Source organism: Marmota flaviventris, chromosome 1, assembly GCF_047511675.1.
Source record: "Marmota flaviventris isolate mMarFla1 chromosome 1, mMarFla1.hap1, whole genome shotgun sequence".
NCBI lineage: Eukaryota > Metazoa > Chordata > Mammalia > Rodentia > Sciuridae > Marmota > Marmota flaviventris.
The window spans coordinates 185452582-185596760 of record NC_092498.1 but is presented as its reverse complement, the minus strand read 5'-3'; positions in this window follow the sequence as shown (position 1 = coordinate 185596760).

Below are 144179 nucleotides of genomic sequence, written 5' to 3'. Positions count from 1 at the left end.
TCACATAGCTGGACTCTAAGGTATAGAGACTGTGGAGTCTTTGAAAATATCCAGTGAATTTAATATACCAGACCTTGGTATTTCTTACTATGTGTGTATGTTTATAAATATATACAACATAGAAGATAATATTGTATATATACACACATACTATACATACACATAGAGGGTTTTATGGAATAGAGGATTCATATCCTTCCCTAGTTGAAGTATTTAATGATATCTAATAAATTATACTTTTCTTTTCACTTTAAGTTCAATATAAATAAAAGAAAAAAAAGGCAATGGTCATTTCCCCTCAGTTGTTTTATCTTTACAATAAAACAAAACTTCCTTGGACCTGACCAGAACTGAAAGGTACCAATTACTCATCTACTTTATAACATAATAGTTTCCACCAACTTCAAAGCAAGTTAATCAGGCTTTCTCTGGGAAAGGCTAAAATCTTCAGCTAACTCTTCCTAAAAAGACAAGTGAGTTGAAAGCACAGCAATTTGAAATCATAGAAAAAAAACAAAAAACAAGAACCAACTCTCCCAACACATACACACACACACACACACACACACACACACATCTAGAGAGTATTTAAACTATTTCACTTTATAAACTTCAACGGGGATATGATTTCTGGTGCTCTGGCTTATAGAATCACTTGGGAATGAATAATTCATAGGCATTTTACCAAGCCTCCAGTGTAAATCAGTCAAATATAGCAACATGATATTCATGCTGAATTTTTAAGTACTTAAAACATTTAGATGGAAACTTTTTCTTTTTTAACAGAGTGAGGAAGAATGTCATTTTCCCTCTGCTCACGTTGCCCAGACATACTTTCATGACATACTTAAAAAAAAAATCTATAAAGAGGGATTTAATTAAACAATAAACCAGTTAATGGTAGAAGAAGTAAAGAAAAGCAACAATGACAAGAAAACTTTCTCAGTGTTATGTTTTCTTTATTAACATACTGATGTGAAACTAAACAGAAAAAGCAATCTAATAACAAACATTCCTTTGAGACATGTTCAGGGAGCAAAAGGACATCCACTTATTGTTCCGCCCATCCGATTGGTCCATATATGGCAATAAAGGTACAATGGACGGAAACAGGAAACAGACTGGCACATCTGTAGTATCTTATTAGCAGCTAATGGATATCTGAGAAGAACACGCATATAATGCTGAATCGTCTGTACCAATCTCCTAAGCAATTACTCTTAATTAGTGGGTTCTGTTTATAGATTCAACTTAGTGTACCCTTATGTATCAAAGAGATGAAGGCAGATGGAGAGGAAGAAATGACTCCCTTAAAGGAAAAGTATGGCAAGATGTTGGAGGATTTCTTTTGGGTGGAGTGAAACTTAATTTCTCTCCCTGCCCTGGCAGAAGCAGGCTTCCTCTTTTTGTGAATGATTCAAGAAGAGGTAAGACACATTTACCAAGGCAGGCTGCGAGAAAAAGTGCTCCTGTCTGTCATTTGCCTCAGAAAAATGCGAAGAAAATCAGTGCATGCAAATAATGGTGCAGGACAAAAATACTCCCTCATACTGTAACTCTGAACACTTCCAGAAGGCTCCATCCTCCCCCTCCTCCAACCAAATGCAGTGCTTTAATTCAGAGATGCCGCACCTGCATTTAGCGTCTGCCAAATTGGAAGCCAAGGGGCAAAATGGGCGGTGTGACCAGCTGTATCTCCATAAAAGAGAGAACACAAAATGGATTTTCCAGGCCAATATAGTCAAAGGGGATCTGAATATATACATAGAGCCACGGAGCCAATTGCCCACTTCTGAAAATGGGAAAATACTGTGTAGCTCCGCTCCACCCCTACCCAGCACTACACAGACCTGCCTTAGGAACAAAATGGAGAAATTCCTGTTGGGTCATAGATACTCCATTTGTGCATGATTTGTTCCCATATAAACAGCTGTCTGGGTACTGGTACTGCCTCTCATGTTTCTAAAAGAACAACAAGGCTGGATTCTTTAAGCCTGTCTGATCATTTTGACAATAAACTGTCCCACTCCCTCCGAAGTCAGAGGAGCTCTTTCCTGGCCTCTTGGAATTCTGTTTAGGAAGATCACGGTGAATACACAACCAGTAAACTAATATACAACCTGTGATTGTTCTCTTGGATGATGGTACTCTATGAATAAAAAAAAACTGGATTTTTTTTGGTGGAGGGAAGGTAAAAGAAAATACTTGTTATTTCTCCATATTTTCCACAAGCAAGAATTGAATGATATCTTTAGGATCCATCATTCAGAAGGTTCAAGACTCTATGTAATATCCTTTTCCTATCAAAATCAACCAAAGAATTCACCTTTTCTGATGGCATGAGTGTCCAGAGACAAGACTGAGGTGTGTCAGCCAGATGTGGAGGCTGTAGGAGCTGGTGACATGCTTGGCCTCTCCTGGGAACCCTGGCCCTTCTGGTAACCAGTTCTAGAGTTGCCCCTTTGCTTATCAGATGAACCAGTCTCCATCAAACACTTGCTCACATTCATCATATGTTTGAGTTTCCATCAAGTTTAAAATGTAAGATTTTCTGCAAAATGTTCCACTGCTTATGCAGATGGGCAAAGGTGTTAAAATGCAGTTTATAAACATTTTTTTCTGACTTCATCTTCTGAGAAATATGACAAGAGTTTGAGCCAAAGAATGACACACACAGAAAGAGTTTCTAATTCATACACAGAGAAACTGTCTGAGCTGTGGGAGGCAAGTGAGAGACAGAAACCACTCAGACACTAGAGGGTGATTCTATCTTGCCCCTGACTGAGTTTGTATCCCAGCATCACTGTGCAACTGGGAACCTGAATGTGGCATATCCTATAAGCCTCTCTCCCCATGGAGCTCTAAGTATGTATGAACATTGTACATAATGGCTCACGGAAGAAACTGTCTATGATCACATTTTTCTGGCAAAACTGTGGTTGGCATATGTGTTCTTGATTATATACCATATATTATTCTATAAGTTATTCAATTACATATATATATATATATATATATATATATATATATATATATATATACATACACATAATTATACATGTAATTATATAGGATCCATATATAATATACATACACACACATACATATTATATGTTACTGCACAGGAATAAAGATGGCAAGACACACATAAATGGCTCGCTTTAGAAGCTATCTCCTTTTGTAGGTAATGTTGAGAACATTTGTCAAGTAGAATCTTTCATCTCAAACTTTAGAATCCATTCCTGTGGAAGATTCATCAGAATATCGTACCGTACATGTTCCAAGAGTACATGATCCTTCCTCTCCCCTGCCTCCAACTCTACTCCCTTCTCTCACCAAAATGTATACAGTTGGTAATTCATTTCTCTTCCCTGCTCAAGAGTGTTATTTCTGGAAGAAGTTCAGAGAGCGGCAATGGGATGGCCGTGTCACTAGATGGTTTCCAGGTATCTCCTTAGCAGGTTAGGGTAAAACTCATTCTTCACTTACCATGTGTCTTTCTCCTGCTCAGAGTAAGGACAGGCCAGACACAAGGAGGAATGTTTGGTGGAAGCACAGAGGAAGGAGATAAAGTGGGAAAAGATAGAGGAAGGAAGAAGCCACTCACAGCCCCTCTGGGAGGGTAAGCTGTGCAAGGCCAGACACGAAGCTGCAGCTTTGTAAGGGGTAAAGAAATATCTGGCAACTGCTTATGGCATAGAAGGCTCCGCAAAATACATCTTTCACATAGAGACGTTTTCCAGCCTTTTCAGTAATGCTGAGAGTCAATGCATTATCAACCCTATTTTACATTTAAGGAAACTGATGCAGACAGAAATCAGACAATACGTTCAAGAGTACAAAAAATAGAAGATTTTAAAGCAGGGTCGGTACCTATATTTTCCACGCTACATGCTCCCATTCAAGAACAGCCACAATGATGACTTGGTAATTAGTGACCAGCTCAATAATATTATGGCCCCTATAAGTGAATTAAAAGATCCATTTCAGAAAGCTATAAAGTCTTGAAAGAGCCATCTCTCAACTGATTCAATGGGGTCCACCAACCCAATGATTTTGTAACATATCAAGGTTACAATTTATAACAATATTCAAATATTTTTTGTAAAATAGCTCCCACATTCGTTGGCTCATATATATTCTTTTAAAATTTCTGCGCATTATTAGTTGAAGAAAGCCTGTCTATGGTGAGTAACTTTTTAGACCCGACAGCAAAGTACCCTTCTGGCTGGCTCATTCAGAAGGCTTATCTCAGGATATTAGGGTGTTAAATTCTCTTAACCATTGCACCTTCTGTAAGATAGAAAGATGTAGTTTAAGTATCCTAGTTAGGAATTTCTTTTGGCAGTAAGTAATAGTATTTCTGAGTGGTTTGAGCAGCAGAAATGTTAAGAAGAGCAGCCTGTTGACCAGGCCAACCAGAAAAGGACCAGAGAGTACTTTCCTACCTTCATTAACACATTAAATTTTGCTGCAGGGTCACAGATGGTAACTATATCCAATGTGGGAAGAAAGGGGAGAGGTGATAAAAGGATATGCATATATAATCAAAGCTTTCTCAATAGGTCTCTGAAGATTTCAGCTTATGTCTTGTCAGAACTGAGTCTCAGGGTCAGCTGTCACTATCAGGGTCAGGGGATACTGGGGAAATGAGTACCTTTTCCAGTCTCTTCAGTGGTGACAGGAAAGAATGCCCGGGTATACCTCATACCACCTTACTATGACTAATAAACAGATGTCAGATCTTGCATGATTTCTGTTATTCTTCCATACCCATAAAACAATGGCTCACCATCCTGGACCCAAAACATCTTGGTTCGTACAGTAACCATTTCCTTTCATTTAAAACTTGGGTTCTTATGCTGAAAATGGAAGCATAATACTTCAACTCAGTCACCCAGGAAAACCTGTGTCACCTGGTGACCACTTCTAATGGGAAGCATAATTCAAAGTTTCTGGTCTGGAAGTAAGACCCTTATCCAGTAAGGCAGCTCCACCAACATGTGGCCATGGCACATTCTAGAAGAAGGGGCTGCTCTGCCATGGATAAACTTATAGGGTGGAAGGAAGTTTTAGTGTTGGAAAGAACATGCAGAAAGAGTTAGATTTAATAGAGTGTATAAGGAAGGGAGAACAAGATCCCAAATTTGCTTCAAAGACAAGAATCATGTAGCATACCTAAGATAGAGATTCCTGGGTTTGAGACCAGGATTAAATCAGAATATGAAAATCTGTTTTTATTTTTATTTTTTTTTAACCAGATGCCTCACCATCAGGTGAGGTTGGAAACGTGATGCTGAGGTTCTTAAGCCTGGATACTCCTTAGAATGATCTGGAGAGCTTCTGTAAAGAACTAACCACTAGAGCCCCATCCACAACCCAAATATCGGAGCATGCAGTGTGGTTGTATTGTTCAAAATATTGCTGGCAAGTCCACTGTGCAGGGTGACAGCAGCAGCCGTCATCAAAGGCAGAGACTCTGGTATAGAAGGGGATCCATATAGGGGCCAGATGTACACCACAGCTTGAACAAAGATCTGGGTAGCCAATGACCTATTTCCAGGGTTGGAGAATCATGGCTTATGGGCCACCTCCTTCACCCATGGAATTTTTTTGAATTTTTTTTTTTGGTACCAGGGATTGAACCCAGGGGTGCTTAACCACCGAGCCACATCCCCAGCCCCTTTTTTGCATTTTATTTAGAGACAGGGTCTCACCAAGTTGCTTAGGGCCTCACTAAGTTGCTGAGGCTGGCTTTGAACTTGGGATCCTCCTGCCTCAGCCTCCCGAGCTGCTGGGATTACAGATGTGCTGCGCCACCACACCCAGCAACCCATGTGTTTTTGTAAATAAAGTTTTATTGAAACATAGCCATGCCTTTATAAGTACACACATACATGTATTGTCTGTGACCTATTGACCACCTTACATTGACAAAACAATAGTTTCAGTAGAGATGATACGTGGCCCACATAGCTCAAAATGGTCACTATCTGGCTCATTATGAGAAAAGCTGACCAACTTCTGAACTAATTCAACATCTAGACCAGGAGTAGATACGTATAATAATTGCTATTATTACTTACGACACAGTTTTGAGTGCTTGGCATCTATTTAGTCTTGAATCTTCATTATAAAAAGGAAATCAAATATCTGGGAGTTCAAAAAGCTGGCCTGAGGGGCTGAGGCTGTAGCTCAGTGGTAAAGTGCTTGCCTCCCATGTGTGAGGCACTGGATTAAATCCTCAGCACCACATAAAAATAAAGATATTGTGGGTCCATCTACAACTAACACATATATAAATTTTTTTTTTTTTTTTTCTAAAAATAACGAAAGAAAGAAACTGGCCTGAGTTTTCAGAGCTGGTCAGAGGCAAGGCCAGGATCTGATGCAGTCTGGCTGACTCCAGGACCTGTTATATAGCTTTGGCTTCATCAGCGGGTCTCTTCGGTGTGAATTTTTTTGACAAGGTGTAAGAAGTGTAATATCCTTCCAATTTGTAACTAGCGGTGAGTCAAGAGGACAGACAGATGTCTGAACAATCTGAGCTGCCACTTGTCCTCTCCCTTGTGCCTAATGTCCACTGGAGCAATCAAACTGAAAAGGACTCATTCTTTTAGCAAGCTTGAAAAAAAAAATGGCAAGTGCTGAACTGTACAATTTCTTTTTCTTTTGTGAAATTTACAATGTTCAATATGACTAACTCTATAAGCTGGAGCACTAAGAATCACTCAAGGCTCCCAGACATTTGGCATTATGATCACTTCCTTGGCTGCATTAAGCCTCACACCCTTAATTTGTTCCATGATATATTCAATATGTTCCCAGTTTTCCACAGGGTCAGCAGGATGGACAGTTTGCTGGTAAAGATTACAGACATTATTCTGGAGTCACCATTTGCCGTGGCTCTTTGTCAAGGGAACAGTGAGGCAGTTGGAAAAGAAGAACAGACATCCATTAAACACAGAGGAACAAAGACTGTGTGGCGACTGGGAAGACAAAAATAGCAATTTTATTGTCAATGTTTTGCTTTACAGGGAGCCAATAAAGCAATTGAAACCTATGAACTATATGCTTCAATTTTAGATAACCAGTCCACAAGAGGACTTGGGAGAGCCTCTGCATTATTTGCCTCTAACGGTGGAGTCCATCTCATTTTTAGTGCAAAGACAATAGCCCACATGAGACCTGAGATTCTCTAATCCATTTGCATTCCAAGATACTATCTTCCAAAATTTAGGCATCCTCTACTCTGAAATGCCAATCAGACAAGGTAAACAAAGCATAGACAGAGTCCTGAGGCTCACCCACCACCACCAGAATCCTGCTCTTATGAATTTATCGGACATTAGCTTGTGTAGCCTTAAGATGCACCAAACATTGGCCACTGAGTTTACTTTTTCTCTTGCATTCATTACTCCATTACATTCCACTATACAGATTAGGAAATTAAAGCCCCTTTTGAAATTAAGCCACGTGCTTAAAGTCACATAATTTCAGGGGCTGGCCAGGGCAGTATGTCCACCTGAGCAGTCTAATTGCCAAGGGCACTTACTCCTCCACTGAGTTACATTGCTTCTGGGTCTGAAGGTGAGATGCTTCTGGGTCCTCAGTGGCAAAGTTATCACAGAAGAGAGAGGAAATTCTAGAGAGGCCAGTGGGGGCATGTGTGGGCATTCCTGGGTTAAGGAGAAGAGCCTGGCTTTGCCTCAACTCCAACCTGCATTTATATGCTTGTGTGACACACCTTTGCAGTGTCCCCGTGGAGGCTGCATTAGCATCTGTGGGGGCGGGTGGACCTTGGTGGAAATCTGAACATTAGGTCACACTAAATTACACAGATTGGCTAAATTGCATGCTAGAAGGGTTTTAGAAATGTTAAAAAAAAATACAGACAAATTGTTTCTAGTTGGAATTTACACAGGAAATCCAGTTCTTACAGTGCCTCAGCAACTCACCTTCCCTCTTCATCCCACACTGTCAGGCTAGCTTAGGAGCTGCCTCTTTCAATTTGCCTCAATGCACGAGCAGCTGCTAGCTAAATTACAACCTCTAAGAGACTAGACTGCTAGCCCAGGTGGAGAGTGTGTGGAAGTACAGACTCCTGAACAGCAGAGCGAGCAAAGAACCCATTGGCAGGAGATGATTGACCTGCTATCAGTGGGTTCTCTAGGCTAACTGCTACTCAGAATAAATGCCCCTCAGCTAAAAGCTCAACTTTTCGGCCTGCCCTAGCATTTAATTCCTCTTTCAGAAACAGTCCAGAAGATTCCTATCACTGGTATGACATTTCTTTTTTAAAAAATTTATTCATATTTCATATATATATATATATATATATATATATATATATATCATCAACTCTGAGGTTGGATCAACCCCTCCAGCAGAGGCCCAGGCATGAAGATGGCTCTGGTTTTGTTGACTTAAGTCTGTAAGTCCTCCGAGGTCCCATTTGCTCCCTGGTCTTGACCACAGATCCTGAGGTCAAGTGCAGACCTGCCAGCCATAGGACTGCAGCTTATTTTGCTAAATGCCATGTTCTGCTCTTGGTTTCCCAGAGGCCTTCTGGGGGCAACATTTCCTGTGAAAAACACAGACTTACCAGCTGCCTATCAGCCCCATTACCTTTCCCCAGAACTGAGGCTGATGGCAAACAGTCATGTCCTCAGATGTGCCACTGAGAGGATATTTACAGAAATAATGACAGTGGGACAGAATGTTGGTTGGCAGGCACAGGAAGGACACAGAGCTCATGGCTCTGCCTGGTCCTATTGTTGTGAGGAATAAATGAACCAGTGTAGGCACAGTCTATAAAGACGGGCAGGGGTAGGAACTTCCCAACTTCTGTGTGTGCCGCTCAGGGCTCATTTTACAATGAAGATCCTGCCTCAGGATTTCTGAGGAAGGGCCTGAGATTTTGCATTTCTAACAAGGGCTGAGGGTTCAGTGGGGAGGCTGATGCTGCAAGTTCTTCAACAATACTTGGAATAGCAAGACTATAAGAATATTCCATGAATGAATGCTGTAAGTATTAATAAATGCAATGCCAATCTTACATTCTACAAATCTGTCACTCACATGTCTCTCACTGACCAAACTTGCATGCCACTCTGCTGTCTGTAGGTGAAGAAGTTGCTTCATTGACTATAAAAACAGCTTCATTTTATAAAAATTTAGATTACCAACTGACTTAGACCTCCTAAAACAGAATTCCCTGCAGGAGTACAAAGCTTTCCTACTAGGAAAACATAGTTTACTTTTTGAAGTCCTAATTCAAATATAGACGTACATGAAGGCTTTCAGGATTAAATTGGAAAGGGTGGAAAGGAGTTACCAACACAGGACTGAAATGATGGCCCCTTTATTTTCTCAAGATTTGAATTGCTACATCTGTCATGATGTCAAGGCTTGGACCATGACATGCCTTGAATGTTAAGACTTGGGTAGATGCTGGCACCTTCAGAGACTCCCTGAAGCAGGCAGGTCACCTGGAAAGTGAAGTAATTGGGCCACTACAAATCGGTTGTGGGGCTTCTTCAAATACTACCTGAGATCTAAAGTTCACCGAAAAGAAGCCAAAGGAACCTAGAGTGATTCTATTCTCACCATCCTTACACCTCCAGTATATTGAATTCAGAGAGCAGCAGAATCTATATTTGTCACTGTCAAAAATCATCCATGAAAAGGGAAATATCTTCTGGGAATATTTATCCGTTTCCAAATACCCTGAATTTCATCCGATGGTGCTTTTGACTCATCTCTTAAAGAATTATATTATATGTAACATCACAGGACAAAACAGAAAAACATTTTTTTGAATATAGAAATCCTATTGTTAACTAATTTAGCCAAGTTCAGGTCAAAACTAACGGTTCCGCTTTTTGTTCAGATGTGGTCTCAACTAGGAATAATTGTCTAAGCAGATACATGAAATTGATGGCTTCTAGAGATAATTGAGTTGTAAAATAATCTTGCACATCCACCTTGATTTTCTTTCCTTAGAAATTAGCATTGTTTTTTTCATGTCCACTTACACGCAAACCTATCAAAACCCAATGATTCATGTTCCTACTTGGATTGCTGAGTTCAAAGCTTAAACAGAAACAGAAAAAAGTAAGTGCAAGTTGAGGATGGCTGTTTTGCATTATGCTGTACACCTGGATACAACAATCCAGGGATTGAGAGTAGTCCTTTTTAAAGCAATGTTCAACCTAGACACTGGCAGAATTTTCCTTTGGCATTTTTTAATATCTCAATCATGGTGCTATTTTTAAAAGGATGTATCATAGCCTAGAGGCAAGATAGAAACCTCTAACTTTTCATAATTTCTTCACAGATATATCTGCTTTCATCTATGCACGATTGTAATTTGAGCATTTGCCAACAGTTTCCAATCACCTTGTGACTTTTCGGTCATGCCAGATGTTGGGGAATTGCTTGAAAGGCAGGCTTGTAGCTCCCTGAAGACTGGAATTCCCAATAACCCCAAGGTATATCATCTGAAGTCAAAACAAAGCCTTCTCGACTTGCTCTGCTAGAGTCTTTTATCTCTATAGTTGCCTGGCCATGCCTCCCTGAATGAGATCTCAAATTTGATCTTAGGTAAAAAGGATGTTTTGAGTAACTTTACTTCAGTGTAGACAATGGCTATTTTAGAAAGCTCTGGTCTTTCAAAAGCAGAAGCTTCTTTTGAATGCAACTCACCCCTGCTTTCGGTTTTACAAAGTAGTTCCGCTTCTCAGTTACGGCTGAGGCTGAAAAGATGGGGTAATTGTGGATTAGAAGAGGGGACTCTTTGGCCATTCCTTATGAAATGCCAATGGGAACTCTACCGCGCATACATGGCTTCTTATTCCACACTTATTTGAATGGCAATGAACAAAGAAGCACTCATGGGTCTGGCAAATCTTGCTCTAAGATATTAATTTCCACTAGAAATATAGAATCAGCGTCAAATTCAGCAAGAACATATTTACCATAGGTGAAGCTCTTCGAACTTTAACCTCCTCAAGGAAAACATGAAGATTTTCTACTGAAACCCAAACTCCTTTGCTTCCTCCATATCTGACCAAACTCACCTTGTTGGACTTTTCTAGAAGTCACTGCAAAATATTAATAAGCAAATTCAAAACTCACAAAATATATAACTACGCCTCTATTTTAATGTTAACAAGCTTCTTCAAGCTAAGAGGAAGGGGGACACAAACCACATCCTTTTCTAAAGTTTCATTCTACTATTGAAGCAGAACTCCTATCTTATAATATCAAGCTCCATCTTTGGTGAGAAATTATAAGCCTTACAGCTGCTTTGAAAATTCCTTGAATTTTAAGTTCTTGCAGCTTATTTTCTTTGGCTGTATAAAACTATTCTTCTAAACACAACTCAGCCACAGTGAAAAAATCTTTTGAAATGGGAAAAATATGCAGTCAATCATAGCATCTTGGGTCTCATTCAATGGCCTGAGATTAGTGCACCTTCTTTGGAAAGTGCCCTTTGAGCACCTCAGTGATGACAGCATGTGAAAATCCAAGGGCTGCCTGCCACTCCTTGCCCAACACTTGCTCCTTTTCCAACAATTTAGATCCAATCAAACCACTGGCTCTTTCACGCTCCCAGTAAATCTGCTTGGTATTTGATGCCAAAAATTAATAATCTTGGCCTAACTCTGCAAAGATATGGCCTTCCAATTGCCTATTTAATGATCTGGTATGGACACTACCATTCCCTTTCCCATATTTCTAAACCCAACTTCTACATCAAACTTGGTTGTTCTAAGGCCTTCCCTCTTCATATGATACTCACCCCATTCTTCAGTATGAAGTCTAGTCCTACCACATTTATTATTCCATTTTTTTTCCTGTCCAGTGTAGCACGCTGCCTGTATGCACTGATTTATTTTCAGTGCTGGGAGTGAACCTAGAGCCTCCCCTGTGCTAGGCAAGCACTCTACCACTGAGTTACATCCCCAGCCCGACCTACACGTTCTATCAATTGAAGTTCTATGGTACATGTTATATTGAGTTTTGAGGGGAATTCCTCGATTGTGGGCTTTTGGGGCCACTTCAATCATTGTCACATAATTGGTTATTTCTATGACTTTCACATAGTTATTACCCTACTAATGGAAATCCTACCATTTATAAAACAAAATATTCCAACATGCTTAGGTTATATCTAAAAAATATTAAACGGATGCTTTCATTAAGGTAAAAGCAAATCTTTTCACAATAGCTCTATACCCACTAAAAGAGGGACTATGTGGGGTAGGAAGGATAGTAGAATGAATTACCCTATATGTACATATATAGCTATATGACCAGTAGGATTCCACATCATGGACAACTGGAAGACTGAGAAATTACACTCCATCTCTACAGGAGGTATCAAAGTGCATTCTATAATTATAATTAGTCATGTATAACTAATTAGAACAAATTTTAAAAAGAGGGACTATGATGTGAATTTTAGGCAACCATTTTTTTCTTTTTTACATATAAAAGCAGAAAACAAGAAAATGTCTCATCCATGCATGCCCTGGCCTTTGATAAGTGTCAATCATGCAGGTAACCTGCCCATCCTATCTGCAATAGGGCCTTTAATAAGCCCTTCAATGAAGTTTCCAGCTATGACATATGCTTGTCAAGCTTCAGTCTATTCTCCAGGCACACTGAGGAACCAAACCCATGGGCCAACAAATACTTTCCATTCTGAGGTCTGAGGATTGCATGCCACCCTTATATTCTAAGATGAGTCAGCAGGGCAGGCTGCTGAGACTAAGAGGGTTGGGGCAGATAGAGAGTGGTTTCAAATATCAATGTTGCTTATCCCTCCAAATGCCAAGAATTAAACATTTCTTATAAAACATTTAAAATATTATGCTCTGCTTTATAAAAAGGAATTTCAAAGATTTTTTTTCCTCGACAAATTCGTTTCGACATGACGAACTCTGCTCATGAGACTGTGACATTCACTGGAGCTTGTCCTAAATTGAGCTTTTCCCCTTGGTGAATGGCCTCAGATTGATATGTCCATATAGTTCTACTGTCTACATTTTTCTGTTTTATTTCATTTTTATTTGGGCTTCAAATACTGCCTGTCTAAAAAACATGACTTAATGCAGTACTTGTTTTTTAAAAAAAGTCTTTTACTCTTTTCTTTCTACCATTTAGCTATATCTTCCTGGTGACATGGATGTCTTTCTGGCTCTGCTGGCTGTTTTATTTCACACACGGCTGTTAGGCCAAGAGTCCCAGAGTGACTCAACCTATCATGTTGAGAATACACTTCGACATCACCAAGAATCATGGGTAGCATAGTATTTTGTAGCATAATAATGGCCTCTATTTTTTTTGACATTCTGAGGCTCTTCCTACTTATCTCTTGTTTCCAGCTAAGAGATGAAGGCTTACATTTCCTAAAAATTAGATGCCCAGATAAATAAGGTTATTTCTATGATTTCCAAGAAAATAGAAATGTTATGAAGAATGCTTTACCACTGTGCCATCCAATAGAGTCATCATGAGTTTCCTATAGCCATTAAAATTAAATAAAGTGAAAATTTAAATTTCCCAGTTATATTAGCTATATTTTGGGTGCTGGACAGCCATATAGGGCTACTACATCAGATTGAAAAAGAAAGTATTTCCATCATTACAGGAAGTTTTGTGGAAGAGTATGTCCTAATGGATTAGGTGAAACATGTTTCTAGACCTGTTAAAATAATAATAAGAGGCCAGGCACAGTGGTGCATGCCTGTAATCCCAGCAGCTCAGAGGCAGAGGCAGGAGGATCTTGAGTTCAAAGCCAGCATCCGCAATGGTGAGTTGTTTAGCAACTCAGTGAGACTCGGTCTCTAAACAAATTACAAAACAGGGCTGGGGATGTGGCTCAGTGGTTGAGAGCCTCTGAGTTCAATCCCCGGTACCAAAAAGAAAAACGTCTTTTAAAAAAAACAGGGAAAAAATGATGAGCTCTAAATGACCATTGTTACACCTATTCCAAATTCTTACTACTTAATTTTTAAACAGTGCCATCATAAAGTAAAATTTAACTTTCATATAGCATGAGTAGACATGAAGTTTGTAGAACAAAGAACTACCCGTGGGGAAGTTGGTAATGGTAAGAAAGCTTCACATGTGATTTGGTTTCATGATTCAGACCAGGAGAGGCAGTGGTAAGGTCTGGTTGGTCTCTGGGTACATTCTCATCATTTTCTAATGAATATGCTGCCTGAAAAAAATCAAGAGTCCAGTTTGACAAAAAACAAAAGCCACAGCATTCTAACCCAATCTGGATTAAAGTGGAATATGGAGCTACTGAGAAGAATGGAAAATCATGTATTGGGAAATAAAGATGTTAGTTGTCAGAGAATCACTGTATAGAATATTACTATGCTATCATCATGGATAGCACCTTTGAGTGGTTATTATAGAATAGTTCTTTATATGTATTGGCCCTTTTATGTCTTATAACAATTTTGTCAGGAAGTACTCTAATAGCCTTATTTTTTTTTATCTGAGAAACAGGCACAGGAAATAACAAAACAAAACCCAAATAAAAAACTGCTATGATTTAGGTGTGGCCTGAGTGTCCCCCAAGGTTCCATTGGGACTAAAGGTTTGGTTTGCAGGTGGTTCCATTGTAAGGGATCTAGTGGGAGAACACACAGTCATTGGAAATGCCCTAGGAAGGTACTGTAGGACTGTCTCTGACTTCCTGTTTGGTGATATAAGCTCTTACACACACACACACACACACACACACACACACTCTTTTACCATGATATGCTGATATCCATCACACACACACACACACACACACACACTCTCTCTTTTACCATGATATGCTGATATCCATCACCTTCACCAGAGGTCTAAACAATAGGGCTGCCCAATCCTGGATGAACCTCTGAAACAGTGATTTATATAAGCCATTTTTTTCTTTATAATGGAGATGCCTCAGGCATTTGGTTATAGTAAAGGAAAGCTAATATGCCATCTTACATGATTCAGCAAATAAGTCATAAAAGTGCTCAGAAGCCCAGTAGAATCTGGATTCACTCTATTCCATCTTCTGTGCTATTCAAGAGCTTTGGAGTTCTTTACTAGACAAAGGATCTCATATCATTCCAAAATCCTACTAAGTATCATTTAGTATTTTCTCCATTGGCTCAGAAAATAGTTCAGATATTACCAAATCTCCTGATTTTCATCAAAAGCAACAGTTTCCACTAAACTAATAATTGGCAAAGTGTGAGTAAGCAAAGAGATTTGATTAATAAAATGCCAAACAATTAGTTTACTCTTCCATCCATGCAAGTAAGAAGAAAACATAAAAAGTAGAAAAGCAGATCAATAGGAATTGCTAAAAGAAAGGAATGCTGTTTCACATTATGGCAAATGCCTCTTTTCCTTTTCACTTTCTTTTTAAAACAAAAACAGTACTCTCCAGGAAATCTCAGTTTTTGTTTTTGTTCAACTAGGACTGTAATATTTAATTAACTTCACAGCTGGATCAACATATTTATGACATTTTATACTCATTTTTCTTAAATGCTACAGTGCCAGGTGAATAATATTTCAACAGATCCTTCCCCTTTTCTCCGATTCACACACATGCTTTTATTTCCATCAGTGCTGATCAACCCTTTTACTTGGAAGAGAGAGTATGTATGTACAGATTTTCCAATAACTATTGAATCATATTGTCAGACTCTGCTCTTGAATTTTTAAAAGGATGCTATATAAAAAACAAAGTAGATTATGTATAATTATAGAAAACGATTTTTTTTTAAAAAAAATGGGTCTAAACTTTTTAAAAGGCTGACTTTTATGCTCAGAGTGAATTTTCTAGATAACTTTAGCCAGCATAAGAATTTGGGATTTATTCTCAGCTCTGCCTCAAACCAAGGAGGCAGTAAACCACACATCATTGATTCTAAACCACATTCTTTTCCCCCTTTTAACACCTCAGCAAGCAGTTTCCCATCCCCAGGGTGCACTGGTGATATGATTGTCATTGCCTCTTTGTGTCCCTCAAAACTTGCAGAATAGGTATCAGAGATTGGTGGGGGGAATTTTGGCAAAGATGGTGTAGCATGGTTTTAAGACACATTGTATACTCACGTTCTTTTTTTTTTTTTTGATCATGAGCATCACAGATGATGATACTCTTGGGGCAGCCATCAGAGATTGTGAGTGGAAAAGCAATTGAGATCAGTCTGTAACTGTGGAGTCATTTAGAAACATCTTAACCAATTTATTTCACCTGTACTTTTCCAAATGGTGTTCAGAATTAATTCAAAGTCCTCTTTCCATGTTAAAAAAATTCAAAGTGATAAAAAAGGATTGTACCATGGTTTTACTAGGAGTATTTTAAATTTGGCACATAAAATAGTGGTATGTGTTACAGTGGTACTTGATTTTTAGATTTAATGAAGTACCATAAGAGAGTGCTTTAGAACATCAGTCACACACACCTGGAGCAAGTTCTCAATCTTTACCTAATTCTTGTGAATCCTTGGGTGAATTACTTTACATATTGATTTTAAATTTCATTGTCTTTTAAATGAGGACAGAAAAGTACCAATAATAGGATTGAACGCAGTAATGCAGGGAAAGTACCTTCACACAATGCTCCACGCAGGAAAGACTCTATAAATGCTAACTGCTGCTATGATTAGATGGGTTAATGTGGGCAAATCAAATTTGGGGGGGCGGGTACTTTTTCTTTCCTTTTTCCCTTTTTTTTTTTTTTTTTTGGTACTGGGGATTGATCCCAGGAACACTTATCACTCAGCCATATCTCCAGTCTTTTTTATTTTTTTATTTCAAGACAGGGTCTCCCTAAGTTGCTTAGGGACTCCTCGTTTAGTTGCTGATGCTGGCCTCTAACTTGTGATCCTCCTGATTCAGCCTCCTGAGTCACTGGGATTACAGGCATATGCCTCTATGCCTGGCTTGGGGTGCTGTTTTCTTAATTGTCAGGTTGATCTTAAAACACCAGCTGACCCTAAGAGCTGTTGAGATGGTCAGATGCATTAACGCACATAAAAGCAGGAAATGACAAACTGCAAACAAATATACTACTGTTTGCAATTACAGGAGCGATCGGTGCTACTAGCAATACAGATGTTTCTTTTAGGATCGTGAGCACATGGGAACAGAAAGGAATTATTCCTTGGGCTCAAGTTCAGTTTGCAAGAAGGAAGAGACTGAAGCCTTTCCTGGAAAGATGAAGGAGAAGAAAAGCTGGGACAGACCAATCCTAAGGTCCCTTCCACTTGTAAAAATTTTTGAATTAGGGTATCAATAATGAGTCATGAGTCAACACTGAGGAATTTGTGGCAGGCACATATGTAGATTCCTGAGGGAACCACAATCTCTAGATACCCAGCTTTTAATTTTCTTGGTCCCAATTCCTCTTCTCCTCTCACCCCACCTTCTTTTGCACTCTTAATTCCATTTCCTATCCTTTCTTCTAAAACCCCACAATTTCCTCTGCCTTGCTTGCTGTGTTCCAAATACATCTAGTGTCGGTAATGATGAGAAACTTCTTAGCTTGGTATTTTATTTCCCATAATTTGGGGGAGCCATTCCAAGTGGGAAGGGGCCGGCCTATTGATTTTGGCACCAATTCTCAAATCAGCATTGTGAACGTGATTCGGTCCTGGGGTCCTCTGCCCCCTGGCCAGTCTGGTAAATGGTTTTACCCTCTACATCCTTGATAGGGTGAGTGGGATTCATCATAGATTTTTGATTCCTGCAATCTAAAACTTTACAGATAGATTTTTCTTAGCAGATGAGGAACTTTGAAAAATGATAGCATGCCAGACGGGTTTAAACAATTCATCTGGTATGTTGAAGCTAATTAGACATGCAACATAAACACGGCCCTGATAAAAATGTACAGAAAAAGGCATTTCACAAACAATATGGCTATAAAACCCCACATCTGATCAAAAATGTTTAAAAAGAAACAAGACTGTGCCAAGATTATTTTCCAAAGTCCATTATTTTTAGCGTGAGGGAGCCAAGCACTGAAGAGCTCAATGTTCAAGAATGAATGACTCTAGCTGCACAGCGGGAGGAGGAGCTCAGGGAAGGCAGCGGGCTTCAGACAAGTCTTGCTGCCCTTGGCTCATGAATTTTGCTCCAAAGATGGCTTTTTCCTGTAGGCACCTCACTTTATGTATCTTTGGGTTTGACTTCTGGGCATGTCCAAAGAGCTTCACTGATTCACTTCACAAAACAGAGGTTGATTTTCCATAAATGATGGAGAAGACTGGAAGAAGTCTTGATGAATGCAGCTGAGGCCTTTGGAACATGCTGTCATATAGTGAGAGTGGGGTGGACAAGTCATTCCTTCATAATTTCCAGATCAAAGAGATTCTGTAGGCCAGGAGGAACTATAGGAGAGGACAAAGTGACATGATACTTTGGCCTCTTAAGGATTTACTGCAGGACATATGATTACACTATCTGTGTAACTCTATATCATGTACAGCCAGACGAATGAGAAGTTACACTCCCTTTGTGTATGATGTGTCAAAATGCATTCTATGTTGCATATAACTATTTAGAACTAATATAAGAATTTACTGTAAGAAAGTCGGTGACTAGGAGAGGTGGCACAAGGCTGTGCATTGGATTCAAGCAGAAAAGACCATGCACACCTCACTCCATGCTACCTTTTTGGTCCCCCAATTCATCAAGTTTTAATAGGAGATGTAATCCAGGGTAGCAGAAGTAGAAGAAGAAACCCAGGAGACAGGCAGGAAGGAGACGAAGTATAAGGTGGTGCATTGCTAATCTGCCTGCAGTTTTGTTTTTAAAAGTTCACAACAGGTTCATTCTTGCTTAAAAAGTGAGGTAGAAATGCATCACCTTAGGAAACAGTTCTTTAGCAACTCACCATCCAACTCCTCACAGAGGAGGGAACTTGACATGCTCTCTAATCAGAGTTCAGCTGAGAGTGTTCAGAGACCCCCCACATTGCATTTTAATTTTAGCTTAAAAGTTAGGAAGGGCATTAAAGATAGCACAAGGCATGTGGACATGCGCTCAGGTGAAGACTGGTTGTTTTATTCTCCTGCTTGGTAAAGAACAAATCAGACCACAGAGACTACTGGCCTGTCAATCCTTTGCCACAGGCTTTTTTAGGATGGGAGAAACATTTCTGCTCCAGTTTCCCATACTAAAGTAGTGAAATCTAGCCAAAGACTTTAATGGGTCTTGCAACCATATACTCCAAGCTAAATCCCAAGTCCAAAGATTTGATCTTGGGACCAAAGAAGGTTCATTGAAGGAAAAGTGATATGAAGGGAAGCTCCCAAGTAAAACCATAAAGGAATCTATTTTCAATCAGCACAAAATATTTATAAACAATTTCTAATCACATTTTTCCTTCACTATTCTACACCGGAAGGGTATGTAACTAACACCCAAAATGACAACACATGTTAGCAACAATGTTTAAGAAAAAGAGCAAAGCCAACTAGATGTAAAAACATGTTCTGATTTTTAAAAAAAGATTTTGAATGCATCTTCCTAAATGTGATATTAGCTGATAGGAGCCATTTATTCATTTGATAAGTATTTATGAGTTACCAACTTTTGATATGGTATAGTCACAGTTCTGATTTTAATGCTTACTTACAAAGAAATATTTTATAGTCTATATTTTGGATATATTGAAAGATTAAGAGAAAGTAAGTCTAAATGCTGTGACTAGGACTATTGAAGCTATTCCACTTTGGTCTTGAGATTAGTTATTTTAATACAAAGGGAACCTACATAAACTACTTGAAATATGCCTATTAAAAATGTATGCTTCAAACTCTGTTTTAAATAACTAGAAGCTCAGGAAACCCCAAACCACTTCTGCACAAAACACACACACACACACACACACACACAAATTGATGTTTTAACATATAAATTGAGGCTGAAAGGAAAAATCTATCTTTGTAAGAAAACTCAGCAATAGAATCATGGAATAGAAATATTTACAAACATAAAAAAGTTGATTAAAATTCTGGAATTACTGAAATAATTCTTTTCCCATTAAACTTATCTTCTGATTTTAATAGTTTGTTCCTTACCAACACATAAATCAGTAAGAAACACACCTTGTGTAATGATAAAAGGAGAAAAAAATTACTTCCCAAACATAAAATCTTACTTTGCTGAATTTCTAGAATGGGTTAATTTTTTTAAAAATATGTCCTCTTTCTAATTATGACTCACTGGACCCTTTTATATTTTCCTTCATGCCTTTGGTGTATTTTGTATTTTATATTCCATCACTATGCCTTTCTCAACTTATGTAATTTCTTCTCATCTAACTTCCATTTAACTCATTCTCCCTTTAGCACAATCTAACCTCTCAATTGCCTCAGCCATTGAGGTTTTATTTTTAATTAATGCAACATTTGACCTGATTTTTCTTTAAAGTCTCTTAAAAGTCTCTCTTCTTTCTATATGTGTGAGATTAATTTACTACGTTCCCCACATATTTAGTTGTTTCCATTGAGAGGACTGAGTATCTAGGCACTGTGGTGGCCTCCTTATATAACTCTAGGGCACCATTTAGGTCCTATTCCTTGTAAAATGATGTCTCCTAAATTAGTACACCTGGGAACCATTTACATAGAAAAACTGTAAATGGTCAGGCTGATGGCAGGAATTGCAAAATAAAGAAGGCTCCTAGAATGTCAAAGGCCCCCATGTCCCCAGAAGAAAATATATTATTAGAAATACACATATATGTTAGAGAGCTCTATATGGCTTATAAGAAATACAAGGCTAGGTAGGTACTTTGTACAGATGACTTAAAAATCTCAAAAAGAGTCTTATTTTCATGTTACATGAGAAACTAAGGTGGCCCAGAATGGTTCAGAGACTTCTACAGTTAGATGACTATCTACCACTGAGCCCAAATTTGACAAGGGGAAATTTCAAAGTGCACATTTGTTGGAGCATCTGCCATGGACATTACTATGTTGAGTGATTTCTGCTGCTTGGTCATGGGGTTGTCAGCAGATTGAACCAACCTGCTAAGGCCAAGAGCAGAGACCAAACACCCATGCAAACTTGACTACCTCATTCTGCCCAAAAACTCCAGACTGGCCCTAACCTGAGGGGACCAGTTAGCAAATGTTGGCTCTTATTTCCCTCATAGCAGGTCTGGAGTCCTATCAGAACAAATTCATTATCCATAGGGACAAACTTCATTAGGAGTGTCACTTTTATGTAGAGTTCCCCAAATGCTGCCCCCCACCCCCCTTTTTAACTCATTTGAGTTTCAGGAAACAAAAGTTAATAATGTTATTAAAACTCAACATAGGAACCCTTTTGGTTAAAAAAAAATTGCGCATTTAAAAAGCTTTAAAAAAATAAAATAAATAAATAAAAAGCTTTAAAAATAAGACATGGTAATTTCTATCACTGTCCCCCTAGAGCATGAGAAAAGAATAATTGCAAATAACAGTAAACCAAAAGGGGACACATTTTGATCCAAGGTAGGTGGATTGCCTGTGTGCCTTCACCTGACTCTCTCCTTCCCAATCACTCCCCTGTTAATAAATACCAGGCTTTCTTGGAACTTATAGTCTAGTGTGGTTCTGGGGAGGCAGAAAATAAGTGAGAGAGATAAAACAACAACAACAACAAAAAAAAAAACCAACCAAACAGGTATTTTCAGACAACACTAAGGGCTGAAGAGGAAATAAAGCAGGTAGATGAAATATAGAGACATCAGGTCATCCTAATTTAAATGGAGGTCTTTAAGGGGCTGCCACAGGATGAAAAGGCACCAGTGCTATAGGACAAGGCCATCTGACAGAGCCAAGCACCAGTGCACAGCTCAGAGGCCAGAAGGACCTTAGCCTGCAGTATTTAAGGAGCAGATACAAGGCTGGTGGACAGGGCCAGGCAACAGGGAAAGGGGCCTAGAAAAGATGGGGTGGGGGGTGTGAAGGGCCAGACCATGCCACTCTTACACGCCTTGGTCATGGGTTTGGGTTTTATTCTGAGCACACAGGAAGCTGTCAGAGGGTTTAAAGCAGAGTGACATAGTTTGCTTTGTACTCTGCAAAGATCACTGATAGCTGCTGTTTGGGCAAGAGCTGACGCAGGGAGAAGAGTTGTCAGAGTCTTTTGAGGCCAGCTGAGAAGGGATAGTGGATCTGACTGGAATGAGGAGGCAGAGAGCGAACAGGATGGAGACAAGGTGCCATTTGAAGGCGTGGCTGGCAGAACTTGCTGAGGCATTGGGTGTGGTGTGGGAAGGAGAGGCAGTATCACAGGTGACTGAAGGTGCTGCTCTGCCTTGAGTTGCCTTTAGGACTAATTCTCAGTTGAAAGAAGCGTATGCTGATTAACTCACCTGAGTGGTCTTGGCAAGTTATCCAAGACACTCTCCCAGGACATGCAAAAAAACAAATTAGACTGTCAACAGCAAATTCAGTGTTTCCCTGATCAGTGATGCAAATTAGCTTTCCGGGGAAGCAGAGTTATCATTTAGAGACTTGTTACATACATCAAGCACATTGGGCAGACCAACTTCAGGATCGCCTGGCTGGAAATATACTGACTTGGTCCCCACATGAGACCACTGAATCAGAATCCACTTTGAAATGGCGGGGTAAGAGGCAGGCAGTGGTGGTGCAAATATATTTTCCAGCTGATCAGAGAACACCTCCTTTGTTTTAAGAAATATGCAAAAACATCATGTTTATTTAGCATTAGTGGCATCAAAGGAGGTTACTTTCACTGGAACAGCAACAGCAACAACAAAAATACAAAATAGAACACTAAACCCACCTTCTACAAGCTTGCTTCAAATCACCTCACTTACAAGATTCTTTCCTTTCCCGGTGATCTTACTTTCCCATCATTTTCATAATTACACACAAGAGAATGGAAATCTGCACAAATCTGGTTAGCGGGCTTCAGCGACTTGTGGTCAGAAATACCTCTCTCCAGTAATATTTTAAAGAAAACATTACTTTCTTCAATTATATATAGAGGTCACAGCAATTTCTGCACAGACCCCCTAAATGTTTTATGATGTTTTTAATGAAAAAAAGGCAAAGGAGCTAGCACTTCAATATATCACACCAACCAAAGCAGCAAAAAAAAAAAATTATAATAAAAATCTATTTACTACATTTTCAACTGACAGTGAATCTAGTGTGAGTGGAACCATTTTTATGTAGCTCATTCCTTACTTCAGTGCAGGGGAACCTCACTGAGAGGCACACATCCCCCCAAATCTGGGTTTTCTTCCTAGAGAAGTCCCTAAAATCAGAAGGCAAAAGCCACATGTTTAAGAACCAAATCAAGATGTTTTTCAGAGCACTGGTGCTGATATCACTGTATTGGCTTGTGCAGAGGGGTTATTAATCAATGTTGGGAAGAATCAAAGTTCAAGTCAACAAGTATTTATTGAATACCTATAATACTTAGATTTTTTTGAGTCATGTGCATGGGAATCTGCTGAAAGTTGCTGACTGAGAAATGTCCACTCTGACAATTTCAAAGCCCAAGGAGGAACTTTTCTTAAAACTCTCCCATAATTATGGAGAGTCAACTTTTGGAGTATTAAATCATTATGTTTTTCCCTCTCATTTTAAAATGTCTGAATCTAGTGGTACTATTCAAATGCTGTCTCCTCAGAGGAATCTTTGTGTCCACCCGAACTGAACACTGATTTTTATTCTGGTTATTTTTCATATAACCTAGTACTTTCCTTTCTTAGCATATAATACACATAATTTTATTTTGCATATCTTTAAATGCTCATGCTCTATCTTCCCAGTAGGATGAACCTCATGGAAATAGGGGTTTGTCTGATTTTCTCTCCAATGAATACCACTTTCCTACTGGAACACCCTCCGGGCAAATGATAAATATTTATTGAATGGAAAAACATGAAAGTGTTCAACTATCAAACACTTGTCTCTGCCCCACTGACTCTGTCTTCATTTCAGACCCGTTGATAAAACGTAACCTTTTCTCTAAATTTCCTATTCATCTTTTTGCTCATTTAGTGACAGTACAAGTGTGTGGGTAAAGTATATAGCTTTTTTTATCTAAAGGAAAATAAACCTTTTTTGAGGTCTCTTTCCCTCAATGTAAGCTCTCCTGATCAATAATTATGGAATAGTAGAACACTTTCATTGCTGTGCTAAGTTCTGACTTTTTTTTCCAAATAAACTTGGCAATCTCTATCAAGCATTTCCATCAGTTACTAAAGGCTAAACCATGGAGTTCAAGCTGTAAGTCATGAGTAGCAAAATTTCCCAGTAACATCTGCCCTTTCCTATACTAACCAAATGAATTGCATATTCCAAAGATGAAACCTCCCAAGATGGATCTATTTTAAAACACATAAGGAAGGTGAGCTGATGGTAAGGGTGTCCAATTTGTCTCTGGATTACAGTTTAGCAGCAGCAAGGCTGACAGCGAATATGAGGCAAATAAAACCAAGGGTCCACAAATAAGGACCATAAATCAAACGGAAAAAGAAAGCAAATACCTCCATCTGCACTTGTCTCCAGGTCAAAACCCCAAAGCTGCATTTCAGGGGATATGTTTAAATGGTTCACAGGGAGCAAAACAGAAGTTTGGAGAAATATAAAGGAAACATTCTGAAATGAGGTTGCTTCCAAGGCTGGGGTGGGGGATGGGGAGCTGTAAGAGGCCATTTGAACCCCCAGATCTATTAGGACTAGAGAGGGTAGGAAGAGGGACTCTCAATGAACTTTCCATAAAAATTCCCCAAGCAGGATCCAATTCCTTTTAATTTATTAAGTGTATTTTTCATTATAAAAGTAATAAAGATTAGAGAAAATTTGGGATATAGAGAAACAAAGGGTACCATCTACAATTGCTAACATCACAAGATGGTCACTGATTGACGGATCATGGTGAAAAGGGGCGGCAAGATAAAGTTTGTCTTCTATTTATCCACTCAGTGTACTTGCCTGCCAAGATCATCAGAAGGACCTTAGTGTATTGATTTTTAAAGGGGACCACGGAGAGCATTCAAGTTGAAAAGGAAAATTTTATATATTTTATATTCCCTATCTTTTCACAAGTTCATGGCTAAATAATCAGAGGTCTGGGGCTGGAGAGACTTTGGAAGACCATTTAGGCCATTATCCTAAGTGTATTCTCTCAGGTCTCATTTTTAGTGGACACTACATGGGTCCATTATATAAATATCCATCCTCCTCTGAGGTTGAGTATGGGTAACACAGTTTGAAGAATTTACATTGACTAAAGGGATATACCTGGTTATTCAAAAGGTATACTTGGTACTGATTGGTTTGAGACTGAACTATTGGGACCAAAAAGATATAAGAAAATGCTTGCTATTGGCTTTTTGGAAAGTTTGAAAGAAAGCCACAGGACATGATCGTTTCCCATAGTCAGGCCAAGAACTGTCCTTAAAAAAAATTTAAAAAGGCCTTATAGCCAGTAGATAAGACAAAAATATCTAGAAGATGATGGATCTATACACTGATCTTTACCTACATAAGAAGTAGATCGTAAGAGCCAGAGTATAGGTGGGTGTTGGCTGTTCTTTGCTCTTTTCCTCCAAGAGGAGCTTCAAGAGGTTCCTAGTTTGCAGACAGAAACACAAGGGATGAAGTTCATCTAGGAAGTAGGTGCTAGATTATATGATTAGAAAGGTGATACAGCTGCTGTTTGCCTCCCCAAAAGGAATGTATTCAGTGGCTTTGATATAGACACCATCAGTGTAAATGACAGACATAGGCAGAAACAGAAACAAATAGGAGAATCACATCTCACAAAGAACCATGCACTGGGAAGTGACATGGCACAAGTAGATGTGAATACAATGATTTTGAGGCCGAGAGAAGGATGGCCAGGGGAAGAGCCAAAGGCCCCAGAAAGTAGTGGGCAAGGGAGTTTTACTGAGATGACAGAACCGTCAAGGAACTGCTGCCTGCCATTGCCCACGGTCAAGCCAGTGTATCCCAACACCCATGCAGGAGAAATGCGTTACCGCTGTGAAGCATTTCTTCATCTGATTGGCATTTCTTACTGATGTTAAAATACCTTTTGGGGGCTGTTGTGTTTGTCTGTGTGTTGCTGTGGTAGAGGATAGAAAACTTGTCTTTTACCATATAGATACTCAGAGCATAAGGAGTCAACTCCAAGCACGATGGAAACAAATTAGCATCACCAGAAATCCTAGGTTTAAGTTTGATGCAGTATTGGATTTTTTCTTTTCTTTTCTTTCTTTCTTTTTTGGTACTGGAGCTTTAACTCAGAGGTGCTTTACTTTACCACTGAGCTATAGCCCCAGCCCTTTTAATTTTTTTTTTTTTTTTTTTTTGAGAGTCTTGCTAAGTTTCTTAGGGTCTCACTAAATTGCTGAGGCTGGTCTTGAACTTGCAATCCTCCTGCTTCAGCCTCCCAAGTCACCAGGATTACAGGCACATGCCACTGTGCCCAGCTGCATTCAGGGTTTCTTTCCTTGGAGAAGAGAGGGTATTTTACATGTGGCCACAGGGATAGACTATAACCAAGACTCAGATGTCCACCAAAATCTATGACTAGGTTACATTTTCTAGCTGCATTTGCTATTGCTTATGACCACGGAACTAACAATATGAGTGAAGCAATGTGAGAGCACCAGGTGGGACCTTTGAGCGAATGGACTTGCCTCTCCCATACTTTCCTTTTCCTTGCCATAAGTCTGAGCATGGACATAAGCACAGCCAGCTTTCACCATGCAGCCTACATATACACATGTTCCAGGGCACAGGTTCCCAAACCCCCTCATTTCAAGGCATCCTTAGGGTTAAGTCGTGATTCCTCAAGAAATATCTAAGGATCCCATTTTAAAAGTAGTTACATTCAAAAATAGTTAGGGTTCATCTATTCCTCCCATGCTCCCCCGCCCTACCCCACTATGAGTCAGCCTCCTTATATCAGAGAAAACATTCACATTTTTTTGTGGGGGGGGATTGGCTAACTTCACTTAGCATTATTTTCTCCAACGTCATCAATTTCCATCAATTTACCTGCAAATGGCATGATTGTATTCTCTTTTATTGCTAATAGTCAATTGTGTATATATGCTACATATTTTTAATCCATTCATCTACTGAGGGGCATCTAGGTTGGTTATATAGTCTAGCTATTGTGAATTGTGCTGCTATAAACATTGATGTGGCTATGTCCCTGTAATATGCTGATTTTAAGTCCTTTGGATATAGATGGAGAAGAAGTCAAATGCTGGTTCCATTCCCAGTTTTCCAAGGAATCTCTATACTGCTTTCCATATTGGCTGCACCAATTTGCAGTCCCACCAGCAATGTATGAGTGTACCTTTTCCCCCACATCCTCGCCAACACTTATTGTTGTTTTTATTCATGATAGTTGCCATTATTACTGGAGCAGGGGGTTAGCAATGATGGTGGAATGTGGTAGACATCATTACCCAAAGTACATATATGAAGACACGAATTGGTGTGAACATACTTTATATACAGAGATATGAAAAACTGTGCTCTATATGTGTAATGAGAATTGTACTGCATTCCACTGTCATGTATTTAAAAAAAACCAATAAAAATAAATAAAACAACAAAAAGATTTCTCATACTATGAAACAATTCCTATTAAATAGTTTTGCCATTTAAAAAAAAATAGTTAGGTTCCTTCAGACTCTCCTGGCACTACATACTACGCAGGCAGGCAGGTGAATTAATGCACATTTATGTCTGTCACAGGGCTCTTCAAACTACTACGCCATCATTTTTTTTTGGTGGATGTGCTTGTTTAAATCAGGGGTTAGCCAACTTTTTCTATAAAGGGTCTGATAATAAACATTTTAGACTTTGTGAGCCAAAAGTTCTCTGTAGTAACCATTCAATTTTGCCTTTGCACCGGGAAAGCGGCCACAGACAATATGTAAATGAATTAGTGTGGCCCAGGTTCAGTAAAGCGTTGGCTGTGGCTTGAATTGGCCAAAAGGCAGCAGTGGAGGGCTCCTAATCTAAATCTTTAAGACAGCCAGTCCCCTGTTGCTTATGAAGTCTGCCTGGGTCATTTCCCTGCAAGGCATTTGCTGTGTCCTCTAGCCATTTCCCAAAATTCTGTGGGGATCCTTGAACAAAAAGATCCATTTTTTTTTTTTTGGCTGAAAATTTTTGGAAATGGTTTTGTATATAATTCACATCCAAGGTGAACTGGGTGAACCACGTGTTCAGGAAATCGCATGCCATCACTCAGGAGGATGTGTTTTCTTTGGCCTGTAAGTGTTGACCCAGAAAGAGTCTTACAATTAATTGGTTAATACTTTAAAATAAAGATATTAACAAATTGCTAAATAATGTGCTTCCTATTTTCTTTGCTAAGCTGGAAGGCATGCTGCACTCTGTCCGATTTTACTTATGGTGACAGTCCACTGGATTGGAGCCGCAGGTGACCCCTTATGAGGGTGAGGAAACATGTATGGGCTGGGGATGTAGCTCAGTGATAGAGTGCTTGCCTAGCATAAGGAAGGCTGTGGGTTCAATTCCCAGGATGGGAAAAGAGAAGAAAAAAAGACCAACATATAATCTCTAGTTTATAATCTCCAATTATTTTTCTGTTATCATGAACTCTCAGTCTCTCCAACATCCAGTGCAAATGCCAGTTGCAAGTGTCCATTTATCATCTTATACCTGCCTGAACTCTTATGTTATTTGTCTGGTTCCTGCTGTCAATGGGGTTCCTGTGGGATTCTGGACCACAAGTCCTTTACTTCTCTTGAACCCATTCAAGCTTGATTCCTGTTCTGTGTACTCAGGGATAGGCACGCCAATTTTTGTGATGGGTCAATCTTGAAACTGCATGAAGTTGGGAAGTTCCCTGATTTCCCTTTCTGCTCTATACTAATCAAACCATCACCTCTGTTTTATTGTTGTTGTTTTTTTAATTTTAATTTTTAAAAATTTTAATTAGTTGTACATGACAGAATGCCTTTTGACACACTGTACACTATGGAGCATAACTCCCCATTCCTCTGGCTGTACATGGTGCAGAGTCACACAAGTTGTGTAATCATATATGTTTATAGGGTAATAATGTCCATTTCACTCCACTGTCCTTCCCATCTCCACCCCTCCCCTCACTTGACTCTGCACAATCCAAATTTCCTTCATTCTTCCCTATACCCCTCTTTCCCCACCCCAAGTTTGGATCAGCATCCATTTGTCAGAGAAAACATTTGGTCTTTGATTTTTGGGGGGATTGGCCTATTTCACGTAGCATGATATTCTCTAGTTCCATCTATTTACCTGCAAATGCCAAAATTTCACTCTTCTTGAAGGCTGAGTATTATTCCATCGTGTTTATGTACCACATTTGATTTATCCATTCACCCGTTGAGGGGCATCCAGGTTGCTTTACTTCTTGATTATTCATAGCCTTATTTTTTAATTTCATTTATCTACTTGTCAGATTTTTTAAAAATGTAAATGCTCATTTATTTTTCCATGATTAAATACAGGTCCCAGCTATGAACATATTAAACTCTACTAGAAAATGCATCTGAATGTTTATCATAGTCATTTACTGTTCCTATGGGAATGACTAGGTTTTTAAATATGAAGGCAACTTTCTTACTATTGGCAGGTGAGCAGTGTCCTTGAGATCACTTTCTCACTAGCAGCCTTGGTTTGGACACATCCATTCATCTGGCCCACCTCCTGCCCTGTTTTGCAGCCCATATCTGTGAGATGGATGGGGTCAGGGCACATAGATCTGGTAAGACCAGTGACAGCATCCAACATAGATGGAGCACTCTGTGTTCTAAAGATGTACCTAAGACTGCCCTGAAATCTCTTATTTTGTTTAATCTTCCCAGTATAACCACTGTAAGGTATACTATTATTACATTCATTTTATTGCTATGGAAAAGCTAGCCCAGAAAGTTCATTTGCCAAGATCAAAGAGAGAAGCTGGGATTCGAACCCAGGAAATCAGCTTTCAAAGCCTATTCTCCTTCCCACTGACCTGCACCCCAGCCCCCACCAGTTGTCAGCAGAAGACGATGGAGCAGCATCAAGCACCTTAACAAATAAGTTCAAACCCCAGGTATTGCTGACTGTCTACTAAGCAAGCTATCAAGCTAAAATCTGATGGTTAATAATGTTGCATTCCAAAACTACCCCTATTGTTGACTATCTTGCTTAGTAATAAAAAAGAAAAGATTTACTGTATCCAGGGTTAAACAACCTGGAATAGTAGTGACAATTTTCATGGAAAACTTTAAAAAAATTGCATTATGTGTTTTTAGGCCTACACTTAGAATGAGACTGCACAAAGCCCTACGTTCTCTGGATACTCTATTCACTGAGATTTTTATTTTTATTTTTTATGGGCAAAGTGGGCATTTGGTTATAGCTGCTTTAAAATTTTTTTGAAATGAAGATTAAAGTTGTACCTTAAAACAGGGAATTCTGGGACCTCCATGTCCCATTAGTCGGTATTGCAATGGACCCAAAATGACTTTCTGGGGAGGATTTTCGGTGGCCTGGGACTACTCCTGTGGCTCATTGCTAAGCAAAACCAGGGATTCTTTTACTTAGGCATATCTCATTGTGAAATGCTAGAACTTCCATGGGGCCATATTAATTTCAGCCCCAGCTTGGCTGAAAAAGCACATGGCTTTTCCCTGACAAAACAGAGCAGCTGTCCTCTCAGTCCTCCTTGAGAAATAAGACCTTCAACTCATTATTGATCCAGCAATATCTTTCAGTAACTTGATGGAGAGAAGATGTACTTCCAGGGTGCTCCCTGCCAAGGTGACATCTATTTCTAGGCACAGCGTGGCCTCTCTTATTTTGGAGTACACAATAACAAAAGCCTCAGAATGTGTGTGTACTCACTCTTTATAGAGGTTCAGGGACCTCACAAAACAACAACAAAAAAAGATCTTCCATTTTCCATCCAGCGATTGATGGCAGAACATGAGAAAGTGACAAATCCCAACCAAGTCTGGTCGAATCTGATGAAAACACTCCCTTTTTTCACGGAATTGATTTTCAATCAATTTTACTTTGGCGAATGCTCTGGTCCACATGGAGGGACAGTACAGGAGGGAGCTGATGAAGGTTGTCACTGTGTTTACGATATTATACAGTGTCCTCTCTAGAAAACCTTATTGGAGAAATTTCTCTTTGGGTTCGATATCGGGTAGGATGAAGCCTCTCCAAGCAATTGGTTTCATTTCACTTATGAAAACGATGAATCATGTTTGCCTCCTTCCTTGGGCTACTGAGAAGCTTAGTGTCACATGTGTGGTCCTCCTCTACAAAGGAGGTTAGACTTCAGTGATGAGCTAGTCCAATGCTGACCCTGAAGGGCGAGATCATTTTGTCTTTTTTTTTAATCTATTGATTTTATTTTCTCTTGTTATATTGAACAGATTTTAGAAACACAGTTCAGGACGATTTTTTGAGGAAAAAGAGTAATCAGTAATTAATTCCTGTGATGTGTTGTCCCCAGGGATGTGTTACTCTAAAGTTCCAGTTGCTAGTTGGGCACGGAGGCACACACCTGTAATCCCAGCAACTTGGGAGGCTGAGACAGGAAGATCACGAGTTCAAAGCCAGCCTCAGCATCTTAGCAAGACCCTAAGCAACTCAGTGATACTCTGTCTCGGAAAAAAAAAAAGTGGGGGGCTAGGGATATGACTATGACTCAATGATTCAGCACTCCTGGTTCAATCCCCAGTACCAAGCAAACAAACAAACAAATCCATTTGCTACCACTAAAATCCCAAAGCCATCTTTGACTTTTCCTTCTTATGCCGGCAGTTGGTTCTGCTTAAATTTAGTCATTTAAATCCTCACTGCACTTCCTAAAGTCTAGGCTACCAGTTTATCTTTCTAGGGTCACTGTAATATCTTACTTGGTCTCACTTGCTCATATCTAAGCCATCCCATACCCAACTCTGAGTTTCAGCTATGCTTGAAATCCTACATGACTCCCTGTTATCCTTAGAGTATTGTGCAAACTTCCTAGACGACCACAGTAGCCCCCAGGAAATCTGTATAATGAGCACTCTTGGACCTGGCCCATGGAATATCTCCCATTCGGGATATTTTCCCATTCTATTCCCTTTGCTGAGAAACTCTTATTCTATTTTCCTGGTAAACTTTTATTCAGTACTCCATTTACATGTTCCTTCTTGGAGAGCATTTTTCTGACCTTTAGACTTGGTTACTGATTCTTGTTATATGCTCCCAGAAGCAGTTATGACTTGGGAGATACAGGCAATTGCATTTGATTTTAATGACTTCCTACTACAATCTAGGACAGGTACCATGTCTGTTCATGACTCTACCTCCTGTGATAAAACATAGGACCTAGCACATTAAAAGAACCCAATAAATATTGGTTTACTGGATAACTGAGTGAAATAAATCATCACTAAAGCATCAAAAGAATAAAAGACCAACACAAAACTATACCCATTTCTGGTGGGTATAGCTTTAGTAATGCATCAATAAAAACAAAATTAATCTTCACAAGTTGTTCCTCTTATTAAGGGAGACTGAGGCATTTAGACCTAAAGGTAAGAGTTGATTTTTTTTTTTTGTGAGTGAGAGAATAAACAGACGATTAACTACCAAGTAATTCAAAGACAGTATTTCATTGCCAAAGTCAATGGTAGCCTCCTTGCCTGCATCCTCCTCACTCAGACAGACAATGAAACCTAGCTATGGCATCAAGCATTTCCATATTTACTTCAAATAAATTGTTCTTACCTTTTCTGTACATGCCACAGCACAAGACAACATTACAGATATCCATTCTTGGAACAAAAGTGCTCAACTAGACCTGGGATGGAACAATCTCACTTTCTTTATTTCTTCTATTCTTAATTTGTTCCTAAATGTTAATGAGACGTTCCTGTTTGATACATGTGGGGAATCAGTTAGATCATGGCCTCCATAAAACAGAGCAAAAGTGGGCATGATTATGTTTATTTTTGCTAAAACAAACATTTATAACTCGAGGTTGCTTATAAAGCAACTAGTTAAAACTCTTACTTATTGATGGAGTGGGGTCTCCTAGGTGGCTACACTACTCAATTTCTCAAACTCAATTGCATCTTTGTCCCTGGGTTCAATGAGATGCCCCCTGCTCTGTAGTGACTTCTGTTAGTTGCAACTGAAAGAACTTCAACTAGTTGAGCAAGAATTTAGTAAATGAGATTTCAAATGCATTAATTGCCTGAAATACAAGCTCTATTGAAAAAGCATAGAATCACATCTTGAAATTATCTTTGTGGGAGAGAATACGCAGGGCTCTCCCTAAAGAGAAATGAAGATTATCTTCAAATATTTGTGTGTGTGTGTGTGTGTGTGTATTCTAAAGAGTAGTAAGTATAACTAGAAATGCTGACTTCTGCACATAGGTTCAGCTCAATAAAATAACCATCTCTTACATATGCATAGAACTTCAACCCGTTATCTGCTCCTTTCTAACTACTGGATTTTATAGACGTTAAAATGTCATTAAGAGTAAAGCACACTGCTTTGTATATTCTACTAAGAAACAGAAACCACTGCCAATTAAATGGTGATAAAATGCTTTCTTGGTCTTATTTTAAATTTTATACTTCTTAAATGGCTCTTCTATATATTCACATAGGTTTTTTTTTTTTTTTTTGCACTTATCTTAAAGTACCTCAAGGGAAATCCAAGTCAAATACATTGGTTGAGGTACTCTTAAAACTTTATATTCAGAGCCCAACACTTTCCAATTGCTTTTCATTTTTCAGTAATTTTTTTTTAACACAGTATCATCTTCTACAACAGTAAGATCAACGGTACTGTAGTATTTCTTAAGAGTGCCAACCATCCTTTGGCAAGTGTTTAATGCTGTAGCTTTCTTCATTTTATAAGAAGGTGTTCAGACAGCACGCGGATTATGATTTTAGAAACAGTGAACTGTGTGTGTTTGTTGGTGCAGTAGTTTATCTTAGAATCAGTCAAATACAATGTCAAAGACTCACACCATAATACAGAGCAAAAATCCCTCCAAGAAAGGATCATTTTTTTACTTCTGCTAAAGCAAATATTTTAATTTCAGAATACTTTCAGAGCATTCTCAAACTAAACCAAATTTGCAGTTACTTGCAAATATAGAATAGCTCCACAAAATAATCAGCTGGAAGCCTCGACTATTCCCACTGACAAGTTTAGCCACGTAACTCTTCTTTAATAAAAGGAACTTGGGTGCAAGTAGGACTGATCAAGAGGAGGCAAGGTTCATGAAGAACAGTTCCCAATTCCCTCAGCTACAAAGAACCAGGCAGGTGGAATAGAAAGACTATTTTTTATTTTGCAAGAGTGTCTCACCATGTTGTTTAGGGCCTTGCTAAGTTGTAGAGGCTGACTGTGAACCTGCGATCCTCTTGCCTCAGCCTCCTAAGCAGTTGGGATTGTAGGCATGCATCGCTGTGCCGCACATAGAATAGAAAGACTTTAAATACAAATGTCTCAAATACATCATCGCCTGTCTCTGCTGCCCAGCCCTCTCACAAACAGCGAAGAGGATTCAAGTTACATTCTTTTTGAACACTCAAAACATAAACTACTTAATAAAACACTTAAACTGACAAAATATCTTCTATGTACCATATTTGAATTCCTCTATCATTTTGGGTTAAATCATAAGCTCTTTCATATCTAAAATCTAGGGATGACGCCAGGTACATTCAGGGGAACAGGACAGGCCTTTCTATCCTTAAAGGATCCTTTGAGGCCACATTCTCTGGCCTCTGCCTTCTTAGGCAGAAGGGCATTGCCAACACAGTCAGCCTTTCCTATTCTCCACAAGGTCCTTTCTTCCACCCTTGGTGGCCTTTGCTTATAGCTGAAGAACTTTTTGGAATTGTTTTCCAACCATCACCCTTTAATTTAAGATTCTTGATCTATTCTCTGTATCCCAGATGGGAGAAAAGACTGTCTGAAACCCTGGGGCTGTGGCTAACCCAGAGGATTCTGAGGACCAGGAAATAGCACTCAGTGAACATTATCAGAAGTAGACAATGCTAACGCATTGGAGAATTAAGTAGTGGTTCAATTATTAGCAGGAAGTTGCACAGAAAAAAATAATCACATATTATTTTCTTCCCACAAAATAAAGCAATGATCTTTTTCTTAGACCTTATCTAAGACTTCATTTTCCAAAGAAGGAAACAAACAAATGAAAAATATTTCCAGTGCATATTTATTAAGAAATCTCTGGTTTTAGGACTGTCAAAATAAACTGAATATAAATAAGACTGAAGAAATTTACAGTGATTTTTAAAATGTATTGTACCCAGTGGTAATTTAATTTCCTTATCAGTCTCTACCAAGAGAAATGGGGGAACGGAATATGTCCAAGTCCAATAATTCCTGAAAAGAATGTATAAAGGAAGCTAAATTGCTTATTGAAACAATTGGGACCAGACCACATTGGTTCAGATAATACAGATACAAGCGGGGAAAAGTCAGGAAGGGATCAGTGAGCAATGAGAAGAAAAAAAAAAACAGAATAAAAATAAACAAAGTGGCAGTTTTCTTTATAATGTGATTCATTTCCAAATAAACAGTAAGTCAAGACAAAACCACATGAAAACAAACCGACTGTCAGTTGTGCTGAATAATCTCCTATCAAGGACTCTGCAAAAACAGATACTTGCTAGATAATAATAAAAATAAATTTCAGAAAAAATTTAAGGTTGTATCTAAAGAAAGAACACAGAAGACTTTATGGTCCCTGTAATTTTTAGGCATTAGAATGATGTGATTCTGTTCCCAAAACAGAACACTGGATATTGATTTCCTATATAACCAGTATAACCAGAGTTAGGAAAACAATTAGTTTTTTGTTGTGTGTGTGTGTGTGTGTGTGTGTGTGTGTGTTTGTACTAGGGCAATCACTGAGCCATATCCATAGCCCCATTTTATATTTCATTTAGAGACAGGGTCTGAGTTGCTAAGCGCCTTGCCATTGCTGAGGCTGGCTTTGACCTCGAGATCCTCCTGTCTCAGCCTCCCCAGCTGCTAGGCTCATAGGCGTGTGCCACCGTGCCCAGTTAACAATTAGTTTTTATATGGAAGTTTTCATACCCTTTGACACAGTCAAGAAAACAAAGCTAGTATGTAGCACTAGGAGACATCTCTAATTTTTGATTTTTAGTTGTTGATAGACTTTTATTTATTTCTATGCAGTGGTGAGAACTGAACCCAGTGCTTTACACACACCAGACAAATGTGCTTCCACTGAGCCACAGCCACAGCCCCTTGAGACACCTCTAATTTTAGGTCTAAAATTAAATGAACATTTAAATTGCTTCATAAGATTTTGAGAAACTTATTAAAGCTGGAACTTCACAGTTCAAGTGGATTATGTTTAAGATTTTGAAGGCTGCTAGTTGCAGGTACCAGGAAATCATAAATGTCGCAAAAGGGTTTCTAGGCCAGTATGTTTGCACTATCGCCACTGCTCAAATTATACACTGTGCACAAATCATCTGGGAAGCATTGAGATTCAATTAAACTGAGACCTGAGAATTTGCAAGTGTAAAAGCTTTCTTCTGCAGCCTGTGACTTGAACACAAGGCCTACCTTGCACAAGGCCCTCTGTCATGGGATCTTTCACCAGTGACATGTGCACCAAACGGGTGGTCCATGTCTGACTCAGACATGCATTAACTTGAATCTGCTCTCAATTATGGACCTTGGTTTAAAATATCCAAGTCTGAATAATTGCCAACTTTTATAAGAGCTGGTTCTCTCGTTTATTTAAAATTATTATCATAATCAAAACACTGAACAGCTGCCTACTATCTTTTGGGTGGCAGATTGGATTGCAAAAGGAAATACAGACTCCTCCACTTAGGATTTTTATCATTGAACATGAATACATTGGTATTGATATGCATGTGATGTTTCAAGACAGGATACTATAATGAATTGATACATATCTTCAAATGGTATCCAAATCAAATGTTTAATTTGTTTTTGGAATAAAAGGGAGATACATAAATACAAAAGTTTATGAAAACCGAGGTAATTTGACTTAGGAAACTTAAATTGCAATATATATTACAGAGTCGTCAATCTTTTTTGGACAATCCCTTAAGAAGAAGAATGGCATTTCAGAATTGATTTAAAAGTCAGTTTGCTGGGGTGCTTGGGAGGCAGCCTTTCCAGATGCACAAGTAACACTGTGGATACCAACAGCACTCTAGGTGCTTAAAAGAGATACTAATAGTAGTTAAGATGATGGAGAACTAAAGAGTAGGTGCTAGTAATCAATTCTTGAAATAAAATATCGTTTTGATTTTAAAGTACACTTCCTAAAACTATGCCACAAAGTTTTTCCTCCAAAAGACTGATATAAATATCGCTCTTACTTAATGAAATCAAAACAGCATTAGGATTGATTACTTGCATCTGAAAAAACAAGACGGATCTGATAATGGATTCTGGACTCCCTTGCTGCCACAGCCCTACATGTATTTAGCTGGTAAGAAAATAATCCTGCCAAGCCCCAAGAAACACTCTAGAGACTGGAAAGAGTGCCAAGATGTTAGAAATCTCTCTCCATTCCCACTGTTCTCCTTTCTGTCGAACTCATAAAAATGTACGCAATCTGTACACATTTGTAAAAGTACACTCTATTTATGTCAAAGTAAACTTAAACTTGGAGGTTATGTGTCTTCCACATAATGCAGCTCATTGTTTCCTTGAGAAATGAGGATGAGATATTTTGATACCTGGGGCAATGCTAAGATTATTTAATTTGAGTCGAGTAATTAAGAACAGATTCTTAGTAATAACACTTGATCAGCTTAAACTAAGTTACAATTCACAAAATACTCCTTCCTGAGATTTTGAAATTTAATATCTTATAAAATGGAAAAGCCAAAAATTATTTCTTTCCCAGAATAAGAGATAATTATAGACTTCTGAGGCTGGCTGTAGCTACAAGACTAAACTGAGCAAATTTATTGGATATGGTTCCCCTTTCCTATGTCAACTGCTGCCTTATTCTCTTGCTGGATGAAGTCTTAATATTGAAACACAATTTGCTGTAAAGTAAAAAAAAAAAAAAGTGGTACCTTTGGAACATTTCTGAAAGGTATTTTATAGTGCAGAGTAAAACACATCGAATTGAAACATCTGAACTTGAATCCTAGGCTATTCCACATACTGACTTTGGCCATATCATATGATGAGTTTCCTCATCCTTTAAAGTTCCTCAGAGACATGAAGCAAGAATTAAAAACACATGTGAACATTCTTGGAAAAAAAATAAGTATGTTCTAAATATGTTACTTTTATATCATATTAGGTAATAACAAGAGCAGCATCTATAAGAAAAAGCATAAAATGTGTTGACATAAATTTAGCTTAGACATGGTAAACTGTCAGCTTATAAACATAACCGCCACCATGTCCCATTTTTAGGGTTTGTTTCTGGGGCCATTACTGATAAGAGTTTTCACAGGAGTCAGGAGATGCAAACAACACAAGATAATTTAACGAGTAAGAATCAATGTCATGAATTGTTAACCAGACACGGGAGAACAGAAAAGGCAAAAAAAAAAAAAAAAAATCCAACTATCCTAAGATGTTGTAGGACTTGGCTCTCATAGGCTGGGGTGGGAGTTGGGGGAAAAAGAAAGAATGGAATCCTTATAACTTAGAGCTTCAAGGAGGGATGTAGTGGGGCTGGGACCAAGACATGTGAGAAGTCTACCTGTCAGGTGTTGGTAGCTTAGGGAAGAACTACAAACTGGGATTAACAGCTGCTACTTAAACAAATGGTAGCTGGCTGGGTGAGAAAGTGAGGCTGAAGACATGCTCACAGGGAGGGAGGCGAATCTGCCTCATTTTCCTTATTCTTTCTCCTCCTCTACTTATCCTCTAGTGTCTCATTTGGCAGAGCCAAAAGGGGATCAGCTGTAAGTGATAAATGTGGTTGCATGGTCCTGGGTCACCACCACAAAACAAAGAGTAGAAGGGTATATTTGAACTTCAGAAGTAATATCTCACCAGCCAACTTTCAAATGTATTCTCCTTTTTAGGAGAAGATCTTTAAAAACATACTAATTTTACTGTTTTTATACTGGCAAATGCTCACCTTTTAACCATAGTTTCTACCAATCCCTGTTACATTTGACTTGATCTGCTGGATCACTGTTCCAAATGCCACTAACTCTTCTGAAGATGCTGTGGGCCATGCTCCAAATAAATGTTTTATACTATGCAGGGAAATAAAGCAATGAGTCACAAAGACCCATCTTTTATCAGGTGTTGCAAAGCAAAGAAGGCAAAAGCTAAGCTGATAACATCTTTTTAAAAAAGTTTTTAAATTTGTTTTAGTTATACATGACAGTAGAATGCATTTATGCAGTTTGATATATATATATATATATATATATAAATAAATGGGATATAATTTCTCATTTTTCTGATTGTACATGTTGTAGAATCACATCAGTCATGCAGTCATATATGTACATAAGGTAATAATGTCTGTTTCCTTCTACATCTTTGACATATCCATGCACACAGAAATATCTTCAACATTCTGAAATTACTAATCTACTTACATGCATTTATCTAACACAAATTACTACACGATTTTAATAATGTGACATCATTATTAGGGAACAATACCTACCATTTGCATGCTTAGCACATGACAAACAGAACTAGATGATTTATATATGTCATTGATTTAATGTTTTTAGAGTTGTGATTATCCCCAATTCACTGAACAAGTGTCAAATTTTATAAGTTCTGTGTCATATCCAAAATATGATCCTTTTGTGTGACAATGTATGGAAATACTCTGGTCTGGATGACTCCAAAGCCTGAGATCTTTGTCCTGTAGTCCACCATTTCCATATTAATTTTCTATAAAGTGGCCCACTTGGACGCTGGCAGAGAGCAGCATGCAAATAAAGAGATAGAAACATTGCTGTGACCCAGCGAGGGTAACATTTAAGTGATAGTTTTATCCAAGTAAGTTTAAAAGTTGGCTTAATTTTAAATAATATTTTACAGTTCATTCATGTAGGTTTCTTTTTAAAATGCTGTACAATTTGAAAATGGTAGAAGCTATGGATATAAAAAAGTAACTTCAGAATTGTCAAAAGTAAATCTCACAGAATTGTCAAAAGTAATCTGCTGCAATATTTTTGTATCCCTGTACAAAAATATTATAGCAGAGACTGATCCTCTGTCCACCAGAATCCATTCTCCCTTTCTTCCTGGGGACTGAATTAGACTACATTTCCCAGGTTTTGTTGCAGAGGTGTAGTCATACGACTTAGTTCTAGCCAATAGAATCACAAATAGGAATGAAGGGAAGAGAAGGGGTGGGTGCAGGGATGGGAATAGAAAAGACTGGAATGAATCTAACTTAACTTTCCTATGTACATGTATGATTACACCACAGTGAATCCCACCATTATGTATATCCACAAGACTGGGATCTTAATTAGAATAAGATGTACCCCATGTTTGTATAAATATGTCAAAATATACTCTGTCATGTATAACTAAAAAGAATAAAAAATTTAATGAATTAAAAACAAAATAGCAATGATGCACTTTCATGGGCCAAGTCAGAAAAACTCCTAGTGTTATGGTTTGGAATGTGAGGTGTCCCTCAAAACTCATGTGCGAGACAATGCAAGAAGGTTTAGAGGAGAAATGGTTGGGTTATAAGAATCTTAACCCAATTGGTGAATGAATTCCCTGATGGGCAACTGGAGATGTGTGTAGGGTGTGGCTGGAGAAGGTGGATCATTAGGGACATGTCATTAGGGTACGAATTTGGTTTCTGGTGAGTGGAGTCTCTCTCTGCTTCCCTCTGCCACATTCCTCTGCTCCACCTCAAGCCCTGAGGAATGGCGCCTGCTGTCCATGGACTGAGATCTCTAAAACAGTGGGTCTCCAAATAAACTCTTCCTCTTCTGTGGTTGTTCTGATCAGATATTTTAGTCACAGCAGTGAAAAAGCTGACTAAAACACCCACCCTGTCTTTATCTCTTTCCTCTTCCTCAGGGTTGACTTTGATAGCATCAAGATTCTAAGGGGGTAGTGGAGAACTGGGTTGGAGGAGGCCTGGAAAGCTAGATCATCCCGTGAAAGATGATCACTTGGTGAGTCCACCCTATGCTAGGCTCTTCTGTTTGTGAGAAATAAACTTCTGTGATGATTGCGCCATTTCATGTTTGAGTATATTTGTTTCTACTACTTAATTTATCCTTAGCCAATATACACAGTGGTGTTTAGTAATTATACTACTAAACTAATATCAGCTGATGTTTACCAAACTCTCACTAAAACGTTAGGAAGTGATATAAACATATTACATGCATTTATTTACAAAAGAACTTGACAGGCTCTTTCTCAGATCCTCTCATGCACACAGCATAAATGAGCCTAGTTAGTTGGTCCACAGTTAAAATTAGACTAGAGGCAGGAAACCAGAAAACAAATAGCAAGTCAATCATAAATAAGAGCACTGATAGACAAACTGAGAGCTGATAACTTTACCGCAAAGGACGAGGCAGAAGGAAACCAAACCATGTGAGAAAAAAAATGCAATCTGAAGCCACTTGGTAAAGGGCCACAGCTCCACCAACCCTTTCCAACAACCTTTGAGGGAAGCACAATGTAATTGCTTCATTCAATCGTTGATGTTTATAATGACTAAGCCATCAAAAATTAAATTACATTCCCTAAGCTGAGTTTAAGAAAGCAGGAAAATGTTATGTCTCTGAATATTTTCCTACTGACATGGAAAAGATTAAAAACAAAACAAATCCTACTACTTAAGGGATGTGTGTTTTTTTTGTTTGTTTGTTTTTTGTAACAGAGATTGATTGAACCCAGGGGCACTTAACCACTGAGCCACATCCCAGCCCTTTTTATTTCTTATTTTGAGACAGGGTCTTGCTAAGTTGCTGGGGACCTTTCTAAGTTGTTGAGGCTGGCTTTGAACTTGTGATCCTCCTGCCTCAGTCTCCTGAGTTGTTGAGATTACAAGTGTGCACCACTATACCCGACCAGGGATGTGTTTTTGTTAGGTATAAAATTTACTTACATGAATAGATATTTCAAAATGACAGTACATTACTGCTCATTTATCTGGGAAACCATCTTTGAAACATCACAACTATAAATTCTGTCAGAAACTCAGAGTGCGTATAGATTTGATATGGCACAGAGTATCATTAATAGTCTTCCTGTTTTAATGCATTCCTATTTTATGGGAAACAAACAAGCCCTTCAGCTGATGTGAGTCGTAAGAGCCCATTCTCACAAGTTGTTGCCAAGGTTCACAGTATGACGTCTCTCCACCGCTGTCATTGTGGGGCATCTACTGTGAACTGTGTAACTGATCTGTGCTGCTTTTCTGCTGGGATTCGTAATAGCCATACTATTAAACAGTACTGTGCAATCGACCTGGGTGCTGCATTTAGATTGTATTGGATTTCCATACCTGGGGAATGCATGCTTTCATTTTCCTCTTATGTTAAAATTGGTAATGCATAAAATAGAAGATGCCTTTTTATGATGCTGACTTTACAAAGGAGGTAGGATTTGCTCCTAAGAGCAATGCTTGTACCACCAAAAGAGCACTTCTGATTTAGACCAGCCAGCCTATGCAAGAGACACTGTCCAGAGAAAACACTATGAAGGGGAAACAATCCAAATGGCAGAAAAGGTAAAAGAAGATGCTTCCTCCCACTTAGCAGGGGAATGTCAGGAGAGTGCAAATTTGGTAATCATATGTTCCTAGTCCCTCCCTCCAAATGCACTGAGGCCTATAAACAGCGAAATCCATTATTCACAAGATAAAGGCCAAGGAAAGAATGAAGACTACTATACCAGAAGCAGTGCAGTCTTACTTGGCAAAGCGAATGACTGATGCCGTTTATGACACCACAAATCTTGTAGTTTTTTTTTTGTTTTTTTGCAGATGTATACACTAAACAGCTGTCACTTCTTTTTATACCTGTTATGAATTTTTTAAAAGTGCTATCAAAGCACTTGTTTTATTTTCTTTTCTTTTTACTGTCTTTTTTTTTCTTTTCTTTTTACAGTGGGTCTCAGAGAAGCTTGGAGGCACATCCAAAAGCTCATTAGGTAGAGGTGGAATAAAGTCCAGCCGTGTGTAGGTTCTCTGTGGGGATTCAGGATATTTGTATATGGTGTAAACTGTGGGGAGCCAAAATAAAAATTTTCTAACTCTGAAAATAATATAATTATGAAAATATTTTACCTTTGGAGTAAAAATGTTTGAATTAAAATGATATTTCTTCATCATTAAGAATTTTTAATATTTTATACTTTTTAATTAAACTATATATACTTATGGAAAAGTGCACAAAGTGTGCAGTTCAATGAATTTTTCACCCAACACCCACATGACCACCATTGAAGATTAAAAATTTAAAAAAAACATGACCAACAAATAGAAGCTCCTCCACTCCCCAGGGTAAACACTCCCTGATTTCTAACATTGGACATTAATTTAGCATATGTATGTATACATACTGGCATCAAATAGTATGCACTATTGTATGTATGGAATTCATCTAAATTGTTTCATGTTGCTATAATTTGTTCATTCTCATTGATATACAACATAGTTTATTGGGATATACCTCAATTTATTTATCAGTTCTAATACTGATGGACATTTGGTATTTTCCAGTTTAGAGTTATTAGGAATATTATTACTGTGAGTATTTTTTACATTTCTTTGATGAACATATTAATGCTTTTTGTTAGGTTTATACCTAAAAGGGGACTCATTGAATCATAAGATACATACACATTTGGGTTTTATTGTTACTGAGAGTTCTAAAGTGTTTCTACCAATTTATTCTCAGACCACTCACAAAAGGGAGTTATAATTGTACCTCATCCTTATCAAAAATTGGTATTGTTGGGCTGGAGCTGGGGCTCAGTGGCAGAGCGCTTGCCTTGTAAGTGTGAGGGTTCGATCCCCAGCATCACATAAAAATAAAATAAAGATGTTGTGTCCACTGAAAACTGAAAAATAAATATTAAAAATTTTCTCTCTCTCTCTGTCTTTAAAAAAATAAATAAAATAAAGGCATGCTGTCCATCTATAACTACAAAAATTTATTTTTTAAATTGGTATTGTCTGTTGTTTTAGTTATTTATTTTTTTTCTGCTGGGACCAAAAGGCATGATAAGAACAATTTTAGAGGAGGAAAAGTTTATTTGATGCTCAAGGTTTCAGAGGTCTCAGTCCATAGTTGGCCAACTCCATTGCTCTGTGCCCTTGTGAGGCAGAAATCACAGCAGAAGAGTGTGACAGAGGCAAGCACCTCAGGCCGTGACAATCAGGAAGCAGAGAGAGTGTTCCTCACCAAGGACAAAATATAAACTCTAAAGGCACACCCCCAGTGACCCACCTCCCACAGCCACACCCTACATGCCTGTACTTAACATCCAGTTAATCTCTATCAGTGGATTAATGCACTGATAGAGATTAGGTTAAGGTTCTCATGACCCAATCATTTCTCCTCTTACTGTCTCACACATGAGCTTTGGGGGGATATCTCACATCTAACCTATAACATCTGTCTTCTTCATTTTAGCCTTCAGGTAAGTGTGTGGTCTAATCACCCTGTGGTTTGAATTTGCATTTCTCTGCTGATTAATGCTATTGAATGGAATAAGATTTTTTAATTTTTTATATATTTCCAAATAAATGCATATTTTACATAATTCTGAGATAGTACAAGAACTCAAAAGTGACCCACTCCAAGGAGAGTCCCCGTGAGCCCACACACCACCTCTGCCAATACCTTTGCAATACATTGGGCATCAAGTACTTCACCTGAATTCAGCGTCAGAACCCTCCCAGCACAATTCATCACACAGACATTTCCAAGCCATCAGAAAAAACTCTCAAAGATAATCTTAGTGGGTAGATGAAGTTTATCAAAAGCAGAGGAGCAGGTAGAGTGGGAAATGCTAAGATAGACTGTTCTAGGTTCAAATTTCAGACGTGCCACTTTATAAAGTGAATATGAATCGATGGATAGTAGCATATTCAATTTGCTGAGCTGATGAAATGGGCAAATGTCTTTATTTCTAGAAAATGTTTTGAGGATTAATTGAGAAAAGATTTATACTGTTTCTGATTCTATTCTCCTTCCCCTTGCTCAAGGGCGGCATTCTGTCTCCTGGAGACAAATATTTCTTAATTTGCACTAATCTATCTGTTCTTGAGTTAGTATATTCTTGAAAAGACCGCTGCAGATAGCATGAGTTTAAACAACTACTAAGTCTTTCAATGAGTAAGAGTCTTTCCCAAATTTTGTCTAAAGCAAGGTACTTTCATTTGGGTCTTTTAAGTCATCCCTAATCACTCACAAGAAGGAAAGAGATTTAAAGATGGAATTAGGAGAAGGTTTGAGTCATTCTCCCATCATGTACAATAGCGCTTATCACCTTTGATACATTTTTGGGAATTACTCATTTACTGAGTTCTTAGCAGAACTCCTCAAACTGATAGTCAACCATTGTCCAACAGTACAAAGTTGCACTCTCCTCCCTGAAACAATACGGACTAGAGGAAACAAACCAGTTGTTCCTAATAAAAAGGCAGCTCTTTATAAAAGATCACAACATCTTAACTGCAATTCTGAAATCCCAGAAGTCTAAATGCCCAAATTTTTCTTCCATAATTCATTTCAAGGCAAGATTTTCTTTACTCTGTCTTCCGTGGCAAAACCATTTTCTAAACCAATGCATGGGTATGTATCAGCTTTAGCTACACTATTTTTGTGGGGACATTTGTGTACTTGGCAGTAGAAATATTGGTGTGTTGGGTTAGGAAGTGCTGGCCAGGATTGGGTTTACGAGTTATACCTTATTTATGACACCTGTATATGTCATCTTTCAAAATTTGAAAGATTTTTAATTTTTAAATAAATCTGGCCCCAGGAATGTTGCTTGAAGGACTAGAGATCTATACCTGGCTTACAACAGACCTTCCTGTCAAACTCCATCTCCTCTGAGAGTTTACCCTTTAATTTGAAATTATCTATTTAATTATTTAATTTGATTTATTATTACCTCATAGAGCAGCCAAATGTAGCCAGGTGAATTACCCAAAGTGAAAGCAGACATGGGGAAGTAAAGGACCTCCTATACTCTTGGTAGAAATGTATGTCGACGCAAACTTTTTGAAAGGCTATTTGTAATTTTTTTGAGGATTTAAAATATACATTTGATCCAGCATTCTCCCTAGAGGATATACCATGGAAAAAGTGGGGGAAAAAAAAGTTTGCCATGGATATGCCACATTGACTATAATAGAAAAATATGAAAAAATAAAGTTTACCAACAAGAGACTGGTTACATAAAATTGGATACAACTACATAAAATAACATAATGCAGCTTTTTAAAAGGGGGGGAAATGTGGCTCTGCATGTGATGATATAGGCCTCCAGCATAGATCTTTAAGTGAAATAAGTCTGTAGAATAGTATATATTTTGCAAGTTCCGAGGAGGACATACTTATATTCTAGATTGACAACTTTTCCTTACACGTATTTTTCTGGAAAGTGCCAGGCAATGATGGTTGGGGGTGGAAACAAGAGAGAAGGCTTTTGTCTCTTGTATGTGTTTATTACTGTTTGTCTTTCCCACATCTATGTTTTGTTCTTATGATTGGTGCCCAGTTTTTGGAATTCTCATAGGCTCAGGGATAGCGCAGGTTGTTGAGTGTCTTTCCTGAGACTAGGAGTGCTATGAGGGGAGGCTTCTAGCTACTAGAAAACTCCATCACTTTCTGGTTTATCAGGATCTCCACTAAATGACATCATGGAATTCCAGTGATGACGTTCTGCCCAACAACTCCAATAACCATCCCCATCTCCTCATTCACTGCATCCTGTGCGAGACAGGCCAGCCATATTTTGGTCTCTACTCCAATTGTATACTCTGTGCTTAAGCATTTTGGAATCACTTGTCGTTCTGAGAGTTCCCAATGTCATTCTGAGAGTTGACAACAGCCTGTGATGGATGAATAGAAGTGTATTTCTGTCTGGGTGCCATGATTCACATACTTTCACTTCCCATTTCCCCTTTTCACCCAGCATGTAGGACATAGCATCGATCTTGGTATGTCAGACCTGAGTACTGTCCCTTCCAATGCTTCCTGAGTGGCCGGCCATAGGAATCTCCCTATTTAAATGGGACAGTAATTATAGATTGAATATTTTTATGGACTCTGTCAAATTTAGTCCATAAATTTAACTTTGCTCTAAATTCACCTTGTATCATAAGTGAAATAGAAATAATAATAATAGGAGAATGACTTTCCACTCCCAGACCATAATACTGTTTAATACTACCACTTCTATCCCGCACACACACATAAAACAAAGGAAAGCAATTTGATGATTGCCTATGATACTGGCATAAAAATGTAATCTTAAGAATCAGATGCTTGGCTGTACTTCAGGTTTTATTATTCTGAGTTTAGTCTTCTTTGTTTTTCCTAAGTATTCATTTTCAATTTTTTTTTTTTTTAAATCTAAGTAAATTCCAGTCTTCAGCTGATTTTAATATCTAGACCATCCTTCCTGATCTTGGCCAGGTTGGCCTCTTTGTTATTTATATCATGGTTTAAATAACACCTACATTTGCTTTTCTAACCAAGCACTGTCATACGTAAATTGTATAATACTTATCATTATTCCTTTAACTTGATAATTATTCAATTAATATTGGTTTTTCCCCTACTTGCCAGAAAACAAATGTTGCAAAAGCAGAAAGGTTGTCTGCTTTCCTTGTCGCGATACTCAAAGTGATATCAAGCTGTCACTTTGGAGGGATGTTTCAATCCATGGAGGAAGGAGGAATGAATGAATGAGTACTTTGTCACTTCATCTCCCGGAAGTAGCCAGATGCCTCAGGGTGGAAAAACCTTTTTGGGGGGAGGTAGAAACCAGGAAATATATATTTTAAACTAAGATCTCTGGCCATGGTAAGTCCATATGAAGAGCATTTACAAACAGCCACTGATGTCAACCCACGACTTTCCTGCATATCTGAGCCAGGGGAGCATACTCACAAATGGAGGAAAGCATGTGCAGTGGAGAGTAACCACGCTCTCTAGAAGTGATTCCAAAATGCACTGAATTCAGATCTGTCCATGATCACTAAGCCCAGGAAGAACTCAAAATAAGATAGTAAAAGCCAAAATGGAGAATACCAAGGGCCTTCGCTGGACAGGCTAGCATCAATAAAACCTTTACATAAATGTTTAGCCATCTTCTACCACACAATAAAAGCTTCTCATTTTTATCCTGAAAATATGCAGGAGGAAGTTAGAGGAAAATTGACAGTAATGGGAAAAAATGTTAATAGTATCATAATATCTAAGAAGATATAATTTGATTCGATGATACATATGCATCTTATTCTTGGCACTTTTCAGATGAACTTTTTCCCCCAGTAGGTTGTTCTTTTCTAAGACATTCTAAATGAAAGGCTTCACTCAGTTCATTTGGATTGTGTTCTGTTCCTATTCTTTCTCTGAGATTGTATCCTGGCAATTCAGCCCTCCCCTTTGCTCAGGTTGCATGTCCACAACAAGCCCACGACTCCCCAGCACAATGCTGCCAGTAGGTAACATAGGACTTTAGCCCAGAAGGTAAGAAAGGCAGGTGCAATCTTCCACAGAGATGGCAGACAAATCAACTTGCTCTAAAGCCAAGGTGTTGGAGTGGTGCCTGCTTGTTCTATTATCATCTTTCCTTTAATATAACACCTTCATCATGACGATTTAACCACTGCTCGCCACCACGCCCGTGGGCATTATCTTGCATGCAATCTCTGTGCTGGGCACATGACCAAACATTAAGTTTTCAGCAGGGGATGGACCCAGGCTCTTGCTGTCATGGGGCTGACATTCATATTAGAAGAAAGGGTGCCACAGAGGGGTTGCACCTTAAATATCTTACAAGAAAACGTTTTTAAATTTTTTTTAGCAATAAAGCAAATACAATGAAGAATATTTATGATTTCAGTTGGACTCAGGGGTAGTGGGTTGGTGTTGAGGAGGAGAGTGATATATTAGGCATCACAGATCAGGTTTACACAGGACTAAAGATAATAAACATGTGCTAGGTGCATAGGTCAGGGGTCAGCAATCTTTGTCTTGTAAAGGAACAGATAGTAAATACTTCAAGCTTTGTGGGACAGAGAGTCTATTGCAACTATTCAATTTTTCCATTCTGGGACAAAAATCACCCACCAACAATGTGTCATGGCTATGTCCCAATAAAACTTCATTAACAAAAACAGGTGGCTGGCTGAATTTGGGTGCCCTGTGACAAATTGCCAATCATGATCTAGATTTGTCTTTTCCTAGCAAGCCTTTACAATGAAGAAGCAACTTTAAACAGGTGGAATTCTTTACCCATGATACACAGGTAGCAATATCTCTGGCTCACCTTGCCACCCTGATTTTACGTAGTTGGTGGATAAAAATCAAAGAAACAGAAAAATAAGCATTGATGATACAACATGATAGAGGCCTAAGATCTTTAAAAGTTATGCGCTATAATTTGGGTAAATCCCTGTCATTAAGAGAGTAGTTTCAGTTAGAGCTGAGTAGTTATGGAAATCTTTCTGGAGAAGGTGGGTTGGAAGAATTCCTGCCCTCAAAAATCTAGTCTTTCTTGTCCCATCTACTTTCACCTACCTGTAAACAACTGCTTAATCCTCAGGTCTCACCTCCTATGAGAGGCCTCCCCAGACTCCCAAGGCACACTAAGAGGTTCCTTTCTGCAGGGTCCCTATCACTCCTGGGGAAAGCACACAGCACCACGTGAGCACTTTTGTGCATATAAATTATACTGCAGTAAAAAATGACTCAAATAAAAATTGACAATACTGGGGCTGGGGTTGTGGCTCAGTGGTAGAGCACTTGCCTAGCACGTATGAGGCTCTGGGTTCGATCCTCAGCACATAATAATAAATAAAACAAAAGCATTGTGTCTACCTAAAAAACAACTATTTAAAAAAAATTGACAGTACTTATCATATGGTACTGTGTACTGGTAATTTCCATGCTTGAAACTCCAAAGGACTGTGGGAAACTCAAGGGCAGGGACCACCATATTCCTTTTTAGTTTCCATTCTAACTCGATGTTGGCAAGTGGCATATGGGCAGAATTCATGAGTTAAAGTAGGCTAAGATTCACCTGAGCATAAATGGGGATGAAAGTACATTTCCTAGAGGCGGAATCATTTAAGACTTGAGACTATGACCTGTAAGACTGAGTTTAACAAGGCAAGGATGGTGAAGAGGTGAGCTTGATTGTCTTTGGGACACATCTCGAGAATGCCCGGGAGTCTACTGTCCCTTTATGAGTGTACTGTCCTCCATGAGGTAATATTTTATGGTTATAGAGTTACAAAGTATTTATTTTTTATTTCTGATATTTCCATATGAAATGTGAAAATTGGTTTTTCCTTCCATCCCCAATTATGAAGCTGTATTACTATCTTAGAAAACCATGCAAATAACCACCTAAATGCTTTCATGTTGCTCTCTTTCAGTAGCTGGGAATTTGCTTTGGCTAGATTTCTATTTCAAAGCATGCTTCCTCTTGCTCCTTCATTTTTAGTTTCTTCTTCAGTTTTTCTCAATTGTTGGGGCAGCCATCAGATAGTTTTTGGTCTTGTTTCAATGGGTCTTGGAGTCAATGGAAACCCTAATGGGCAGAATCCTCACTGTACGGTCACTGATTGCTTGTTCTTCCTCTAGCTTTCAGCTCACTGGCACCCTTTTAGCTAAAAGACCACAAAAACCAACAAGGAACAACTTCAAAGCCAGGTTACTTCCGTGTGGGAGACTTTTCTTTTGTACTTCATTATCAGCAATAAAGTTTTGCCTGCCTCTTATTCAACTACACAGACTGGGAAGGCTTTCATCAGTGAATTTTCAGGAAACTGGGGAAAAAAGCACCCTTTTATTTATTTTTTGCCTTAAATTTTTTTTTTTTATTTTTTAATTTGTTCTAATACATGACAGTAGAATGCATTTTGACACACTGAACACAAATGGAGCACAACTTCTCCTTCCTCTGGCTGAACATGGTGCAGAGTCACACCAGTTGAGTAATCATACATATATATAGGGCAATAATGTCCATTTCATTCCACTGTCCTTCCCATCCCTACAGCCCATCTCCTCCACTCACTCCCCTCTGCACAATCCAAAGTCCTTTCATTACCCCACCCCTATTATGGATCAACAGCCACTTATCAGAGTAAACATTCAGCCTGTGCTTTTTTTTGAGGGGGGGGGGTGGCTGATTTCAATTAGCATGATAGTCTCTAGCCCCATCTATTTAGCTGCAAATGCCATTATTTCACTCCTCTTTATGGCTGAGTAATCTTCCATTGTGTATATATGAGGGCATCGAGGTTGGTTCCATAGTTTAGCTATTGTGAGTTAAGCTGCTATAAACATCATTGTGGCTACATCGACGTAGTATGCTGAATTTAAGTCCTTTGGATATAAACCAAGGAGTGAGAATTGTCTTTTCCTAGCAAACCTTTACAATGAAGAAACAACTTTAAACAGATAGAATTCTTTACCCATGATACACAGGTAGCAATTGCTCTGGCTCACCTTGCCTTTATGTAGTTGGTGGATAATTAACTGGTCAATTAACTGGTCAAATGGTGGTTCTATTCCAAGTTTTCTGAGGAATCTCCATATTAAAGAGAACCCTTATCATATCCCATGTCACTTCATAGTTGATGAAGGAGTTGTAAGCCATTTTCCTAATGCAGGACCTGTTCTCTTGTGACAATGTCATGCCTATGAACAGACGAGTCTTCCCAATAGCCTCCACTGGCAGAGGATTCATATGTGCAGGTCACCCCCAGATCCATCATCTGGAGGTCCTGGGAGGTGAGACACACCTGCCCTGCTCAGGTAAGAACTCCTGACCTGCCCTCTTTCCTATCCTTCCTTGCCTGGTTTCCCCAGAATATTTTAAAACATAAGTCCCTCACCCCATGATGCAAACAGAAAAAATCCAAATGATATCAAAGTCAAAACTGAAAGTCAGTGATGGGTTAAAAAATGGTAAAACTAAAAATTATAATTTATGAAATTATTGGGTGATATTCTGCAAGTTGGAAAGCATCTGAGAATTGGTGGCTAATGACTAATGTCAGACGGCTGAATGTTTTGATCCTGCACAATAAATTTAGATAACCCTTTTCCCAAACTTTTCCTACAATCTCTCTGATGGTCTCCAGTCTTGCATAGGTATTTCCCTTCTTTCTGGAGGCTTCATGCGAGTTCTTAGTTTAAACAATTACAGTCCATTAACTCCTCACCCACCCAATTTCCTGAACTCTTTAATTCTTTTATAAGCCATTGTCAAAAGACCAGTAAAACCTAACCCGAGCAGCCACTGAGTGGAGTCCAGTGGGGACCGTGTGTAAACTCTGACAAAAGTCAGCCACACTGAAATGATCAGGCAACAAAGGACGTTAGGGAAATTAGTGAATAGACTCAGTTACTTAAAATTACAATGTTGAAAAAGTAAATGCGGCAGTGGGGAAATGATGCCAATTAAGCAGTCCAGTAATGGGCAAGAGGCAGGAGAGAAGTCACTTTGACATTCATAATCCAGCCCCTTCACTTTCCAGGCATTTAGTCAATGCCTGTTTTCTGCCACCAGTGCAAAAATTACTTGGAAGATTTCAACCATATTAAGGCTTTTTTTTAAAAAAAATAAAGGGTGCCAGCTATGAAGACCTCACCCTTAACTTCAAAGCCCAGGAAGGAAGGACTGTAAATGACTCAAGTGAAATCAGATGACAATACTTCATGCTTTCCTTTACTCCAGAGGCCAATTTCTTCCTTTCCTTTTTTTTTTTTTTTTTTTGATGGTCCAGTACTCTGGCCACCCCCAGAAAGATTCCAAAATCCTCCCTCAATTTTTTATTTCCACTATTGGCAACCTACACCATTAGAAAAATCCATCTTTTAACACGTATCTAAATGCCTCGTACTGTCATTTGGGTTTAAATATATTTCTCCCAAGCTTTGGCTTTAGTAAAAATAGCAGACAGCTGGTCACCATGTTCCACATCATAAACCTGTTGGGAGGATGTATGGCCAAGGGGGTTGGCTTGCACCAGAATCACTTGGAAAGCTCATTGCTGGCTCCACCCCCAGAATATTTGTTTCCTAAGTCTTTTGTGCAAACTGAGAATTTGCATTTGTAACATGTTCCTCAATGATATTGATTCTGCTGGTCCAGGAAACCACACTTGGAGAAAGACTACTCCAAACCAACGTCAAAACTGTTATCTCAAAAGCGACAGCAATGGTTCCCAAATTGTGCTGCATATCAGGGTGATCACTGGCATGCTTTTACATATACAACGCTCTTTACACCAAGTAAATCAGAATGTCTAGGTGTGGAAGCCAAGCACTCATATTTTTCAAAGTTGTCCTAATGATGATGGCATGATACAGGCAAGTTTAAGAGCTACTGATCCTTGGGACAAGGTCTTGGACTACAGGGACAACACCTAAGACTACAGACCAGGAGGAGGAAGAGCAGCCTCAATTAACTGTGACCTTGGTACAATCCCTGCGTTTCCTCAGTCTCTCATTTTTCATTTGTCAAATGGGACCACCATCCCTGACCCTCCTCTCAAACATCTGTAGAAGGAAAATACATCAAACAAAAGCAAAATGTTTTTGAAAATTAGGAAGCGGCCTAGAGATGTAAAGAATAACAAGACAACCTGTCCTGCTGGAGTGAAATGCAAGGGCTTTGGCATCAGGAAGACACTGGTCAGAACCCCAATTCAGAGTAGCTCCACAATCTCGGCAAGTTATGTAACTACTCTGTGATGTAGTTTGCTTTATGAAATGAGAACAGCAGTAGCTTCCTCATGGTGTTCCCCCAGAGTCATTTTGCTATCTTTCCCAGATGGCGTAGGTGTTCAGTAAGTCACTCTGAGGCACATGTGATGGGTGTGTATACTGTATACACCCCATTACTGCTTGATATCAAGAAGGCATTCCCTTGAAAGAGCTTTTAAGAGAAGTTAGTGATATTCACAGTGAATAGGCCAGAAAATAGGATCGAACAGATTTCCTATAGGAGGACAATGACAACTGTGGATATATAAAGAGTGATCTCAGTTTAAGTAACTCAATGGCAAGATCTTAAGGCAACAGTGTCTCCAGAACTGCTGGGTCCCATGGCCTTCTCCTCTGTGTCTGGACAATAAGTATTTACAAGCCAGCTCGATTCTCAGACACTGTGTGCTGAGTGTTTAGCCTGAACGTGGGGGAACACGTGGATCTTGTGTGTGATATTTTGTTCTGTGTATACATGTTTCTCTTGGAACAGACAATAAGCTCCTTGAATCTCATAAGGTTCATGTTTTCCTAGAGCAACGAAGGGTGACGATTCTAGGTGATTAATAGCCATCAATTTCTCATCTGTTTCCAGAAGGCCCTCTTTTAATTGAGCTTCTACAAAGTTTCCAGAATAATCTTCCCCCAATCCAAAAGCCATCTCTTTGCTTAAAAGCATTCCATGGTTTCCCGCTGGTCTTGGGATCCAATTTAAATTCCTTGGTATGGTTTACAAGGCTCTTTGTGATCTGACCTTTGCTAACTTCTCCAAGCTTGTCAGGGTGGGGTATACCCAGGGCTTGCTGTGATGGTGATTTTAACTTGAAATCCAGCTCAGCCTCTGACATCATGTGCATCTGCCAGCAAGTTCTGCAATTTCTATGAACTCAGTTTATCTGAAAAAATGAGAATGGGACTACCTTTGGGCGGCGGGGCCGGGGGGGCGTTGTAAGACAAGAACTGATCCTTGTGAAATACCAGATATGTTACAGACATTTTCAATAAATAAATTTTGGTACTTTCAAATGTGTAGCTCCTGTCCCAGAAGCTCTGAGCTCTTTCAACCCTCTATGCTACATTGGTGTCTTTTTACCTTTGAATGGGCACATTATTCTCTCTACCTCAGCAGCTTGAAAACCTCTCACCCTCCAAGACCCAGAGGAACTATGTCACCTGGGTTGCCTCTCTTACCCAAGAGGAGCAAAGCTGCTCCCTTCTCTGGTGACTCTGCCCAATTCTACCATGCTCTTACTCAACTGATGACGGTTCCATGCTTGTATCTCAACCCCAAAAGGTGGCTTCATAAAGATCAAAAACTGTTCCACACTCGCTTAACAAAGAGTGTGACCTGCATAGAGTAGGTGATCAATGTTATCTACAATGGTTTGGATAGGTGGTGTCCCCAAAAAGCACGTGTGGGATACAGTGCAAGACTATTCAGAGGTAGTGGGGCGCATGCCTGTAATCCCAGCAGCTTGGGAGGGTGAGGAAGGAGGATCTCAAGTTCAAAGCCAGCCTCAGCAAAAAGCGAGGCACTAAGCAACTAGGGTGAGACCCTGTCTCTGTATAAAATACAAAAAGGGCTGGGGATGTGGCTCAGTGGTCAAGTGCCCCTGAGTTCAATACCCAGTACCCAAGGTGAAAAGAAAAAGAATAATATTCAGAGGTGAAATAATTAGATTGTGAGAGCTGCAAACCTAATCAGTAGATTGATCCATTTGAATGGATTAACTGGGTGATAGCTATAGGAAGGTAGGGTAGGTGGCTGGAGGAAGTAGGTTACCAGGGTCTTGATTTGGGGGTTATTTTGTCCCTGGTGAGTAGAGATATTTTTGCTTCCTGCCTGTCATGTCCTGAGCTGCTTTCCACTGTCACATACTTCCATCATGATGTTCTTCCTCGCCTTGGGACCAGAGCTATGGAGTCAGCCCACCATGGACTGAACTTCTCAAACAATGAAGCCAAGTAAATTTTTCCTCCTCTAAGCTTTTCTTGTCATATCTTTTGGTCACAGTGATGAGAAGCTGACTAATGTATTATCTAAATGTCCTCCTCACAGTTTCTCCTCTGCTGTGTAGATGGGCTCCTCGATATGCCATAAGTTCACAGAGATCAGAAGCCTTCTTATCGCAAGGTGCTTTTCAGAGTCAAAGAACATCAGGCTCCTCCCCAGACTTCTTGCATCAGAATCTATATTTTTTTAACAAGATTCCCAGGTGATTTAAATGTATGTTAGTTTGAGAAGTGCTTTCCTAAACACCTGTATACCCCAAGAAGGGCACAGTAGGCATTTGATAAAAGAAGAGAATATGGATGACTGATTATAATAGTGAGAAAGTGAAAGAATTCAAAGTGTATTTCAATCCCATCTGAATGCTGATGATAGAAAGTCCTATATTTTAGTCTAGGTAACACTGTGGCAATGATTTCCAAGCTCTAGTTTCTCAGTAAGTCCTGAGAAGTATTACTCCTAATTTTCAATAAAATAAATAAATGAAAAAAAAAACAATGCAAGTCTGTCCTAACCTATATACTTGCATACAAGGAGACATATCACAGAGCTTTAGAAGGGACTGGATCACAGAACTAAAAATGAAACAACTAAAACCTCATCTTCCATGGGAACAGGTAGCAAAACTCATGAACAGTTACTTGTCCCCTATGAGCATGAAAGTTTGAATTCACCACCTGTATCAGAGCATGGGATGTCCATAACAAGAGAGTGATCCGGAGTCAATGTCATGTGAGCATCACTGGTACTTTAAGTGAGGGTGAAATGCCAGTCAGTTGAATCCACAATTGGAATATTGTAATCTAAAACCCCCTCTTTCAACAAATGTATAATGCTACCAGGACTGTCTTAGTTCTTCTAAGTTGCAGAATCAATCTTTTCCCCCTACCTCCTAAATAAATGTTAGAGACTAAATAAGGACACAAAGAAAAATGACAGTTATTCCTTACACTCGAAACTCATGTTCAGGTGTCATTATCTGGGAATCCATTCAGTGGGAAAATGTTCCCATAATCAATAGCAATTACCTAGCAAGATAACACACGTCTAGGGGCATATTTTATCAAAAATAAATCCCAGGTGATTTATTTTAATCAAAAACAAAATGTTCACAAAACTGCACAATTATATTTCAAGCTTGTGTAAATATATCAAAATGATTTCTACTGTCATGTATAACTAAAAAGAACAAATAATTTAAACAAACGTCCAATATTCTTTGCTTTAAAAAAAGGAGCAAGCTTATAATTCAAGTCAAAAGAAGTTATGTACCTTACTGGCACACAGAGAATGAAGTGGTAGTAAAAATAAAGGGAGAACTAATTTTTGCTATGTTTCCTGTAAATTTTGAAAGAATGCCTGCTTAAAAATTAGCAGAATAGAAATACTTTACATGGGAACAGAGCCCCACATTTGGATGGGGGAGGGCATTTAAGATCTTGGGCAAACAAATGAACAATAAAAGTTCTAAATGAAACTAAGAGAAAAAGGCATTTGGAGTATTTGCTTTGCCATCCTGTTCTCAAAAAGAGCTCAAGCCTCCCAAGAGTTTGCAACCTTTTTGGATGGACACTTTTTGTTTTTCCCCATCACTTAACAGATGGGAAAGATTTTGTGAACATTTCTGAGCAACAGACAGGACCGCCTCTTCTCTCTTAAGTGCCATGTCAGCAGATTCCTGGTGCCTGGCTGTAAAAATCACTTGTTTCTACTTTTCCCCAATCTCAGAAAGATGCCTCTTAAGCTATAGTGAGGCAGACCATAGCCATTCAATTATCCAAATACCACAAGTCTATAAAAGAACATCGTGCTACAATTGGCTTCTTAATTTGGGTGAAACGGTATGCCCCAACACCTTTCCCCAGATCCACTAAACCCATCTCCAAACAACATCATCTGATTCAACCACCTTGCAGGATGCATTTTTATCAATTTTGAGATAACTTGCAGAATATGCAGACCCCAACCAACACCATCGCAGAGCACCACAGAGGGAAACATAAACCCCGGACTAAACCTTTTTACATGAATACTGACAGTAGCAGTAACAGATTATACTTTTTGCCTTTTTTTTCCCTGATACAGATGTTCAGATTTCAATTTCCAGGAGGCTTTTAAATGTATCCAACTGTTTAATGTGACAAATGTCTTTTAGTGCCCGCTCCACAGATATTCCAGTCATACTTAGCTGCATGCATTTAGGTCTATGACCACTCAGAGAGTAAGTGGGGGAAAATCTAAACAAACTAAAATCTAATTGTGAAGTCTATAAAATTTATATCGACCCCATGTGAAACAGATGGTGGATTCTGTAGACGGCATAAAGCAAAACGAACTGTCCAGTTTAAAGTTTGGTTGGAAGCCGCTATTTCCTAGGGGGAAAAAATACAAAGGCAAGTCTCACCCCTCCTTGCTCTTTCCTATTCTCTACGGACTCCCTGTGCTTAGGAAGAAAGAGTAGCTTGAGAATTCATTTCCCTAAGAAAATTCTAAAATCCTAGGGACAGGCTGAGGTCAGCTGCCTACCTTTACCATCAGGAGACAAGATACCCTCAAATCTCAGGGAGCATCCGGGTAGCACTGTACACGTCTCTGCAAGTCTTGCAATAAATAAATACCTTTCACTCACTTGTGACCATTTCTTTATTATAGTTGACATAGGCTTGCCCAGGGGACCGACTTGTTGTCCCATAAAGATCCCTAAATAGACACTAGTGTTGAAACATTTAATCTAAGCCCCAGGATCAAATGGCTACTACTGCCAGGGACAATGATAGAAAAATCTACTCCCCAATTAAATAATTGCATGAGAAGCTATGACTGTTCATTTTGTCCTTTTACCTAGTTCAAATTTCCTGGAACATGGCCAACCAACTTCATATTTTATTTTAATAATAAGCATGTAGTACTTGTGAGATCAGGGACTACTTTAAACCTTTCTTGAAGGAAAACATCTCTCCACCCCCACCCCCATGAAAAATGAAGTGTGAGTTTGAACAGGAGATGGTTCTTGAGATACACCTTAGGACAATTTTTCATGTACATACTGGCTTTTTCTGAAATTCTCTGCTCACGGTTAAAAGTTAGCCTTAATTTGGAGGAAGGGATTTTTGTCTCCTTATTACCATTAATATTTTATGTTTGTCTAATCTGGACTTTATATAAAAAACAAGAATTCATTTTCTATGTTAAGGGGTAGCACCCCAAAATTCTAATAAAAATATTTTCCCCCAAGGCAGCAACATCCACTTTATATGACAGCACAAGACAACAGGAAGGTATTCAATAGAAAATGTTCACAATGATATTTTTGGACATTGTTTTGGAATTTTTAACTTCTTCAGAACACAGTGGGGTATGAGAGAAGCGATAGTGGCTTTTTTTTTAAGTTAAGGAAGTTATATACTGAACATAGATAGTGAAATATTTCTTAAAATAAAAACATATGCAAAACAAGTTAAACATTAGTTTTGAAACGCAAAGCTGTTAGAACAATGAACATATACCAGAAGTGTGGAGATTTTTTGTTTTCTTTTTTTTTGGTACAGGGATTGATCTCAGGGGGCACTTAACCAATGAACCACATCTCCAGCCCTTTTTTGGATTTTATTTAGAGACAGGATCTACTTGAGTTGCTTAGGATCTTGCTAAGTTGCTGAGGCTGGCTTTGAACTCATGATCCTCCTGCCTCAGCCTCCCAAGCAGCTGGGATTACAAGCAGGTGCTACCATGCCCAGTGGAAAGAATATCTTATATTCGAAATTTTCCTCAAATTCTTATTTTTCTTAAAGAATTAAAAAGCACTAGAGTGCATGGGTTGTCACCTTTACAACAGGTTTATTTTGAATTAAGTTATTTTTAGTGATATGCAAAGGTGCCAAGACGTGAATTGGGTCTCATAGCTTGTGTAGTGCCTTCAAAGGGAATGGATTTTCAGTTCTTCAAAGATGACCAATATTTGGGGTACTTTGTACATTCATTTGGCTAACCATGGATTTTAATTACTATTTTCTGTCCTTTCTTTAATACATTTTTTTTCTCAGGCATGTCAGTCAGTAGAGCAGGATTAAAGTTATATCCCATATCAGGTCAATATTAAGGAATTGTTCTCCAAGGCCCATTGATTCTTGTGTCAAGTGGGGACTCTGCGGACCAATTCACCAACATCTGGGAACCGTCTTTCTCCTAATTTCAAAGGATTCAGATTTAACTAGGAACACAATCTATGAAAGGACTCTTTCCATTCTGACTCCCAGCATCATTCATATGGAAACTATTTATCAGTCCAAACTCCTTTAAAGAGGAGGAAATGAATTGTAAATGATCTTGGCTTCTCTTTCAAGGAGAGGGCTTGCTATTGCTGAACCTACCTGAGATAAAACAATGCAAAATAAAACAAATAAATTTAAATAATGCCTATGTCAACAGGTGCCCAAAATTAAAAATGGACTAAAACATCTTCCCTTCAGATCACTTTAGGGCCACTTCAATGATACCAGCTGTTAATTTACTAAATAGAATGAACTGATATTAGCTAGCATTTCAACCTCTTCTTATAATTTGGGAGATATTCATGGGATATGATCCAGTGAACATCACTGCCTATAATTCTCTTTTGTTTTCTTTGTTACTTCTTTTATTGATACATGCTAGAATAACATTCTCAGTCACTAAAATATGGAGCATAAAGAAACTATGTAAAATTTGTTGTACACTCTCATTTATTCTAATTTTGTGTTTTTGTGATGTATTACTCTAGTTTAGGCATTATAATTCATTTGCAAAAAAATATGTATTTTATGAGTAGGCTATTGATCATAAAATATCTTTTGCTTGCAAGGTGACTTTTATAGAAGAAAACAAAAGTAAACCAAAAATAAATTCTGTTCTTCTCAATGAACACTTAAAAAAAAAAAAAAGAAACCAACTTGTCTCCCTCTATTTTTCTCTCTAACCTTTGAGAAGAATCTGGAGTTACTTTCAGGAACTTAGTATCAATCTTTGCATTCTAAAGAAATGTCAACATAGAAAGTTCCACAGCCTCCTTTTGAAGTTCCACTAGAGGGGGCAGGGTGGGGAGACAGCGTGGCATTAAATTCAGAAAATACTAGAATGATGGGTCTGCAAGCTATAGTGTGATAAACCTGCCAAGAAAAAAAAAAAAAAAGTCTGTAGTTTCCTTCTTTTTCATTATCAGGGGAAAAAAAAAAAAGAGAGAGAGAGACTTGTGCCATTTAAAAGGAGCTTTCAGAGGTTCCCAGGTCCATGACTTAGCAACTTGTCAGGGACTCTTGGGAGCAGCTTTTCAATACTAATATCTTCAAGTACTAATGTCAAATTTTGTTTTTGGAGTAGCAAATATCTCTGGTTCACCAAATAGCTCAGCTTTTCTTTGGAAATGCCCCACCATGAATACATGAGCTTTAACATCTATTCTTTGATAAAGCCATCTTGAGGTGGTCTGACTTTTGTTTTCTTTCCTCTCACAAACACACTCCTCACCATGATTAATGACCTCCCATTGGGTATATGGAAAATTTCCCAGCCCATTCCCTTGAGAATGCTCCACTACATGGATTTCTAAGCAAAGCTAGATTAAAAGAGGAGGAGCATGAGCTATAGTCCCCCTACCCCACAGCCATCAATTATATACAGTTATAAATCAAAGTTTTCAGCCTGAACAAAGACCAGCGTGGCAAGCAAACAAGGGCGTTCACGGGCAGATTGTTTTGAGAACGAATAAAACTCTTGACAGAACACAATGGAGTTGGGAAAGCCACTGTCAATATCACTCTGGAGTTGAGCTGATTTATGAAGAATTAGACATGGTGTATCAAGTCACTGCAGGATTGATAGAGAAAATAGCCAAGAGAAGTGTGAATGAGCTAACATGAAACCAGACGAAGCTCTTCCTTCCTTGCAAGAATGTTAAGCCGAATAATGTTTCCATCCATACAAATTTGATCCCTTAGATACCTATTGTGAAATTTGAATGCCCCCCCCACCCCCCACATTTCCTACTATTTTTGGTCTCACTGTGGGCAAACCGACTGCTCTTTGCAACCTTCTCGTGAACCGTGATCTCAGGCTCACACCTTCCTCCTATTTTGTTCCTACACTTGGGAGACTTTAATTTCACTTGTTTCAGATACTGCTTACATGCTCCACATAAAAATCTATTTTAAATGGAGAAACAGGAAAATATTGACTTTTGTGAAAACAAATGGAAATACCATCAGAAGGCAAAGTCAGCAGCAGAAGGCATGAAATTAAATAGATGATGCTATAGTTTTTCAGCAAGTTTTTTTTTTTTTAATCAAGACCTCTCATATGTCAAGAGCTTTCTCTATTAGAGGTGAAAATGGCTTACACCTGTAAAACATGTATGCACTCAAGTCAGAGAATAATAATTCTAATGAGAACAACTGCTATTACTATTAGATAACATTTATTGAGTACTTAATACGTACCAGGAAATCTTCAAAGAAATTTATGTGTATTATCTCATTTATTCTTTAGAAAAGAAAACCTATGAAGTATTTGCTATTATTCTCCCCCATTTAATGGTAGAAGAAATGGATAATTTGCCTAAGGCTACATCACTAAGACAGTATACAAGTAAGACAGGAGATATTCTGGCTTTACCCAGAAAGCACGGCTTCTTGAACCCTTAATCTTAACTACCTCACCTGATTCCAATTTTTTGCAAAGTAAACAGTTTTTTTCTGAGAAAAAAAAATATTCCAACTTCCCCCAATCACTTTTTTACTTTAGCAAGTTGTAAGCATCAAATCAAATGACAGAGTATGCAAATATGAAAGGGAAACACCTTTAGAACAAAGGAAAATCTAAAGTTTTCTTGCTCAGAATTACTTTCCTTGTCTTGATAATAAAACTGGTATTTCCTATGGATACCTCATTCCATGTTCTTCCTGGTGGGGGGGGGGTGATAGAGGGTTAGGACAGGACTGAAGATGGGGTGATATATGGAGAAGGCCTAATTAGAATTCACTAGTCCCACAGTCAGGGTATAATGTGAGTGGATATGACGTGGCCCACTTGTGCCCAAGGCCATTAAGAGGTGAGTGAGCCCCATTATGCTCTTTCTCTCCAACCAAAAAACATGGATGTTGTGCTTCATTGTGAACATGCTAACTTACCATAGGTATGCGCAGGGGAGGGTGGTGGCAAAGCCACAAGAGGAAGGAGGCCGAGCCCCTGGATCATTGTGTGGAGAAGAGCTGCTCCCAACCTATTACAGCTTGTACTATAAACAAGAAATAATTTTCCTTCAGGTTTAAACATTTGCTTTTCGATCCATGTGCCAGAGCAGATCAGCCTACCCTCATTAATGCAAGAGTAGTGCAAATCAAGTATAGCTACACTTTAAGTCATTGGATGTCACAGTGAAAATCGTGGAAATGGGTTTGAAACAAATCTGAACAGTCATGGAGGAGCTGAGTCACCAACACACAGTAAAGATTATGAATATGAGAGCTTCTTACTTTATCCTTTGGGAGGAAGTAAGCTGTAATCAAGACAGAGAAACTGTTGGTCCGTTGTTTCACTATATAATTTTGTTATACCAATAATGCCCAAAGCATACTTCTTATCAAAATTTAAAAGATCCTTGAGAAATGGTTTATTTAGATTTTCCTCATTCCATGAAAAGGTGGATAGAAGTAAAATTAATCTGAGAATAATTAGTTCTTGCTTCAAGGTAGTATAATGCAATGGTTTGGATCTGGAATATGCCCCCATGTGTTAAGGCCCACGTGTTAAAGGCTTGGTTCTCAGGGTGGCGCTTTTGAGAGGTGGTGGGAATGTTAAGAGGTGGGCCTAGGGGGAGGTCTTCAGGTTGTTGTAGATATCATCTAGCAGGGGACTGTGGGATTCCCTTCTCTTCCGTTTTCTTTTTTTTTACTTCCTGGGCATGAGTTGAGTGGTTCTGTTCTACCAAGTTCTCCCTGACATGCTCTCAGGACTTTCTGCAGGCCCCAAAGCTAATGATCAGCTGACCATGGACTGACACCTCCACAACTGAGCAAAAATAAACCTTTCTTCTTTATAAATTGACTATCTCAGGTATTTGTTATAGTGATGGAAAACTGACATCATCCTGTTGTTTATATTTTACACTTACATTTGTTAAAGAAATTCTGTTTAATTCTCAAATTCAAATAGATTATATCATTGCTTGCCAAAGAATAAATCCCAATTGATAGTCCATTTTTTTTTCTTTTTGACCTCACACAGCACATCTTCTGTGATCCTCTTTTAGTATTCTGCTTTTGAAATGATGCATGCCTCACGCCATCTTCAAAATAATAGATACTATTAATCTATAGCCAATCTAACTTAAAAAGTTGTAAGCTCTGCTTTATAATTTTATATTGAAAGAATAATATACAAATGATTCTTGTCTGTCGTGATTATTATATAGAAATGTATTGTGAAGTAGTGGTGAAAATGCTGATATTTAAGGAATAAATCAACTTATGTTGGGGGTGTCTATATTACTTGGTGAATGCTCTTTTAAAAATGTACTTAAAATGAGTTAAATATGATTTAATATTAAGATTAAATATATATATATATATATATATATATATATATATATATATATATAAATTTTGATATATATAAAATTAGAAATAAAACCCAAAGATCTGGAAAAAATATTTTAAAGCCCTAAACAGATGGAATATAAAAAAGAGAAAATGCAATAGTAATATAAAGTCAGAGAAATAATTGCAAAAATTTCTCTGTGCATTGTCTGATGAATCCCAAAAGAACAGCTCACACATCCCTTTTAAAATGGAGTTTTATAGATTCCTCCCCAAATGTCAATAATTTTCTAGTCATAAAAATATCTGAGAATAGTTTGTTGTATATGGAAAAGTTAATTATGTGTAAAGAATAAATGTGGATATCAACATATTTCCAATTCACTAAACAGATGATTAAAAATCAAGAAAAAGATAAAAAAAAAGTTTATAACTGCATTATAAATTTAACAATGGAAAAAAAAAAAAAAACAAGTACACTTACAGGTACCAACCATGACAGGGTGACATTTAACTTCTTGTTAAACCTCTTGTTGTAAGCAACTATGAAGCTGGACAAAATCCTTGAAGCAACTGTTTTTAGACAGTGGACAGGATAAGTCTATGCTCATTGAGGGAAGTGAAACACATGGCTAAACTGTCTCTCCAGGAAAAATTTTACCTATTGTGGTCAGAGAGAAAAGGGACTTAAACAGAAAGTGGCAGGTGTGCTGGACAGAAAAAAAAAAAAAGAAGAAGATTGCAATTTGAAGCTGCTGAGTTACATGGAGTTCAAGGAATAGGGTACTAAAAAGGAGGGAGATGCACAAGTAGGAGCCCTTGAGAGTACACAGAGGTCCCACTTAGTCCTTATCCAAATACTAAGATATCCATCTAGAGGATGAGATTAAATGAGGTCTTCCTGAGAGTAGTCACTGGGAACTAGGCTATGAAAGATTCCAGAGGCCATCTGATACTGGACCAATTATATCAATATGAACAGACCTAGCTGATTGTCCAGAGCATCTAGCTGAAACTTTATAATTGTAGTCACAACTTAGAAACATGTCAGCTCCAACCCAATAATAAGAATTACTTCAAAATTTTCTGGGGGGGGGAAAAAAAACTAAAACCAAGCTTTATTCTATTAGAAATGAACAGGTAATAATTGAGATAAAATATACTACCATGGATAACAAAAGAAAAAACCTGAAACAAAGATTAAATTAATGAAGTACATATAAGATCTGTACACTGAAAACTCTGAGAGAAGTTTCAAAAAATCTAAATGCAGAGATATATCAAGTTCATGGCTTACAAAACTCAATACTGTTAAAATGTCTATTTTCCCCTACTAACTTATTGTATTCAACAAAATTTCTGTCAAAATCCCTGCAGGCTTATTTGTGGTGTTTGACAAGCTGATTTTACAATGTGGTAATTCAAAGAATTACAGTAACTAAAAACAATCATGCAAACACCCCACAAAGTTGGGGACTAGAACTACTTGATTTTACCTTAAAGTTGCTGTAATTAAAAGAATGTTGTGAAGATGGACAAAATGAAAAAAAAGTATAGAAAATTCAGAAATAGAAACACTTAAGTGGTCAATTGATATTGGGTTTTTGTTGTTGATTGTTTGTTTGTTTGTTTGTTTTGGTACCAGGGATGGAATCCAGGGGTGCTTAGCCACTGAGCCACATCCCCAGCCCTCTTTATTTTTTTGTTTTGAGACAGGCTCTTGCTAAGTTCTTAGGACCTTACTAAATTGCTCAGGCTGGCTTTGAATTTGCCATCCTCATGTCTCAGCCTCAAGAGCCACTGGAATTACAGGCATGTGCTACCATGCCTAGCTTGGTCAACTTATTTTTTGACAAAAAAGAAAAAAACAATTCAATAGGGAAACAGATATACGTTGATCAAATAGTCTTGCAAAAATAGTATTAATAATAAACTTAAATCTTAATTCTACACCATAAAAAGCAATTTATACTACTTAAAGTACCTAGTATAAAACAAAATATTCTAGCTTCTTGAAACTAACAAAAATATTTTTTAATCTTTTGGATGAGCAAAGATTTCTTAGGCTATTGAAAACAATAACCATTAAAAATGGTAAAATAATTCATTAAAATGAGTAACTTTTACTCATCAAAAAGTCAAGAAAATGAATTAGAATCCCATAGACTGGAAATATTTTTACGCATCTCTGTTTATCTATCACTATCTGTATATATCTAAAAGCATTTATGTCTAGAATATATAAAGAAACTCTGGAACTCAGTAATAAAACTCAGTAATTAAAAAGAAAACAGACTTGTGCAGCCAATTTCAAAGGAAGAATTATTAATAAATAATAAGTATATAAAAATGGTCAGTCCCATTGCTTTGCAAGGATATTCAGATTAAAACCAAATTCAGGTGTTGCTTCATACCCCCCAAAAAGGGCTACAATTAAGAATGGAAACACCAGACAAGAATATAGACGACCAAAGCTCTCATTCATCACAGGTGGTACTGGAAGACGGTAAAACCATTCTGCAAATGTGTTGACAATTTTGTGTAAAGCTAAATATATATATGTGTGTGTGCGTTTGTGTTGTTTATACATACATATATTGTACATTACATAATTACCTCATATGTACACATGTATGAAATTTTTCTATATATTACAATTCTACTCCATAGTTATTCAAGAAAAATGAAAAAATAACTATAAGATTTTGTACAAAAATGTTCATAGAACTTTTATGCATAAAATCCCATGTGGGAAGTTATCAAATATCTATCTACAAAGAAGAGATAAACTGTGGTACATTAATACAATGAGATACCCCTCAGCAGTAAGAAACAGACTATGGAAACATTACAATAAGATGGATATGTAGATGAATCTTTAAAAAATTATTTTAAGGTACTAGGAAATGGACTCAATCCAATTATATACATGTACAAATATGGCATGATAAATCCCACTATTATGTGTATCTATAATGCACCAATAAAGAAGTAGATTCAAAAGTGTAAATTGCTTTGTATAAAATTTTAGACCAGTCAAAATTTATCTTGGAAAAACAAAAAACAAAGCACTGGTTGACTCCAAGGGAGGAAGGGAAGAGATTGAGGACATGCACAAGATAACAGAGAGATGGACATAGACTTTGTTCAATTGGTCCTTTTTAGTTATACATGAAGTAGAATCCATTTTGATATAGTTATTCAACCATGGAATATATCTTATTCTAGTTAGGACCCCATTCTTCTGGATAAGGACCCCATTCTTGTGGATATACATGATGGTGGGATTCACTGTGATGTTTTCATATATGTACGTAGGAAAATTATGTCAGATTTCTTCCACTGTCATTGTTTGCTCTGCTCATGCAAATGTGTCAAAATTCCTTGAGTTCTCTCATGTATGATCTGTGCCTTTCACTGTGTGTGCATTGCATATTGTTTATTAGAACTGCAAAAATAATGCTCCAATGTACTTGGGTTGTAAGAAACAATTTAAAAGAACAGAAAAATATGCCAATTGAGGAGAACCTTAATTAATTATCAATACTGAGTTTGATCCTGTGAGGAGGAACAACTTTTTTCTTCTTGCGCCCACAGTACAGTCCAGCTGAGTTTAGATGGCATACAGCTAATGATTCCAGGAAAAATTGTTCTTTTTCCACACAATGATCTAAAAACCTGGGAATGCAAAAAAGAGTCCCAACATCCTTGGCTACAGTGATATCCATCTACAACTCTCATCATATGGGACCAAAGTTTCTCTTGGAAATCTCTTCCTAAAGGAAAAGGCCTGGGGTTCATGAGGTCACCCTATGTTTTGCAATACATTGAGGGTGGCTTGCTCTCCACATAATTGGTCTGATTGGAATAAAGACTGCAGTGGTTAAGAAAGCTTTAAGGACACTATTTAAAGAACATTTGGAGTTTTAATATCAAGGTGACCTTAGAATCCTTAATAAGCAAATAATCAGGGTGATTTTGAAAATGGGAATATCCTGGGCAAATCTCAGGTGCATTCCTGTAATCCCAGCAGCTAGGGAGGTTGAGGCAGAAGGATCTGGAGCTCAAGCCAGTCTTGGCAATTTAGTAAAATCCTAAGCAACTCAACAAGACCCTGTCTCTAAATCAAATCCATAAGAGGGCTGGGGATATGGTTCAGTGGTTAAGGGCCCAAGTTCAAACTCTGGTACAAAAGAAAAAAAATCCACGGAAAACACTCTTGAGAAATTTCAAGATAGTTCAGATTGGCAGATAAATTTGTATCTAAAATAGCCACAGAATTCTAGCAATTGCCACTGTATGGACAAGGTATACATTATGCTCCAAATTTAAAAATTAACTGCTTCTGTGGATACTAAGTCTTCAATTTATGGGTTTGTTACTTTCACTGAGGTCTTAAATCCTTGATTATATTACCAATTCATTTTTTTTTACAATGTTACTTGAGATAAAACCACAAACTAAATCTAATTTTTAAATATTCATTTTGGTGAGGACTTCTCACCAGTAAGAAAGAACAGACTGCTGAAACAATACTGTAGCATGTATTAATATACCTCAATGACTTATTCTCTGGAGGATGAGCATTTGATTATTCCCAGTGCAAGGTTTTATGCATAAAATAACCAGAGGCTGACTTGTAGGTTTTCTAACCTCTCTCAGACACCCAATGGCACAAATAAACAACTTGACAGTCTCAACCGAAATATTATGAGAGATAACTCATCAGTCTATTGGTTGCCATGATCCTCAGCCTGCCGATGGATCTAAAATCATTACTTTTTGCACACAAGCTTTTCTATAGACAGCTCCCAAGTTCATCTTTTTTTCTTCCCTGCCAAAAAAACTCCCAGTGTGTTGGAATAATATTGTATCAGGGGACTCTGCAACAAATGTCATACTCATTTGCTTGTCAAGGTTTTGAGGGCAATTTTCTCACTAAATTGTCTCTACACCACAACCCAGACTCTCTATATAGATAATAAGAGGATTCTTAGCAATTAACTGAGTTGCAGTAAAATATTTTCCCAAGCTATCATGTAGTAATGACCAAGAGAAACTGGGAGAGAGATTTTTTTTCCTATCTAGTTTAATAAGTGTACATCCAAGTTGGGCTATGCAGGGTTTCGGCTCAGGCAGGCCCCAGGCTGAGTATCCATCTCTCTGCTGCTTTACCACTTCCAGACTGACAGCTAAATTACTGCACAGAAAAGGTTTTTCTGGGCTGTAACCATAATGCTGCCACTGAAACTAGTTTGTTGGCTAAAGGATAAACAGAGATTTGAAAGACAATTTTCATTAACAGAGAAAGATGCGGTATGGGAGAAGAGAGCTGGATCTGCATGGGAAAACGAGCTTAGTGACTGCAAGGACAAAATGCAAATAGACATATGCTAATTGGGTGGTAATTTTCTCGTCAAGTGGCAGGCACTTGCAGAATTCTTGGATGATCCCCAAATCTGCATCTTAGATTTTGTTACACATTCTTGATACCCAAAATGGCTAAGCAACAGAGGAGTTTCTTACCTATAAATGGAATTAAAATGAGAGCCGTAAACTAAATTGACAAATCATTTTCAGGAAAATGAACCTCTGTTGAAGTGTCATCGAACAATAGGACTGGGAATCAAGATTGAGGAATAGGAGGAAAATTGAGTTCATGTTCAGTAAATTATTTGGCTAATATGCAGAAATCACTGTGTGACAGATATATCGAGGAGATAGGGATCCTGGCCTCAGTGATCCTGTAGCTTAGATGGAGCAGAGGGAAGATAAACTCAACTCCACACTAAGTTACAGCTGTCAGGCTGGAACGGATCACATTTATCTTGAAGTCTATTTCATCTCCAGTTGCCAATAGGACAGAGCAATTGAACAGCCCACGCCAAGGGCTCTCAATATACATTGAATAAATTAATGAATATTTCTTGTAATAGGGTAACAGCAATATGAGAAAGTCACAGACAAGTGACTTGGTAAATTAGGAAGGCTAAAGCATTTATTTAGAAGGTCAGAGATGACCTTATAAAGATGTGACATTAGATTTGAGCCTCAATGTTCTATTTGGAGGTTCAGAGTTCCACCAAGGAAGACATAGCAGCCTGAACAGAGAAGTGGAAAATTCCTAGGGATTAACAGGAAATAGCAATAGTATTCGTAATTGTCAGCACAGACTGTTTAGGATAAAACAAACACATATTATTCTGATTTCAGTATCTGAGGGAGAAGCAAGTGCAACTTGTAGCCACCCATGTAACTGGAAACCACCAATTCAGGTTCTAGCAAAACTCAGTAAATGGTTGTAGACCAAACTTTTTTTTTTTTTTTCCAAAATGTCAGAAAACCCTGTAGGAAGAGTTCCCTTTGCGTGTGAGTAGTTTTCCACTGTGATAAATTTCTGCATTAAAAACACACATTTTAATTTGATCTCTGGGTTTGGGTTGGAACTGGCATTAGCTATGGCAACAGTTTCATTCAGAGTGTACTCAGTGCCTGGCATATTCCCTGGCATATAGTAGACGCCTGAAAATATTTGAATAAATAATGTCAGAAGTCGAGATTTCATCATATTCTAGGGAATAAATGATCTTCAAGAGAGATGAAAGGCTTGACTTTATCATCTTTAGTCTCACACTCTCAATTTAATATATAAAAGCACAAACAATATGTTCTGGTTTAGATATGAAGTGTTGCCCAAAAGTGCATGTGTGAGACATGGAAGAATTTTCAGAAGTGAAATGATTAGATTATGCGAAATATGACCTAATCAGTGTGCAGTAACCAAAGGCAAGTATGGAATCACTGGATGAAGGAGGTCCCTGGAGGCATGCCTTTGGGATTTATATTTTGTCTCTGGTGAGCAGAGCTCTGCTTTCTGGTGGCTATGTCCTGAGCAGCTTTCCTCCTCCATACCCCTCTTCTATGCCTCACCTCATGCCCAGAGTAGCGAAGTTAGTCATCTATGGACTGAGATGTCTGAAACTGCAAGCCAAAATAAACTTTTCTTTCTCTAACTTATTCTTGTCTGGTATTTTGATTATTACAACAGAAAACTGACAGATATACATTGCGAATCAGAAAGTCTAATTCATGGGGTAGCTGATGAAGAGGTCAGGATCTTTTCTCATTTCTACTCTACATAATCCAGTGTGGTTTCTAACTCATCAAGACCACTTACAGGCATCCTAATAAGTAAGAGATGCTATTTGCTTGGTTTTCAACATCTATCGTTCCCCTAGGATTTTCACTTACAGGAATTGCACTCATGTTATTTATTGCAAAGCAAATCACTGTGTGGCTTTCTAAAGCCCTTTGATGAAATATCCACAGAAGTAGGGTGCAAGGGTCAGAGGAGTTTGGGAAATGCTGGATACCCTGAGCTTACACTCAGTGGTTCATTGTGTAAGTAATACACATAAGGTTCTGAGAAACCCTTTGGTAGAAAAAACTGATCACCTCTGGTTAGCCCAGTGTTTTTCAAACTGTTTTGACCACCAAACCCATTCTGAAGGGCTTTCACTATCTTGCAGAATGAATATCCTGAGTTGTAGCCTTGGGACAACATTGTGGAGATCATAAATTGATGACCTGCATTGCATTTATATTTTCAAACAGAGTGACCACATACATTAAGATAAAAAGTGGGGAGAGAAAGGTACCCCGGTTGATCTAGGAACATGGGGCCTGCAAGCTCAGGTAGCTTTAAACTACTGTTTCTTTTGTGATGGATGTGATTCCTCTGCTTCATGACAGCTCTGACATTCTCTTTGCATTACTCCCAAATCACCCCAGACATGTCCATCACTTGTCTAATCCCCATAGATACATAATTTGGTAATTTTGTCCTGGGGAATCTGCATCATTTAGTTGTCCCATATACTCTTAGGAAAAAATAATGCCTACCTTCTAGTGATAAGAAATGTCAGTACAGATGGACACCCTTTTGTAGCAAGAAGTCATTTCTATACATGATGGACTTTATGAAAATAGACATCCCTAGATCAGAACATTGGCCTCCAAATGACCTTTATCCCTTTCTCTGCATCTGAAAGGCATAAAGCTCTTAAAATCACTTGGGGGTCTTGGGATACTACCAGTTAGTTATCTCTATGAAGTAGTTCACTTATATTCCCCAGGAATGGACTTCCAATGAGATGGCTCTTCATTTCTGGTTTTGTATCTTTTTGGGCTCACATCCTCAGTGACTGGCTGTTCTGATGGTCCATGGGGTTCCAAAATGCACTCTGTCATCTACTAACAAATGGCGCTGGGTCTTCACTGCAGATCACCTTCATAGTGAAACCATTGGCTCTCCAGGATGAGTCCTTAGTTCTCATTTTCAAAAATATCACCCTTACTTTTTCTGAGCTAACGTGTTGAACTGCTCAGTTTTATCATTAAAAAGCTCTCTGTGGCTGACCTTATAAGATCAGTGCCTTGTCTAAGTATTTTTCATTTTGCACCTTTTACCATTTTAAAAATGGCAGAGGTCAGCGTCCCATGATTCATTAACATCATTCAAAGGCAACTGATATATTGTCACCAGAAATAATGTGACCTTATGGTCTGGACAGGAAGTCAAAGGACTATGGCTGCAAAGAAGGCATTTCCTGTTTATGTTTCCCTCTTCTGGCAAGGAGGAATTTGAAGCAGGAACACCCCACACAACACCAACCACTCAGGTCAGGCAAGATACCTGACTCACCACACAATGACTTGGCTGCAGAGGGAAAAGAACATTACCTGGCTCACTAGGCTGCTTTTGTTTCATCCATGTCTCAGATACAAAGTAGCAAGACTTGTTATATTAATACTTTTATGTTCTAGCCTAAGGATATTGTTCATGATTATCAGAAGTTAGTAACACCATTTTCTCTGGTATAACAGACTTTGGATATGAATTGCCTGCTCATTACTGGCATTCGTTCATTCCACAAATATTTATTGAGCACCTATTAATGGGCCAGTCACTCTTTTAGGTGCTGCAGAAATAATAATGAAAAGAAGAAAACCTTAGCTTTCATGGAGTGGTCTTATTTTTAATAAGACCCTTAAATTATTGTATTTTAGTGACTCTACTTTGCTTGCATTTCTGTCGGTAGCAAACAAGACTCAGACAAACACGATGGACCCCATCTAATGCCTGGATCCTTCCTAAAGTACCCCCAAAATGCAGTGGAGACCACCCTGTTAGCACATTGGCCACGCTAAAGAAAGAAATGACCAAGGAGTCCACTTTACATATGAAATGACTGCAGGACCTTAAGAAAACAAACCTGGAGGATGTAAGCTCTGTAAGAAAAGGCACTGGCTGCCTTGTACTTACCCCAGAGGGGCCTCACTAGGATGAAATGATAGCACAGCGTTCATGGTTGTACCTAGCAAATATTTTTAGGCTACATAAATTTTAGCTACTATTATTAGTCACTGCTGTATCCTCTGGGTTTGGGGTTGTAAGTACTAAAACGTTTACATAATTATATTTGTATCTAAAGATCTTTAATAATGGAATACTATCATATTCACACCCGGAAGGTGAGTGGAGTTTTATTTTGATCATCTCATCTAAACTCTTAGCAAAGTCCTTTATACCAGTGATTCCTAGTTTAACTGATTATTGAATTGAATTAGAAAAGTGGCTCCAAGTGTCTTGAATTAAGACTTCAGACAAGTATCTCTTATAGTGAATATTATGGGCTAGATTATACCTATACAGTCCCCACTGTCCCATTTGTGCATGCAATATATGAAGGGTCAAAACAGACACCGTGGCCCCAGCATAAAGACAGCTCAATCCTGCCTCTTTCCTCTTTCACATGTTTCCTGAAGTACACCAGATAAAATATCATGACCCCCAAAAGGACACATTTAAGTCCTAATGTGATCTTTTTGGAAAATGGGGTTATTGCAGATGTCACTTTATTTATTTATTATTATTTTAGTCATAGATGGACCTTTATTTTGTTTATTTTTATGCAGTACTAAAGATCTCAGTGCCTCACACATGCTAGGCAAGCTCTCTAACATTGAGCCACAACCCCAGCCGCAGATGTCACTTTTAAGACGAGATTGTACTGGATGGAAGTGGGCCTCAGATCTAGTATGATGGGTATCTGACAATAAGATAGTCACGTGAAGACAGAGACATCCAGGGAGAAGGCGGTGTCCCCATACAGCAGATTAGAACAATAATTTTGCAAGCTAAGGAACTCCAGAGGTTGCTCGCACACAACCAGAAGCTATGAGGAGGCAAGGTAGGGTTCTCCCCTACAGGTTTCAGGATAAGAATGGCCCTCTTGGCACCTTGATTTCAGACTCTGATCCTCCAGAACCATTAGACAACACATTTCTGCTATTTTAAAGCCAAACAGTCCATGTCACCTTGTCACAACAATCCTAGGATCTACAGTCACAGTTTAACCTGAGTAATTTGCATCAGTAGTTGGGTCAGATGGTCTTCCCATGCAGAGGCCAAGCCACAAAAATGCACTGTTTATTTTGTAGCTAAACATTTGTGCATGCAATACATGAAGGGTCAAAACAGACGCCGTGGCCCCAGCATAAAGACGGCTCAATCATTTAATTTTCCCTGCCTCTCTCTTCTTTCACATGTTTCCTGAAGTACACCAGATAAAACATCATGACAGTGTATATGCAGGGAGCCTCATGGGCTGTCACAGCGCAGTCCCACTGAGATTTACAATGCCCTCGCCTTGCGTAGTCAGGCAGGTTTTCGGTGAGACATGGGGTATTTGAGGCTGAACTGGGAAACCAGACTGCTCTGGGAAATGAGACTGGTCTGGGAAGTTTCCAGAGTTCTCTGGGTGCCCTGAGTATTCTATTCAATATGAAATCATTCCTTGTTTGGGTGGAAAGATGAAGCATATAAATTTGGTACAATATATGCCAGTTAATTCAACAAAATGTCAAACTGTCTGGGAAAGCCCTTAGAAAGGTTTACTTTCTGTGTCACCAGGGAACTGAGTGATAGGGAGGCGAGCGTATGAAAATGAGATTTTCTCTAACTTCTGCCTACAGTGAATAAATCAATGGGATTTTTCAAGTCCTCTCCATATCAATGAGTTTATTTCATAAACAGGAAAGTATTTACAGACTCAAAACATCTCTCTCCAGTCTTTCTTCTCTTCCCATCCCAGTCTAATTTCTTGCATTGCATTCTCCATTTCCTTCTTTTGCATCATTGCTTCCCCTGAGCTTTGCATAACTATAGGGAAACATCTGACCAACCGTGCATCTTCTCTCTCTTAGCTTCTAAAAGCCATGATGAGTGTGGGCGGTCTTGACTTTCTGATTTTTTTTTTTTTTTTTAAAGAAGATTTAGTCTCCCTGCCCTGAACTGGGTTTAGGGTAATTGTGTATCTGCTTGAGGGCTAAATGCAGTCTCTAGCCTTTTTCATAAAGTTTATGGCCCTGGTGCCCCTTTAAAGGTCTCATGTGGCTGATTGATAGGCTCATTTCTGATACTAACCATAAAGAATTGGCCATCGTGAAGATAAGCCGTTCCTCCCCTGAGCATTACAGGAGGTAAAGGCAGGCCGCCATTATAGATGACGCCACCATTATGGATGGTGCTTCTTTCCTCAATCAGATTCATCCTTCAGCAGCCCAGGCAGTGCTCTGTGCTGGGGGAACAGCACCACAGGACCTATCCCCTCAGTCCAGTCCTTTTAGTTAATGGGTATCTAAGGATTAAAGCATCATCATGGATGAGTGGAGAAAGCAACAGTTAATACTCTCTTTCATAACTTCTGTTAATTTTCTCTTGGTGGCATTAACCAAAGGAGTGAGCAGAATCGAAACTATGCAATGTCAACCTTTTTATTTACTCTGAGTATTTCCCAGATGTTTCTGCTTTGATATTGTCTCCTTTCCATCTCAATCTGTCTTTTCCTCCTGAAGGTATCATTCATCATTCATGTATCTCTTCATGACATAAGTGTGGGAATGGGTGACGCTTACTTTTGCAACTTATATATTCTATACACTGAGCTGTCTAGGTCAAAATAGCATTTGAATTATTGGAGAAAGGTAAGGGAGGAAGGGAGAAAAATCAGGAAAGAAGATACAGGTTAAAAGAGGAATGATACACTTTGGGGATGGAGAGAGGGAGATTTTATGAATGTTTAATTCCCATGGAGATAGTTAATTTCCTAGAGGGAGGAGAGTTAACTTGTCCCTTGCCAAAAATGGACACAGACAGAGATGCTGCAGAAAGCTGATATAACCTGACAGTCTACTGCATGCAGGAAGCAAGGGGAGGAGGGAAGGAACAAAAGAGTGGAAAGAAATAGAGCTGAAATAATAGAGAAGCAGGTTTGAGAAGGAAGGATTGTCACAAAGATATTTTCTGGACACTTTTTACAGGGTAGATAAGACACAAGAACTAGTGATATTAGAGTTAAGACATGGTCTATAAACATAAGAAACCCACTTTTGGGTAATGGGAACATGAGAACTATATATCAAACTATTACATTTAAAGGACAAAGTGTAATGAAAGACATGTAGAAATGGTGGCCAACACCTATACACCCACATCTGTCTGGTTACTTTTCTACATTACATCATGAAATAGATCTTGTTACTCTCTGACCCAATGGACCACTTCCTCCATCTCAAAACATCCTTTTCTTGTGATTTCTGTGTACCTCACTACTTCTTTGTTTTTTTTCAATCTCTTTGGCAAGCTGATCTTCTCTCCTCAGCTATTCAACACGATTTCACCAAGGTTTGGTCCTGTACTCACTTCTCTTCTCTTCTTAGGCTGTGCCATTCAACCTCCAGCTTCAACTACCTTTACAATGTTAAGGACACTCAAAGGATCTCAACAGCTCTGCTTCCTCAACCATGTAGAGTGTTTCCCTCTCCCGGCTGCCTACCCAGTATTAGTAGCGCACTTGCTGGGGAACATCTCCATGGGTATGTGTCTATCTTTATCTGCCAGTTAGGATCTAGGTCACTCTTAGTTGTGTGGCATTTTCATTGTTCAACATGGCATCTGGCATGTGTCCATTGGTTACTCAACTGATGACTAGAATTGGGTTAGGGCTTTGGGGAACAACCCACACTACCACTCCATATGCTGGTCACTGGGTCTCTCTGCAGCAGCACTGTGAACACATAACCAGATAAGTGAGCCAAGCTAGTTAATTAAAAGAATAGCTTTTAGATGGTATTCTATTAATTATGAGAGTTTAAAAAGAAAACGAGAACAAAGGATTGGAGAGTCATCTCTTAGTGTCCACAGGGGTTAGTTTTAAGACCCCTGTGGATACCAAACCTGTAAGTGTTTGAGTCCCTTCTATAAAATGGTGAAGTATTTGCATTTAATCTATGCATAACCCCTATACTTTAGATCATCTCAAGTTACTTATTATACCCAATACAATGCCAAGGCTCTGTAAGTAGTAGTTGTACTATATTGCTTAGGCAATAATGACCAAAAAAAAAAGTCTGTATATATTCAGTACAATTTTAAAAATATATTTTGAATTTGTGGTTGGTTCAATCTGAGGATGCAGTGTTCACAAATATGAGAGTTGATTGTATATGGCAATTAATAAAGATAATTTGAACTTCTAAAATTTTTTGTATAGTCAAACTTTTCTACACTATATATACACTATATATAATTAGGGCTTTTGAGATTAGTTTTATGTGTTGATGGTGTGAGAAAGGTGTGTGTGTACACCTTGTAAACACACACATGTATGTGCACACACTAAAGTGCACACACACACACAGAGCACTGAGACAGAAAAGAGGAATGTTAACTAATAAGAATTCTACAAGTTGAAATACCAGGAGTGACAACATTTTTTTCCCCAATACATTATATTGCCCCAATTCTTCCATAAACATTTTCCCAAATTGCCTTTGTTTGTAAGTGAATTTTAGGGAGGAATAAGGCAAAGAGAAATTGTTTACTCAAATGGCCTGTCACTTCTTATTTTCAAGTATTAAAAACAGAAAAGTATTTACAGATACTAAATTTGATAGTAACATGTGCTCTCTCGAATTTTAACTCAGTAAAAAATCTTGATGATGAGTACCAGACACTGACATCTTAGTCAACTAATTGAAGCCATCAAAATAAACAACCCCTTATGAAAATGAAAATTGAATATCACAATGGAGAAATTGAAAGCATGTTTTATCACAGGCAATTTATTATCTGACGACCTTGGAAAACAACAGGAAAATTATGTTTCTCACATTAAATGGAAAAGGCAAGAGCTTCTTTAGGCAACATAATAATTAGGGAAACTTGGTCATTCAGAAAGAAAGAATTGTGCTTATCATATGTGCTAGCACTCTCTGATTTCTTTCTTCTTTGCATTTGTTTGGGAAAATAGCATATTACTATGCTAATTAATGGATGACAGAAAAAGCAGTACCAATTTATTTTCAAAACTTCTATCTTTATTGCATAAAAGAGTGATCCCACAAAGCTACCTCAAAAAGCCATCAAGGTGTTAAAACTACGAGGTGTGCCAGGAAATAACAGCATCCTTCTCCATTGGGGTCACAGCCAATGAACACCACTGCCTTCCATCCATGTATCAAACTCTAACATTGTTCTTCCTATGCACGGACAATGTGAGCTAGGTTAGTGTGGGCATTCACATCCTAGCTCCTCAGATATGGTACCAAATATCAAATACTCATTTGAGGGATTTCTAGTCTCTGTCCACCAGGATAAGAAAAGACATGAATTCTGGGCAGGCTGCAGGTGAAATTGTCATATTCATGCCCACATCTTGCTCAGGGTTACTGATCATATGTACATCAACAGAAATCTTTACTAGAACATCTGGTCCAGCTAGTGAAAACGCTTCTATGTCGCTTGAATCAGTGTCACACCACAGCAGTGGTGCTCCTAGCTAGTGATGCTTATGTACTTCAACGATTCATTAATTTTGTCACATTACTTCAAAAACATTCTCTGAATAGAAAAACATATCCATTTTCTTTTGAAATGGACTGCCAGCCCAGTAACTGGATTTTTAATGCTGATATTTCAGAAATCTAGCATTTTGCAAAAGCACTACTTGATATAAGCAAGAAGTGGATATAAATCAGAATTCCAGATCATTTGCAAAGGATTTTTAATAGCTAACGTGGCTTAAAAAGCCCTCACAATAATGTAAGAGTGACTGCAGAAACTTTAACAAACATATAATGTTCTAGAATAATACTTAAAATCAAATGTAATTAAGTAGTTTGTTTTCCTGTTTTTCAAGTAAATGAACTCATCGACTATGACATTTGTGTGGCTATCTTGGTATCTGACAGCATGTTTGAATGAAATATTCCTGAGGCTGGGAAGTGCTCTGGAGTATGATTTTTAGAACTGCAAGTCTAGTGGGATAGAGAAACACAGAACCCTGCCACCTTTTAGCTTTGTGGTCTCAGAAACTTAGTTTCCTAAGATACAATTTGGAAAAAAAAAAACATTTCCTTCTAGTGCATAAAATACTATTATATAATAAGGGAATTAATCTCTGCTATGTTTGACCACAGCTTTGAGTGAAGCTCCCTCCTTCCATGTCCCTCCCCTGTCCCAGAACAATTAACTACATGAGTCATAAACATCACTTAATATTACAAGGGAGTTCCCAGTGAATATTAAGCAAGAGTCCTTTTTTGGGGATTACTTACAACTGAATGTGAAAAAAAAATCTTTTTTTTTTTAAATGTTGCTTTTGATTGCTGATGTCATGGACATTGGCAAGAATATTGCAGCTGTACATCAAAAAGATATTTTAGGAATAAGTCAGCATAAGAATAAAATAGAGCTCTCGTAAAACTGAGAGATCTCTTTTGTATCAAAGTGTATTTATGAGGTAATATTTCAACAGAAATGGAGAAAAAATGGAAATCCATTGCCATTATATTACTATTTTGTTGAGATGGCAATCTTATAATGAAATCTAAAATTCCAGATCTCATATCCTAAAGTGGATGCCTGCTTGCTTTAATCTTGGTTATCGTTATAATACTGAAGCAATCACCAAAATTAGCTTTGGCATTTACAAAAAGGCAGGCTAGGTTCAACTTCCCTTCTTTATGTAATCCCTTCTCTAGCTCTGTGGCTGCCCAAAGTTCAAGAACACTCAACTGCAACCAGAAATGGGATAATGACTGTAATTTGGTATTTGGTACTTAAAGTCTTCCCTAATAGTCTTGATAAGTCACAAAGGTGTTCTGAATTCTGGTTTAGCTCTTCCAAACTATAATTTCTGAGATGATGCTTAGAGGTGAGAAGTAAGAAGAGGAACCAACGTTCTGTTTGATTGAGGCTGAATCTGAAGATGAGACCATGTGACCCCTTACCTTTGGGTTCTATTTCTTAGCCTGTGAAACAAGTATCTCGAACCCCATGGTCTATGGACCCCTTTGAGCCCAAAGATTTTATGATTGCACAGAGTTAAAGCTATTCCTTAGGCTTCAGCTATTCAAATCCCACTGCATAAATTTTGCCTTCATGCAAGCAACTCTCACTGTCCTTAAGTATTTATTTAAATTTGCATACCTTTTTTTAAAACCTTAATAAACATAGTTAAAATACACAAGATAGGTAAGTCATAGCACTGCCACCAATAGTACACTTTCTTCTCTTATCAAATAGAAGAAAAAGCATGCAAATGAACATGATAGAGGCAAAATGGTGTCATTGAGTACTAATTAATGGTGCAACCTAAGCAAAACTTCGAGTCTCAACACTGGGATTTCTGGGTTACAAAGTGCTATAGCATGCAATGCCATTGAACTGCCTTTCTTCCCAGTACTTTTGGAGAACTAAAAGGGGAATAAACTAGTTTCCTCACTATAGGACTTAATATGGTTTAAATCATTGCACTTACCACCTCTGGGAAAACTTTTTGTGACTACTAAGAATGTTCTATGCTTTCCCACTTGACTCCAGACCCCTGAAGCACAGGCACTGGTAACATTTCTTATACTCTGTCTCTGAGAAGCTGTCAGACATAGTCTTAATTCATACAACTCTAATCTTTCTGTTGCCTGAAAAGTGACAGAAAAACTTCATGGGCTCTGTGAGCTGGGTCTCCCCAGTTACCTCATTGCAAATTTTGCAAATGTGCACTTGAAAAAAATCTTTATGGAGACATCATTCACATATTACATGATACATTTGTTTCAATGGTTTCATTGTATTCACAGAGTTTTGCAACCATCACCAGAATCTAATTTTAGGATATTTTACTTTCTCACAATAAAGAAACCTCATACCTGTAGTAGCATTAAGTCCCCATCACCCCGATCCTGGTCCCAACCCTAAGTAACCAACATTCTATTTCCAGTCCCTATTAATGTGTATGGCCTGGTCTTATAGATCAAATCATAACAGTTACGCGTTATTTTGTGACTGGTCTCTTTCACTTAGCAGTGTTTTTAAGGTTGATCCAGGTTGTAATTTTCTATTATTTCTATTAGGTACTACATTTCTTTTTAATGCCAAATCATATTCTGAGCTAAGGAAATACCATGTTTTTATTTATCCATTCATCAGATGGTGAGCATCTGGGTCATTTCCCCTTTTTGATTATTAATGAATACTGCTGCTACCAATATGTATTGAGGAGTTTTGTGAGGATATCTGTTTTCATTTTTCTTGGTTATGTTCCTAGAAGTAAAATTTCTTGAAGAGGTGCATTTTTTATGAAAACTTTGGGAGTGATACATCAAAACAATTTTGCAAGCAAGCATCACAAGCATAAAATAATCCAATGTATCTGTTTTCTTATTTTTCTACTTTTACTCTTCTACTTTCCATTTTTATCTGTTTTGTGTGAAAAAAAAAAACACCTATAATCAGAACATGTATTAAAGATAATAGAAAACAAAATGGATCATCTATCCACACAGTCCTCTAATTTCATACCAGAAGACAAGTATTATTAAAACTATTTTGTTTTTAATAAAAATAAGATTATATGCTATTTAGTAAGCTTGCATTTTTCCCTTCCCATGGATGTATTTGCATGTCACCTGACATAGATTTATTGCATTTTAATAAAAATTATAAATTAATTCATGATATAAATATCATGACTTATTTAACTAACCATCCTTCTATTTTATTTTTTCTGTTATAAAGCACAACAAACATCTTGAACATATTGTATCTTATGAACCTGAGCAACTGTACAGATTTCCTGAGAAGTGAGGCAGTTGGGTTTTAGGATGCCTAAAATTGAAATTTTAATACATATTGGACATTTTTCATGCTATAAAAAATTATTCACTCTATATTCTCACTAACAATGAGTAAGTTCAGATTTCCTTATGGCCTTGCCATTGCTAGATATTATGAAGGCCACAATTACAAAACATAGTTTTTATATATATTTTCAAATGTTAGTGTACTTGAATACTTTTTCACTTTGTATATAGGTCATTGATATTTCTGCTGAGGACATCCAATTCATAGCATGTGGCTATTTTTCTACTGAGTTGTTTATATTATCTTTAATGGATTTGTCTGCATAAATATGTTCTATTTTTGTTTCCAAAAATGTTTTAGCTTTATTTTTCCTTTGCCATAAGGACATTTTATATTTTTATGTTCCTGATTCTCTCTTCACTGATTCTGATACTACTATTATTTTCCTGTTAAGTTGAAGAAACATTTTTATCCCATGTTGAAAATCCCTATATTTATATTTCCTTCTGGGCTATACTCTGTTCGACTGACCTCTTTCTTTAGCCAGTGCCAAAATGTTTTAATTAAGCTTTATTATAACATGTGCTACAATATTAGGTTGGACAAATTGCTTTTGCAAAACTGTCTCAACTATATTCATATACTTATTCTCACAAATGAACTATTTATTAACTTGAATCACTTAACAATTTTTTCTCTAAATTATAAGCCACAGGCATTATTAATAACACTTAACTAAAATAAAATGCTGTTTTCTCCAAAATATAAAGTTAAGGGGATCTAAATATTGGTGTTAAACTGCAACAATAAATTAGTAGAATTCTTACTGCAACAATAAATCGATAGAATTATTTCAGTTTACTTTTAAGTTTGGATGAAAGAATCTAATTCTGAATTCTTGAGAAGCAACAACAGAAATAGAAGGAAGCAGTCAATGCTCAAATCTTGAAGTACTCAACTGAATGTATAACTACACCAAGAACAGAAGACAACAAAGCCATCTAGTCATAAAAAAATACATTAAATTCCAAATGAATTAGAAAAGGCAATAAAGTTATTTGGAACTGCTATAGCAATTCTACCCTAAAAACCAATGGAACTCACCAATGGGGTCACTCAAAGATTAAATACAAATATGATTACAGTAGGAGAAATTTATAGTTAGGCAGCATTATATTCATTTCTTATTTTCTCTCAATACATTTTCATGTTTTTCTTTAATATTCTTTGTACATACTTATCTTCCCAATAAAAAATAATGAAGGAAATGATGGGCAAATGAAATTTCATTTTCACTGTAATTAGATTTCCCTTCTCAAAAATATTCTCTTTTTAAATCACGACGAATTAAACTATAGTGTTTCCTTTATTGCAAAATTTCCATGCCACGCAAGTTAATCCTTTCTCAGGAAACATTAGGACCATCCTGGTATAGTTATATCTACCCAACCTTTGCCAGCAGTTTGAAACACAACTTTGAAGGGGATCTATGTCATAGAAGCTTTGACTTACTGAGATAACAGTAAATGTAGCCATTCCTTCTTTTGTCCAAATGTTTCATCCATGTGAGTCCACAAATTTTGGTTTACCCTCATCCTACGGTGAAGAGAACATTCATTCCTAACTACCCATATGAATTGCATAAATCATTTCATTTAATCTTTAAAATAGGCCTGGGATCTTGAGTATCAGTGCCTGTACTTTATACATGAGGCTACTGAGCCTACTTATCTTATCCAAGTTCACACCTAATAAAGGAAACTCAAACCTGGTTTCCTACTATCAACACCAGGGATGTAAACCATGCTTCCTCTGCAAGCTTCACCGTATACTTAAGCAATTTAATTTTCCTTCTATATTTCAGAAATCAGCAAAGTACAACCTACAAGATAGATTTTGCCTCCTGCCTTTATTTTTTATATAAATAAAGTTTTATTGGGACATTGGCACACCATTTGTTTACATATTTTCTGTAGCTGCTTTTACAGTACAACAGCAGAGAGCTGTGGTCAAGAGAGACTGTGTCCACAAGACCTGAAATGTTCACTCTCTGGCACTACAGAAGAAGTCTGTCAGCCTCTGCTCTATTTCACCTACATGTTAGCTGAGAGAGTTGAAGACATTCTATAGCTATCTAAGATATACGCAAAAGGACAGTGTCCATAATATTTTTTTCATGTAGTATAATTTCATTTTGTGGAAAAAAGAAAACTGGCATACACACAAACAAATACACTTTTAAAATGTAAATAGCAAATTATGGTTGAACTTGAGGTGTTTGACTATAGGGAAATTTCATATTTAGATTTTTTAAAATAACAATTAATTTTAAAAAATTAATTTCTGCTGTTACTTACCGGTTTTGGATCTTTGAGCAAGTCACTTCATCTCTGCAGCATGGTATTTCATCTATAAAATAAGAGGCTTGATTAGACAGCCTTCCAAATTTCTTTTAATTCTAACATTCTGTCACTGAACTTGACATAGCCACTCCATTTTCTTAGTATCATTTAATTTTGGTAACCACTGGTAATAGGGAAAGATGTTTGCCAGGGTTCCTGTGATTTAACATTTTCCATTTATCATTTCTAGCAGAAGGCATACATAACTCACTTCTTTTAGATTGTGCCGCTTTAATCTCCTTTGAGGGACTAGGTACAGGACTTGTGAGATGCCACCAAATTTATCACATTCAGCCTAACAATAGGTTTCTCAAAGATCACAGCAAACTCTGATTTGGGGGAGAAGGAATTTTCTATTTTGATTTTCTTCTTTAAATAGGACTTTTTGTTGTATCAATTCTATTACTTGTGCTCTCTTTTAATATGTTGATCTGCTTTTTCTGAACAGTGTAACCTTGAACTTTGTCTTCAGAATGCTCCTATACTAAGAAGTTTCCATTTCCTCTAAATTTGATTGTTTCCAGTTTTATTGCAAAAACAACATCATGAATATTAGAGCACCATTAAATATATATTCTAATTTCACAAGAAATAGAAAAGTATAGAACACTGGGTTTTGTTTTTTTTTTTGAGACATTTTGTGGCTGTTGAAATGACAATGTTAAAAATCAAATCAAGTACCTAGTAAAAGTGAGGTATGGTCAGAGTATGCCTGTTTCAGGAGAGTGGAAATCTACAACATTGTGGGCTTGGTGGGGGATATTTTCATCATATATCCAAAGCCTCAAGAGTTTCACCAAGCTATTCCACTCTGAGGAGTGTGCCCTGAGGAAATAATTAAAATAAGGAAAGAGAGAGGCTTGCCCTAGTATTTATAAAAGTAAAAAAAAAAAAAAAAAGGAAATAACTTAGTGTACATAAATAGTGGCTTGAACTAACTAAATTGTGACATAAAAAATTAAATATTTTGCAACCATTGAAATTATAAACATGTAAAAGATCATGAGAAAAAGGTTCCTTCTAAAAAGTGGGAAATGACTATAAAAATAATATGTGTACTAGAATTTTATTTCTTGTACAAATGCTTATGATGCATGTGACAAAAAACAACTGAAAGATACTGGACAAAAGGGTAATACTAGTTACCTCTTGGTGGTAGAATTATCAGTTAACATTTGGATTTTTTTTAACTTTGAAGTTTTTTTCTGTATTGATCTCATATTATAGTACTCTAACATTTAGAAGTTATGAATTATAATTTTATATGTCTAGAATATGCCCACTCATAATCTATTTAGAACCAATCATTTCAAAGGTTCAAGAAACATTGTTTTATTAGAAATAATTTTGATCCACTGCATAATGAATAGTTTTTATTTGTATAGAATAAAAATTATTAATAATGAACAACAAAGAGAATAAGATAATAAGATCATCTCCCCCTCAAGCCCTCTCCTTCTTTATGGACGCTCAGTCTTTCATTTCCTATTTTTTTTTCCTTTTTCTGCAAGTTAGAACAATTGAATTTCTTTGTTTTTCACTTGGTTTTGGTATACCCACGGAAGTTCCTTGAGGGCAAGGACTGTATTTTAATTTATTTTTTTGGCTCATTTAGTATAGATCTCATTAAGTATTTGTTCAATGGAAAAATATAATAGAACAAAACTATGATTTTTTTAACAACTTAAAATCCAAAGTCATTAGTTTGGAAAGATCCTGTAACCTGTGTGACCCAAGGTTGGTAAAATCTTCCCTGAACCACTTAGAACTGATACAACCCAATCACACAAAAGCCAAGGGAGCTATATCAACATCCAGTATGTTGATGAAAAACAAGACCATCAATCTTGATGATTTAGGCAAAGTTAACCTTCTTTACCTGGACTGTCATTATTTAATTTTATGCCTTTAAAAGATTGCTTCTGATAAATCAGCCATAATCAAAACTTTGAACTCTAAATATAATTAACCAAATGGCAACCCAGTGCCATTTAGGTGAAAGTTAATGGACAGAAAGTTTACGTTCCAAGTCAATTTTTATAACCTTGGCAAAGTAGAAGTGCATAATTAAATGCTGGCTTGGGTGGTGTTAAGAGGGAAATAGTTTAGAGAAAAGAATAAAATAGAATGCTAATTGTTCAGAACTGTATCTTTGTATCACCTATAAAGAGAGGTTTTCAGTCTAAATTAATAGTATAGGCAATCTATTTTTTTAAGCAACTAGATAAATCATTCTTATCTGGGTAATAATTCAATTTCCTTAAGAGCTCTTTTAGAGGACTTTATTGGTCAAGCTGAATACATTGTCCATGATAAAAATATTAAATTGCTTTTTAAATAATGGATTAATTCAAATAATTGTCCAATGGCAAGAGATTAAAAACATTTGGATTAATCTACTTCTAGTAAATCTGAATAAAGGTTCATGATATTCTTAAATTATAAAAGCAAGCACAAATATAATTAAAAGGCCAAGAGACTGAAAGAATAGAAGTCTCTCTCAGTTTTCCTTTGAAGTTGCTCTCATCCCATAGGGTCCACAAATGAGCAAGCCTTTCCTATGCCAAGTCTCCAAAACAAAAACCCAAAGTGGAAAGTTTCTGAATTAGCTGGCACAGCAGTCGGCAAGGCAAGCCAATCTCAATTAATTGAGGCTTTATTTTTGTACCTAGTTTTGATTATGATTTTTCTAAGAGATTAGGAATTTAAAATTCAATCTCTAGGATAAGTATTTTGTTTTGAATTTTAAACAGGGAAAAGGGGTTAGGATACCAAACGCCAACCCCTTTCTCAAATATAACTAGAAAACTTAGATAACCTCAAGTCTCTTAATGATGGAGCTTCTTACATTAAGTCATAATGTGTACACAAGAACGTTATTGCAAAAGATTCCTAAAACTCTATTCCTACTGGTTTGTAACTGCCAACAAGAGCTATTTTGTGTGTTGAATGCAACAAGCATGGAAGTTTCTGGCACACACATTTAAAATGCTTAAATGAAACAGCAGGATCACTCAGGCTCAGCCCATAAGCACCAAGACTAGAAGCAAAGGCTTTCAGTGATCTGTCTTATTACAGACGGCAAGAGAAACTCCAAGGATGTCCTGGTACACGGGGTTGGGGCTGGAGGAACACCAGAGAGTGCTACCATGAAATACAATTTTGGGATGATCTAACAAGAAGAGCTCACATTCTGATGGCATGGTTTATTTTAAGGCTTAGTAATTAGTGCTATATTCAATCAATTCACATGAACTTTACTGGGTTACTGGCCGTTAAGGAGGTTTTTCTCTAATGATTGTGAGGAGAGGCAATAGAGGGATTGCACAATAGTATTTTATCTTTAAGAGACAAATAGCATACTCTTCTTAATAATTAAAAGATTTCTATCCTCCCAAAATGTACATGGCAAAACGGTCAGCAAAGATAAGGTTTGCAAGAGGTGTCAGAGAATGGTACAGATTTAAAATATGACAACTAAACTCCAGATTCAAATACTGATTTTTAAAAATTTGTTCTAATTAGTTATACATGACAGTAGAATGCACTTTGACACATCATACACAAATGGAGTATAATTTCTCATTCTTCTGATGGTTTATAGGAGAGAATACAATTCCAACATTTCAGAGAAAGTGAAAGGCACTAAGTTTTCCCAGTTCCTAGAGTCAAAATTTGGGGGGTGGAGGGGAGAAGCTGCCAGGTTTCCCCACTATTAAAAACATCCATTATGTAAGTGCACTAGTGGCATTAAAATCTAGCATTTTCCTAACTTTTGAAAAAAGCCTAAAAGTATGTTGGGCACTTCTGTTCACAGGAATGCATTAAAATTTATTTTGCTCCTTTTGATGGCTGCATAGAATTTTATTGCAGAGTGTTTCTTTGAGGGATGATCAGAATGTTTTCATCTTCTTTGTGCTGGTAGTGACACAAGTGTGTTTGAGTGCCCCAAATTCAAGGAGATAAGCCTTTCAAAATGATGCATTTTATTTGATGTAAATTGTGGTTCAACAGAGCTGGCTTAAGAAACTTAATCCCTCTTTGAAATTTGCACTTTGGCCATGTAAAATAAATAAATAAAGCAAAAAAAAAAAAAGGTATGCATTCTCTTATTTTACATACATGTTTATATAATTTAAGCATATATATATATACACACACACACACACACATATTATGCAATGCACTGAGATACATGTAAATACATGTACTGTATATGAGTGTATTTACATGTGTATATATATCATATACATATACACAAATATGTTTAAGTATACAATTTTATTACATTGGAACTTACTAGTAATATAATCTAGTGCTCTAGAACAGAGTCCTAACTTTTATCCTAAAAAACTTTTGTGTGTGTTAACTGGGGATCAAACCCAGCAAGACCTCACACATTCTAGACAAACTCTCTTCCACTGAGCTAAAACTTTGGCAGAGTCCTAACTTTTAAACATATGGTAAGAATTCAGTGGAATTCATGTACTCTTCACTATAAACAGTAGTCTCCCCTTGTCTGCAGGAAATACATTTCAAGGTGCCCACCCAGTGATGTCCAATACCTTGAAGAGTACTGAATGCTACATGTTATATACACACACACACACACAACAATACTAGATATTATATATATACAGATAATATGTATGTGTATGTACCCCCCCCCCACACACATATGATAAAGTTTAATTTATGAATGAAACAAGATATTATCAATGATAACTTATGGTAGACCCCAGCAACCTCCACATGCAATGTTTTTCCCTCAAGTTGAGAACATTTTACCTTTTTATTAAAGGCAGCACTTTTTGATTTCTCTCTGGCATCCAACTTGCTAGCATCACCACTCTTGCACTTTGGGGCCATGTTTAAGTAAGACAACTGTTAGTTAAACACAAGCACTCAGGGCCACAGCCATTGATCTGATAACACAGATAGCTACAAAATGACTAACATACCAGGTACAGTTTGGATACATTGGAAAATGGAACAATTCATATTCCAGGACAGAGCAGAATGGCCACTCAGAGCAGTATGCCATTTAAGTACGTATGAATTACTTCTTCACTTTGCATTTAATATATTTGGACAACAGTTGATTGCAGGTAACTAGATTTCAGAAACAGAAATTGCAGATAAAGGGTAATGACTGCAACATTCTGTGTTCTGGGATGTTTTGTACCTATGTCCAAACTGTATTTATGCACACCTTAAGGCATTTAGACATTCATTGTTGGTAACTCACAGGCTACTGGGCAAATTGTGTTCACAAGTGTATTTTGCGGGTAGCACCTTCAAGACTGAATTTCATTGCTTTTAGATGGGAGTATGTCTCTGGGGTTTCAGGGTCTCTCTCCTCCCCTGCTGCTAAAGATGGGGCCATTCAAGAACTTTCTTTCCTTCATGTTATCTGCCTGGCCTCTAAAGGCAATTAAGATGGTACCTCTTCTCATTTTATTCCTAACTTAGACTGCCTACCACATACTGAGCCTTTCTGACCAGCCTGTTTCTGGCAGAAAATAGGTTTCTTGATCCCTGAAAAATCCCTCTTTAAATATCAAGTTCTGAAACAAGAATGCCAGAAGTTGAGCATGGCTTCCCTCCTGCATGGTGGTAGTGAGTTTGTCAGTGTTGCCACAGATTGTTAAGACCAAACTGTCCCCAAAGCATTTAAAGATACCCGAAATCTCACACGGCTGATATGGCAGATGCCATATCACCGTCTCAACACAAGCCCAGTTCCTTATGCACTTATCCACCCAACAGCCAACACCTGTGACTCTGTTGGTGCATCAGCAAACATAAGAGATATAAACACAGCAGCTTCTTGTCCCAATGGCTCTCAGGTGTGCCCTGAACTAACTCCAGAACAGAATGGAACCAAAGTTACGTTCTGCATAACTTTATGGGAGACCACCCCCCTGTTTGGCCTCAGTTCTTTTCCAGTCCCTCTTCACTCTTTTCCTAATCACCTTCCCTGAAACCTCATCACAAACTCTTCTTCCAGGGAAACTTAACAGAGTTTCCAAAAGGGACAAGGAAGAAGGCTAATGGATGACTAACTCTTCCCGAGGCCTGTATTATTCCAATAAAATGAGTCGGTTGGGATTTATACATACAGATGCTCCTCAACCTAGAATATGTGTAGGTCTTGATAAACCCCTTAGTTGAAAACACATTCAATACATCTGCTATGGTTTGAATGTTCCCTCCAAAGTGCATGCTGAGATTTAATTTGCCACTGGGATGGTATTGAGAGGTGGGAACTTCGAGAGGGGGTTGATTGTGAGGGCACTAGATTCACAAGGATAGTGCCATCATCAAGAAGTGGCTCTGTTATGGCAGTGAGTTCTCTCTCCTGCAGTATTTTCTCACTCCCACTCTCCTTGTTTTGCACTCGTCTTTCCACCATATTATAATGCCACATCAAGCCCTTGTCAGTTGTTGGCACCATGCTTTTGGACTTCTCAGCCTCCAGAACCGTGAAAAATATCTTCTTTTTAAATTTACCGGTTTCAGGTATTGTGTTAGAGCAGCAAGAAAGAGACTAAGACAACACCTCACCTACTAAGGGTCATATCTCAACCTAGCCGACCTTAAGCATGTTCAGGACACTTACACCAGCACACACTTTTGCAAAATCATCTAACACAAAGTCTATTTTGTAGAGTATTGAATATCCCAAGAATATTATTGAATAGATGTAGCAAAAAAAAAAAAAAAAATTACACCACTGGCCACACAGCACTCTGTAGTTGTTTATTCTGTGATTGTGAGGCTGACTGGGAACTGTGACTTGCTGCCACTGCCTGGGGTCTTGAGTATGGTACTGTGCCCAGGAAAAGATTAAAAAATCCTAACTCAAAGTATGGTTTCTACTGAATGTGTATCACTTTTGCTGCATAGTAAGGGTGAAAAATCTTAAGTATGAACCATACTAAGTTGAGGGCTGCCTATGTATTGTAATTTCAATTCTTAAGGACTCTCAATCCATAAATCAGTTGGACAGTGATGCATGTTGTCAATAGCTGAACCACTCCTCAAATGCATGTACAGTTCTTGACAGCAGGTACTCCGTGACAATGCCAACTTTGTAACAATATGCAAAAGTTTTCTATTGCTCTCAATAAACTCCGGAATATCTCACAAGGTCAGCTCCATTTTTTGTTTTGCAAATGACAGGATTAATGTACAGCCCCCAAATCGCAACATAAATATGTCTTTAAATTTTTAAATAATACTTCTGAAACTTTGACTTTTAATTTGTTACTCTTGAGAATTGCTTTCTGGCAAAAGCAGAATGAATGAATGCTAATGATGTAGAAGACCCTGGTTCAGAGACTGGCGTTACAATTTTCTAATCTATGAAGTATTTAAAGACTGATGAGACAGTACATTATATCTGCATGGTAATTTAGTTCAGAAGTTCACAATTATTTTATTTTCAATATTAATTGCTTTTGTCTCTCAATAAATGACTCTGTAGGAAGTGGAATTCAATTTCATTCATTTTCAATAATCGAGATTGCTTTGAACTAGCTCAATAACTCTTGGCTCCTCTTGGCCTTCGATATATTGCTGGTGGTAGCACATAAATAATCTGGGTTTTCTTTTCAGATTCCTAAGCAGGGCTGGCTGGCCTTTGGCAAAACAGCTCAGTAGACACAGTTTTCTCTGCACATTCCCATCCTTATTGCTTTGTCCTCTTCAGCATGCACAATCCTTCTGCTTCTCAGATTTCTCCTGCCCTGCTTCCTCCCAGAGGCAAATGGTAAGAAAAATATATTCACACTGTTGAGATTTCCAGCTTCCCAGCCTTTGCTCATTCTGTACCCTGAGTCTGAAGTAACTGTCTACTTGCATATCTAAACACAGACAGAGACACAGTTCACACAAAAGACCACCATATCCATAGAGCCTTTGCAGACTGACCTAGGTAGATTGAGAGGTACCCACATGGCTCTTTCCCCTAGCTGACTTCAGCTTTCTGAAATTATCAACCACGAGTCATTCACCCATATATTTTATGTCGTGCTTAGCTATGTTCCCCAATACCCCACCCCAAGAAAAGTCTGATGAAATAATCAACCAAAGGATGAATTAATGAATAAGTATTTAGTTTGAGAGAGGCTGATTTATGAGTGTATGTTATAACCACATGACCTATTTGAATTATCACAAGTCTCACTAACTCACCTCAGAACCTTTGTTTATGCATACTAGTAACTCTCACCAAGTTGTACTAGAACTGTGTCAACGTGGATCCCGACTCAGCTCCAACAAGACTGAGAATTCCTCAAGGGCAAGAACAGCAATCTGCAACAGGGCCAGTGCAGGGGCTCAAACCATTTCTGCAGAACAAACAGGAACATGGTGCCCTGTGATTTCAACAGTTGGCCTTTCCAAAGGATACATTTTAAGATATTTATAGGCAGGGGGCTTCATGGACCAGAGCACTCAAAGTCACGTTTCAAGTTCAGTGAATGAAGGAGATAGTAGCCTTACCCACAAACCCTAACCTTGCCCCAGTTCTCTATTTGACTGAAGCTCTCTACAGAAGCTTAAAAAACTTTTATCTGACATTCAAAGCAAAGGGACTTTCAAATCCACTAACCTATCAGCACTCCATCAACATACGGAACACAGGGTCCATATTTACTGGTGTGGGATTTCCTTTTATCTGTTTGCAAGTCATTTTTAAGAGGGCTGCAACTGTTTCCTTCCATAGATTGCAGGTTCCTACAGGAAAGGATATCTGATTCTTCTTAAGTAGGGTCCCAGCTGGAATGTCAGTGTGATGTTTTACATTTATATTTTAAGAACTGCTGCCAACCAAATTATGTTATGTGCATGTACAAATATGTCACAATGAATCCCACTATTATGGATAATAATGTACCAATGAAAAATTAAAAGAACTGCTGCCAAGGACTCAATTAGATTCAATTCAATTCAGCAAATATCTGTGAATATGCTAAGCAAAATAAACTGCTTTTAGATTAAGGATGATGTAAATATAAATAACATCTGATCATTACCCCCAGAAAGCTATTTTGTAAAGCAAAGATCGGTAAGTAACTATATTTGATACAAAATAGAGGCAGGAAGTTATAGCAGCTATTCTTAAGAACAAGAAGTTCAATGTGATTGGGTGAGGAGATTGAATTGAATCATATAATTCACTGTATATTCAAAGAGCTGGAGTTTTGCTATGTTCCTGGTCTTGTTCCCTATGATCAACTGATTATCCAAGATCCAGGCCAAAAAGTGTCATCTGAGTACATCTTTAAATACCTAAGAAAGGGAGAAAAAAAATGTGTGTGTTTGGCAGGGGAGGGGGGAATACCTGGGATGTTCCCCAATGTTTCTGACACCATCTGGGTTAGTTAACTTTCCATTACTGTAGTAAATGCATGAGATAATCAGCTTATGAAGACAAAAGGTATAATCTGCCTCACTTTTGTAGGTTTCAGTTCATGACTAATTGGCCCTGTTGGTTTGGGCCTGTGATAGCATATCATGGAGTGAGCATGAGGCAGAACCGAAATGTTTGTTTCATGCCTGGAGAGAGAGAAAAAGTGAATAAGGGGCGAGGATCTCAATATCTTCTTCAAAGGCATGCCTCAGTGACTAGAAGACCTCCCACCAAGCCCCACCTCCCACAGTTTGTACCCTTTCCCAATATCATCAGCCAAGTTTGGGACCTGCCAATCCTTCAATGTGCCTATGCAGCACATTAAAATTCCAACTATGGCACCATCAAACCCTGTCATAAGCCACATTCCCATGTGGCCCAAGGTTCTGCTATTTAATGGGCTTCTAGGTGCCTTTGTTTACCCAAAATCTGTATTATCTCCCTTCAGCCTATTCCAGATCTTTTTGCCTTATTAGGATACATCTCAATTTCAATTATTTTCAATGTTATGCTCTGAACTCAACCTGATTTAATACTAATACTCCAAATTATAATAAACATGCTAACAAAAGTTAAGCCCAGGCAACCTAGAGGGATGAATGATCTATGTCATTGATTCTGCCCAGACTGTCTTTTTTTTTTCTCAGCATCTAAGAGTCTACAATATTTTTTTCTTAAGAAATAAGACTGCTTCACCTCTTACTTATACTCGCAGTTTCACTTTTCATGCACAAGAGGCCACTAATGAAAAAAAAAATATATATATATGTGTATATATACACATATGTATGATATATATTAATATTTCTAGATGGAAAACATGAAACTATCTCTGGTATAAGGAAAGAGAATTTTAGGAAAAGGTAAGAGATAAGATTGTTACGTTCAATCATCTTCACTATTTGTCCTTGAAGGAGCTTCCTACAGGAGCTAAAGTTCAGGAAAATACTTACAACTAAAATCTAATCCACTCCTTTCCACTGCTCATTGGTTGTCCACCAAAAGAGTTAAGACGTTTTCTACCCTGCTTCAGCTCTACTAGGCCCTACTGCAGGGTTGTCACATAACAGGAAAAGACACCCATTTCAATTTGCATTTTGGATAGAACATTATAGCGTCTTCCATATATTATGTGGGATATACTCAAACTAAAAAGTACTGGTTATTTATCTGAAGTCCTAATTAGCTTTGGTGTCCTCTATTCTATTTGCTCAAGCTAGCAAATGTATTTCCTTGTATCTTGAAATCGGATTTCAATGAGCCTATATTAGAATTTGGAAGACAATTTTGATGTCAAGAATGGAGGGCCATTCTTGTTTTAAAAACACATATTTTTTTGCTCCCCTCCTCAAGAAGCAAGGTCCAATTTCAATTCCTTCCTTTGGTTTACATTAGATGTGGCTAGTCAGCTTTTGCATATGAAATGGGTGTAGGAGTCCCTTCCCTTTTTCCTCCCTTGATGATCAGGGAGGCCTACTGAGGTGGAGCATGCAGGAGCCTGGGTCCCTGAATACCTGCAATGTGTAGGGTCTCTTACACTAGCCATGTGGCATGAGAAACAAATACATTCAAGGTGGGAGTGGACAGAGCTAAGTTAGTGAGTTTTGTACCATAGCCTAGCTTGGGAGGGAAGATATAATGAATTTTAAATCACAAGACCTACATTTAAATCTTAACAACTTTCCACTTATTAGCTTTGCTATATTTGGCAAATTGAGTCCAAACATCCATAGAAAAGTGGTGCTGGGGATTCTTTCTCAACCCAAGATGAACCTTAGTGAGCATTTACTCAGTCCTTATTTTATTCTGATTGATGATAAATATACGATGAACAATAAAAAATTTAATTTTGTAAAAGCCAAAGTCAACCAAATCTGTAAGAGCTACAAAACTTTTTCTTTGTTCTAAGCACATTACAAATTCAACTCAGGTAATTCTCACGACAGCCCCTTTGGAATAGGTGCTACTTTATCTCCATTTTCCATAGGAGGAGACAGCCACAGGGAAATTAAGCAGCTCACCTAAATTAATTGACAGTCTTCATTATAAAGGTTTGGTGACGTCGGAAGTACTAAGAGCACCAGCTGATGACGAGACAGGGAACACCAGCCAGAATGTAAATCAACACACTACGTATTTCACCGATAAAATTTAAATTGCTTTTTGTGGGGCAGGGGGTCATTTGAACTAAGTGTGTGATTTACCTTCTGGCTGATGCTAATTTTCATTGCAGACTCATTTCCTTCTAGTCCCGATGTTCTTCCTAGACTCTAGATCTGCATTCCCATGTTATTGTGGAAATTTTCCCAAGCTTAGCTCATCAATACCCCAAATTCATCAAGACTATCAACAACTCATTAACTCATCCCCCCCCCCCCAGTTGCTGTTTCTAATAACTCCTCCATTTCTGTGAATGGACTGGTGATGGATGTAGTTACCCAAATTTGAACCCGACTTCTCATCATCCTCCCAACCCTGCTTGCACCTGCCCTGGAGCACGGGTCGCTGCCCCCACATCTCCCATCTTTCCCAGTTACTGTCCACACACTGCTTTAAATTTTCCTTCCTACTTTTATTCCACCTTCTCACTCTACCTCTATTTCCATCCTGTTCTAGAATATTTCACCTACAGTTGCCTGATTTTTCTTCCTAAATGGAAGTTGAGGACACAGCCTACTCGAATGTTTGCGTTGGCTCTCTGTGCACGACCGAACCCCATACACATTCTTCAACTTGTTGTCAGTACTCTTGGTGGCTGGGGTCAGGGGTAATTTTCCACGTGGCATTTCCATCGAAGGAACTCCTGCCTTTCATAAGAGAGCAGCATTGGCAAGAATATTCTTTCTGCCAAAGGTCATTGTGTGTACCAGGTAACATAGCTCTGGCTTGACTCCCTGGGAAGTGGTCTCTTAGGAGATGTCTCTATTCTCCTTTTATCCACGGAATTTACCCATTAGATCCAGAGACCTGTGATTGTGTAAATGCTCTGTGAAGACCAGGTAAGCAAAAGCCAGGGGACGGATGGACATGAATAACATCCCTCAGAGATTTATCAGTTTGTGAGTCACTTAAACAACTCTTTCAAAATATCAATCTCAAGTTTGACCAAGTTCACTATCAGTTGTCTTCCAAGTGCATGAAGCCATTTCATGAGATTATGCCATCAGGCATTCCATCTCCTCCCAGAGAATATATTTCTCACTCTTTCTGTGTCTAGAAAATACTGTTTCTTTCAAAGCCCACCCAAGATGCTATATCTTTCAACATAAAAGAAGTTCCTCATCTGTATAAACCCTCAGCTCCTGTTCTTCCCATTATACCTTTCCTCTGTATTTACAGTAGTTTGCCTTGTATTATTTATACATTTAGCTTATTGGTCTTTTCTGAATTGTAACTTCCTTGAGGTATCTGTTGTCTGGTAGTTTACTGTTCCTAATGAATTAATAATAGCAGCTTTAACATTATTGACAGTGGAGTCATTTTTCTTTTAAAATTATAATTGCACAAATTTGTAAAACACAGTATAATAATTCAATGTGTGTGTGGTATGTAATGACTGAATCAAGGTAGGTGACATTTCCCTCTCAAACTTCCTCAAATTTTTGACTGACACTTATTAGTGTACACATTCATGGGGTACAGAGTCATATTTCGAGATATGTAGTCTTGTGTAGGTAAGTGAAAAAACTCTACTCAAAAATAAGTTTGTTCCTTTATTTCAGAGATTTACTATTTGACGATTACAAATATTCTTAGCCTCCTCAGTCTTATGCACGTAAGAATCAGAGGCTGGACTCTTGGTTTTCAGATATGAAGCTTCTTTACACAGTTCTTTGAAAATATTAACACATTTCCTTTTTGCTTTCTTTATAACAATCTGGTCAAGACTTACACCAGAAACACTCCCTTTCTCCTACGTTGACAAAGAGAATGTTCATAGTGACAATCATACTTTTCTATTCCTCCCCCAGATGTGTACTTTATCTGTGTTTCTTAATATCCCTGGCCAGGAGATAAAGGCTCTGCTTTATCTCAGCACCTGCTTTTCCTCTGTGATGGGTAGTCCTTCCCACAATTCTATTGCTTGCTATTTTCTGTGGCCCCGTATAGAAAGCCTCTTCTACTTTGTTAAACACAGCGTACCAAAGATACACATTTGTCTCTACCTCATCCCCAAAGGCATAAATCCACAAGTTTAATAAGAATGGGAAAGGAAACTATAGGGAAAAAAAAAGGTGTCAACAAAAATGTTGGTAGTTACAAAGCATACTGGAAACTTTGCAGACCAGAGAGAATTCAAACATTAAATTGAAGAGTTGAGTGACAATGGATGGTCAACAAGGACCAAGCCCCTTTACGTGACAGCAACTTCATGTACTTAATCATACGTGAACATGTTAAATATTGGTTAAGAATTGCAATATTTTTTGGACAATGGAGATGGGGAAGTGAGCATATAAATAAGATGGGAAAGAGTTAAATCCTCATCTTCTATGACCGGGTGCCAGTAAATGATGCCTAAAACAAAGTTTTTAAACATGTGAACAAGTAATTTAGAAATACTAGAATGGAATAAAAGAAAAATGCTGAAGAACTAAAAATGGTTGCCTTAGGGGACTGGGAATCAGTGTTGGAAAATGGTGGAGCATGGAATTGCTGTATTGTGCCTTGGAGAACTATCTGACGTCTCAAATCAAATACATGCAATACTTTTTTTCTAAAACCAACTCACTTCACTGAAGTGAAACAGGATATAATTTTATTTTATTTTTTTAAATTATGAGCCTTTTGAGAAGCACAACTTTATTTGAAAGTATTAGCCCCTGGGTCTCTTCTCTCAAATATTGACCATTTTACCATGATTTCAGTGGTACTTTGTGTCTCCTGTACTCCAAGGCAGCTAACCCTGCCATAGAGAAAGACTTACCTTCTAGAACAATTTCCACCACCATGGGAGAGTGGGTAGGAAGCAGAGTCTCCATTCTTCTACTCATTCTGTGAATGAGTGGCATCACGTGAAACTGAGTCTGGAAGGATGATACACTTACACAAGCACGTGCTTTCCCATCTCTTCAAATACCTTCCTCGCTCACCTAGAAAATGCTTCCTCTTTAAAATCCAAACCCGATGCTCCTCCTTCTGTGAACCTGTCCTTTCCCAAGTCATTAATGGTGTTTGATTATAGTGTTTACCACATCACTCTCTGTATGTCTTCCCTTTTACTAATCTTCGATGTCTTTGGGAGGGAAAGAACCATATCATGCACATTTTTTTATTCACTGTACCAAAAATATTTATATAATGAATAAGTAAGTTCAGGAAGTTAGACAGCTCTTATCAAATATCTGAAATGTTCATTAAATTTACGGGCAATCAGCCATACCTCACCATGAGCTTCTAGTCAAAAAGCCAACCTATCTGAAGGAACTAGGCTAAGATAATATGCTTTAAATTTTAACACTACATTAAGAAATGTAGCATGAATACATCTACAGAGCCAAAATGCTCATCATACACATTTTGGCTTTAATGAATCTAGAAGATTGTCCCAGAAACTTTATCAGACAAATATCTCAATTGGAAGAAAAGAAGGTTGAAAATTATGTAAATAACAAGGATGATTTGTTAGAACAAAATGTACACATTTCAGTGCTGGAATTCTTGGAACCCTAAGTCAGTATTTGGTGAACCTTTGACAATTCTGAGTCACAATACATGAATGCAAGATAAAGCAAATTTATTCCAGAATTGGCTTATCCCCTGACGAGCCTTGGCCTGCCCTCTCAAGCCTATTTCCTTTCTCCCAGTTACTAGGTTTTAGTTCTTCCATAGGCTCTCCTAAAGCACTCCACTGCTTATTTTGAGCTACTTCAACCTTACCTACTCCACAATCTCTCCCACACCAGCTGAAAAACTGTGGATCATATTTCTATACAAGGGACAATTATTATTGAACTAAAGTAAAAAAAAAAAGTAGTCTTAACTTCTTTCTCTGGTATGTAATGCTTCTATTCCCCCCCCCACAAAAATGTATGAAAGCATGGCTGAATAAAGCATAGCAATCAGATGATGATTTTTTACAAAGCTGACAGTAAGGATCATTGGCTAAAGAAACAACAGTGTCTTTTATCACAAGAATTACAGACACACAGAGAGAATGTCCAGAGGCACGGAGACACAATCATAAAAAAAAAATTTTAACAACTAGAGTAAGCAAATTTCTACTATGAAATAAGCCCACTGATGTCATAATATATTCATCAACATTCTGCTTTTATGGTTATGTATTAACATGGGAAAGTTTGGTGCATTTACTGGATGTGTTCTATATTGGGTGGGAGGCTGCACTGCACAAAGCTTTTATCAAGATATAGTTTTTCAAAATGGTACTCTTCAGTGTGACCTCTGCTTGATGCAGTAGAGAGGCAGATGTAGAGTCTACTGGGCTCTCCCTCAGGGTTAGTGCCTTCAGGTACTACACAGTGATGAGCCCTGAGTTCAAGTAGACTAGGGACTAAGGGATCACATGAGGAGCAAAAGTATTCATTATATGACTCTTCACTCCAAGAAAATATGCAGATGATTTCTGTTTCATGCAGGGTCTTACTTCCCTGGTTTCCTGAATGTTCTCACCCCTCACCCCCCCTCCCCCACCATCGCTGCTAAGGCTAAAATCCCTATCTGTGCTTAGCTTATTTGGGACCAGAAAGTCCCATTTCTAGCACCTAGCTGGGAGGAAGCCAGGGAATTGGGGTAATCGCCACTAAATTTAGTGCTAGATTGTGGGGAAGTGATTAGAAAAATCACCAAAACTTTCCATTGGCTGTCAAACACATATCAAACGAAGCACTGGTAGTCTCATTGCCTACTGTACTGAGTGTTGTGCTATACAACAACCTGGTTCTGGATAAAGTATTTCTCCCTAAACTAAATGTATAAACTACCTTAAAGACACAAATCAACAAGTGTTTGGGGGATATATATAAAATTAGATTATTAAAATAGATATTTATGTGGCCATATCCTGATCATACAGAATTTCTCCTTTTTCAAATAAATTTTGTTATCTTAAAAAAAAAAGACATACCTATTCAGAAACACCATATACACAATCCAATGGATAAGTTAGATAGCCCAGATCACCAAGTTTTTCAATCCAGTGTTTTTCACCAGTGCAGGTAATATTAATAAACAGTAAGAGATGAAATGAGAAATCCTCCTGCTAGTCCATACAATGGAACGATGGGTAGAATTCAGCACAGAAATGCTCGTGGGCAGTATGATTGAGTGGGAAGAGCTGCTGCTGGAATCAAAGGACCTATGTTCGAATTCTTTGAGCTTCTCAGTTTCCTCATCTGGAAGATTAGGGGAAACACAAGACTCACTATCTTGAGTGATTAGGAGACAACACCTAGAATGAACTCAGTAGATAATGGTGATTGCCCCCCAATATGCCACTGCCCCGCATTTACCCATGTACACATGGGCTCAAGTTACTATAAAAATACCGTGATGTTCCTTCATGTTTGTCTTGGCATCCAATATAGAGGGTGCAGAGTCTGTGTGAGTCTTTAAAAAACTCTTTTTCCTTTGTCACTGGGTTCTTTTACATAAACATTTTTTTTTAATGAATCCCCCCAGCCTTTCCTTATGGATTGTGCCCCTGACCTAATTACATAAGTACCTGATGGGCTGGAACACTTCCAAAAGGGCCTCTTAGGAAAAACAATCTGAAGGGTTTTCTTCCCCTTCTTTTGTAATTACATAATTACTCAGCTGACTAATATGAGTCACCGTGTGCCATTCTAATCTCCCAGGCACAAAATAGTTTTATTATTTTCCTTGGAACTAGCTAATTACCCAATGGATAGCAATAACTCCTGGGCTCTTTTCAGTAAGTAATCTGTAAAGCTCAAGGCTGAAATTCCTCTTGAAGTCTTTGCAAAAGGAGGAGAATTTAGAATAACAATCATTTGCCACATGGGACACTGGAGATCTTAGTGACAAGGGTGGTCTAACAATACAGCACAAATAAATCTGGAGAAAAGTTGTAAGACTTTGGGCACAGGATGAATTAATGAGGCAGATTCTCCCTGCTGGGTCTCAGGAAATAAGTGTTCCTGAGCCAAAACAGCAGCAGTTGAATGAACATCTCGGGTTTTACAAAAAAAAAGAATTGCAAGATTTTGAGATACAGATACTTATTTCAAAATTTTGAGGGATCCATCCTCATTTGAATGATATATATCAGCTATCGTTGACCCATAAATGAACTATTACAAAGCTTAATTAACATCAATACTAATAGGAATTATATTTTTCCATTCCACAATGGAATCTTGGTATATCTGTTTTAGAGAGTTGTTTTCCAGATACTTAAGTCTTCGATATGTTCTAAAATTGGTCTGTGACTGATGGTGGTTATTCAGTCCCTATTCACTTAGGGAAGTACTTAGGAGGCTGTCAATTTTAATTCTCTGCTGCATTTTTCAAAGGGACACAGGAGGAAGTTATGCAAGCCTTTGAACACATCCGTCTATGGCAGGACTCTTCCTAGGGGGTGATCAGGAACCAACAGGTGCCATAGTCTGCTCTCCATGCTTTTCCTGACCTCCTTCTCCCTCTAATTTTCTCCAGAAACAGTGATTTTGTGAAAGTCTCTTTCTAGTCTAGAATTACAAGGCATTGGGCAGGCTACATGATTTACAAAGCCAACATGTTGGCCTATGCCCTGGATACGATAGCTTTCCATAAAAATGAACACATATTTATCCAAGCTATTTAACAGCTGGGTCTAATCAATGTTAAATCTGATCAAGCCCTATTCCAATGTATAATAAAATACTAAGTCATGTTCATAATTTAACTGTATTTAGAATCATCCTCTAAGGTTCACCTCTTTTAAAACATTTTAAGAAAAAGCCTACATTAAATTTTATTTGAGAACTATTAAATATTGAGCCTAAAGAACTTGGGAAGCTTTGCTAGGGCAGCTAAACTTAAGATGCTTGTAATTGATTGAAGTATTTGATTGGAGTCCAGGACCAGGAATTTTATATTCCACTGCTTACATTTTTTTTTTAAGTTTCATAAGTCATTAGAAAATAGAAGTCTGAAAAAGCATTCCATCAAGTTTGATTGTTCTGGCACATAAACCAATTCACCGACAGCAGAAGTAGCAACACTGAAGTAGTTTTGATGGTTGAACACAAAGGGAGGCCCCACACACTGAGCACACAGGGTAGTACATTCCTCTGGAGGGAAGCAGGGAATGGGCTCTGGCATTGCATATGTCCGTCCATTAACTTAAACCTCTCAGATACCAACAGTTATCCCACTTGCTCTTGTGGAAGGGCCTTCTGATCAGCACACTCCTGCCCTAGTCACAGACACCCCCACACCCCAGTCTTCCTTAACTCTAATTCCGGGACAGAAGAAGGGAAGAGCAAGCTTATGGACATTCTCATAGACGCCAATGTACAACGTCAAATTCTGTCTTCCCAGAAGACGGAGTTGAAGACTCACCTTTCTCCATCTAACAGCTTGGAAACTTGCTTTTGCAAGGAGACCCTCCTACCCTTGCTACCCCAGCTTTCAGAAAAGTTATTTCCTAGATAACATACCTGAAATCAACCTGTCTTGTCAGATCCCCTGGTGCCACCAAACTAGACTTTTCAGATTTTTGAACTTTATCTTTTAGAAATCCATTCCTCCAAAGCAAAAAACTGCCTAGAGGCTGACGATTATACCACTTAGGATTCTTCTTCAAACCATAAAACTTCAGATAGAAACAGGACATTCACTGAGAAGAATGGAGATGAATAGAAAGATAGGATGACGTCTGGGGCAAGGAATGACTCAAATATTCCAGAACTGGCTTTATATAATCCAATGGCTATCATGTCCTGTAGGTCCCAGAAGAGTTAGGAACAAGTTTTCTATAGTTGTGGGTTCTTTTCAGTAACAGGATACTTATTTCAATTGACTATTCATTGTGGCTACAAAATATGAACACCCAGTGTTTCCCATACAGTATTTACAAGATGCAAGAGACACGTTCATTCACCTCTCTAAATATATTTTAAGTATTTATTAAAAGGCAGGCATGTGGTGACCAACCACCATGGATCCCAGCACACAGAACCTCAATGTACCAATTCCAGGTTGGAATGAGTACATTTGGGCCTGATAAGGGATAACTTGTTCTTTTTCAGGAGCCTCAGAATACATGAAAATAGACTTGATTCCCTCCATCATGTATAGTGAAGAGTCTATATATGTTGGGTCAAATACCGGGTGCTGAGAATCCAACAGTGGCTTCTCTGGATTTGGTACCTGCCTGACGTTTTCCAAGGTTGACAGAAGGCCTATTTCTCACACAGTTCTTAATTGAAGAGGAAGATATTAACATAAGAACCACACACACATCCAATGTCACAGTTGTCGTGAGTTTTGGAAGGTGAAGTAGAGGGGGGTGTGAGGCATTTAGAAGAAGTTTGATCAAAGAAAAGAGAAGGGTCTACGAAGAATCCACTGAAAGGGTTTTGCTGTTTAAAATTCTTCCCTAAACTTGTTTACTTTCTGTTGATTCATTTTTATTTACTTTAAAGAATTTCACTGGACTGAAACTCTAATTTTAAAAGGAGATGGGAAAACCCAAGAGGTCCACAGAGCATCAATTCCCAGGTCAGGACACTCTACGTCCTCACACACACGGTTTCTATTAAAGCCATCGAGAAGTACTTCTGAACAGCGTCAACCACACGTTTCCTCAATGAGCCACAAAATCAAGGGCTATTAATTCTCACCAATATTCATGCAATGATTGCCTTTTATTGCATTATGTCTAGCCTCCTATCATGGTTTTGAGGTTTCCCGTCTCTTATACACCCATGGGCAAGCCTCTTGCATCTTAGGGAGCATAGTCATAAAAATGTCAAAGGCTGCCTTTAGTTAATAAGTCTAATATGCCAAGCAGATAGAAATCATCTTGATGTGATTATAAATAGTCTTTTTTTTAAAAGGCAAGATGTAGTGTTTATTTTTCCTTCTCTCTTCCTGAGAGCCACAGTAAGAACAAGCTTTCTTTTCTACAGAAAGACATTCTTTTTGAACCTATTAATACGTCACTCAAAAATTTCCTTATTCTTCTCTGATTCACTTCCAAATCCTGTTGAAACCTTTAAAAAAAAACCAAAAAACGTTATTTAACACACACACACACACACACACACACACACACTCTACATTTTACATTCCCTCTGACCATTCTCAGGTTACGAGCCTCTGAAGCATGCTTGGCCTGTTGCCGGGTGTATTTATTACTATTAATAAATGAGTCACTGGTGTAAGAATGCAAATTTTATGTGGCCCATGTATAAATGGGACTGTTAAGAATGACCAGATACACACATTTTATGTGACTGCTAAATAATTATGTCATAGAAGTACAGCTTGTGAATTCAACATTAAAAAAAGAAATGGATTTCAATAATGTTGGAATGAGTATTTGTCAAAACACGGTTTGGGTGAGTTAAGGCAATGAAGAAAAAGAACAAAGTCAAATGATCACATTATAGAAAGAGCCACATGGAAGCGATGGCTTCCCACCACAGCCTCTGGCGGTGGCTTTTCTGCCTCCACACCGGTGTTATCATGAAGCACATCAGATTCACAAACCTGCTCTTAGGTTTCCACATTCCCTTCTGTAAAGACAAGCACTGAGTGAGGATAGTTGATGTTCTCCCTGTGCTGAGTTGTCTTCCCATCAGAACTGGGAGAAGGCAGAATGGCGGTTGCCAGGGGCTAGAGCAGGGCGGATATATTGGTCTCACATACAGTGTTGTGACTACAGTTAATAATACTGTACTGTATACTCACAATTTGCAGAGTGTATCCTATGTGTTTGCATCACACACACTTTTTGTGTGCAAATAGGAGAAATGTTGGATGTGTTAATTACTAAGTTGTGGTGATCATTTTGCAATGCTTAGTTGTATACCTTAAATTCATATAATTTGTATGTGTTAATTATGCCTCAGGGAAGTTGGAAAAAACAAAGAGGAACAAAGCAATGATTATAAGCCACGGATAACAGCTATATTTTTACCACAGCTTCACCAACAAAATGACAGACCGTTATTTGATACGGTCTACTCGTTATCTGTAAAACTAAATTTTAGAATGAGAAAGGCAGTTTCAAAGTGGTCTTTAAACAAAATGTATTTCCTTGTAAAAATGGTGAAATGATTGGAAAACAGATGATGTGGTAAAATAATTCTGGAAGATAGAAATGCTGACATTAAAGATGCATAGGAAAATAACTAGGCACAATTTCAGAAGAGTTAAAAGAGTTCTGAAGCACGGTTCATGTTGGTTTTTGCTTTTAATTGCAACAAAGAGTGAAGTGGTAAGGATAGTACATCCTATGGAAAAAAAAATCCAAGTTTAACTTAAGAATTTGGAAAATTATCTCAAATAATCAGGACATGACAGTGAAGGGGACAGGTATGATCTTGGAACCCACATTCACACTGATGTGGACATTGAGTAACGAATCACACAGTGGATTATATTCTTATAATTGTGTTGCTTTACTGAATGTCCATCAAGTGGCACAAAGCTGAGCTCTCCAAAGTGGCATTTCAGTATTAAGCTGTCCCATTCAATCAGAAGCTGGGGTGTTAGTTTCATATCATTTCTCTATTCTGAGCATAGATGGACAGCTTCAGATAATGAGAAAAGACTCAGATCAACTAGCCAGACAGGGTAAGGAACAGCCACTAAGGACTATGGAGCAAAGGACTATGGAGCCAAAAAACCACCTGCTGCCCAACACGAGTTGTGTTCCATATCTGAGTGGGACAATAGTCAGTCTTGGCGTTAGACACCATGTCAGAACTTTATCTCCATTCCCAACATCTTCACCAACTCAAGTAACTAAAAACTGCAGCTTCTCATCTCTTTAATCAGCAGATCTGTTGGTAAACAAGTAGATACTGGGACAATTGGGCCATGCAATATTTTTAAAATATTAGAAATCACTGCCAATGTTTAAAACTGGAGTTTACATAAACAACTAGATATCCACATTATTTTGAGGAATGAGAAGGTCTGGCAACATTTCCATATCAGCACCAATCAGAAGGAGCACAATGGTATATGAGCTTCAAAGGTGGTGAGCCACCCATTTATCCAAAGCCTCTATTAAGTACTCCCAAGGACTTCATGTACCTGCTGGGGACAACTTATTTGTAATATATACAATTAAATATATATTTAATTGTAGATTGACACAATACCTTTATTTTTGTATTTATTTTTATGTGCTACTGAGGATCAAACCCAGTGTCTCACATGTGCTAGGCAAGCGCTCTGCCACTAAACTACAACTCTAGCCCTATTTGTAAATTTCAAGATTTAATTGTACCAAAAACCTGCCCTTGAGTATTTTTTATTCCCCTGCCCTTCCCTTTTTTCTGAATTTCTGCAACAGTTCCAACCCCATCTTCAATTATTCATGTATGCATTCTTTCTATCCATTTTAATTGCTTTCTTATTTTATATTAAAGGGGAGGGGAAATGATATATAAGGTACAATTTCTTTTTTTTTTTTTGTACCAGGAATTGAACCGAGGGATGCTTAACTACTGACCCACATCCCCAGCACATTTTTATATTTTATTTAGAGACAGAGCCTTGCTGAGTTGCTTAGGGCCTCTTTAAGTTGCTGAGGTCAGATTTGAAATCACAATTCTCCTGCCTCAGCCTTCTAAGCCGCTGGGATTACAGACATGTACCACCATGCCTGGCAACAATCTCTATCTTTAAAAACTCCATAATATGAAAGAGTAGTTGAAGACAGTAACAGGAATTAAAAAAAAATTCTTAGAGAGCCATGCACCATTCTATAAAGTTTGCATTTCTACGTATGTATTATAGGAGGACAAGAGTAAAACCTTTTAGTGTTTTTTCAAACGTCCTCCCTCTTAATTATTTTTTCTAAAGTCTTCCCCCACCTCCCTCCACTTTAAGGAAGTGAGACAAGTTATTTAGGATAGGGGGCAAATACAGAATATATATATATATATATATATATATATATATATATATATATATATATACACACACACAGAATATATATTATATATATATATATATATATAAACTTTCCAAATTAAAGTTCTTATGATGGTTTCCAATATTTAAATTCTAACTGGAAAAATCTGGAGAGTATTAGAGTATTATCAGTAGAAAAATTAATCCAGAATGGAAAGTTAGAGTTAGAAAAGACCTTCTTTTTTTGCAGGTGGGGTGTTTAGGATGGTAAGTGATATCCCCTAGGCCTTGAAGATAGTTATAGCCAGAGCTCAAGCTCAGGTTTAAACATCCCCAAAGATTTTTTTGCTTTTCAACATTGGATGGCAATACAGAATGTTCAGTGATCTCATTACTTAATGCCCTACTCCTTTTTAACTTCTAAGGGGAAAGTAAAAATTACAGTAAGATTCTAATCATTAATAAACTCAACACTCACTCACTGAGGGACTTCCCTCAGGCAGGCAATTTTCTGGGTGCTGGTGACACAGCAGGAGGGACATAGCCCTCAATCTGTGCCTTTAAAGAGCTCATGTTCCAACCATGAGCTGATTTTTAACCATCCAGGCTTATAGGACTGTGGACAGACCTCATACCGGGCAGCATGTCCAACTCCTAGAACTGTTATGACTGGCTAGGAATATGACCAGAAAATTCTTTTTAACATCAAAAGGTTCCACGAAGTTGGGTTGCAAATTTTAATATTTCAAGGACTGCGCCTCGGCTCATTTGGACAGTCCTGATATAATGGAACCTACAGTAATGGATTTCATCCTGCTATGAATCACAGTATACAACATATTCCAAGTGGCTTCATTTTAAGCCAAATCTGATGCCATTCTGTTGAAAGAATACTGATGTCCCCCTGCCCCTGCCTCCTCCCCTCAAAAAAGCATAATCCTTATTATAAGATTTCAATTATATCACAGAAACATCCGAATTGAACTGAATCATTTGTTCACTAGAGATCAACTTCCTACTTCACTTTGACAGAAGTTTTTCCCCAATTGCTTCTACATTTCAGACCAGGTAGTAAAAATGTATACACCACCCACATTACCATAAATGCCCCTGGCCTGGCCAGCAGGGCTTACCTTCAGGACATCAGGAGACTGTCACCATTAAGTTTACTTCCTCCAGTTAACATCTCTCTTTTTGTAGCCAAGTCAAACTCTCCTCTAAGCATGGTTGCCTCTCCTCCTCCTGTCTCCCAATCTGTAAGACCATTTTGTCTTCCATCCTGCTGGGTATAGCAATTAAATTGCCCACGGGTCAAATCTAATTTTCTGCAAAAAGTATACAAAGGTTGCCTACCTTCCCCATTCATGTCTGAAGAGGTCCCTGTGACCAAAGTTGATATTTCTAGGGAACTTCTAGCACAGACAGGACTCAGGAAAATAAAACTGTCCTCCGTACCCAGAGTTCCACCTTGAAATTAATTTCAATGAAAGAGACAAAGAAACACTTATGCTTTGGGTTTCTGCTTTCATCCACAAATGGTTTCTCAGCTTTCCATAGATTTTAATAGTGCACAATGTCAATAATCGAATCCATTTGGGATTCGTTATTGAATGTCCATGTCCCACTAGAAGGTGAGCTCTGAGATTCGACCTATCTCCTCACTACTAGGGCTCGATTGCCTGATGTATTTCTTGGCACATTGCGGGTACTTCAGTATTTGCTGAATTAAGAAATGAGTTAGTGAAGTGAATTCATCATTTAAACCAGCAATTCCGTCATCAGAATGAAAAGGTGTCATCACCTGCCTCACCAGGGTCTTACTAAATTCAGAGCCCATTTTCCTTTGGGGTCTGGTCTCCAACCATTCCTCAGCTCTCACTTCTCCCCAGCTTCACCCTCTTTGTTTCATATGGATCCTCCTAATCGAATGCAGAGTGCATGAAATATGATATGTGATTACATTAGCACAGCTTTATTTTGATGTATTTTTGTCAAGCCTGTACAGACAAGTAGAAAGAGAAGTGAAACAGAAGCTGGGAAAATTCTGCCCGAAATTATGTCAACAAATAACTTCAGAGTTTGCTTTCCCATTAGTTCTCAACCCTTTAGGCCAAGTAGCCGGTCCCTTTGTCTATAGGTCAAAACCTGAACCTGAATTAGGGGAAGAAAAGGCACAGCAAATCCGTAACAGACCATTTTTCATCCCATGGTCTCCGAGATTAGATTTCTTTCTATTTTTTTTTACTTAAAACAACAGAGGCTTATGCTTCCAGGTCTTTCCAAATCATACCCAGAGGTTGGCAACCAGGCTCTGGTGGGTAGTTAATAAATCTCAAGTAAGGTATCGATCACTCTTCATGAGTTTTTCTATTGTTCTTAAAACATGAGAACTGTCTCATTATGTTAAGAAAAAAAGGGACAAGTTTCCACACTTAAATGCCAACCAAGGAAAGAAATCCCTGGGAAGCTAATAATGAAACAAAGGTGGTTTTCTTCAGCAGAACTGTGTGTGCTAAATTGCACTTTTATGTGATTTTTAGGGCAATTTGCCACTTTCTTGGCACCACTTCATCACTTTCCTTCAGCAACAAAGAGAGAGAAGGGCCACAATGACCCATATATTACAGCTCTAACAACGTGTGGGGGTCGCTCACCACCCCCCCCGCCCCGTGTATGACTCACACTTCATAATGGATAGTTCATCTTCTTACTTAAGATAGGAAAATTTGAGGCTACATTCTTATTCCCCGCAGAGGTTCCCATTCTTCCCAACATGTCCAGAATATTTTTCATCTTTAACTGTCGTGAAAAGTGGCGTTTCCATTGTGTTCATTAGACATTAAGACTCGTATGCAATATACAGCCACATTTTTACATGCATTCTTGGCTTCCCAAGAGGTTCTACTCTGCAAGCATCTACCAATTTCCTCATCCCCACCATGGGGAAACTGACACCCAGAAACATAATGTGACTTATCTTCACCTATGCAGACCACCAGTACTATAAGACTCTAGCTGTTTGTGCTTACAATGGTGAGGACGGTTCATGACTGGGGGACACCGGACAGGTTGATAAGCAATCTGAATCTCATCTTCTCCACTTAAATGAAAAAAAAAAATATATGCCTACCTTGCTGAGTTATTCCATCTCAGGGGACTTAAAAATAAAAATCCCCTAACCTGCTTGAAACCAGTTAGGTATGACCATTTCATGTCTTGTGTCAAATTTCATGTTTCTAGGAAGCTTTTACCTGAACTTCCAACTGAGTCAGGACCACCGGCATGCAGTACATCTGGATGGCTTCATTGCATGTTCATCACGATGGTGATTAAATAGTGTGTAGGGAATTTGTTATGTCATGTCTTTCTACTTCACCAGAACCTAAGCCCCATGAAGCAGTGGTTCTGTCCAGTGCCTGGACTCTTGCACTCTGGTACTGTCTCCTGCCCCAATCTCCCTCGCCCATAAGTACCCCATAAATACTTGCTAAGGGAACAGCTTTTCCCCAGTGCTCTTTGTTGTTGATTCGAGAGACACATTCATGACTCTTTTTTTTTTTTAAACCTTTCCTAGGTCAATCCTTTCACCTCTGTGAAAGTGACTTTGTTCATGGTTTCTGGGTAGCGACTGCCGCTTCCTGATGTCTGAGGTTTTCTCTCTCATTTCAGTGTGAACAAAACAGCTGAGGAAAAGTCACTTCTGTGTTTCGCTCTCTTGGCAAAACAAACCTTCCTCCCCCTGGTTGCCCCCACCCTGCATTTGCCCTGAATTTGACTTCACCACAGTCTACATTAAGAAGAACAGCAGCTAAAAACCTTCTTTGAAACTTTATTCACCATGGCCAACAGGGGAAAAAAAAAAAGCTGGTAAAATTCCTTTAAAATGCGCTTTAATCTAGCTGGAATGCCATAAATTGCTTCCAGATGTGCACGATACAAAAGTCAATCAAAGCTATTTATACTGACACTCTACAGTCCAAACAATCTGAAGCCAAATGCCATGTCTCCGCTTCAACAAAGCTATAAATGTCAGTTTTGTTGAATTTGGAAAGGTGTTGAAGAGTTCATGCAAGTTTGAGTTCTTGACTCTTTTGGAGCCAGCAGTGATTTTTGAAATAAAACCATCACACATGCAAACTTTCGTAAATCCCCCTCCTCACAAGAGAACACCTCTCTTATGTGACCTTGAAAGTACCACAGGTTAGAAGACAAAACTCATTTTTATAAGACTGAAGAATGCACCTCTTACAAAAGTCACCAAAGAGGCCTAAATAATTCAGCCAGGACCTCAGGCCCCACCCTGAACAAGCAGGCACACTCAGAGGAGTTCACTGGCTGGCAAGGATGCCTTTTTGACACCCGGGCTGTCCCACTGCTTTCCAGAACAGAGTGTCACACAAAGACAACGTATGCATTGGCACCACACTCAGGAACTGGCGAGGGCCAGAGCCTGACTCCAGGTGGCTGATTCTGGGGTTTTACCACTTAGAGATGTTTGGCTTCTCCCTCCATTGCAATAATTCCCCAAGCTCATATTTCTCCCTTATCCAGCAACACCTCCTCAGTGCCCAACACATAGTAGGCCATCGATAAATAATGTTGAAACAATACATACTTAAAGGAAAAGATGACCTATATTAGTCTAGTGGTTTCTTTTTCAGGAATACACAGAAGATAGGTGAATTCAGAATAGAAATGTCATATATTTTTATGGTAAAACAGAGCTTGGAATCTGGGTTTATACTAACTCCCCACAAATGAACAGCTTGTCAGGTTCTTTGGTGTCATATCCAAGACATGCATTCTCCTGTCCTTGTAAAATGGAGTTTTGTCTTCTAAACTGTGTTACCATCAAAGGCTTGTATGAAGAGTGGGCTGAGGACAGGGACTCCCCACGTTGTATGTGTGGCCTGCATTCCCTCCACAGGAGAGGGTCCTGATGTTGTTTATCTCATGCAACTGCTGCAAGGATGTCATTTCCCTATAGGCCTTTAGGATAAATGTCTTCATCTATGACCCCATAGCTCGCATTTCAAGTGTTTGAAAAACACAAAGGATAGGAAGTAACTCAATTTTGAGACCCCATAATAATCAGTTGAAAAATAAATACTGCCCAATTTTCATCCACAGAGTGGCATAGCATTTGGGTTCAACAATATGAAATTTCCAGTATTTACAAACAGTTTAATGTACCATGAAGGATCACGAAGGACCGTTTCACAATATCCATCGTCCTCTGTGGCTGCTCAGTGTTGAGGTTCTGAATGTGTATCCACCTTTGGTTGTTACAGGCACTGAGACTCACAGGCTCTGGTATAGGCTAGTGGTTCCATAACAAGCTATAGGTTATAGACCACATTCACTCACTGCCAGTTTTGGGGAATGTTTTATTGGAGTACAACCACACTCATTCACATCTAGAAAAATATAAATATGTGTGTGTGTGTGTGTGTGCGTGTGTGTGTATATGTATAGATCTACATACGTGTGTATATACATTTACATACATATTCATATATGCTCATATATACCCATACATATTCATATGCATGCATACACACATATATTTAGCTATTTACTCCTCAAGGGCAGAACTGAGTTACTGCAACAGAGTTATAGGGCTCACAACGCTGAAATAAAATTATTTACTATTTGACCCTCCTTAAAAATTAAGTTCACAGGTTCTTATGTAGACCCATTACTTAGGTATAGCAAGGGCAGCATAATGCAGGCAGCCCTGACTTAACAATGGTGCAACTCATGATAGTTCAACTTCATGATGGGGCAAGGGCAATATGCAGTGAGTAGAAAGTATATTTGAGATTTTGCTCTCTTCCCAGGCCTGCGATATGCTGTACAATACTCTCCCAGTCAGCCAAGTGATCACGAGGGCAAACAACCAATCTACAGTGTACTGTGCAGCTAAGCTATGATGTTTGGAAAGTTAGGTGGAGTAAGTGCATTTTTGATTTCCAATATTTACTGGGATACAAGCCTATCTTAAGTCGAGGAGCAGCTGTATCCATAAGCAAGGGCTCTCAAGTTAGACTGCATTTTCCTAGGCTCAAATTCATACATACCAGAGTATATATGTGAATATCTTTCTAAATGCTGGTCACTGACTGAAAATGTTTCAAATCATTCTCTAAGCCAAAAACAATACAGGCAGGCTCATTCTGTTTTCTGTTTTTATTGATATTTCGCTAGATAAGAGCGAGAGGAAGGAAGAAAGGGGAAGAACTTTTTGTATCTGGCATTGAAGATGGCAGATATTTGTGTTGGAATTGACCTAAAATAGCTTTGTTGAGCTACAGAGAGCACATTGAAGGTTTGCTCTTTGCACATGTACTTTTGTGATACTGACCTACGAAACATATGTTCATGTTCCTGTGTCTGGAGAAACCACTGTCCACACACTTCCATCTACCCATGTCCACTCAAGTATTTGTTTTGCATCGACTGTGTCAAAGACAGTGTATTTTAATGTGAAGTTGTTGAACACTTTCCAAACCACAATGCTCTGGACCTCTTGACCACCCGAGAGATAAGAGATATAGTCAATCATCCATCCTTGGCCCCAATAATGAGCAGAACAGCAGAGACTCAAACATACCCTTAGCAACACAAGCTCAGCTCAGAGTGACCAGATCCCACAGATTCACAAAAACCTAATGATTTTTAAAAATAAGGCATTAGGATCCCTATACTTTATCAACACTTAAAGCATCAATGTCTAACTTTCTTATGATGAGGTGAGGACTGGGAGAGGAACACCCACATACTCTCTTGAATGTACATTTGTCAGTAACATAAGATAGGAGGCTGGGGCTGATAAATATTTATTGCAGTATTTTGTACTGGGCTTACTTGGCTAGGCTGAAATTGGTTTGCCAGAATTCCCCCTTCCCATAGAGTTTCGGGTTATAATTGGTCAAAAGAACAATTCATTTAAGATATGGAAGATAGAAGTAAAGCAGCAGCCAGTACTCTCTGAAGTCCTTGTGTTTCAATGGCTTGCCCTTGTTCTATCTTTCATGTGGAGTTCTTGTCCACTGTCGACTTTGCTGTCCAACTAATGTCCTCATGTGTCTCTGCAGATACCTAGCAGCAAACCCACCTGGCAGTAGCTACGAGATACACAGTTTTCTCCAGCCCTTTCAGTGATTCCTTTTGCTACTTTATTTGGGGACTGGGATGCTTATTTCCCAGAGACATTGGTTTGTCACTTTCAAAGTCACTCTCTCCCCATTTCAGACTTTTACTTTTTCTTCCCAGCTCCTCCCACAATTGAGAAAGGTCTGATTCCTATATTAAATCATTTATCCTGAGACTCGCGATGGGCCTCCCAGACTGAACACTGATTGATTCAGCTGTCTTATAGTAGATGCTGTTTTCTCTCAACTCCACTTGCCTATAAGTTCCTGGGGACCAGGCCTCCCTGGTTCCTTCTTAAGGCTCTAGATCCACATAAAATTATCTACACAAATATTAATTGAATAAAAGAAGCAAAATCATTAAAACGATCAGCAGTACCATACTGTTTTAAAAACAAAAGTGCAAATTTAATAAGAGCCAAAACCTAGATGAATACCTGGCAACCAGAAGACTATTTGTTTTCCTGTATCAGGGATGGAAGCCAGAGGTGCTTAACCACTGAGCCGCATCCTCAGCCCTTTGTGTATTTTATTTGCAGACAATGTCTCACTGAGTTGCCTAAGGCCTTGCTAAATTGCTGAGGCTGACTTTGAACTCACAATCCTCCTGCCTCAGCTTCCCCAGCAGCAGGAATTGCAGGCATGTACCACTGCACCTGGCCAGAAGACATTTTTAAAAATATATTTTTTATTTGTAGATGAACACAATACCTTTATTTTATTTATTTTTATGTGGTGCTGAGGATAGAACCCAGTACCTCATGTGTGTGAGGCACTGAGCCATAACTCCAGCCCCAGAAGACTTTTAATAATTATCTGAAATGACTTAAGCTGATTGGAGTGACTTCAAGTCAACTTGAACAGTTTTCACTAAATGCCTATGGGTTGCCAAATATTACATTTATTGTGTGAAGTAACGTTCCCTAAATTGACAACTACATTTAAAAAAAAAATTGTTACCCACCACACAATCTTGTATGTCTTTCTTTGTAAACTTTTATGAATATCTTTTTAGAATAAATTCTCTGATGTAAGTTACTAGAACAAAGGGTTCAGTTGTAATTCCTGCCCAGATAATATTACCTCTCTGCCTCCTGCTAAAACATGCTCCCACGTATGTCTACCAATTAATTCTTCCACCAACAGTGTTTAAAAGTGTCCTTCCCACACCCTGACCAACACTATGCATTTTCCAATGTTTTGTCCTCTGCCCATCTGATAGGAGAATACCACCCAGCTAGTGTTGTTTAAGGTGAACGCTGCCTTTGAATATGCAATAGCACCCGAAGGTCTCCTCTCTGCTTCACTTCAGATCCACATAATCAACGAACAAGTCAGTCTCATCCTGGGATGGGATTAACTTTATAAACCAACAAGGGATACTTAGCATTTATGTAGCACTTCAACTAATGACTGGAACTGGCTTTGGGGAAAAAAGTGCTGCTACTAATTTTCAAAGCCCACGGGGACATTAGCTTTTACTGTCTTTGTTTTACTGTTCTCGTCTTAGGTATGTGGAAGGTGGGGAAAGACAGGCTCCACTATGGGTTAATTAAGACAAATAAGACAGTTCACTGATTGCCCATGTCTTTTATGATCCAATTTTAAAGGTGGCTATTGTTGCCGACACCAACTCTGTGTTAGGACCAGAGGAAAACAATTAGCAAATTTATGAGTTATGGTCCTATTAATAGTTTTGAGGGGGAATAATTCAGCTTATTTGATCATCTATGACTTGACTACAGGTTTAATAGATGGGTATGGATGGGGAAGGGGAAAAATTTCTTCCAATAACTTTTATCAAGACAAAATTATTATTTCTGATGGCAGGAATCATAATAACAATATAGTATTATGAAAAGTCAGTTTTATTAATTTTCTTATTGTATATTTCCTAGTATGTCCTCTACTCAAGCCAGTCTTAGTTTTGTTTTTTGTTTGTTTTTAGTTGTTGTTTTAGTTTTGTGGGATTTTGTTGTTGTTGTTTTGTTGTTGGATTATTTTTACACTAGTGACATTAATCCCTAAAACTGGAATAAAAGTTTGGAAGAAGTATCTGAAAACATGGGATTATTCACAATTGCCTTTTCAACTGTTCTCCCTTCATAGGGTGGTAAGACTAAACAAATTGATATTCTCAAGTGTGGATGATGGAAACAAGAAACTAGGATAGTTCTCTTTCCTAAGTCACTACCCCAAGTGCTTGCTACTTAGTAAGGAGAGGTGGGAAAAAGAGTCCACAGGTTAGAGGAAACTGGAGGTCAATGGAGGAGACAAACAGGATTCAGCCTGCTTAGTTTCCACTGTACTCTTGGGCATCTTACCCCCTACTCTTCCCATTTTTTTATTTCATGCAACAGCAAAATATCCATATTTTAAGAGGTGAGACTTGGAACATATTTAAAACCCGCTCATCCCTTGGCCATTTGTAGGAAAAGCTTATAGGACAAGAAGGTGTCAAGTAACCTGGTTGAAGGACTGCCCCATGTTTCCATTTCCTGAGTTTCATAGTGAAAACTGAGCTGTGTGTTTTATAAATTACATTCAACTAGGCCAGTGATTCTCAGGAATGGTGTGTCTGTGTATATGGGGGCGGGAGTATTGCATAAAGAGAAGTGATCCCCTCCTCCCCAGGGACATCTGGCAATATCTGGGCATATTTGCGGGGAGTCACAACTTGGGGGATAGGATGCATTTCACATCTGGTGAGATGATGGAAATATCCTACAAGGTGCAGGACAACCCCTCTCAACAAAGCTTCTCATGCTCAAAATGTTAATAGTGCTAAGTAACCCTAACGTAGCTCATCAAGAGAAAGGACTACCCTTCTGTCAGAAGATGACTAGGAAGAGACCTCCAGAATAAATATTGGGGATCAGCATATACACAAACTGACTTTCTGCTTCATGTCAGTGTTAATAGGGGAAAGATGTTCTCTTTTGTTTTGTGGTCATGGGATGGAACCCCAAGTCTCATTCACACTAGGCAAGTGCTCTACCACTGAGCTACATCCTCAGGCTTCTATTTTGTTTTTCAATTAACCAACATATATTTGAGTATCTAAGATACTCTAAGAACAAACTAGAAAAAATACTCCAAGATTCTTGATCTTTAAGGACTCAGATTTAAAGTTGTAGAAGCCCCAAAGACCCATGGTACATTTGAGGAAACCCCAGAATATCAAACAAGAAAAAGTCAAATCTTCAGCAGGCCCCCAAATTCTCCATAGCTTTTCTAAAAAGCTGCAGAATTTCCTCAAAGTTGTGTGACAAAACATCAAAAATTCCCTTAGGCACTTCAACTCTGCAAAAAGCTCAACTTTTCTAGGCCCTAATTTATTAATTGCAATGGTTTCCAAGAAGAGACAAGAGATAATGTAACAAAAATCATAAACTCCTACTAAATTAGCCCTCAGAACTGTTTTTCCTCATTCAAAAATTTATTAACCATCTTTGACATCGTTATTATGAAAAGATCATGAATATATGCTTTAACCAAAACTAAATCTACAGAGAACATAGAATTAAATATGGGTATGTCCAATACTCTTGCCTGATTATAAATCCCAGACTTATATTCCCAACCTAGCTTAATGACTCTTTAAAAGAAAGAAAAAAAAGGTAGGACAGATTACTTTGGGGTGATGATTTAAGTAAAAGCTATCTCTGGTTAGCATTGCTGGTTTCCACATGTAAAAGAACAGAATATAAAATAAAGTTGAACAAGCCAGTGATTTTCCTCTCCTCAGTTTTTCTCCACCTCACAGAGACTCAAGCAGAAGATAATAATTATTTTCTAGTAACATAATAATAGAAAAGGTATTGACCAGCAATGCAATCTACTTGATCACCCTGCATGACTCCATTCTCAGCACTGAAAGCTGAATTTGATGGCATGAGATATCTGTCTCTCCGAGGAATAAAGGGCTTTCGAACTTCACTATAACTGAAGGATGTGATTTGTCTCACCTGACACCATATTCCATGTGTCCCCAAATTCAGTGGCCCTGCCTCATATATCATCAAGCAGGTATTTTCACTCGGGCAAGGCTTCTCAGAACCAGCGTTCTATGGAAGCTAAATGCAACGAAAGGATTTCTGACTTCCACTCTGTCCCATGTTAATTTCCCTTTCCCATTTGGATGAAATAGTACTGTGACCCCCTCATTGCCCATTCCTAAGATGAAAAGCACCACTGCTGTGCTACACGTGACTTATTCCCTGGTTTATGGACCCAGATCTCTCAAAGGGTTATCTTTAATACACAAGGTATCCTGGAGTGCTAAATGGTACTTCGGGGTGTCAGTGAAGTGGGTGAGAAATGAATCAGAATCACGTGGAGCCAAGGAAGCTCCCCACTGTCCACACATTTGAAAATGCTTGAAAGACTCATCAGCCAAGACCTAGGAAAAGGCTCCTGTGGGCTATTTATCTATAAATGAAACCTGGAAATACCTTCCACTTAGAATTTATTCCCAGGTTACTCATTTTGAAACAGTTATGCAAATCAGAGTTGAGCCAAGCTAAAGACCCAGTCATATCATTTATCTTTGGGGTTTGTCTTATTTTTGTGAGCGGTTCTGCTTTCTAAGACAACAACAATTTTCAGTCCTCAGACTCAGGTTCCTCAACACTGACCTGTGGTTAAATGAGAGTTGGAAGGACATTAGCAGGAAAAGCCCTGGGAGAAGGACAGATTACATTTTAAGTTCAGCTACAGATTGGGATCGGGTGTTGTGCAAGACAGTTTCCTCCCCTGGAAAATGCCCTCTTGGTAATTAAAGAAATCATCAGTCCACTGGTTCTATTTCATGCACAAAGTCCTACAATGAGGTAGAAGTTAGGGTATCCCACGTAAAAGCCAGGTTTTTCCAGGAGTCTGTTCAATATGCCCTTCTTTAGTGAAGCATGAGAAGTGACCCTGTCTCTAGGTGGTGGTGAGACCACATCTGGGTCCTCTAGAGTCACCACTGTTGGCCAGAGCTGGAAGAAGAGCCAGGCAGGATGGAGTGGGGACAATAAGGTTCAGGTACATTTGGTAAATTCAAAAGAGCCCGGACATGACAAGCAGAAGCCAAGCTCTTCGTTGAAGCTTTTCTAGAAAGCTGTAAGATCTTCGCAGCTTTTCCAGAAAAACTGTAAGATGTACTCAAAGTTCTATGACAAAACAGAACTTTTTGAATTTCTCTTAGGCACGGGAGGAGGTGGGACAGCTGTACCTTTGACTTCCACCAAAATGTTCCCCTGAACCAGGATAACTTGTCATTTGGAGGGGAGAGAAGTTAACACTGAAAACACAGAATGAGCCCTTCTCACTCCTCCTCCTCCTCCTTCTCAAATCCACTCAGATATATTCCATGCTTGTAATAATTAGGCCAAAATGAGTACTAGGGTCAGGTATAACTAAAAAGAGCCAATAAAATAAAAATTAGATAGAATCCAATCTGTCCTCCACATTCATGTGTTTTTCTTTTTACCCGACTAAGGTTTTCTTCTACCCAACTCCAGAGGGAGCTACCCAAGACTATTCTGCCAACATTTTTGGCAACAATTCTGCCCTGTTGAACCCCAATTTCTGAATTCCTTTTGGAGTCAATGAGACCCAGGAATGTGTTCCTCTAAGCAAGCTCCAAAGTGATGCCGATATACTGAGGATCCAAGGTTCCATGCTAACAATGTTGGCCGAAAGAGATGAAAAAGTAAGAGACAGGCAGAATTACTTATTTTCTTATAGAAGACCTTGCCACCAGTTAGCCGGCATCAGAAACATCTGGAGAGCTTGCTATAACACAAATTGCTAGGCCCCATTAGCAAAGATTTTCATTCAGTAGGTTTGAGGTAGGGTCTGAGAAGTCCCATTTCTAACACAGTTCAAGGTGACACTGCTGGACCAGAAACACATCTTGGGAAGGATTGAAGGAAGGATCCTATCACACATGAAGCAGGCAGGGTGACCAATGTATTATAAGCTGATTATTTTGGTTTCTAGAAAATTATGTTGCCTAGAACCATTTAAGACAAATTTAAAGTGGTTTTAAAGAGATACTAGCAGAAGACTTAAAAAAAAAAAATCCATGAGCCAATGAAGGCCTCTGTTTTTTCAAAGAGGGTCTTAAGCACACACTCCATTTTTCTTTTTAAATGACCTGCTCAAGAGTACAGCAATAAGGCACCCTGCCATGATGTAGTCAAATCACAAAGCATACACAGAGGCTGAACCACCGAACTGAAAGCAGCATCCCCCTGGGGTTGCACACTAAAATGGGTTGCTTGTAATTATCTTTGGGGGTCATCAGGGGAAAAAAGCATTTTGACAGAAATCTCTTTTAAGATCTACTATTAGATACCATGAATCAGAACTGTATTTTTTTTCCTTTCCTGAAGTGTATTTTCATATGTTAGAGACACACATACACCTCAATCATGATTTTTTTTTCTCAACTGGCTTATAAAGATAGAGAAATGTGCTTGGTAATTATGTACTAAGTGATATAATTTCAGGATTTTATAGTCTGGAGTCTGAAAAGTCAAAACAGGGAAATGTATTTTACAGAGAAGGAAAGTGGGTCCTGGAGAGACTTGCCTCAAATCATCCATGAATTCACAGCCTTGTCAAAACTAGTTCCCTTTCTAAACTCTCCATTTCTATTTTTATTCATTCACTTTTGATTCCTCCCACTTATTTCTTTCCCTATCATGTCAGTTACCATGTCCAATAGGTCACTCCTTTATAATTTCTGAGTGAGCTGTGCAACTTTTCTATCTGAAGGACAGACTTCTTTTGGGTTCTCTGACTCAATGATATCCAGGAGCTGGCTTGTATTGGCTCCTGAGAACCCTTTATTAAACTTTCAGGAATTTTGCTAGCTGGTTGTTAAAACAGACATTATTAAAAATTAAAGACTATAAACTTAAAGTCTATAAACTCATGATAAAATTATATTAGTAAGAAATGTATAAACTAAGAGCTCATTCTAATTACTATTGAATATGGCCTTGAGATTTATGTCTACTGCATCTGAAAGGTGCAGTTACTACGTCATGGTGTGATATTGCACCTATCTTCCCAAGTGCCTTATTATGGTTTGAAAATGAAGTGCCCTCCAAAATCTCCTGTGTTGATGTAGGAATGGCTGAAAGTGAAATGATTAGGTTATGAGAGCTGTAACCTAATCATACCACCCTAATTTGAATGGACTAAATGAGTGGTAAACATAGGCTGGTGGGGTGTAGCAAAGTAGGTCAGGGGGGGCACACTGCTCTCTTTGCTTCCCTGGTGCATGAGATGAACAGTTTTCTGCCATCATACCTTTCCACCATGATGCTCCACTTTACCTCAGGCCCAGAGTAATAAAGGTGGCCAACCATGGACTAAACCTCTAAAACCATGAGCTGAAATAAACATTTCCCCCTCTAAGTTGTTCCTGTCAAGTGTTTTGGTCATAGTGACAAAAACCTAATCAACACATCCTTGTTCAATAATTTCATGTAGGTAACCTGATATCAGCCATCGTGATGGTAATTTCACCACAGAAATTAGGGAACTGCTACGAAAATGAATTTCTCTGTTCATAGAGATATTTGTGAAAATATGCCAGTACCTGACTTGTTATGGGTTGAACTGTCTCCTTAAAATTCCCAGTTTAAAATCTTGATCCCTAGCATGGGATAATGTAATTGGCTTTGGATACATGACCTTTAAAGAGGTAATTAAATTTAAATGAGGGTCTATGAATAATGCCCTAATACAATCTGACAACTTTATATAAAAAACTTAGACACACCAGGGTGTATGTACCCAGAAATAAAAGACCATCTGAGGACCCAGTAGTGGGGGGCATCTGCAATCTAAGGAGAGAGGCCTCAGAAGACATCAAATCTGTCAACACCTTGAGCTTGTTCTTGTACTCCTCCAAAATGGAGAGAATCAGTTTGTTGTTGAAGCCAGTGTTTGGTTATGGTTGCTCTACCAAACTCATTCACCACTGTGTCTGATCCCCTCACACATGCATCCCTAACTGGAAAGCCTCAATTTCTAGGATTTTTAACTCCACATCCTCATAAGCCATGATTTTATGCAGAAGTGAAGATGTCTAAGAAGGTCCATAGCTTTTACCAAATTTTTCAGCGTAGGAGGTCTGGGGGTGGTTACTCATAAGAATTTAAAACTCACTGTGTATCTTTTTTGTGGGGTGAGGGGTGGACTGGGGATTGAACCCAGGGGGCACTTGACCACTGAGCCACACCCCAACTATTTACTTTGTATGTTATTTAGAGACAGGGTCTCACTGAGTTGCTTAGCACCTTGCTTTTGCTGGGGCTCGATTTGAACTTGCGATCCTCCTTCCTCAGCCTCCAGAGCAGCTGGGATTATAGGCATGTGCCACCATGCCCGATAATGTGTGCTATTCTTATATTTCACCTAACTTGCCCATTGATTTTGACAATGCAGACTATCAACTTGTGTAATTTTAGAATTTCTAACTATTAGGTTGAACCTACTAGTTACTGATATCCATCCATTTTTTTGAGCTATACAACTGGTAATTTCATATGATTCAATTTAACAGAATTTGGCATGTAGACTGGGATTCCCCTTTCAGATTTATTATTATAATTGGTTTCGCAAACAGGCTGATAGAATTCTTATCAGCCACAGATAAATATTGTCTGTTCTTCAAAATCTTTAATTTAGTTACTTACTTTAAAAATTGAGTAAGTGCCTTTGGAACCTTGAGATTCTGAATATAGACCCAGCAGCTCAAGCAACATTGGGTACGTGTCCCTCCAGATAGTTGATTTCTGTAGACAAAGAACCCTCTCCAACTTGTCCCCATCTATCTACATAGGTCTAAGGACAGGCAGGTATTAAAGATGAGCAAAATGACCTATCTGAGTGTATAATCATTGGGAAGTATAGTTCTTAGTCTAACCCTCTACTTCTCTGGCTAGGTCTCCATCTCATCAACCAATTGAAGATGCACAAAGAAAAGTAATGAATCATCTAGGGTCAAGGTTGGAAACTCAGAGAGGTCAGTTCCCTGAGGCTCAGCATAACCTTATAGGGTTGAGTTTGATGTGATACAGACATCATTTAATATCTGCAAACAAGTCAAAAGGAGAAAAGCTTTGAGACTCAAAATCAATTGATATCAAAGTTACTAATGAAATAATTTGCTGATATCTCCCACCAGCATTTGCTATCATCTGAATTAAATTATATTGCACTTAACTTTTTCTTGGAGTGCTAGGTAGATAAAAATATCATAATTACTATATTTCAGAAGGACAACATCAAAGGAGAAGTATCAAGTATTTCTTCATATGAATGCTTAGATCTTTTCTTGGCAGATACTTTCTCTAACCAATTTTATTTTAATTTCAAGATTTCATTTAATTTCTTATCTTGCTGCAGCGAAATTACTGTCTAATGGTTTTCTAGTCTGTTAGTTAGGTTACATCTCCTACTATTTAGGGACTATTTTAGGTCGCTTTATTGATAAGAAACTTATCCTAGGCCTCTTATCTGTGAAGAAGATAAATAGAAATTGATCTCAAAGGCACCATTTGTTGCCTAATTAATGTTCATGATCGTTTCTATAATTACTCTCAAATGTTATTACTTTTAATCATGTCAGTTTATATGGATTAAAAAGCGCAACATGATTGTCTCCCCATAGTCTTAATGTTAGGGCAATTCACACTCCAAAATATTTCCAAAGTAGTCTCAGCTTTATTGACTGATAGTCAATAAATAATACCAACCAAATCAATGTAGTTTGGCTATATTTACCAAATCAAACAATAATCAAAAATTTTACTCAGAAAAATAAAATTATGCAGCATTCCTTAGGCCCTTAAAGAAAAATTTAGCAGCGTTTTATCCATTTCAGTGTTTTAGCTTTTTTTAAAATATTATTTAGTTGTCAATGGACCTTTATTTGATTTATATGTAGTGCTGAAAAATGCACCCAGTGCCTCACGCGTGCTAGGCATGTGCTGCACCACTGAGCCACAACCCCAGCCCATGTTTTAGTTATTTTAATTTTCCAACCTGAGAGTCAGGAATCAACTCTTGGGGAGAACTCATTGGACAGCATGCTATTATGGTAAACTAATGATGGAAGACCCAGACATCAGGGCTTGATTGTCTGTAAGGATTATCTAAGACTGATTCCTTCATTTTGCAGAGGTAGAAATTGAGGTCTGGAGAGAATCTGTGCATTGTCCAGTTACACAAAGTGAAACCTCAGACGGTAATAACACCACACACACCCTTGCACAGTCACCCCTACATGTATCCTCTACTCGCCTCATGTAACACACATCCAGAGAGATGTCTGTATATATTACTTTTAAATGTACTCTAATTTCTCTAGCTCATTACATTGTCATTTTTAATGGCTATGTAGGCAACTGTTGTAACAATCTAAAACTGAGGTTTCACTAGTGAACTTCACCTGAAGACTGGCCACTCTGTCCTAACGTAGCAGTCTTATATACAACCATCACTATACCACATTTATATTCCATGTTTATAGCTAATCACAGCAGCAGAGACTCATCCTGAGTCCCTAATAATGGTGACCCAAGCCTACCCACCTGAAGTCTCTTTGATTGGTATATGCCAAGGACAGTCTCCTTTTGTGATAAAGTCATGTCACCTACTGATGCAGGAGTATACCTGAGCTGCCTCAGTGTGTCCCATGGGTGCTCATAAACACATGCTGAGCTATTATTCTCCTGTCTTCATTCAATCAATAAGACAAAGCCAGCTTTTATCTCAGCCTCAGCAAAGAAAGAAAAGACACGGAAGCCATCATTTTAACAGTGTTAATTAATCTCCCACTCAAGTGCTTGGAAATTGTGAAATAGATTTCTTGATTAAACAGACCAATGCTGGGACCATAGCCATACTTTGCTCACATTACTGTGGAGTACAGTCTTGTCCCCAAGGCTTTGAGATATTGATTATATGTCCCACAAAGTCGTAAGATTGTGGTGACATCCAGCTCTTAATTTTGACCTCCTATGGACTTCTAAACCCAAGCAGGCAGGCCAACCAGTCACAGATAGAGGCCTCTTTACTCAAGATCTGGCAGTTTCCCACTGGGCTCTAGAGTAGCAGCCCATCCATGCACCTCTCCCTCCCTCTACCCATCCACCAGTTCAATTTGCTATTCATGCAGCGGCTCAAGTGACCTGAGCAAAACTCTTCACCTCTTGCTCTCTGCTTAGAGTCCAGGGATGACTACCTGTTGTTCAGAGCATGAAGATAAAGCTCCGTAGCTCCAAGATTCTGCCCTGGCATGCGACTCCTGATATAATCAACCCTATCTCCTCTAATTGTCTATTCCTGCAGGTACAGCCACATCTCCATAACCCTGTCTCTTGCCATTAGACCTTTGCATGATGCTCTTCCCTCTTCCTCCCCAAATTAACCATATCTCATCACCACAAGTTCTCAGTTCAAGTGTCAGTTCTTCAGGGCAGCAGCCTTCCCTGCCTTTCCTCTTCTGAAATGCAACCAAAGCTACATGAGGGTACCACTCTATAGAATTATTAGCATGAAAAAGAAAATACCAAGAGCTAGTAAGCATGTGGAGGTACCAGAACTCTTGCATTGTTGAGGGAAAGAAATTAAACTGTCAGCTACTCTGGAAAACATTTTGATGATATCTACTAATGATGAACATCTACATGCTGATCTAGCAATTCCAATCCTGCCAAATCCATATACCCACCAAAAAACGTGGACATATTCTCACTGAAAGACATTGACTAGAATGTTCATAAAGTATTTGTAATAGATAAAAATTGGACACCACTCCCACTGCCCACTAACAGATAAAGTGAAGTGTACATAAAGAATACTGCACGTATTAACATATTATATTAAAATGTACTTATACATAAAATAGGAATAAATCCCACAAAAGTAGTGTTGGGTAGAGAAAGTTGATATGAAAAGTATAAGCTTTGTGAACTCTATTATATGAAGTTCTCAAATGGAAAAAAAATAATTCATAACATTACAAGTCTAGTTATTGGTTCCCTTTGCATGGGTAATGAAGAAGGTGGCCAAGTGAGGATTCTAAGATGCTGCTCATGTTGCTTGTGCGAGTGTATTCACCTGTACATTTATGATTTGTTTGCTTTTTCACATGTATACCACACTTTGATTAAAAATTTCAAAAATCCTATTTAAATTTGTAACAACTTACATCCCCATTTCAGTAATACAAAAAGCATGAACCTAGTAAAATAAAGATGTTTGTGCTACAACCCACTTGGTAAGATCAGTGGCTGAGGAAGGGAGTGACTTGTGTCCCCCTGGCTCGCTCTATCTATCTATCTATCTATCTATCTATCTATCTATCTATCTATGTTGTTTTGTTTTGTTTGCATTCAGTACAATATTTGCAACATTTCAGGTCCTCAGCATTTTGTGGTTATTTTTATTGAACAGAGGAAAGAATGAATTTGAATGCATATTAAGCTGGTTTAAGTATTTTCTCAGTACACAATATCCTCATGAACAAAAATACCAAGTTGAACAACTTGATTTTATTTCTTCCATCCTTGTTGCAGTAACCAGAGTGCATAGTCTGTTCCTAAAGTCATCGGATTGCAACTCTGATAGACTCCTTTCTCTATACTCTCCATTTCTTGGTCCCAGCTCCTATTAACATCTCATAATTCTAATCAGTTTACACCTTTTCAGGTAGTTCTAACCTCATTCACATGCAGATATCCTAGGGTACGTGCTAGTCTGCTTTTCTTCACGGTGACCAACACACCTGGTACAAATGACTGAAAGGAGGAAAGATTTATATTGGTTCATGTTTTCAGAGGCTTCAGTCCACAGTCAGCCAGCTCCGTTGCTCTGGGCCTGAAAATGAGGCAGAACATCATGGCAGAAGAGCATAGGGGAGGGAAGCTGCGTAGCCCAGGGTAATAGGGAAGCAGAGGGACCAAAAGGGTCAGGGACAAGAGAGAGCCCCAAGGGCACACCTCTGGTGACCTACTTCATCCAACCAGGTCCCACCAGACTACAGTTACCACCTAGGAGTTCAAATTACTTATATGAAATGATTAATCCACTAATGAGGACAGAGCCTTCTTGGTCCATTTCCTAAAAGCCCCATCTCTGTACACTGCTTCCTCAGGGACAAAGACTTTAAGGACCTGAGCTTTTGGAAGTTAGTCTAGATCCAAACCATAACAGGGTACTTCTGAACTAATTGGAGAAACAAGCAAGCAGCTGACCCATGATGACAAGATTATAAATAGATTTTCTATTTTCCCAGTCAGATAATACCATAAATTCTTGATTGCTGGAATATAGAAGCTTTAAGATATGGAGACTGGATGATGAAATACATATTTAGGGTATTTAAGATATCAAATTACACTGGACTAGTAATATGCTACCAGAAATAATATCCATTCCCCATTTCAAACAATAGTATCCAAATTCTCATACATCTTTTCTTTAGAGTCTTCACCATCATGAGAACTAAACTTTTGTCATCTAGGAATTTTCCAGAATATACCATTTTGCTTCCATCTGCCATGCAGTACTTTTTGAATCCATATGGTAATTGAAAATTTAAGCAAGCCTCAAGCATTCACTTACAGAATATGAGATTATGTGACTTGCTTATTCATCCTCTAGGTATTTATATGTGATCTATACAACATAAGCACTTGCTTTATTGCCTGGAAAATTATCTTTAAAAGCCTGTATCCAAGGAAATCCATAAAGTTTTCCATTTCTTTTTAGACAGCCATTACTTCCATTGGAATTCTTATTAAACCCCTATCCCTCAATCTGCATAAATCTCAACTCAACGTAGATCAAGTACCTAGGCATTAGTCCAGAGACCCTGTGCCTACTAAAAGAAAAAGTAGGCCCAAACCTACATCACGTTGATTTAGGAACTGATTTATTTAATAAGACTCCTAAAACACAAGAAGTAAAATCAAAAGTCACAAATGGGATGGAATGAAACTAAAAAGCGTCTTTACAGCAAAGGAAAAAATAAAAAATATGACAAGAGAGCATACAGAAAGGAAGAATATCTTTGTCACCTGCACCTCAAAAAGAACATTAATCTCCAGGATATATAAAGAACTCAAAAAACTTAACACCAAAAAACCAAACAACCCAATCAATAAATTGGCAAAGGAACTGAACAGATACTTTTCAGAAAACATGATCGATCAACAAATATATGAAACAATGTTCAACATCTCTAGTGCTTAGAGAAATGCAAATTAAAACTATACTGAGGCTAGGCATGGTGGTGCATGCCTATAATCCCAGCAGCTCAGGAGGCTGAGACAGGAGGATCACTAGTACAAAGCCAGCCTCAGCAATGGTGAGGCATTAAGCAACTCACTGAGATCCTGTCTCTAAATAAAATACAAAATAGGCCTGGGGATGTGGCTCAGTGGTTGAATTCCCCCGAGTTCAATCTTTCTGCAAACAAACAAACAACAACAACAACAACAAAACCTACACTGAGATTTCTTCTCACTCTAGTCAGAATGCCAATCATCAAGAATACAAGTAACGATGAATGATGACAAGGGGAAAAGGTACACTCATACATTGCTGGTGGGACTACAAATTAGTGCAACCACTCTGGAAAGCACTATGGAGATTCCTCAGAAAACTTGGAATGGAACCACCATTTGACCCAGTTATCCTGCTCCTCTGCATATAACTGAAGGCCTTGAAATGAGCATAGTATGGTAACGCGGCCACTTCAACGTTTATAGCAGCTCAATTCACAGTTACTAAGCTATGGGAGCAACTTAGGGGTCCTTCAACAGATGGATGAATAAAGAAAATGTGCTATATTTACAAATGGAATTTTACTCCGCCATAAAGAAGAATGAAACTATGGCATTTGCTGGTAAATGGATGGAACTGGAGATTACCATGTTAAGTGAAATAAGCCAATCCCCCCAAACCAAAGGCTGAATGTTCTGATATGCAAACACTAAGTCACAATAAGGGGGAATGGCAGGGAAAATAGAAGTACTTTGTATTAGACAAATGAGAAATGAAAGGAAGGGAAGGGAATTGGGAGTACGAAAGTCAGTACAATCAGTCGTACATTACTTTCCTATATTCATACATGTTCATGTTTGAATGCACTGTGGTCTCGGCAGCCTCCCTGAACACAGAGACAGGTTCTGCCTCTCCTCTAACCACAGGGTAGTGAGAAAGCTAATTACAGTGGTGATCACAGCTAATAGTTACTAGATACTAAGCATGTGCTATTACCATATAGAATATCACCAAATTATCGCCAGAATCCTGGGAGACAGAGACTCTTATTCTCCCCATTTTGCACCTGAGAAACCAAGGCTCAGAGAGGCTCACTTACCAATGTAACTCCACATTATGTACAACCAGAAGAATGGGAATTTGTATTCCATATTGTATAATACATCAAAATATATTCTACTGTCATGTATTTAAAAAAGAGAAAAAGCAACTAATGGAGGAGATATATTAGACTAATTTGTTCTCTCCAAACAGGATTCTTGATTATTCAAACTAGACCAACTGTGAAACTGCCCCACACAATAGTTGCTTCCTAAGAATTTGAGTACAGATCTGTACCATTTATTCTGAGGACTTGTTTGGGGTGAATCATAAGGAAGGCTCCATTCTCCCTGGAAGTTGGAAGAAGTCACCACTGAGACATACACAAGAACCATGTGATCTGATTCCCCAGGGTTAAAAATGTGACTGTTGGAATCTCATTATTCCTAAATCCTAATTCTGAATTCTGCTGCTATCTAGGAAGAAGAGACCCCAGAAAACTCAGAGCCCACCGATGCTCAGCCATCAGCATGGTTCAGAAAGAGCAGAATAACACAGCTTTCCAAAATATCTTGTCGTCCTTGAATCCTTTGTTGGGAATCCTCCTATGCAGCCAGGGAACAATTGTCTTATGCCTCAACTTCCTCCACCCTCCTCCTGCAGCAAAAAGGAATGAAAATGAACGCCCTACTTGTCTGTCTTTTGAGAGAGTTACAAGGTTTGGTTATTGTCTACACTTCTCTCTCAGAGGCACGGATAAAAAGCCCTGATATTCACATTCACAGCACATCACATATTAGCGCAAATTATGCTTTCTGAACCTTGAGCTACAAAGAAGTATTTTTAGAAGGTTATAAACTCATGAAGGAAGGGAATTGGGCTTTGCTGGAAATTTCATATGTTCAACCTGGATTTCCTAGGTCAGTACCTACCTGGCCATCTACAATGGCCTGGCTTGTTTCATTCTGTGCTGCCCTTCATAGATCACCCTTTCTTTAAGGTCAACAACCCTGCTGGCTTTTAAAAAATATTTTCAGTTGTTGATGGATCTTTATTTTATTATTTGTTTTTATATGTGGTGCTGAGGATCGAACCCAGTGCCTCACACATGCTAGGTAAGTGCTCTACCACTGGGCTACAACCCCAGCTTCAACCCTGTTGACTTTTACCACCTTATTTTTATTTCTTGAATTTCTGTTACACTCAAATATAGTTCTAAATTCCATTCAACATTTTTAGAGCATTGAAAAAAATCATATCAACAATACCAGGCATAAGATTCTCTCTGCCTGGTACAGCTCAATGGATGCTACAGCGAAATGTTCAAATGAGGTCTGACATGGGAACTCTATGGCTCGAATGAAAAGGTGATTTCCCAAGAGTCACCTCTCTCTGTTGAAGCCATTTAACTTTCAAAGGAGCCCAATATTTGAACAAGTTCTGTTTTTCCTTCTGTTCATAGTTTAAACAGGCAGTCCTTTGAAGCACTCATAAATGGGAACACGCTTCGTTTGGAGTCTTTAGGTTTTTAAATGGGTTTGTAGCATAAACTCTTGAACTAGATACAAAGAGAGAAATGACTGAAAGAATTTAAAAATGTGCTTCCAGTGCTAGTGCTCGTGAAAGTCTTTTATAACATCAATCACCCAGAAACACGCTATTTTAAGACAATATGATGAGGGTAGAACCCCAGAGCTGGAAGGAATCATGTCATTTTATGTATTCACAAACTTCAGCCGGGCAAGCTGGTTGCCCAGGTGACTAAGTCACAGATGTACAGTTGATTTTTTCACATTTTGTGACCTCACATACAAAGGCTTTTCTAACTACATGGACCATCATCACCTTAACATTTTAAATGAGTATGATTTGCTCAGGTGTCCTATGTTTCAAGATATAGCCTTTAAAGACAGGTTTTTGTTTTCACTTTTGTAATTTGTTCTTTTCAGATATATGTGACAGTAGAGTGTATTTTGACATATTATATGTACATGGAATATAACTTATTCTAATTACGATCCCATTCTTGTGATTGTACATAGTGTGGGGTTTTACTGGTTGTCTATTCATATATGAACAAAGAAATAAAGGAGATATCCTTTAATCATTAAGATTTTGAGTCTTATTTTAGAGATAATACAATTCTAGACAGCTTTTAAACATAATCCTTCTTACTTGTCTTCCTTCCCATGCACTGCCATGTTTGATCCCAACCTATCATAACCAAGCCAACAACTAGGATTCCAGTTTGAGAGAGAGCAGAAAGGGGAAGTTATCACAATACTTTTTGTTTGAAACAATGCACTTAATCACCTATGATAGCCTATACTTCTGGAAAATCTGATTTGAACACATTTGCTCTGCTCTGCATAATGCATTTGTTCTATCGCAATACACCTGCCTCTGTGGTTATTATGCCATCCATCCAGTTAAGCAATGGAAAATAGACCTTCCAACACTTCTGATCTACCCATATGTCAACTGTTAAGAGTTTGTTTGGGCTTCTATAATGAAATGCCATAAATGAGGTGGTTTATAAATATAGTTATCACAGTTCTGGAAGCTGGGAAGTCCAAGCTGAAAGTGTGAGAAGACTCTATACCCGGTAAGAACCTGTTTTCTCATAGATGGCACCTTCTTCTTGCATACTTCCATGGAAGAATGGACAAGCAGGTGTCCTGGGGACCATTCTATAAGGCATTAGTTCCTCATGACTGTTGCCTACCAAAAGCCCCCACCTATTAATACCATTACTTCGGGAACTTGGTTTCAACATTTGAATTTTGAGCAAGCATAAACATTCTGGACATAATTTTAAAGGTTAAGACTATTTCTGAACTACCATTTCAAAACGAAGTCATTGGCCCTGACTCAGAAACATTAAGTTCAGTAGTACTTACTAAAAGTGCCTTTTATTCTACCTTACAAGAATTACAGTTGTCGCAGTATTAACAAGCTGTCTTCTTGCATTCACCTTATCTCCTGTCATATAGATAGTCGTCTTAAACACAAAGGTATTGGATCAATCAAATAGCTCAAGTCAAGATAGTTATGAGGTGTACGGCTTTCTTAGAACATTATATAAAAAATGCTCCTGATAAGCCAATGCTCTGGGGGAACCATGACCTTTAGAATACTTTTAAATTTTATATTTGAATTAATATTGATGGCAGATTCATCAAAATGGCAGAATTTTCTCTTTCCTTCCCCCCCCTCCTTTTTTTTTTGTTAAACATGCTGAATGACTTTAAACTTTGGAAAGACATATGCTGGGTTACGTGGGGTCTGTGTGAAAATAAGAACATTTCATTTATAGCCAGAAGAGAAAGTCATATTTGAGTTCAACTCTTATATTAGAGAGTTGGGGGTTTTGGCTCTGAAGGGAAAACAATAGCCAACCTATAAATGGCAAGGCCAGCCCCAAACATCAGTGTAGTGAACTTTATTTTCCAGTAACAGTGGCAACAATATGTCTCATCCCTATGCTCTTAGGCAATGTGACTTTGCTACTATACTGCAAGAGATGGAAGTTTACTTCTGCTGTTCTTGAACATGAACTGGCTGGCTTTAGCGACCCACTTGCAACAATTAAAATGATGCTGTGTGTCTTTGAAGGCGAGGTTAGAAGAGCCCTTGTAACTTCTGCCTCAGTCTTTTGGAATAAATGTTTGTTCTAAGAGCCTGGAGATGTCAGAGGATCTCATGAACCAGCTAAAATAAAATGCTAGTATCCAATGAGCTATAATCATTATTTAATTACTTGTGTCATCCAGAAGAGTGGGGATGGCACAGAACAGAAATGCTTACAGAAGCCAGGTGCGGAGGCACATGCCTATAATCCCAGCACCTCAGGAGGAGGCTGAGGCAGGACAATCATGAGTTCAGAGGCAGCCTCAGAAAAAGTGAGGCACTAAGCAACTCAGTAAGACCCTGTCTCTAAATTAAATACAAAATACGGCTGGGGATGTGACTCAGTTCAAGTGCCACTGAGTTCAATCCCTGGTAGTACCCACCCCCCCAAAAAAAAGAAAAGAAAAAGAAATGCTCACAGAAGACCCCAGCCCTTGATTCCTGGGTACTATATCTCTACAGCTTGCCATGGATGAAGAAAACAACAGACTTTACTGAGCATGATTAAGTTTCTGCCACCCTACCAAATGGATGCTGGAAGGGGTGTCACAATAGAAATTAAGTTAAATTCCTCCAAAATAAATTTATATTTCTGGCACACCTACATTGGTAATCAGATGATGGTGCACACTGCGCTTTTTTTCTGGACCTCTTCTTTGTATGAAAAATGATATTTTTAACTTATTTCAATTAGATAGTATTCCATGACATGTAAGGGGAATTCACGAGTGTGATATATGCCAACATTCCAAACCAGTGGTTCTTAACCTGAGGTGATTCCTTTCTTCACTCCCACCCCACCAGAAATGGGTCAAGCCACCTTTGCTTGTTCCATTTGGGGAAGGGGAGGAGGACTACTGGCATCTAGTGAGTAGAGTCCAGGGATGCTGCTGACATCCCATAATACATAGGAAGCCCCTTGGAAATCATACAGTCCAACATGTCAAGAGTGCCAAAAAACAGCAATTTAACCTTCATCATACAAGTTTCTCTTCGAACATGAGTTAGTACAGTTTGAATATTTATTTGAAATGATTGGAACCAGAAATATTCCAAATTTTAGAATACTTGCATATTTATAATGAGATATCTGGGGATGGGATCCACATCTAAATATGAAGGTTTTTCCATATATATCTTACATAGTCTGAATATAATTTTATAAAATATTTCTAAAATTTTGTGCACAAAACAAAATATTATGGTATGGAATTTTCTACTTGAGCATCATATAAGAGCATTTTAGAGTTTGGGATTAGGGATTAACCGAATTGTAGATTTATGTGCACCAATTAACATACCTAAAATATCATTTATTTCATCTTCAAATTTGTAAGTACAATGTGCTCTACATACTATCCAATAGAAGTAGTAATTCCAAAAGTTTTGCAACCTACAAGTGGGTGGTAATGCTTGTCTCACCTAGATCAAATTTGCCCTTTCCTAACTTCAAACACTTCTATTATTTCACCTACAAATAGCTGGTACCTATTTCTTACTGTAGACCTTATAAGGAGATCAAAGAAAAAAATTAATAATGTTGGGAAAACATTCTAAGTTTTTGCAGAATGCTTTGTCTATAAACAGAGTAAAGGCAAAAATTTAAAAAGAAATCCATTTGGGTCTGTTGAACAGTGGTGGCAAAAGTCAACATGATATGGCTTGATTTACTTGTGAATCAGAGCACTTTGGGTTGGTCAATATTTACAATATTTACAATCAGGTCTTTGATCTCACTGCATGTTTTGGTTCACTGACTTCTTGAAATGCCTGGCAGTTCATATTCATGTACATATAGTATAAAAGCACTAAATCTGCTTCTTCTATGACCAGAAACAGAGAAAATAGACTCCTTTCTTGGAATAAGTAGAGCAAAAGAATTGGCTTTTAGAAATTTTAAACTTCAAGAAGCAGGCTATGGGATTCAGGCTTATTTTGTTGGCAATGTCTAAAGCTTACAAAAGATGAGTTCTTTGTATCAACTTGGAATCGTTGATAGATCCTAGAGAGGAGTTTCCTATTATGCCTCATTTGGGAGAGAGAAAATAAATCTTACACATAAATGAGGAAGGGTGTCAACCAGTTCTTCCATTCCCAAGATAAAAAGATGGAGTTTATTTCACTGTTTAACAAGTTATAAAAATAATATTCTCTACCCATGAAAGAGTCCATTTCTGGTAAGTACAAAATGTTTCTCATACCTCTCTATGAAACACCCTGTAATAAGACATTTAGGATGAACAAAACTCAAGGTGAAATTCTTTGAATTTAATGGATCCCAACATGTAAGCATTTTTAATTTCCTCCTATGCTTTTTGAATTTCTGGTAGTTACTATCGTTAGCATTCATGGGCACTTTTGAGGGGAGGTCATGTTGTCCTCATGTGAGGTTCTTCTTGGCTACAGAAGTCCAGCTCTGGGCTGGCAATATATCTCAGTTGGTAGTGTGCTTGCTTTATATGCACAAAGCCTGGGGTTCAATCCCCAGCATCAAAAAAAAAAAAAAAAAAAAAAAAAAGAAGAAGAAGAAGTAGTTCAGTTCTTTGACATGCTGTATATTGTATATATGGGTCATCTTCCTCTTCATACACACACTCTTAAAGTCATATTTTTAAAGACAACAGAATCCAAACCATAGAAAGATATGGATTATAAACACTTTGAATCACTTTGTAGATAAACAACATCCTTTTCCTGAATTTATTCCTCAGAGAAATATAAAAAGGGAAGAGAGGCAAACTTATTCTTTATGGGTTTCATAAATCCAAACACAAACAACATTATAGAGAAATTTAGGAAAATATATCCAAACTAGGCAGGGAGGTAAACATCTGAGGGTTTTGTCGACATAATCACTCCTAAGGTAATATTCTATTTTCATCTGGGGGACTCATAATCCCTACTCTCAAGCCTGGTATTTCTAGTAAGGTCAATCTCACCCTCTGACTTCAGAGAAGGATGGGTACAAGATAATTATATAACAACTTGGTGGGTTAAAACAATAACCATTTTATCACTCATAAATCTGCTAATGTGGAATTTAAGCAGGCGAGAGCGGAGTTGGACCATCTTCCCATCTCCCCACCTCCACTCCATGCAGCATTGGCTAGACTTACCCAGTGGGTTAATACTGGCATCTGGGTTGAACTGGAAGGTTGGAAATAGATTCCCTCAAGTGACTGGGTCCTTGCTATTGGCTGTTGGTGGGAAAATTCAAATCTTCTCTGTAAAACTTATTTCTACACTTTCTTGTTCCTTAAGGCTTTTCTTTACAAGTGGCCACTTTCTCCATGGACAGCTTAAATTTCCTTACTTGGAGGTTCAAGGTAGAAAAATAATTAAAGCAGAAACGTTCAAGGCTCTTGAGTTCTAGCCTGGACTAGGCACAACACAACTCTGGCACTTTCTATTGATCCAAGCAAGTGAAGGACCAGCCCTGTTTCAAGGACAGGGAAAACAGACTCACTTCCCTGGATGACAGAAGAGAAAAAGTTACAGGCAACAGGTCCTGTGGAACTGAAATCCCCTTTTTGGGGAGAGGGAGGATGCCACACAATGACCAAAGCACATGTAACAAGAGAACAATGGTTTCTGCTTGAGTTGGTACAAAGACATGAGAAGTCTAGAGTCTCTAGCTGCCACCTTACCATGAGCATAAGGAACATATCTAGAGTTGAGACAGAAAGAATGACAGATACAGTCCACAATATTGTTTAAGCACCTTAACCCAAATCATACCTAAAGATGATGCTACCTGAAACTTGAAGTTTTGTCTAGAGAGGAGGAGGTAGTCCAGCCTACCTAGCCATATCCCAGACTTAAATATGGGATGAGAAATATATTCAATCAGCATTTGGTCCCTGTTTATTCCAACCCTGACTTCTCTAGCAGCATCCTTTAGCCAGGTTATCTGTAGACTGTAGGTTATATTGTGTCAATCAACCTAATCCAGAACTGGATGATGGTTTTGTTTACCTGAAAGGGCTGACTCTAATATTTCCAGTGAGACGAGAGCAAATGGTAGGTAAGGGCCAAGTCAGCCCTCAGCATAATGAGCTTCATGGAGGGCAATGATAGAAACAGAAAAACTAATCACAAGGCTACAAGATGATACAAGAAAGAACAGATTAGGATAAGAATTCAGTGATGCCTCGGGGGCTTCTGGAGATCCATGTGATAGCATCATATATGGCTTAGGCACATACCATCTAGGCTAAAAATAAGCCACCTCAAGCAAAATGCATCTTTTGTCTGGTCCATTTCAGGGTGGCAAAAGTGGTTACCACACTGACCTAAGAAGACTTCAGAGATTCTTCAGCAATACTGAACTTCGGTCTTCATGCCAAAGTTTTTCGTAAACCCCAAGTTGTCTCCAGACCTAATGTGACCACTTAGTCATTTCTTTAACGTAATGCTGTCTAGAAGTTACCACCGAGGTCTATAATGGTTCAAATGGGCTAGGACTTGAGTAGAATCAATGAGGTTTGCAAAGCTACTGTGGATCTGTGCCTGAGGAAAACAATTTGCTGAGGTTCCTTGAAAGTCCAATTATTTTATGTAAAATTATTTTATGTAAAATATCTAATCAGATTTTAACCTGAAATGGTATCAAGGAGATTCTTAAATACTAGCATTATTTAATAATCCTAACCAGGGTGTAAAAAACTAACCAAGCAGCTCACAGTCAATCTCTTGTTTGGTCTATGGAATTGGCTTTAGTATATGACTATTTTTCAGATGTGCCCCAACTACTAGGGTACTGAAAGTTCAAGTAATAATTTATACCAGTTTATTATTACTGACTTTGTATATTTATCACTTTATTTGTGTAGATGACTTTTCCCATTGAAACAGAATAAAACATCTCATTTTTTTTTTCTGCAACCTAAAGGAAAAGAAATGAAAATCACCTCAAAAAAAAAAAAAATGTAGAAACTCACTCATTAGAAAGTCAAAATATGCCAACCTGTGGAAGCGATGATACAGGACATTCTCCTTTCAGGTCTTTCATGTGTATAACAAGACAGCTAAAATTTGAAATCAGTATATCATTCAAGTTTCAAACATCTAGAAGTGAGCAGCTAACCGTCCTGTGGAATGCCACGCCCTCTAGTATGCTTTCTGAATCTGGCTGATTATCTGAATTCATGTGGAGCTCGTTAAAAACACGCATTCTGTTGCCCTATGCAAGCCCTTCTGAATTGAAACATCTGGGTGTGGGGCCAAGGAATAGCATTTTAAACACTTCCCAGGTGATACTGCTTGTCAGCTAGATTTGTGAACCACTTTCTTTTTAATAAGAAACAAACTGCTTTGAGAATCAAAGATTTTCTACATATTAATAATATTTCAGGATGTTAATAACAACCTGGAATATTTTAACATGTGTATCCAGATGCTTTTGAAGGGCCTTCCCATTTCTGTTCAATGTTTAGCTTAACTCTATGTAATCCAGAGTCAGAGACTTGCAGACGTTTACCCTTGTCCATGACCGAAATGAAAGAAAGCTTAATTATTTTCTCCATGGACACTAAATTTGTACATTAAACTAGACACAGTTGCCTCCATTTCTCATGGTGAGATATCCAACCTGGTTTCTGTGAGGCCAGTTCTGTTCATTCCATTAACATAGAAGTTTCCTTGAGTCCTTTTTTTGGAATGGATAACAATCTGTCCCCAAATGAAACAGTGCCTTTTTTCCCTAGGAATCTAGCAGGATGCAGAGCTCTGATCTACTCCATGCCTTAGTAATTATTCTCTTAATCTGAATTCAGATTTTACCTTAGATACAGTGGACTCATGGGTGGGCAGCTGAATTTCTATTTGGGTTACAAAGTCCACCAAGGATACGACAGTCCTTATAAAGTCCACCGCAGCTATTTCATGACAGAGTTTCTAACTTTGGGTCAGAAATTTCCAGAGTAGGTGTGAGAACTTGCTGAGTAAGCAGATGGATGACATAAATCTGCATTATCAGCAGGCTGTTGAAATTTCTTGGTCAATCTAAGACTAAGTTAAAGAAAAAAATGTGCACTTGACCTCTTCGCGTCTTACTTTCCTTGCTTACAGAATGGAGAAAGAGGCAGAATATGTGAATGAACATAGATAGGGTTGTCACTGACATTTTATATGTATATATTATTTATGTACATGTACACACACACACTCCCTTGCCTCCTTCAAAGGTTTTGTTCAAATCTCACCTTCTCAGTGAGATCTTCCTTGACCACTCTATTTAAAACTACAATCTCTCCCCAATTTTTCCCTTATAGCATTACCACCAGGTTTCACTATACAATTTAATTATTCCGCTTATTACTTGTTTCTCTTTACTAACATGTAAGTTCCATGAGGGCGGGAATTTTTGCTTTATTCACATCTATATCCTTATTACCTTTCTGGCCATATTATCCTTATTAGATAGATACCAGTTAAATGAAGCAATCAACACACTAATGGAACAGATAAAGGTTACCTTGATTCCATTTAAGGACTATTAGCAGAGTTGCTATTATCAACAAGAAGATGTAAGCTGGGCATTGGGGAAGACATGAAAAGAATATAAAGCCTTGCTCTTTATGGTAACATGGAAACAAGGTTAAGTCTGGAGAGATGGATATAGTTAGACAAAAATACAAGAATTGCATAAATATTAAGAGAATTATAAGCAATGTTTTGCATCAGTTTAAAGGAAGGAGTGATTAGTTCCAACCAGAGAAGGACCAAGGAGGGTTAATGGAGGACTGACATAGGAATTGATCCCAGAAGAATTGTGACTCTGGAGAAATCACAACCCTTCCCTGTGCATCACTTTTTTCTTCTAGGAAAAAAAAAATAGAGTAAGTCCCCCTCACAGAACTGCTGTGAGGGTTAAATAAAGTAGCACATGTAAAACTGCCTACTTTGGTGGAACCAGAGAGAAAATTCCCCAGTGTAGTTAAAATGTGAATCCCAACAATCTGTTGCTTCAAACACAAAGGTAGTACAGTGGTGGACAAAGATTTAAGCTGGTAGAAATGTTACGCAACTAAATTAAAGTCTGCATGCAAAGTAAAAGATAATTCTTTTCATTCTTACATATTAGGCTCATCGAACACTACAATTACACAGTTATTTTAAATTGTGTGCATGCATAGTTAGAAAATTGACTGTCATAGCAACTATCTTAAGTCTAATTTTTAAAATTCTTATTATTTGTGCTCATTTAAACAATGCAAAGAAAAGAATTTTAATTTAGGATCCGTAAAAGCAGGGAATCACAGTAGGAAAAGGTGATTAAGATACAGAGTCTTACGGAGTCAGGATGTAAAATGAATCAGACGGGTTTCTTAAAGCTTTCTTTAGTTCTTCTATCCTTTGGGGTTTCAGTATAAAAAATACTGGGACCCTATACTCAAGGAGAAAAAAGGGTAAATTACACTAACACAACCTTTACCTAAACTAAGGTTTTAAGGAGCAATCAGGCAAAGGTCATGACCCAGCATTTCGGACTGGTAGAAAGCAAGAGGGGCTACTTGGGAGAGACAGCCTGGCTTTTATAAAATAAGAAACAGCTTTGACGTCAGTGCTGTCCCTGAACTGAACTGCTTAAAGGTTCAAATCGGGTTCAGTTAAATTATCCTTTCCTTCCTGCTTGCTCCCTTCCCCTGCCTCCCCTAACCCTGACACCACAGTCATTCCACTCTGACCCCTTTCAGACAGAACAAGGCCACTGAGCACATTTCCCATCCCCCCCTCCAGGTCTCCTGGATCAAGGCTTATCCCAAATCTCACCCCCCAGGAACTGGTAAGAATGACCTGGTGAAGAAAGGTCAGCTGTGGTGGGCCTGGGGATTGGAGGTTCAAGCTGTGGAATGGCTCACTGCCGCAGGGTGCTGCCAGCCATGAACCAAGGGATGATGTGAGTGGGGAATCCCTCCAAACAACTGCTATTCCAAAGGGAATGACCTGAAGCCAGAGGTCTTAAGACAACTCTCTGAAGTTAGCACCACTTACTGGGCCCAGAGGATTGGAGTGTTTATGCTAATGACAATTAACCATTTTAATTGTGAAGAGGACTGCAGGGCAAAGATAAAAACTTAAGGTCATGATTGCTTTAAGTGAAACTGCAGACCTGTGTCGCTATTAAAATATTTTCAATGTAAGAAAATGACATGCACGGTCACATATAAGAGGAAAACGGCTCCTTAACCAAGTCATAAGATGGTCTCAAGAAGGTATGTATCTTCTGTCAATCATTCTATCCCTCACGCAGCCCATAGTCTTTCTTAAGAGTTATAGCATTTTAGACATATTTTTGCTGTTGGCCAAGTACCTCCAGAGATAAGTGATTTGCTGGAGGACATCTATCAATTGCAGCAATACCTTGATCTGGTTTCCTCATTCCTAGACTAGCAACCTCTTAACAGGTTAGATTACTTCTTTGGCAAATAGATTTCATTTCATTGCTTTCGATTTAGGAATACATTCAGTAATACCAGAAATATAAGATCTGGAGAAATTAAAATCAATGAAGAAGTCATTCTTGGCTACAATAAGGATTCTACTATGATATTTACTAGGAAAGGTTCTACATAATGAAGGTCTGGAAATGATAAGTAAGAATTTGGGAGCATACAAAGGAGAAAGGCCATTGTTTGCAAAACGTAAACATTTACCTTTAGCTCCATTAAATTGGGAGTGCCCGAGCCTTGAAGGCCAGGCTGATAATACTTGTGCAGATCACGCAGGGTTGAAGAGATGGGGAAGATTGCTTCTGGACATGGTGGACTCACTCAGAGGAAACGAAAGAACCTTTCCATCCCACCCCCAAGACAAGGTCTAGAAAACCTGGGCAAAACAACAGCTATAATGATGATCATCCTTGGCTTCAAGTTACAGCATAACAGAAGTGTCCAGGCAGCCAGGTCTTGAGAGACCAAAAAAAAAAAGGTATCCTTACTGAGGTGAGCCCAAGTCTCCATACCAATTTCCCTGAAAAGGGATGCAAAGACTCTCATGCAGTAACTGTGGGAGGGCTGAAGAGAGAAGGCTGCTGTGGTGTGAGCTTTTACTATCCTCGCAATATTGTTACTGGAGTTCAGTGCCACTATGACAGCTAGGACTGGAGACTACAGCCTCCTGCAGTGAAGCAGGCTACATGATGTGTGAGGGCAGGAGGAAACAGGGAGGCACAAACTGGGCTTCTGTCCCATACAAAATTAGAGAGTGCCAGAGTTTGTGCACATGGCTAAAATGTTGTAAGCAGGCACAAAGGCATTCAAATTCACAGTGCCTAAAAACGCTGTATTGCCCAGGCCAAGAACTTCTGAGAGTCACATTGCAGCCTGTGGGTGGGACAAATATACAGGATACCATTACA